A 113,460-nucleotide genomic window follows, 5' to 3' on the forward strand; every position below is an offset into this window, starting at 1 on the left:
ACCTTGTCTTGAAACAAAACAAAACAAAAAACCAAAAACAAACTAACAAATTTCAAAAATTAAAAAAAAAGAAAAGAAAATGAGATTTGTAGTGAATGCATACTTTTTACACTTTGTATGTGTGGAAGAGCATGTGTGAGTGTGTACGTGGCACATGTATGAGTTTGTAGGTACTCATGTATGTGGAGATGTGTGTGAGTGCGGAAGCCAGAGAGACACATCACATCTTCCTTAGCTGCTCTCCACCTTATTGTGGACAGGTCTCTATTAAGGCAGAGTTCACTGAGCTGGGCCAACCAGCCAGTGAGCCCCCGGGATCCTCTTGTCTCCACTCCCTAGAGGTAGAATACAGGCACCTAAGCACCACGCCCGGCTTTCACTTGGGTACTGGATATCAAACTCAGGAATTCATGCTTTGGTGGCAGACACTTCGCCAACTGGATTGTGCCCACAACTCTGTTTTTTATACTTTTTTTTATGGTTTCTGTATGAAGACAAGATTTATTTATTTATTTATTTGGTATTTCAGGACATGGTTTCTTTGTATAACAGTCCTGGCTGTCCTGGAACTTGCCGGGTAGACCAGGCTGACCTCGAACTCGCAGAGATCTGCCTGCCTCTGCCTCCCAAGGCTGAGATTAAAGGTGTGAGCCACTACCACCCAGCGTGACACACTTAATTTTTAAAAACATTTCTTTTGCCAAATAACCCTCAGAAATGATTAAACTTATCATCATCTTATGATCCTATAATATCAGGTACCTTTTGACATACTTTCAGCAAAATTAAACGTACTCATTACCCCCTTTCAACCTTGCCAGGGAAAGACAGAGACTGGCCTTGTTCTTCGGGCCTCTGGTGTTTTTCTAGTGAATTAATACACATTGCTATGCATTCTGCCTTAAGGTCCCTGTGTTACTGATTTTACTCACTCCTCATATAGAGGAGATCGTGGCTTTTGAACTGTTAGATATTTTGCAAACATCTCTGAGCATCATTGTCTGTTAACTTTACATTCTATGCATAAAGTGGCGGTGCGTATTTGAGCCAGCAAACCACCCATCCTGAAGCTCTTCTGGCTTTCCCGTCAGCTTGAAAAGGCAGTGCCCTTTAGAGTAGGAAATTGAAAAAGAAAAGAAAGAAATGACCCACATTTCCAACGCACTTGGCTAATGAATCTGGCAGCTCTGCAGAAGCAATGTCAAGGGCGATGATTACGCTGAGTGCTCGGGATAAACGGGGATGCCTGTGGGACACAGCAGGCTAGATTGGGCCAGCTATTCATCCAGCCCAACCAAGTCCACCAGGCTTTTAAAGACCCAGTGGAGGTGAACCGGCTTGCAGTGGGAAGACAAAATGTTTGAGTTTAGAGAGTTAAGGATCTCCTTTTTTAAAAAATATTTCAGAATCGCTGTTTAGTGCAGTGGGGTGCTGCAACAAAATCAAGTTAAGGCCTTAACTTCCACCTTAGAAGTGGCTGATGGGAGCAAGCAGGACCAGGTCGATGCAGAGAAACCTAGTGCCCCCTGGAGGTCAATATGAGTATTCCATCCTTTCACAACTGTGGAACAGTGATGCTCATGGTCAGACACTTGATCTGTATGTCTGGGGAGGGAAGGGGTGGGACAGGACCAGGTTAGGGATTCCTTTCTCTGGACCTTCTTCCTTTGCTCACTGGTCCTCCAGCAACACATCCCCAGGGTTCTGCCTTTTGCTGCGGTCTGCCCTGCATCCCTGTGACCTGACTTCCCATCACTTCCTATGGCAACTCCCTTGGCCTCTATCCCATGGTCCTTCTAGCCTCCTCCTATCTCCTATGCCCCACCCTCACATCTTGACTTTAGACATCATTTTGTTTTAGTAGATTGTCCTTTTCTCTCCCATTGCTTCATTCTCTACTCTCCATGAAAACACCACCCAGGAATGGGGATGGCGGCAGTGATCTCAAAGAGTTAACCCTAGACAAAGAGCTAAGAGCAACAAGAGAAATGGCCTTTCCCCCAGGGAAAAGCCCCCCAACTGGTAACCTCCCAATACCAAGTGGTCATCCCCTACTGATAATGTACATACAGATAACATAACAGATACATAAGTGAGCAGGCTGCATTTATGTATTTAGGAGTGTATGTGTGTAGTGTGTGTGTGTAACAACAACGAAAGAAAAAGAAGCCATGAATTTTAGAGAGAGCAAGGAGTACATAGGAGGGGTTGGCTGAAGGAAAGAAAGAGTAGAAATAATGTAATTATATTATGATTTCAAATAATTAAAATGCATTTTTAAAGGCATTCCCAGTTCTCTGGGGTGGGGTAAGGCATCCTTTCCAGGTCTCTAGGATCCTGCCCCTCCTGTTTCTCAGGCCTCATTTGTCAGTGGGAACAGACAAGCAGTCCAGGATGTTCTGAGTGATGGGGAAGAGAGATGCTAGATCCCTCTGCCCAGGGCCTGAGACCAGGCCACTGGCTCCACTAGAGAGTGATTGGCAGCTATCTTGGAGGTACTTCAGGGCCTTTAGCAGAAGGTAACCCTGACTCTCTCTGGCATAGCCTATGATGGGCTGCTGCTGGGGCATGACAGCCATTAGGCTGCCATCCTGTGTGGGCCTCCGGCTGGTCCTGGAAGGTGTGACATTGGATGCTCCATTCCTAGCATCCTCAGTATCCTACTTCTGAAGATGATTCTGTGCACAGCTTAAATCCAGGTATGTGTCAAGGCGAATTCAGAATTCAGAAGAAGCCCCAGGCAGCCATCACAGTGGGACCAGCAGGCAAGCGATCTCATTTACAAAAGTAGATTGGAATCCTCATTCCCTCCAACAGCAATGCCTCCAATGCTTCCTGCCGCTCCTCCTTTGTCTGGCTGACTTCTGCTCTGCCAGAATGTGTCAAAATATCATCTATCCTAGTTTTAGGGGCAACAAGTTGTGTGTGTTTTATTGTGGGAAACTCTTAACCATGTGTCTTGGACATGAGTGATCTATTTCTAATCTTGTCCATGGGTTCTGAAGGCATCCTGATGGGGTCCCCAGGAGTTTGTGAGAAACATAAGGCAGAACCTCTGACCCCTTCCAGTCGGAGCTAGCTGTTAACTTCATCCCTCACGTCCCACAAAACAAGCAAAGAGGCCAAACAGTTGCCTGCCAAGGATGGGAGGAAGGACTGTATCTCACAAGCTATAGAATGATAGAAGATACAGATTATAGTTACAACTCTCTGCTCGCGCTCTCTCTTCCTCTCTCTCTCTCTCTCTCTCTCTCTCTCTCTCTCTCTCTCTCTCTCTCTGTCTCTCTCTCTCTCTCCCTCCCCTCCTCCCTCTCTCCTGCTAGTTGCTCATGCAAATCATTAGGGAGTGAGAATCACACAGAGCAGGGGTCACCAGGGCCTACACAGCAAGCCCACTGAGCAGACAGACTCTCTGTGGACCATCCCCATTGGGTGTCTTCCATCACCAAGTTGTGACCAAAGCCACTGATCCTAAGTGCAACCCGAAGAACTGTCTCCCTCCTCTGCTGACCTTTCACCCAGAAGCCATATCACCTGTGGAACTCTCTGATCCCAGAGAAGAGAACTCCGAACTGTGCTATAAAATAATAGGGCCAACTTGAAGGTGGATGATAGGGCCTGCAAGGCCTACGCCTGCCCCATGTTGGCAGAGAGGGCCAGGCACTAGACCAGAATCAGGGGCAGGAACCAGCCAGGCAAAGACAGGAGAGCAAGACAGGAGAGCAAGGAGCAGGCAAGGTCATTTCCTCTGCTATCAGTGTCACCAAATGGGGTTCCAGAGACCCCTGGTAAGCCACAGTCCAAAAACATTAAACGGAGATTTCCAGAAATACACAATTTACAAATTCATGAAGTTTAGAATAATTTTTATTATGCTACATTGCTATTATTATTTTATTTTATTATTACTTGTATGTTTGAATTTCTTCCTGGTCCTAATTAAGTTAATCTTTGTTGTGGGTGAGTATGCATAGGGGGAAAAACATGGTAAATTTAAAGTTGGTACTATTTTATGGTCCCTGGAATGTGAGTCTTGGGCAATATCCTCCAGCGCTGAGAGCATATTCATTTACCCCAAGCTGATATACACAATGTGACAGACATTGTCTCTAACAGCTGCGTGCAAGGAATTCTGCCACTAAAATACAATAGGCAGAGGACAACTATTGAGTTCATTTTGTAGTGGCCAGCTCCTCCTGGGCATGGGGCCAGTGTGACCCACTGAGACTCCATTACGGAAAGCTGATTTCCTGTTGCTAGTGGTACTAATTACATATAGTTTCTTGGTTAGGGGTGGCAGCCCATGTCCACCTCTCCATGTTGGCGCTGAGACACCACCTGGCTTGAACCTGTGCAGGTCTTGCGTGTGCTGCCAGGGTCTCTGTGAGTTCATATGTGCCTCAGTCCTGTTCTGTCTGGAAGACACTCTTTGCTTGGTGTCTTCCATCGTCCCTGACTCTTACAGTCTCTCCACCTCCCCTTCTGCATAGATCCCCGAGCCCTGATGGCAGGGGTTAGATGACGACATCCCATGTACGACTGGGAGCTACAAAGTCTCTCATTCTCTGTACGTTGTCTCTCTGTTAACTCTCATCTACTGCACGAAGAAGCTTCTCTGACATGGGCTGAGCAAGGCATTGATCTATGGGCATAGCACTATGCCATTAGGGGTCATTTTATTGCTATGTCCTTTTAGCAGAATAATAGGAATAGGTTTTCTGCCTGTGACCAATTCAGTCTCAGGTTCTTGGCCATTTTGGGAGAGTTGGGTATGGGTTCTATCTCATGGAGTGTGCCTTAAGTTTCACTTTTTAAAACAGGGGTTGGGTCATGAGTTCTCCCATAATTTTATTTTCAGGTAACCACAATTAGTCCCAGTTACTGAGGACATTTAGAGCAAATATGGAGGCCACTTTTGCTATTTTATAGTGTTTGACTTTGGAAAGTTGTGTTCCTATATTAATTTTGTATGCTAATTATCATATTAAATTTTCAATTTGAATAAAAGGAAAATATCTATTACCCCTTGAGTTAATTCACTATAACTTCCACACGAGTGGAAGAAACAGCTCAATATCTTTCCACAGTGCTCTGAAGAGACTTGGGCTTTACACTCAATATAGTCAATTTTATTAAATTTGGGTGTTTATTTTTTTTTCTGTTCCAAAATACAATATGTGAAAAATGTCCTGCAAATGTTTGGCATGTGGAGTGTCCTTCAGGATTAACAGATGCTCCCAAAAGTCCAAGGAATTCCTAAGCATAAGTAACTCATTGTATAATTAAGTTAGCTAACATCTCCTAACTCCTCAGAGGACAAATTAGTAAAGTATGATTCTTTCATCAGACTAAAAGAAAAGCGGTTGGTTAGCCCCATAACATTGGCACCACCTTCGCACCGTATTTCTTGCAGGCCAATCACGGTTGTTGCTGGGTGATACTGATGATAACCTTTCTCCACTAGCATGAAGGGTACCTTCTAGCACCGTGAACACTGCTCAGTAGGGGTGAAGCTTCCAGTTCAGCTTGGCTTCTCCACGTTTGATGATGTAAGTAAGTATAGCCTTCAGCAGCAGGTTCTTACCATCAGGTTGTTGAGAGCAACCAATAGACTTAGCAATAGCCTGTGTTGTTTCAAGGTGTGTGGGAGGTGAACCTCAGGACCTGTATGGCCAATGACTAACCAAGACATAACCTGTTCCTGGCACTGGAGATTTTACTTGGTGGTGTAAGATCTCTTGTTGGGGCACTATCTCCCCTATTATGTGGACACTTCATTTAGATCTCATTCTATGTTTACATTTTATGAAGCTTCAATAGTAGTAGGTTTCCATATGATTTCTCGTTTGTTTGTTTTTCAAGACAGGGTTCCTCTGTGTAGCTTTGGAGCCGTCCTAGAACTTGCTCTGTAGACCAGGCTGACCTCGAACTCACAGAGAACTGCCTGCCTCTGCCTCCCGCGTGCTGGGATTAAAGGTGTGCGCCACCACCGCCCGGCTTCCATATGATTTTTTAAGTAGCCTTTAGTTTTAGTTTTCCTTCCCCGTTGTCCCTCTGTTACCCTTCTCTCCCGTCCCCCTTTCTGTTTAATCCCTGTATTCAACATCCCCCCTTAGCTCTCTATACTCTATATCCTATTTCCTCGTTCTTAGGAGATCCTGTCCTCACTCCTGTCCCTTACTGAGTATGCAACCTCTGTGGTTATTTGGACGTAGCACACATATCGAAAGCTTAAAGACTAATATCTCTATATAAGAGAAAACATACAATATTTATCTTTTGGGGTCTGGGTTACCTCACTCAGGATGATTTGTTTTCTAGATCCACTCATTCATCAACAATTTTCTTAATTTCCTTTTTTAACAGATGGCTGATATTTCATCGTGCAAATGTGCCACATTTTCCTTAGCATTTGTCAGTTGGACATCTAGGCTGTTTCCGATTTCTGGCTATTATGAATAAGAGCAGCTATGAACACGGATGAGCAAGCGTCTCTGTAGTGGGATGTAGAGTCCTTTGGGTAGGTGCCCAAGAGTGGTACAACCGGTTCTTGAGGTAGATCTACTCCCAACTTCCTGAGGAGCTGCCACGCTGATTTCCATCGTGGCTGTACAAGTTTGCACTCCCACCAGCGGTGAATAAATGTTCCCCTTACTCTACATCCTTGCCAGCATGAGCTGTCATTTATTTTATTCATCTTGGCCATTGTGACTGGGGTAAGAAATCCCCAAGTAGCTTTAATTTTCTTTCCCACAATGACTAAGGATGTTGAACAGTTCTTTAAGTGTTTCTCAGCCATTTGTGTTTCATCTTATGAGAACGCTCTATCTAGTTCTGTACTCCACTTTTAATTGGGTTGTTTTCTTGATGTCTATTTTTTTCTTAAAAGTCCTTTATATGTTATAGATAACAACTCTCTATCGGGTGTGGAATTGGTAAAGTTCTTTTCCTGGTGATCTTTGCCATACGCCAGCTTTTCAGCTTCATCAGGTACCATTTATTAATTGTTGGTCTTAGTGTCTGTGCTATCGGTACTCTGCTCAGAAAGTCTCTCCGGCATAAATGTTTTAGACTGTGGGATACTGGCATCAGGAGAGGAGTCTTTGCAAGGATGGCTATCAGTGGAGGCAGTGAGTCATGGCTGGAAAGGCCAGAGGCAGCCAGAGTTGGGCCAGGTGATGGGGGACAGGAACGGAAAGCAGCCAAAAGGCAGGTAGAATAGTGTTCACAGCACTCGGGATTCTGTTCTAGATGTGACAAGAGCCGCAGACAAGAGGGGGGGATGGGAATCTTGGAAGTGACCTGAGCTGATATGCCACAAAGGACATGCACACAGAAGGCCTGTGGAGAGTGTACCCGGGCAGCAGTCTTAGGAATGAGGTTGGGGCAGGCTCTGAATCCAGTGCTTATCTGCTGAGTGGCATTAAATAGAACGCTCCACAACCCTAAGCCTCAGTATTCTTGCCTGTACAGTGGGAACATAGAGTCTCTGAAGGACTTGAAAGGTCCGTGAAGGCTGCTCACGGTGATGGGTCCATGCAGGCCTTGTCCTTCCTGCCCGGTGCAGTCCTGGGATACTGTTTCCCACAAAAGCACTTGGTCACTGTAGCCATGGTGTATGCAGTTTCCCCTTGGAGCATAGGTTTAAAGATTGCTGAAGAGACTCCTTTAGAGCAAGTGAATGACAAGAAAACTGGCTCTAGACCTGGAGATCTCAGCCATTCTCCCCCACCCCCCGCCCCTCGCCTGCCCAAGACTTTTCCACATGCTGGCACCCGCATCCTGAGGGGCCGCAGGATGACTTTGATCTTTACTGAGTATCTCCAGAGGCACGGGGCATCCTCCTCAACCAAGTCTGCTGCCAATTAGGCAGGAAGCAGGCTAATGACCAGCAGCCAGGGAGGCTGGGAAGCCGTGTGTGCAACAGCCAGTTTCCCAAGGCTGTCTCCCTGGAGACCCATGGTGCTTGTACAGGAGTTGCTCCAGGAAGCTCAGTGATGTGTAGGCCCCATTGGCACTGAAATAGAAATCTCCAGTCCTCCTCAAAACCCATGGCAGGAGCGACTGTGATGGCCAGCAGGTAACCATTTAAGTGGCCACCTGAGGGCACAGAGCAAGGACACAGACCCGACATGTCCAGCTGCTGCTTGCATGAAGTGTGATGCTTTGGAAGAAAACAGGTGGGAACCGTTCCTCTGGGAGGATCCCCGGCATGCTTCCGCTGATTCGATGATGTTTCTGTGATTTCCACATTTCTTTTTTTTTCTAAGTCAGAGGACCAGCGAACTCTGCTTTCATCTGTGGTATTGTCGAATACCACCACCCAACTTTATAAACCAACCAACCAACCAACCAACCAACCAACCAACCAACCAACCAACCAACTTTATAAACACCAGCCAACACCCCAACTTTATAAGCACGCGCACAGGCAACCTTACTTTTAAAAAGGCCAGGGGTGAACTGACTTTAGATGCAGCAGGACCCAAGGGCACACTGTGTGTGTGTGTGTGTCTGTCTGTCTGTCTGTACCTTCCTCTCCCCCCTGTGGGCTTCCCCATGTGGCTGGTGTCACAGTCCACTGGTTAACTGTCCAGCCCCACATCTGGCTGGTTGAGTCACGCAACAGAGAAGAGGGACTTTCTGAAAATCTAAGAGGAGCGTCCTGGGGAGTGACCAGGTACAGTGGGCCGCATTTTAATGTCGTAGCTATGAGTCACAGGCTGCTTTGTTAATTATATTTTTAAATAGAATTTTTATGCTGGAGCTATTTCAGACTTATAGAAAAAGGGGCTAAAGCCAGAACACACAGTTCCCAGATGTCCCAGAGCAATTCTCTCGACTGCTAACATCTCAGAATAGTAGGGTACATTTGTTAAACTAATGAGCCAACATCGATACATTAGCGCTAACGAGAGCCCATGTTTTATTCAGGCTCCTTGGGTTTGCCTTGCCCTGCTTTTGTGTCCTGAGATCCAATGTGGCACTTTTCTTGTCCCCTCTCAGCTGCGGCCGCTTCTCAGCCTCTCCCTGTGTTTGATGACCTTGACATCTCTAAGGAGGCCCAGTCAACCCTTTGCAGACTGTCCCTTAATTGGGATCTGCCTGATGCCTTTCTCCTGAGCAGTCTGGGGTTACAAGGCTAGGGACAAGATCAAACATGGGTCCCTCATGTTGTGTCAAAGGCCAGGCTAAGCTTCAGGATCATTATTCTTGGCCCTGACCTTGATCTGCTGGCTGGAGGAACGTTTGTCAAGCTTCTCCCTGCAGACTCCCCACCCCCCTTTTTTTCAGTCCTTCCTGGAAAGGAATGACTATGCTCAGACCATGCCCCACCCCTGAGTCCAGTGTGCCTGCAGTAAGCTCTGATTCTCCTGCACAGGGAGCTGGCTTCTCTTCCCCTGTGTGTCTCTTCAGCCTCTGATTATATCATCATGGTTTTATGCTCCTTTCCTATCTGAGAAATGTCATTTCTCATCAAAATTCTCAGGCTGAGCAGAGCTCAGAGCTGTTCTGGGAAGGAGGCACTGCCCAGAGGCGACACTAAAATTCCATCCGCGAGCCTGCTGGGCACTAGCGAGAACCGAGCAGAATGTCTTTTGGTGAAGGCTGATTGGTAGATGACTGCTGTGTCTTCCTTACTTTCTCATTGCCATGACAGAACGCTGGCTCTGAAGCTACTTCAGTGAGAAAGCATTTGTTCTGGTTCAAGGCTTGGGGTACAGTCCATCACAGTCCATCATGGTGGCAGCATACAATGGCAGCACAGTCCTGCCCATGCTGGAGGGGGACTGCTCGCTCTGGGTGCATCAGGAAACTGAGAGAGATGAGTACTGGGGGTTCAGTCGGCTGTCTGCATTCTCTCTTTTTATTTAGTTTGGGACCTTAGCTCATGGATGCTGCCACTCACATTCGGGTGTGTTTTACATGCTTAGTCAGTTATAATCCTCTCTGCAAATGCCCTAGAGTGTGGCTCGCGGACACCCTTGGTATTCCTTAATCCAATCACATTAACCATCAAAATTAGCTACCAGAGTCACTGGAATAACACACACATTGGGCATGGCGGTACATGCCTTTAATCCCAGCGCTTGGGAGGCAGAGGCAGGCAGATCTCTGTGAGTTCGAGGCCAGCCTGGTCTATAGAGTGGGAGTCAGGACAGCCAGGGCTACACAGAGAAACACTGCCCCCAAACAAACAAACAAACAAACAACAACAAATACTAACGAAAACCAAACTCACAACAGGGCAGTTGTATATATGAACTCACAGTGATTGTGACAGTATGCACAAGAGCTGTGTAAGATTAAGGCGGACCAAATCCCAGCAAGGATTTGGGCACAAAGAGATGATACGGCCCTAGCTGAAGAGCTTCTAGCAACTGAGAGCTGATAGGAAATCAGTTTTCCTTAAAGGCATGGCCCCTGGTAGGCTGACCCACTCCAGGGCAGGCTCCACACCCAAGAGCATTTGGGCAGCACAAATTGGACTCAGTGGGGTTAAAAACCGAAAAGGACACAAAGCTGGGTGAGTACGGAGGTTGGAATGGGTCTGGGAGGAGTTTGGGGCTGAATATGATCAAAATATATTGTATAAAATTCGCAAAGAACTAATGAAAACATTTTAAAACTCCTCTGTACATTACTAAGTGACACATTTCTACGTTCCTCCCTTCCTCTGTTTATCCTGGCTGATAATAAAACTGAGCACCCTGGAAGACAGGGTTGAGGCAGGCCTAGTGTGTCCCTCGAGATCCCGAGGCTTGAGTTCTATGGTGACGGAGGGGAGAGCAGGCATCCTCAGTACAGGGCAGAGGCTAGAAGGGAACTGAACCAAGGATTGGAAAGGAAGCCAGTGTTGGAGTAGATAAAGCTCCTGTAGTTGTCAGCTACCATGCATGTGGGTGCTGGGAACTGAGCCTAGGCCCTTTATGAGAGCAGTAAGTGCTCTTAACCACTGAGCAATTCTCTGTTTACATTTTGGTGCCCAACTTTTGGGGCATGAATTTATGAAAACGTCATTTGCCTGAGGCTTTTAACTAGGCCAGAGCTGGGATTGGAATTTCAGCTCTCGGAACTGGAACCCAAACCTAGCCACCTGGTTCGGGGAAGCTCTAGTGTTCCCAGCTCTCAAATGAATGCACAGTCTCCATTTACATCAGCTTGACTGACAGTTGATAACCTCACACTCAGGGGACCCTGCAGGTAAAGGAAGTGTACCCTCAAAGAGATGAGAATGAAAACCCAGTTCAGATGGACTTTGTCAACCTGGATCTAATGCCAAACAGTTCATTGTCAGCGTATTTAAGACACAGTCGATTTGGGAAAAGGTTTCCAGGCAACAGCCATTCCAATTCCAGGCGCACAATAAAGCTTAAGGTGTAACTCCATAGAAACTCCTTTACAAAGAACATGTGACCATGGGGGGGTTCTATAGATAAAAGGCCTAGAATCTACTGTGGCCTTGGACTGATAGTATGGAGGTCAGCAGGCCACAATGTACAAGTGACATCTCCCCTAAAGATTGTGACAGTCTAGGGAGGGAAGAGTCTGGGATAATCATTCTGGGGGACTTGGGGGAGGTCTGCATCTATAGCAAAAGGTAGATGAGGTCTCTCTCCACAGCTAGCCAAAAGGTCAGCAGGTCGTCAACAAAACCCTCTTCCATCCTTCTGGGTGGGAAAGCAGATAGTTTTCCCCTCCGTTGATAAGAGAACCCCATGTGTGTAACATTCCTGCTTTCCCTAGTGACCTGTGGGCACAAGGGCATTTGTGTGCCCAATATCCCACTTTTCTAGGCACGATGTGAGTGTGGGAACACGAAGCCCTGTGCACTGATCAGACCCCACCATCTCCAGCTCTTCCCATTTCTTCAAGTAAGAACACTTGCTTCCATCCTGCCATACTGTGAGTCTCTTTGAGAGCAGCCTACAAGGAGAGGAATGAGTTGGTGTAGTGAGGTACATGGAAGAAATTCACACAACCTGTGCTCCCGATGAATGCAGCAGCCCACTCTGATTTTCAGACTGGCGTGAGCTCTGGCCTCCTGATCACTTCCCAGCTTTAATGAGGAAGGACAAAGACACAAGCACTGGCATCCAAGAGGAAGCACAAAGCTCTTCGGGAAACAAGCCAGGCTTGCTTAGAAAAGCTCCTTAACTTTAGAGTCGAGGTGTTTGAGCGGCGAGACTAATGCGATACACAGTGGTACCTGGCAGAGCAGCTGGCGCCGCAGAGCAGGGAAACTGCCTTGCTTGGGGCGCATGGAGAACCTGTCACTTTGGAGTACTGCACTGGGTATTAGAGTGCATTTAAACAGCTCCCCAACCTGCCTGAGGGTCTGCAGTTTTAGTGCATAGCTGTTAAAGCTACTTAGGAAGTAGAAACTGTGCTGTTCTTAAACAAGCTCAATGACATCAGGGTGCTTGCTCCAGGCATTCTGCTTTTGAACATCAGGGTGCAGCTTCAAGGCATGCTGCATCCTTTTTAACTGACGGGCAGGTGAGAAGCATGGCTGCAAACGCACAGCACTTCTGCCTCCTGCGTGTGAAATGTCCACTCCACCCTGTCCGTTATTTTTGCAGTGGAGATGACACGCTGTCCTAGTTTGCTCTCTGATGCCGTGATCAACGCCACGACCAAAAACAACCTGGCTTCCACTTCCATGTCACAGTCCATCATCCGAGACACCAGGGCAGGAGCTGAAGCAGAGACTGTGGAGGCATGCTGCTCACAGCATTGCTTGCTCTCTATGGTTTGCTCAGCCTGGTTTCTTATTGCACCTCATGACTGCCTGCCTAGGGGTGGTACCACCCACAGTGGCTGTGCCCTCTTCACAGGCCAATCTGGTGGAGGTAGTTTCTCAGTCTTCCTCTTCTCAGATGACCCTGGCATGTGTCTAGTTGACAAAAACCTAGCCAGCACAGGCAGCTTGTGTTGCCTTTCAAGAAAGGCAAAGTTATCCCCACCTGCAGTTCTGTCTCAGCAGCGTTTGGTGTGCTTTAACATACAACCGGGATGCAAAGAAGAAGCCAGGGGAGGCTCTAAAGGCAAGGCTGATGCTGTGTCATAGGCTTGTTTGGAAGGATGCTGGTGCTGAAAGCAAGGGGGAGATATATTTTGAGGACAGGTAGGTGGGTGGATAGATGGACAGATGGGCAGATGGAGCCATGAGTATATATGAATGGATGGGTGATGTGTGGATGCTGAATGATTGTATGCATGGATGCTTAGATCTGTGTGTCTACGAATGGATGGATGGATACTTGCCTGGATGCCCAGATGCATATATATATGATTGAGTGATTGAGAAAATAAAAATATTTGGTCTGTGTCAGGTAAATGTCAATGCCTCCACTCACAGAAGTCCAGAGATAGGCAGGCACGCAGGCCCTGAATTCTTACTATGGGGCAGGTTTAGGGTCTTTGGAGCCCAAGATTCCTGGAATGAGACATCCTTTTTAAGGGGTAAAGATCACTACCTCTGAGGAGGTGACATCTGGCCTGAGACAGAGCCAGGAGCCAGCTTCACACAAGGCAGAGTGTTACCGCAGAGAGAGACACCGAGAGATAATGACAGGATATTGCCACCATGTGGAAACTACAGTGTGATAGTCCACGTGGGCCCCAGGGACACAGCACACGCTCAGATGCCTCCAAACCCGTTTTCTTCTCTATATCCTCTGAGACTGACCCACACGGGCACACCAAACCATGACTGGGCTCAGCCAGTGGGAAGCTCCATCAGGAGCTAAGAGATGGGGGTGGAGTTCAAGTCCTTGGGAAGTTACCTCTGGCTGGTGACCTCTGGGTCATTGCTCCAGTCTCCTGCTTGTGACTGGAGGCTTTCAGAGCTTGTTAAACACTCTGGTCCCTTTTACCCAGGGGTTCCCAGATCCACTGTGTTGACCCCTGGTGGCCACCACACTCTGAGCAGCCCAGATCTCCTGCTTGTGCCTTTATCACAGCTCTTGTCACAGAGCACACCTCAGTGGATTTAGTTTGAGCTTTGTGTCCTGTGAGGACCTTGACTGAGGGTCTGTCAAGACCTTGACCAGGAAACACATCCTCGCGTGCACTGGGGTGGGCTGTCATTTTTAGGAGCAGGGCAGGAGGATCTCCTTGCTAGAGCAATGGCACGTGAGTAAACTTGGGTGCAGTGGCATCTCAATGACTAAGATCATTACCAGTGTCAGCCCTGGGGAGATGCTGGCGTTGCTATGGCAATGGTTGTGACTGAGGAGAGTTTATACACACGGGAGAAGGAAAAATGAAACCCACTGGTCATTCACCTAAGGAGGGAAGGGGCAGCTTAGCCACCAGGAAGGTGTGGCTAAGCCAAGGCTGGGGGACCAGACGGTGATGATGGAGCATGGTTAGGACATGTGGTGGGATCAGGGATATGCCAGTAGTCACAGTTGTCACTTCTGAGTGGAGTGCTCCTGCTTATGCTCCAGTGCACAGGACAGACAGACACACACACACGGAGAACTGACCAACTCAAATGTCAACAGTCCTGAGGACAGGGCAGTAACGAGGAACAGTGGAACCCCAGGGCGTGACACAAAGACCTGAGGATGAGTGAATTGCTCAGATTTCCCTGCCCCTGTGCCAGGATCCCAGGATCCCTGGCCATCAGGCTGTTAAGCAGTATATTGCTTTTTGTACCAAACCTGACAGAATCAACTGAGGGAGGGTGGGGTGAAGGGCTAACTTATTGTGTGAGGGCACAGTAGGCAGGGGACCTCATATCCCGGTGACAAGGGAGAAGACAGAGACGGAGCAAGCGAGAGAACGCTTCTGGTAGCCGGCCCTCTCCCTTCCACTCCTGTTCCATGAGACATCTTAGCTAGTTTTCCCTGGAAAAGCTCTCACACCCATCGCTGCCCCTCAGTCTCACAGGTGGTTCTAAATTCAGACAGTGCAGAGAAACTGTATGTATGCCTGCTGCGGTCCAGTTTCTGTGGGAGATGGTTTGTCTTGAGCGTGGTCGGTTATGAAGAATTCCTGGAAGGAAACTGTGCCTGCCGAGGCTGACCGACTAAAATTTCACTAAAATTGACTGTGGAGAGGTTTGAATGCTGCGGGTCCAGGATCCTAATTATGATTTATTGTGGGCTGGCTTTCTTTAGCCCACGAAACAGCCATTTCTTGACTCTGCTGTGTCAGACCTACCAAGCTGGCGAGTAGATGAAAACCTTTTAGAATGTTTTAGTAACCCAAATTTTTCTTTTTTCCAGTGTTCTCTCAACCACTTTAAATGATTTCATAAAAGAGCACTTCAAATATACAGGGCGGAGTTGAGCCTCTGTGGGAATGGGTGGGTTCTAGGCCTAGCACCATAAAAACAAAACAGTCAAAACTCAAGACACAAACAGAGGATAAATCACCTACCTCTTTTTCCTTCTGCCCCATTAGGTCAGCCATGCCCAGACATCTGGTTAGTGGCCTTGGGGACACGGGGAAGGCTTGTTAAGAGTCTCTGCCGTGGTGACCACCCACAGTTGGAGTTTGGGTTGGAGATGAATTCAGTTTTTGCAAGTCCTGGGGCGCTGGCAGCCTCTCCCATCTTCATTGGCGCGGGGAATTCTGGAAAAGGCTTTCCACCTTGGCATCTTAGGACAGCGTTAGAATGTCACTGTGGCCCGAGGCTTTGGGGGCTGCGAAGAGAGGTGCCGCTACCCACTGAACCTCCATATGGGGCTCGGTGGGCCCCACAGCAAGCCGCGGTAGCTGGGGCTGTGAAGGAGGGAGGCAGGTTTTAAACAAGAGCGTGGGCAGTGCTGTAATCTGATAGCTTTCACCTTTAAGCCGAGCCCCTGCTGAGTCCCTCAGAAGCGGCATAACCGTCTCCTTTCTGAGTATATAAATTGGTTCCAGACGGCAGGATGAAAGGGCGGGGCCGTGGCATATTGTAGATGAGGCAGGTCCTGCCCCTGGGTGTCTGGGGAAACCCCCGGACCACAGAGAAAGTCAAACTTCCATATGGACTCAGCTCTCCCAGGGATCACTCCCACTCCGCGAGAAGAGAATAGCCCACGCCAGCAGGTTGAATTGGAGCCTCCTGTGTCCGTCTGGCCTGTGACTGTGAAGCCATTTGGAGAAAGGGTCTTGGAAGAGGTGGGTAAGTTAGAATCTTAGTTTCATTTTTGTTGTTGTGCTAAATCACCCAGACAAAAATTGTCACTTAAGGGAGAAAGGTTTGTTTCAGCTCACAGTTCCAGGTGCCCGTTCATTCTTGTGGGGAAGTGAAGGAGGCAGGACCTTGCTGTGTAACCTGAAGGTGGCCTTGAATTTTGATCCTCCAGTCTCTGTCTCGTGAGTGCTGGGATTATAGATGCAAACCATCCTTGGTTTAAGCAGCCCTGGGGTCTAGCCCAGGGTTTCATGTATGCTAGTCAACTCGAGCTAGGTCACACCCCCGGCGCTATCCTGTCTTTTCTTATGAAAGCTCTGATCCCTTAATAGAGCTTTACTCTTAGGACCCCATTTAACCTTTGTCACTTTCTCTCTTCAAACACAGTCACTGTAGGGCTATGTGTTTGTATTGGGGGGCACAGTTAGTTTAGGAACTTCTGCCACTAAAGCCATGGCAGTCTCTTTGCTGTGCTGCTCTGTCCCTTACCTCATTGTAGACTTGTAGGGGATGTAAATCCCTGAGCCAGGTTTCTGCAGAGCCTGAGGAACTTAAATTATTGTTGTATAAGCAAGTACCATGTTGGAGAACCCTCTCCTGAGGAAAAGAGCATCTATATGCTCATCACTGCATGGACATGCTCACCCTGCATGGGCATGCTCACCTCTTCATGGTCATGCTTACCACTGCATGGACATGCTCATCACTGCATGGGCATACTCACCACTGCATGATCATGCTCACCTCTTCATGGTCATGCTTACCACTGCATGGACATGCTCATCGCTGCATGGACATGCTCATCGCTGCATGGATGTAAAGAAGACAGCCAGGTAGGTAGCAGAAGATATGGATCATGGCACACAGCTCACTGTATGTCTATTTTATGAAGACTTTGCCTTCTAACTTTATGGTACAGCTTGAATGCAAACTGTCTCTCACAGGCTCTGAACACTTGGTGCCCAACTTACCGTACTGGGGAGTTGAGAGGCTGGACCCTTTAGAAGGTAGAACCTTGCTGGAGGAAGTAAGTCACTAGGGGTGGGTCTTGGGGGTTTGACCCAGCCCTACTGTTGCACCCTCTGCTTCCTGACTGCAGGCAGATACAACATGACTGACCAGCTGTCTTCTGCCACCATGCTTCCCCATCATGAGTGCCTGTATCTTTTCAGACCATGAACCATGATAACTTGGACTCCCCTTCTCAAGGTGCATCTTGTAGGATATTTATATAGCAGTGAGGAAGCTATTACACTTGTTGACTATGGAACACAGCCATTTTACTACATTGTTTGGGGCAAAAGAGTAAGTTCTCCTGGAGAATAAATGCAGTTATTTGAAGGATTTAAAAAAAGTTCAGCTGGGCAGTGGCGACTCACACCTTTAATCCCAGCACTCGGGAGGCAGAGGCCAACGTGGTCTACAGATCAAGTTCCAGGACAGACAGGACTACACAGAAAAACCCTGTCTTGAAAAACAACAACAAAAATTCAAGATTTTAGTTCAAGCACAGACGTTTTTAGGGTTGTTCTCTAGACCGGGGTGACAGGGTTTAGGACAAGTGGCTTCCTGGGTTCTGCATCCTTAGACCAGGAACTTTGAGAACACTCAGGGTATTGGGTGTGGTGAAGTCTTTAACCCAAGTACTTGACAGTGGAGGCAGGTGGATCTCTACAAGGTTAAGGCTAGCCCAGCCTATATATAGTGAGTTCTAGGCTAGCCAGGGCTGCATAGTGAGATCCTGTCTGAAAATATGCAGATGCCTTGGCCGGTCCTTGACCAAAAGATTCAGACTCTGGGGGTGGAGGGACCTGAACCGTCAAGAGCACTTGTGTGGCATGGAGGAAGTCATGTCTCGGCTGCAAACCCAGCATCCAACTGATGGCAAGATTTTTGTGGCTGAGGTGGGGGGCGAGGCTTCTGCTAAGGAGTGGGACCTCCCAGAAATGGGCCCCCAGACCCCTCAGCTAAGGAGCGACACATTCGTTTTCCTCCAGATTAGGAGAATCTGGCCTCCTGGTGACCCCGATACAGATTTCCTTTGAGAGAGTCATAAGGCTGAGGAGCACTAACTGGGTCGATCCCATTTCCATAGCAGCTCAAGGCAGACACCTTCTCTCTGGCTCCTCCTCCATATTAGTCACGTATCCCGCCATCCCTAAATTAGCCCGTGCAAAGCCGTATGCATGTCAGGGAAGCAGTGACTGATGGCTTGTCCCAAAATGGAATGTAGTTGACAGACGCTGCTCGTAAAATAGCCCAGGGATTATTATTTTTAAGACCTCACGTGAGAAGCTCAGTCTGGGCAGGAAAAGAAGCCAAGTGGCCTTGACCCAGGCAAGCTACTGTGGGAAGGCTCAGCATCCCTGAGGGGTGGGACAACTCGCTGCAGGTAGAGCAGTCTAGACACCGCTGCCCCCACACAGGTCTGTGAGGTCCTGGAATCCTGCGCTGGCTCCATACACCCCAGTGATTGCCACAGCACCCAGCAGGATGCAAGGCCCAATCAGAACTCGACTGCCAGGTTTTCCAGGAAAAAGGAGGCAAGCCAGCCTCATCTCATTGAGGCTAATGAGAGGCACGCGCCCGTTACCTACTGAGAGGCCCCTCCGTCCCTCCTGGAGATGGGGGAGAGAAGTAAAAAGCAGACAGGATGGTAGCAGACTGGCCTCTTCTGAGCTCAGGCACCGGCAGTTAGAAAAAGGGCACGGAAAGAAGCTGTGTCTTCAAGGGAAGAGGTGTGTTGCCATGACTGTCTTGAAAGTAAGATCTTCATGCAAAGCCTTTTCGAAGGAAGGAAGCAAACATATCAAGGCCTCTTGGATTCCCTCATCTGTCAGCAATGCTTGGAATGCCACACGTGTGTGTGTTGAGAACAAGGCTATGCAGCCATGGCTTGCCTCCCTGGTGGATGATACCATCCAGCACAGAGGCAGACTCAGGGGTAAAAAATTCCATGGTACATGAGGAGCTGGAGAGATGGCTCAGTGGTTAAGGGCACTGGCTGTTCTCCCAGAGGACCCAGTACCCACATGACAGCTCACAACTGTCTGTAACTCCCATTCCAGGGAATCTGACAAATGCACATAAAATAAAGTTAAATAAATAATTTTTTAAAAAAGATGGTACCAGCCGGGCGATGGTGGCGCACGCCTTTAATCCCAGCACTCGGGAGGCAGAGGTAGGCGGATCTCTGTGAGTTCGAGACCAGCCTGGTCTACTGAGCTAGTTCCAGGACAGGCTCCAAAGCCACAGAGAAACCCTATCTCGAAAAACCAAAAAAAAAAAAAAAAAAAAAAAAAAAAAAAGATGGTACCTGAGAAACTCCAAGACTCAGAGGAGGTGCACAGACCCTGCCTGAGGGAGGGAGCAGCCACATTGGGCCATCTCTGTCCAGAAGAGTCAGGGCAAGGGCAGCCTTCTGCCGTCTGATAGTGGGATCACTTCACAGTACGGCCAAGCGGTCTTGACTAAATTTAGGGAGTGAGGGAAAGCCCCTGGTTAGAAAGTGTGGAGGATCCAGCAGGATTATCAAAAGGGCTGTATAGTCCTGGTTCATGGTGAGGTAGCCTTAAACATATGCCTTCAACAGCGGCACTCAGGGTGTCGCTGACTCCAAGGGTTGTGTGACGAGAACAAGTTTGTCTTGGCACCTGTCAGTTGTAGTGTGAGCTGGCTGAGGATGGAGAGCCATGTTCGATACCAGCTAGTCACCTCTTCTCATTCAGCAATTCATGGCAAGTCTCAGTTAAAAGCCGGCCCTGGCCAGAAGAACCTCATTCCTCCAGCACACACATGCTCCTCCCGGTGACGGTAGAATGCTTGTCAGTGTCTGAAGTTTAATGGTAGGTGTTGCTCTTATTTTTAGCCTTGAGTTGTGATCATTAGGCTATTAATACAAAAGAAGATGTTTTAAATGTGGGCTGTGCTCCTGTCCTTCCAGATGGAGACGGCCGCTGTGTGGCAGGTGTTTACATTTTTTTCCGGAAATCTGTTCTTTCTGTCTGTTTCCCTTTGCCAGAGGCTGCCTTGCAATCTTTCCTGGGCTGGGATGAATGTCAAGTTCTTCATTTGCATCGTGCAGAACATGAAACTGTGCCAGAGAAAAAGGTTATTTGACTCAAGCATCACAGCGGTGCTTAACGCCACTCAGGTGCTCCGCTCAGTGACTCCACCACTCCGGGTGACTGAGTTAAGACTTCTCATGGGGGCTGGGCAGGGTAGACCACATCTTTAATCCAGAACAGCCGCACAGAGAGACCCTGATTCAAAACAAGACAAAGAAGCAAAAATAGATTCCTCACGGCCACCTCCTCTCAGCTCGCCTCACTGAGGTAACAGCTCTAATCTGAGCATTGCCCTAAGAGAATAACTGTGCTCCATCAGGTCCCAGGTACAGTTCAAGAGCTACATCTTTGTAGAGCTCATGAGTAGATTTTCCATTTCAGAACTGTGCATGAAGAAGGTGACTGTGGAGGCTTGTTATGTTATGTACACCCCATGAATTCTCGCCTAGATCCTGTCTGCGAATAAGGCTTAAGCATTTTACACACAGTGTAATATCATTAGATATGTAAATGCCTTGCACCCTGGGCGCACCACAATGAGAAGGGAGAGACTCTTCATCAAGAGTGTTTTCAAGCCAGGCAGTGGTGGCGCACGTCTTTAGTCCCAGCACTCAGGAGGCAGAGGCAGGCAGATTTCTGAGTTCGAGGCCAGCCTGGTCTACAGAGTGAGTTCCAGGATAGCCAGAGCAACACAGAGAAACTCTGTCTCGAAAAGCCAAAAAGAAAAAGTTTTTTAAATATGGCCAGAACCGACTCTGGGGAGCCACTAAAGTTGTTCGGTATTGTTTGCAAAAGTTTTCCAGGAGGTAACATTTTTGGAAAATATCCAAGATTGTACCAAGATGAGCTGGGAAAGTTATGTGCCGTGAGGGAGTCATTAGAGCCGTGCTGAACTGAGACACCCACAGGCATTCCTGTGTGTGGGAAGCTGTCAAGGGCAGTTTTCCCTGAGTCTGAAAGACATCGGTGACTCCCTCCTCCAGATGAGGAGACTGATGGTGGTCCTGTGGCCAGTCTGAAAACTAGGGTAAAACCAGAGCTAGCCACACTACGTGTCAGTATTCTGCTCCTGCCCACCAAGGGGGTGTGTCACCTTCACGGAGTGACTGAGGAAGTACTGTGTGTGCTAGTCTGGGTTACGGGTTAACCGTGCAGTTGGGGGTGCCTGTCAGGAGCCCTCACTAGGGAGATTAGGACCCCAACAAAGGAGGCTCAAGAGGGATCGCTCACCCCTTCTACTACAACATTGCAGTAAGAAGGTACTATCGCCGTCTCCCTCAGACTGGCAATGGGACGAAGTGAGCGGCCTTTCCTCATGGATCTCCTGCTGCACAGGTCCCAGGGGTTCTGCTTTGTATCCTGTGTTCTGGGCTAGTTTAATGAGCAGTCACCTTCTCCAGTGTCAGCAGTCACCGTGGTAGAAGGAGACGAGCATGGTTGTAGTCCTGTTCATTTTCCCAAGGATTCCTGTCACTTGTCTGGTGTTAGTTAGCTAATCCGCACCCTCAACTTGACTGGATTGTGAGTCACCGCAGAAGTATACCTCTGTGTGTATCTATAAGGGGGTTTCCAAATGTTTAACTGTGGAGGAAATGCCCATCCTACGTCAGGGGCCACCAGACCACAGGCTGGAATACCAGCTTCATCCCTCTGTGCTTCCTAACTATAGACAATGTGAGCATGCTCAGGATCCTGCCACCATGCCGTCATCACCACGATGGGTTTGTAAGTCTTTCCTTCTTGACATGGCTTTGGCCAGAGTAGGGAGAAAAGCAACTGAAATACTCTTTCAGTCAGCGAGGAGGGTCTGGGAGCAGAAAGGTTGCAGGAAGACAACTACTGCCTGCCTCATAAGACCAAATACGTGTCCTCTGGGGGCCCCTCGACGACTGACTATTTGATCGTACCCAGGGATGGAGGGTAGGCACCCCACAGAGAGATGATATGTGGTCAGGGTAGACAATGCTTGTACCTGCTCAGACCCCTGGAATCCCTACATGCACACACACATACACACACAGATACACACACAGAGACATACACAGACACACATACATAGAGACATACAGACACAGAGACAAAGACACACACACAAACACACATACAAATACACACACAAGCACACATACACAGAGACATACAGACGCAGAGACAAAGACACACACATGCACGACACTAAACTTTCATTTTTTGGAACTTATTTTGCCTAGACTTCTTTTTTTTTTTTTTTTTTGTCATATAGCCCAGGCTGTCCTTGAATTCATTTTGTAGCCCAGAATAACCTTGAGCTTCCTGACCCTCTGTCTACCTCCAAAACGCTGAGATTATAGGTATGTACCACCTTGTTTAAGGGAGGCTGGGGATCAAACCGAGGGCCTCATGGATGCCAGGCAAGAATTCTACCAGCTAGGCTACACCCATAGCTCTGTTCTGACTAGATTTTATAGGCCAGTGCCTGGAGGGCTGGCTCTGGTCCCTGCTGTGGACTATCCAAAGCTCCCACAGAAAAGCCCACTGAGAACCTTTGGCTCATGGCCAGGGGCCAGGGGCTGTTGATAAATGGCTCTTTTCCCCTGGCCTGGGCTCCCTGTGTCTGCCTGCAGTCCCGCCCTGCAGGAGCTGTCTGCAGAACAGAGTGGGAGCCACAGGCCAGAACATTGCCATGTAAATGCAGCGTGGGTCTCAGCCGCTACTTTCAGATTCCAGAGATCTCAGCCGCTGCCAGATGAAAAGAAGACGATTTTTTTTTTCCTTTCCAAAGATTTTATTTTTTTTTCTTTCTTTTTTTTTTATTCTTTTTTACTTAAAATTTCCAACTGCTCCCCGTTTCCCATTTCCCTCCCCCAACTCCCACATATTGCCCCCTCCCCCCGCTCCCCTCCCCCTCTCCCCACTCCACTTCTCCTCCCCCTAGTCCACTCCCCCTCCCTCTCGATACTGAAGAGCAGTCCAAATTCCCTGCTCTACATGAAGACCAAGGTCCTCCCACTTCTATCTAGGTCCAGGAAGGTGAGCATCCAAACAGGCTACGCTCCCACAAAGCCAGTTCATGTATTAGGATCGAAACCCAGTGCCACTGAAACTGCACACTTTCCCCTTCAAAGTCCTGGCAAAGTCTTCTTCATTCATGAATTGAGTTCCTGCTAAACCGCTCTGAAAAGCAGCAATGTGTATGCGTTTTCAGGCCGTCTCTCAAGGTACCCATCTGCAGGGCTCAGCCTGGAAGGCGAAGGAATGTGGGGCAGCTTTCCCCCACGGGCCATGCAAGATTTTCTTCCAGTGCTTTGGTACATTGAGCTGGGAGTGGAACCATCGCCCCTTGAGGCTTCCCGCACTGAGTGCCTGGTAGCCGTGGGTTGGAGCTGCCACTGCCCCATATGAGTCCTCAGGGGCCCCTTCCATAGGCAGAGAACAGTGGGTTTTAAGAGAGTTTATTTTAAAAAGTTCTCAGCTAGGTGGTGATGGTGCACGCCTGTAGAAGGAGCAGCGGGCAGGCCTGCTTTTCGTCCTGCCCGGCTCCTGCGTGGTTAGCTTTACACCCGAAATAACAACACATAAATTGTATTCTTTTAAACACTGCTTGGCCCATTATATCTAGCCTCTTCTTGGCTAACTCTCACATCTTGACTAACCCATATCTAATAATCTGTGTAGTACCACGAGGTGGTGTCTTACCAGGAAGATTCTAGCGTATGTCCATCTTGGGCTGGAGCTTCATCATGTCTAGCCCAGAGAGGAGAGGCATGGCGTCTGAGCTCACTTCTCTTCTTCCCAGCATTCTGTTCTGTCTACTCCACCCACCTAAGGGCTGGCCTATCAAATGGGCCAAGGCAGTTTCTTTATTAACCAATGAAATCAACAGATTGACATATGACCTTCCCACATCACACGCCTTTAATCCCAGCACTTAGGAGGCTGAGGCAGGTGAATCTCTGAGTTCAAGTCTAGTCTATCTACAGAGAGAGAGAGATCCAGGATTGCCAGGGTTACACAGAGAAACCTGTGTTGAAAAGAAAGTCTCACAACAGGGCAGCTGCACATACAAACTCACAACTGTGACAGGATACACAGAGCTGCAAGGTCAACCCGGCCCAAACCCCAGCATGAAGACAGGAGGTGGGCACAAAGAGAAGCCCCAGCCCCAGCTGAGAAGCTTTGGGCAATAGAGAGTTGCCAGGAGATGGAAAGGAAGCCAGTATTTGAAGAGAAAAAGCTCCTGGTCACAAGAACCTCCAGCCCAGGTGGAGCTGAGCATCCTGGCTGGGGCTGATTCAGTCATTTTGACTTCAAGACCATCCCTACAAAAGGCGGCAGGTTCACCTTAAGCCATGCTGAAGAGGTGGGCAGAATAATTAGTCCTTAATGAGACACTGAGCTTTTCCTTCAGGGAATTCCTGCCCCCAGGACAGCAGCATACAGACCACAGCCGTGTGTGTGTGTGTGTGTGTGTGTGTGTGTGTGTGTCCCTGCTCCCAGTACAGCAGCTTACAGACCACAGCTGTGTGTGTGTGTATGTGATCAGTTTGCCTGTTTTTCCTTTTCCTTTCTTCTATCTCTTTTCTAGTACTTTCCTAACACTGGGCTCTCTATTCCCCCAACAGTTTGGGCTTCCTTGTCTTTCTCTAATGCTTCTCTCCCCCCATGTGTCTGCCCTTTACGCTAGGTTAAGGCATGGCTTTTACCTTCTCTCCGCTGGGCAGGGGCTGAGGTTCTGCAGCTTGTGTGCCTTGAGGCTTTCCCTTTAAACTCCAATAATAATACCCAAGTGCTAACATTTGAGTCCATCCTTAAGGTCTAACCCCGAAGGGGACCCCTGTATTCCCTGTATCACTAGGAGGGCTGGCAACCTCTGCGTGTAAGAAACTGACAAGTCAATATTTGTAGGGATTTCATTTGCGGAAAAAAATTTACACATGTGGAAATAACATTGAAAATAAACCAACAAAAAACCCGAACAATAATAACAACCAAAGATGGCAGTGGGTTTCCGGAGGAGTTCAGGGTTAGGCCTTCCACCAACTGCTGTTCTGCAGAACTTGGGGGTGCTCCACCCTAGCCCTTGTGTCATGGCCTGTTGCTATGGCTACCCCAGCAGAACGGCCTTAAAGCATAGCACCCAAGCCCCTCTGAGAACATGCATCATGGGAACTTGGGCCACTGCAGGTCCTGAGGACTGAATGGCCAGATGCTTCTTTTAGTGTCCAGATGTGTGACCCTCACCAAGTGCGATTTCACCATCAAGGACAAATGATGGGATATTCATTATGTTCCCCAACTTACCAAAGATCCAGAGCTGGTGTTCACTGGGGTCCAGACTCAGCTTTCTGTGTGGAGCTGGGGTACACTCTGATAGGGAGCCCTCTTTCTGTCACAAAAGTCAGCAAAACTGTCTTTGTAATGGTAAATATTTTCAACCTGACAGACTCTAGAGTCAACAAGGACACGAGCCTCTGGGCATGTCGCTGAAGAATATTCTAGATTAGGTTTAACTGAAGTAGGAAGATCCACTTAAATGTGGGCAGCACCATTTCATGGTGTGCCATCCCAGACTATCTATAAAGGAGAGGCCATCTGGACATGAGCCAAATGCTTGCTGACTGCCAATGCAACGTATCCAGCTGCCTCAGGCTCCTGAGGGCATGCCGTCCCTGCCCAGGAGCCAAAAGAATCCTTCCTTTCCTGTAAGTGTCCTTTGTCAGGTATTACATCCCAGCAACATGTAAAACAACGGATACAGTCTCCAGTCCTAAGAAATCCGGAGCGACGTGGATTGTCTGGAGACTTTTGTTAGCAGAATGGAGACTTGGCTGGAAATAATCACTTATATTGTACTTGGGTTTATTTTTTTTTAATAAAAATTTATTTCAAAACAAGATACATACAACCAAGACGACAAATGGCCACGGAACAATCATAGTTTGTCTTAATAAATAACAAAATCCCATTTATATCTCTTAAAATCTATATAACACATTATACATTTAAAATAAATAATCTCTGCGGGTCTAGACACAGCCCAGGTGTCTGGGGTAAGAGGGATGGCTGGATGGGACCCATTGCTCCTGGTACCCAATGAAGTCCCCTCCCCAGCCTCTGCTCTCTCCATCCTGCAGGGGACCGCAGCACATGCCGGTCGGTGTATTGGGACTGGCCTTCCTAGTGCCCCTGTCTTGCTGGGGCTTATTGCTTCACAGTCGTTTACATCTTGACGGGAAAGGTTTCCTGGTTGGTTCTGAGCATGTGTCTTCGTAACTGATGGGGGTGGGGGACTCCACCTCAGTTTCTATCCACGACCGGGTGCTCTCCTGCTATTCTGCGGCTGTTGGTTCGTGGATGGGACATTTGTGGCTTCCTGTCCTTTCACCCTGCACATTCGGGAAGCGGGAGAGCAGGATGACTTGGGCTCACAGGCTATATAACATTCTGCACTAGGTACCTGAGAGGGGTCGGCTGCCTGGGTGCCGCAGCCCAGTCCTGCCTGTCACCATGCAGGCTAGAGTTCAGTGGTTAGCAGGCATCGTGCACCTGTCAGGCTGGGGCTGGCTGGGCCATTGGGCCTCGGCCCATTAAGGCAGTGGGACACAGGCCGGGCAGGCTCCCTACTGTCATTTTGAGCTCCACGTCTGTCTATCCAGCGAGTCCCAGGGTAGCCCAGGGGCATGTGCAAAGGTGAATTTTCCTTCTTAGGACAGGATCCTTCATTTCAGCTTTTCCAAGGACAGTGTGTGTAAGATGGGTCCAGGCACTCCAGAGGGCTCGTGGTCAGTGTTCCTTCAGCCTAAATGCAAGGGATATGGTGACAGAGGGCCACACAGCAGACGCCAAGCACACACAAAATGCACAGACCCTATGCAGGGACAGCCCTGTGCCCTCCCTGAGATGCTAGCTGACTGGTGGATCAACTTTTTCTCAGTGGCAGGGAGTGGGGAGGAAGGGGAACAGTAGCTGGAGAAACTTTCTTGGCTGGGAAGCCACAGCTCAGCAAACGCCACCAGGAAGGTAATTTCTTCACAGTCCTCTCACTGGGAGTCTGAGGAGACATTCACAGAATCATACCCACACAGAGGCACTTATTAGACAAGGAAGGAGAGTGACAATGTGTGCCCAAACCAGGACAAGGGGTTAGCTCTTTCCTTCCTGTCAGGCTGCCTGGAGTTGCCTTAACTCCAGAGAGGCCACAGTGGACTTACGGAGCCTGGATTCCTGCAGTCGGCCCAGGACAACTCAGTTCCTTGTGTATGAGGCGGATCAGGAACTGCACCCAAAACAGAGAAAAGACATTGTCACCATGTGAGGACAGAAGCAGAAGGCATGTGTGGCCTTTTGAGGCTTGCTGGACTGCATGGCTCCTCTGAAGCACCCACAGGCTCATGCCCCATGGAGACACTGTCATCAGAGCAGAGCCATGTCACCATCTAGCCTGAGGTGAAGGCTGCCTCTCACTAAGTCCTCGGGATAATCCAGATGCCTGCCCCAAACCAGGATTGTAGCACAGACTTCAAAACTGAGCCAACCACAAGATGCTCAATGGAAACAAGACAGAAAATGAAGGGGAGACGCCTATGAAGGGGACAGTGACCAGCAGAAAGGGGACAGTGACCAGCAGAAAGGGGACAGTGACCAGCAGAAAGGGGACAGTGACCAGCAGAAAGGGGACTGCCCACTCCCAGCTTCTGCTTCCAAGATGGTGGGGGCCTGAGTAGTGTGAGCAGAACAGGAGACTAACAGTCACAAGCCTGACTGTTCCACTACCCAGGCAGCAGGAATGTGGTCCCCTAGCATCTCTGAGGATGTGAGCTCAGGTCCCTGAACCCTCTGCCCCTGACTGGGAAGGCTGTTGTAAAATTGGCTTATTTTAAGGAAAATAAATAGAAAACAAAACAAAAAAACACTGGAAAAAGGAAGGACCTACCTGAGCTTTAGGGCATTTATTTGCGTATGTATAATTTGAGGAATCCTCTTAGGCAACCAAACTCTAAACAGTTTTCAGTGCCCGGCTGGGCATGAGTTCAGGGTGCATAAGAAAGCCATATCCCCAGTCTTATATAGTCAAGGATGACCTTGACCTTCTGATTCTACTGCCTCTACCTCTCCAGTGCTGGGGTTATATGTGTGCAGAGCTAAGGTTACAGGTGTGCAGTGCTGGGGTTACAGGTGTGCAGTGCTGAGGTTACAGTGTGCAGTGCTGGGGTTACAGGTGTGCAGTGCTGAGGTTACAGTGTGCAGTGCTGGGGTTACAGGTGTGCAGTGCTGGGGTTACAGGTGTGCAATGCTGGGGTTACAGGTGTACAGTGCTGGGGTTATACGTGTGCAGTGCTGGGGTTATATGTGTGCAGGGCTGGGGTTATATGTGTGCAGAGCTAAGGTTACAGGTGTGCAGTGCTGAGGTTACAGGTGTACAGTGCTGGGGTTGCAGGTGTGCAGTGCTGGGGTTACAGGTGTGCAGTGCTGGGGTTGCAGGTGTGCAGTGCTGGGGTTACAGGTGTGCAGTGCTCACCATCTGCTTTAGCGCCCCAACAGGCCTGTCGCCACTATCATCGCACCATTTTATAATGTGGGCACGAGGGCTGGAGAGAAGGTGCAGTGGTTAGGAGCCTTGGCTGCTCTCCCAGCGGACCTACATCAGGAGGCTCATGACCATCTACAACTTGAGCTTCAGGGGGTCTGATGCCCTCTTCTGGCCTCTGCACCCATGTGTATCCTTTGCACATGTATATACTCAGGCATATACACATACACATACAATAATAAATAAAACTTTTAAAATGTGAATGTTGCAAGCACAGAGAGGCTCAGTGACCTGTCACGAGCCAGACAGAACCAAAGTCAAGGATCTCCTCGCCTTTGACGCTCAACAGCCTACAAAAGACAGCCCCACCTGCTTCTGACTTATTCCCACCCACCACTGGAGACAGGGAAAGCCTCAGTCCGTGTATGCTCAGTGAAGGCAGCATGATACACATTACTAGGGACTATAGGAGTCCACAGGAAGACACCCTGCTAGGGTCTGTCCCACAGCTCTGGGGACATGTGTGCTCAGCGAAGGTAGCATGGCACTCATTGCTAGGGACTGTAGGAGTCCACGGGAAGACATTCCGCTAGCATCTGTCCCACAGCTCCGGGGCTAACTAAAGGTGCATGGGTTAGGAGCAAGGCGACCCACCAGTAAGGCACAGGCATCTGCAAACATCAGCATGTAGAACACATTGCTCCATCCGGAAGGAGAGATGAGCCCCGCCAGGAGGGGGCCCAAAGCTGCTCCTGAAACAGACACACGGAAGCTGGTTAAGGAAGGCTAACGAAAGGGGAGACAGACTCAGTGCTGAGGAGAGAGCAACTGCTATAAGCAGCTTCTGGAACCCATTCTAAAAGTAGGTGTTGATGTCTGAAATGTCCACTCTGTCTGATATGCCATCATGATAAATGAGCTCAGTGTGGTGGAGCATGCCTTTAGTCTCAGCACTCGGGAGGAAGAGGCAGGAGGATATCTGTGAGTTCAAGGCCAGCCTGATTATATTGTGGGTGCTAGGACTACATAGAGACCCTGTCTCAAAGAAACAAAACCAAAAAACATGAACTTCTGTACAGAAACCTGAACCCAACATACAACTGCAGACACCCCCATGCTCAGAAAATGTCACTGAATAAATGTGTCAGAAACACAGGACTTAGACCCTGCTGATGTCAACCAACTGATTTTGACCACCACAAGTCAGGGAACTCCCTGTATTTGAGGGGGCTGCTGACCAGTTATTTGCAGAGGGCAGTGTGCAAAGCATGTGTGCATAAGCGTGCACTTGCATGTGTATTCATGCGTACAAGTTTGTGTGAGTGCATGTGTGTGCATGCATATATAGAATGAGGCGTGGGGTAAAGAAAACTCAGATCCTGTGAACTCTTTTTGCATTATATTTGTGGGTTTTTTTGCAAGTCTAAAATTATGTTAAATAAACTTGGAAAGCTATACAAACAAAAGCCATCTGCAAAAGAACGTTTGCTGCAGTGTCTGGTATATCCCTCACAGAGGGTGGGTGAATCTGACATGAAGAGGGCTTGTCCAGCAGCTGCGCACTAAGGAGCTTGGGAGACGGCCTCTGGGTTACTGACTACAGTGTAGCATCTGAGGGCTGAGGTGATCACCCACACTGGCTAGTGGCACACGCATTACTCTGTGATCCGGGAGGCTATCTGATAGACTTTTTCCACGTCTCAGCAAAGGGACAGGCAAACGCCAGCTCCTCATGTGGGTTTACTCTGCACTCCCCCAAGACCATGGAGTGGACCACAGCTGAGATTTCAAAAACTGTAAATCCACAAAGTTGAGGGCAGATGAGAGGAAAACACATTTTTGTTGTGTTTTGTTTTTGTTTTAAAAGACAGCAATGGGCTCCCCACAGCTAGGCTGGCCAAGAACCTGACACAGGGGAGCGGCTGCAGCCGGCAAAGGGCCATCATCCATTCCCTCCACTACCTCAGAATCCTCACTACCTCAGGTCCCTTCTCATCAGTGTCTCAGTAGCATCCCACAAAAGAGCAGTACCTTGACCTCTGGGGACAGCAGACACTAGGAAGGGTATGGAGAACAGGGACCCAGCGTAAAGACCAGCTTCCAAGCAGTGACCCACGCTCCAGCACTGAGCACTTTATGGACAGGAAAACTGCTGCAGATTCTAGGCTGATCCGTGAAGAGCCGGGGGTGCTCTCCAAGACAAAGGACTCCATGCTCACACTAGTTAGGTGATTTATTCTTACTAAGATACAAAGGGGCTTAGAGGATCCATAGCTGAGGAAGACCCAGCTGCAAACACATCCAAATGGTGAGGAAGGAAACTCAAGGACAGTTAAACCAGAAGAAAATCCCTAGCTGGGCAGTGGTGGCTCACACCTTTGCACTCGGGAGGCAGAGGCAGGAGGATCTCTGTGAGTTCAAGGCCAGCCTGGTCTACAAGAGCTAGTTCCAGGACAGCTAGAGCTGTTACACAGAGAAATCCTGTCTCGAACCACCACCCCTCACCCCACCCAAAAGAGAAAAGAAAATCTCCAGTCACAGGTAATACTGTCCAAGTGCATGTGGAAAACTAACTGGAATCTTACACAATTCTCATTTTTGTAGCTGGAGATCAGTTATCAGCAAAGAATTCTCACCTAACACAGTGTCTGCGGCACTAAAAGGGCATTGTAAAAAAAAACATTAACGAGTGTTGAAAATATGACGGGCTAAAATAAGAACACAAAGGTTGAAAGAGAAAGTCAGGGACACGAGAGAGAACAAGAGAGGCAGGAAGGACAAATGTAGGAAGAAGCAAGAAGGAACAATCTGGAGACATGATGTTTCACTGATGTTTTCCAGAAAACAAGATAGAAAATGGTAGCCAAACTCAGCAAAGAAACAACGGTGCCCACCCCCAAGATGCAGGACCTGCTTCTACATGGAAGGCTGGCAGGGGCAGCGTGGTGGGTGGAGGGTGGGTAAGAGGGTAACCTGAAGACCCAGAGCAGGAGAGCCAGGTCAGTGTGGAGAGCAGATGACAGTGACAACTGATGTCTGCTGCCAGCGATGGAACCCGAGACACTGGGGTTCTGGAGGAGATCTGGTGTTAAGTGAAGATGGACCCCCAACACCACAGCCTGGCTAGTTCCAGGAGTCTCAGGAAGCTACTAGACGTCCCACCCACAGAGAAGCGGAGACCAAGAATCTAGCCCACAGGGCTCTGATGTAAGAGGGAGGAGGAGGCAGTGCAGGGAACGGAGAGGAAGCAGTCTATGTGGCTTGGTGGGCAGCTGTGTGGCCTGTCACCAGGCTGCTAGATGTTTGAACATGGCAGTAAGAAAGGGATTGAGAAGGTGGCAGGGACAATCAGGACAGGGACAATCAGGGCAGGGACAATCAGGACAGAAACAAGAAGCAAATGGGGGCAGTTAAGTCAGGGAAGGAGATGCCAGGCCTGAGGACCCACAGGGCTGACTTCCTGGCAGAGCCAGTGTGATGGGGGGGGTGGGGGTCCAGGGCAGAGTGTGGGAAGAGTCATGTTTAGTTTTCTTGGGTAGTGGATAGAGATGGGGTCTAGACTGATAAGTTCAGGAAGTTCACATATATAGTGAGCTCAGCAGCAGCTGGGAGGGCTGGACAGGCAGAGCTGGGGCCTGTCACATTGTGTCATAAGAGCTCTTAGGATTATCTAGCCCCTGGGGCTACATTCTGTATTACTTTGATAAAATAAGACCTTGAAAATACCCAAGACCCTGTTCTGCACACACATGTCATGAGGACAGCCTTGGGTCCCACTGTGGTGTCACTCTGGACCCTGCACACACGTGAGCCATAAAGCACTCCCAGCATGGGAGAAGGTGCTGGCTGGTTTGGGATCAGTTAAGCCGTGACTTTGCCTACACTGCACTGACTAATGGGCGCGAACACTTGACAAGCACTTGGGGCAAACACTTCCCCGTGTAACGCTTCTGCTAAAGTGGCATGCCATCCCTCGAGCCTACTCTTGCTTCGTCTTGTGGGGAGCGTGTATGAGAGACACAAAGCTGGGACTCGGTGGAGGACCAGTGTACATGCTGTTTCCATGGTGACTGGCTACTGGAGTCCCTGTGCTCTTGAGCAATCAGGGAAGCATGGGGGCTGGGGTCCAGGAGTTCAGCCCATTGGATTTCAGTGGCAATGCCGTAGAAACCCAGGTGGGCACGGGCTTTGAGGAGGGGCAGTGCATGGTGCGGAGGGCAGAAAAGGCTTACTGGCTTGCTGCCCTTCTGTTTTGAACATGGTGCTTTCCTCCTCCGCAGCCCAGCGTGTGGCAGCGAGGTTCACCCCTTAGCCTAATATCTGAGGCGAACATCAAGAGAGAAGCAGTTTTTTCCACCTCCTTCCTGATTTGTCTTTCTCCTCTGATCCTCTGCTTTACTGTAGTACCATGTTAGCTTTAAGCATGGTGTCCTGGGAACAGCAGACTTCTGTGGGACAGATTGAAGAGGGGAGAATTGGGGGCAGGCGTGTATCTAAAGTTGTGTGAAGTCTCTCTTGGGCTGGGTGAACTGGGAGAATGGTGGACCACTCCTCACAGGAAGGGTTGTGCTGCTTCTAAGACCCATCACCAGGCACAGCAACCCAGGTTACCTGCCCCCATGTCCCAGACACACTCGCTGCAGGGGCCAAGAGGGGCCCTGAAAGGCACCAGACGAGTGACCACACATGCCACTCAAGACACCTGTATCACCTCCAGATCCAGCAGAATGAAGGAACCCATGCCAAGGACTAGCTGTGTCTGACCTTGGTGACCAGTTAAGTTGAAGCCGGGCTTTGTTGACAACAGTGACCTCCCCCATACCTTACAGAACAAACCAGACTCTCACAGGAAGAAGCCCTGGAAGTGGCCGTGGGGCCACAGAACATAGATGAGGTTTCTGTGACTCGAGCTGGCAGTCCAACCCTGATGAACCTCTCTGCCACAGCCCTGATCCTGGGGAACCATGTCTGAGAAGCTCTGCCTCCTGAACAGGAGACCTGTGAGTCCGTGCCTGTGACTACAGCTGCCTTGGACCAGAGTCAATGCAGCTCAGGGATGATGCCACCCAGGTGGGAGCCTTAACTCCCACCTACAAAAGGGCAGCGAAGGGTCTCTGCCCGCCGTAGGCTCAGGTTGTACTTAGTAGGGGTAAGGTCCAAAGGAGAAGGCTCCTGGGATCTCCAGGCTTGGTGTTTTACCAGATCCTAGCTGTCTGTGCCCTGAACAGAACCAGTTAGGATCTGCAATGCTCCCAAAGGGGCCATGTGCTATAAAGACTTGGTCACCAGCCTCTGGTGCTGCTGAGAGTTGGTGGCACATTTGGGGCACAGCCTAGTGATAGGAAGCTAGGACACTGGGTGTGTGCCCACCCCTCCTCTCTCTCTGCCATGAGGGGGAGTGGTACGGTGTACCCATAATGCTGCTTTCCTTCCCACAGGCACAAACAATGGGCCAACTGGCCATGGAATACAATCTTCAAAACTGTGAGCCAACACAATCCTTCCCTCTATTGAAGCTGATCGTCTGTGGTATTTTGATATAGTCACGCAAAACTGACTAACACAGGGATGAATTGAACACACTGCCACCTTTTGTCACACCAGAATGTGCTAACGCGTCTCTTCAGAAACCTCAGCAAGGTGGGTATGCCAGAATCGTGTGCTTTCCCATAACATAAATCAAAACACGATCCTGTCCTTCCTGGAGAGACAGTGATGACAAGTCAGAGCCTAAAGTCTGCCAACCGCTGGGTCAAGTTAGAGCCTGATGGTACATTCGCTCCCACCGAGGAAACAGATCCAGCCACCCACAGCTGTCTCCTCTGAAGTCATGTGCTACAGCCTCCACAGCCGACTCCCCTGAGCATCCAGGAGCAGTCGGTCCTGACACTGGCGTCAGAGCCTTGGGTCCCAGCTAGTTAGGAGCAAGGACTTCCCTTCTTTACCCATGTGGATCTTGAAGAGGGGAGGGGGACCTTCTCTACTTCCCCCACGCGGGTCTTGGGGAGGGGGGGACGTTCTCTGCGTACCTACAGACCCAGTGCCGTCAATGATGGCCGTCACGGTGGACAGGGCGTGGGAGTTCCCTTTCAGACTGTTGTGAGTCCCCTGAGAGAGTGGAGGAAAAGGATGTGAAACACACAGATATGGAGTGAGAAATAAACTGGCTCCCGATACATGCACCCATCACATAGAACACTCCTTAGGAAGTCTACACCCTCCAGCACCCTGAGCAAAGCTCCGAGGGCTTCGAAGAGATGAAAACCCTTCACCATACCTGACTATGTTTAGTTATTTGTGACTCTCTTATTCAGTCTAAAAAATACAGTTAGAATCCTCCCTCTGCTTCTTCCCCTTGTGTGATGACCATTTTGTTCGGTCTGGTATGGATCCTTCCAGAGTATTTCATGGGTACTTAGCCGAGTCTGCACACTCATGCCCACCAAGGGATAAGCTTCCTACGTGCTGATTGAGAAACACCCCTAAGACAGGGCCCAGGCAGGGCCAGCCTGCTGCTGGGACAGATGACACAGGGTGCAGAGAGGTGGAGAGAGGGTCAAAGCTCCACTCCTGGGCCTCTTCGCTGGGCACTCTCTGTGGGGTACTCAGGGACAGGATTTATACCTCTCGCGGGAGGAAGAACCCTGAGAGAGGGTGGCAAGGGGCAGCCACTAGAAAGCTCTCAAGATGCAGGCTATCTGGCACGACCGTGAACAAAGCTTTGCCCACTGAGACACTGTTGGCCCTGAGTAGGGGTGAGCAGCATGTTACTCACCAAGTCTGCGGAGACGGCAGTAGTAATCAGCGCATAGGGCCCGCTGACTAGGGCCCCACTGAGGAGCAGCATGGCTGTGGAAAACAGAGGGGGCTCAGAACAGAGCCTGCCTGGCCCAGCAGTCCCCTGGTGAGGGCAGGGGCCCATCCCCCCCCTGGGGGGGGCAATCTCCAGGGCGCAGCACAAACAGGTCCTGCACCCATGCCTGGGGAGCCTCAGAGTCCCCCCCGTTCAGAGGACCTAAGACCCAAGTTCCCTGGTCTTCATGGACAGCCACTGATGATGGTACTTGGTGTGGGGGGGTAAGAACTTGAGTGGACCAAGGTCAGGTCTATGCCACAGCCTTCTCAGCCACACAGGGGACTACCTCTCTTCACCACAGACATGGACACTCCCTTCAACTGCATGAACTCATTTTCCTGAAGAGACTCTGGGTCCATGGGAAACCCCACGTTCACGGGAGGAGTGCTTTCTGGTCCACTTGCGATAGGACCTTCCTCTACTCCGTCCAGTCCCCACAGCTGGCTCTGGTCACTTGTGATAGGACCTTCCTCTACTCCGTCCAGTCCCCATGGCTGGCTCTGGTCACTTGTGATAGGACCTTCCTCTACTCCGTCCAGTCCCCATGGCTGGCTCTGGTCACTCGCGGTAGGACCTTCCCTACTCCGTCTAGTCTCCACGGCTGGCTCTCCACTTTACATATGGCTTCCAGGGCTGTGGCTAACGCCCCACCCCCAGGCTGAACAGGGTCCCTGAGCATCTCCTCCTTTTGACACCCAGAGCACAGCACTGCTGGACCAGGTGCCCTACTTATCCATACTGTCACACGTATGTGCACCATTCAGGTCCATGTCCAGAAACTGGAGCCTGGCCTCTCCCCAAGGGGGACATGGGGCCATACTTCTCAGTCACCTCAGCTTGATGCCTCTAGATTGGCTTTCACGAGGTCGTGTGGACAGACACACGTGAGAGGATTAATGACAAAGTCTCATGTTACTCACCTATGGTGGCTTCTAGTCCCATTTTGCTGACAGAGGAGAAGACGTAGAGCTGCGGGAATTAAGAACGAGGAGACCATAGCTCAGCACGGGCAGCTGCAGGGCTGCTGGAAGCCTCCATGCTGAACACTTAGCTCTGGGCCTTAGGGAACTCACAGGGTGGGACTCTGTGTGACCAGGGCTGGTGGGCAGGATACTGAATAATTCCCAGCTCCTCTTCTGAGGTCTGAAACTACCTGTCTGGGCACTGTACTCTAGGAGGCAGTGCTCCCAGCAATGGGGCCATGCTGCTTGCAATGTCTTTTGTTTGTTTCAGACAGGGTTACTCTGTGTAACAGTCCTGACCATCCTGGAACACGCTTTGTAGACCAGGCTGGCCTTGAACTCACTGAGATTCACCTGCTTCTGCCTCCCAAGTGCTGGGATTAAAGATGTGCGCTACCACTGCCCAGTTCATAATGTCTTAAGGATTGCTTTACAGAGCCTAAGGCCCGAGAGGCCTCAGAATTCAGTCACACTCCAGAGACAGAGACAGCATTGGGGAGAGAGGCAATGTGGCAACAGAACAGCCCCTCAATCACAAACAGCAGCGGCTGGCCAGTACCACACCGGCTCTGCATATCCACACCGTGGGGTGATGTGTCGGCTGACCAGATAAATCAAGTCACCTGCCCAAGGTCACGAGCTTCTCAATGCTTAAAGAAGGATGGGCCTGCCATGATGGGCTCACTGAGCCTAGAAGGGAGGGATGGCACACAGATTCTAAGGGACAGGCAAGAGCGTGACTGGGAAGGGGGATAGCAATGGGTGTGAGCGATACCCCAAAGATACGAGCAGCCCATGAGAAACTCGGGGTGAGGGAGAAGCGCTGTGTGCACAGCCCAGGAGTTGAGGCAGGCCAGCCTGAAGGAAGCCCTGGGTTTCCAGTCAGGGACAAGCTGAACTGCTAGGGATGCGGCGCTCAGGCCGGGGCGGTGGTGGCCGGTGGAGAACAAGAAAGTGACTGCCTGTTGACAGCGGGCAGAGCCGGGGCTCACCGTGGGCGCCGCCAGCAACAGCATCAGGCCACAGGTGGAAGCTCGTTTTTCCAGGCGGTCGGAGATCACGCCTGCTAGGATCCCACCTGTAACAGAGAGGGAATGGCCTCAGGAGCTGATGCCTGGCACGTGTTCCCCCGCACGTGGAGACCCAAGGATCAGGGACAAGAACAGCAGCAACCTTCTCCTAGTCTGTCCCCAACTGGGCAGCAGAGAGCGGCCACTTGGGGCCTAACAGGACTCATCTTGTAAGGGCCGTGGAGTCACGGTGTAGTTTAGGGTCAGGCTTTAAGGCAGCCCCAAAGCCCCTTTACCCAGCATGCACTAATGCCACCGCCTCCAGGGTGTGTGCATGTCACTTCTGAGGGCAGCTGGCTCAAGATCACTGTGTCACACGCCCTCCCAACAGGCTGGATAGATTGAACATGGCTGGATAGATTGTTTTTTGAGACAGGGTCTCACTGTGTAGGCCAGGCTAGCCTCAAACTTGCCATTCTGCCGCCACAGCCTCAGGGTACTAAACCATAGGAGTGCCACTCACCCAGCTTTGTTGTTAGGTTTATATGTGTGTATGTGTGAGTATAATTTATTTTTATTTTATGTGCATTGGCATTTTGCCTGTACACATGTCTGTGTGAGGGTGTCAGATCTTGGAGTTATAGACAGCTGTGAGCAGCCATGTGGGTGCTGGGAATCGAACCCAGGTCCTCTGGGAGAACAGCCAGTGCTCTTAACCTCTCAGTCATCTCTCCACCCCCCTCTTGTTAGGTTCTTGACAGAGTGGAGCGAATGGTCTGGAACTCACCAAAGATCCCGCCTACGTCAAACAGTGTGGACAGCTCCCCCGCTTTCTTGGCGTCCAGATGATCTGTTGAATGACCAGCACATGGCCTAATGAGGACACGTCCTCGGGGATTATCCCAGAGGGACCCACGCAGGATTTAAAAAGGAGGTTGGCTGACACATCTCGCCCCAGCCTGGCACAGCCTGGCACTCCCTGGCCATCCTTGCACCCTTCGCTTGCCCACCACGGGGGCATCGGTTTAGGAAGTTCTCCGGTGTGCAGGTGGTTCAAGGTCACAGGTAGAGCTCTCCCAGGGCAATGGCCAGGAACACTCGGTCAGTCACAGTGAACCTGAGTACGTGATACCCTGTACTACCCGATCCCAGCGGGGACTAGAGCCTTCTTATGCTTCGGAGGCGGGGTACCCTTTATGTCCCCTTCACTTCCAGCTGACGGATACTGACCAGTAAGAGGAGACAGCTGGGAAGCGCTTGACTCCTCAGGCCCATCTCCCTCAGCCTGAATGCCACCTGGAGGGAACTGGGTTTGGCTCAAACCCAGACGCAGACTGGGCATCCGGGAAATTCAAATCTCCAGCTGAGACTCCCTCCTGGACTGTATTCTGTACTTGAGATGAAGTGGGGGTCATGAGGCAGGGCTCTGGGCCCTGAGGGAGCTCCTTGAAGCCTGGTCACTCACCCTCTTTCCTTCTGCAGCTTGTCTTTGGTAGCCATGCCCCCCAGAAGGTCCCCTCGCTGCCTCCCCAGCTTGCTTGGCTGAGGTGACACTCCTTCCAACTCTGAGCCCCGGTCAACTTTGTTATGGCCTTATGACACCCTTGAAATCTGACTCCCCCATTTTCAAAGGCTTCTTATACTGTCCCCAGAATCCAAGGCCTAGGCTGTATCTACCAAACCCTGTTGCTTTTCCTCCCTCTCCTGTTTCAGCACACCCTGTGACCCCCACCCCATCGGTATAGAACTTGCGTCAGCCCTTACTTGGTTCCCGGGAACTGCTGATCCCGTCACGCTACGCACAAACGACACACAACTATCTAGTACTATTTTCCTGGAACACCCTATCGGATCCACAGCTTCAGACGTTCCTGGACTCTGGGAACCTAGGACAGGCTGTTAGCCCTCGCACAAATCAGAACGCACGCCCAGAAACAGTTTCTAGGTCAGATTTCTCAGGCTGTCTTATCTCAATCCCCAGAGGCCACACTCCTGCTTGCTGGCTGCTGTGCTCCAAAGCCCAACGTGGCCCAGATTGAAAAGCAGGCAGCTTCTGAGAACTGCAAAGGGGTCAGGATGTACCTGATGAGCCCAGTGAAGGTTTAAAGAGCCACAAAGTGTGTGTGTACCCATCCCATTGGCTGAGCCACGTTGTCCCTCTCCACTCGTCCCGCGTGGTCCCTGGGCGGTCAGTGCAGGGATCGGCACCGCACTTCCAGCCAGCACTCACCTACATTGGTGATATACAGCGGGAGCCAGAAGAGGAAGGTGTAGCTGACCAGCTTGGCGAAGAGCAGGCACAGAGAGAACTCGATCACGCCCTGGAAGAGGGAGGGTAACTGACTGTCAGCTCCAAGCGTGGGATTGGCAGTGTGTGTCCAGGTGTGACTGGGTACAAATGAGTATGCCCCTGCAGGCATACTGTGCGTCTACAAGCCTGTCGCAGGGGAGGACATGATGGGGAAGCAAGCCCCAGGAGATCTGAAGCACACACTCGTCTAGCTGCCTGGAAGGCAGAACCCTGATGTCCACATCCAACAAGAGCCAATGAGAATGTACGCTTACGAGCTAGTCATGTCAAATGGTGGCCAGTGATTTCCTCCTGGTGGGGGGGAGGGATGCTCATTTAGACTTGGGAACTGGACTGGACAGATGGCTGAGTGTGTAAGAGCACTTGCTGTGCAAGCACACACGAGTTCAAATCCCCAGCACCCACGTAAAAAGTCAGGCACAGTTGTGTGTGTCTGTAACTCCAGCACTGGACGGTGGAGGTGGAGGGAGGCAGATCCCAGGAACTCATGGGTCAGCGATCTAGCCAAACCGGCAAGTTTCCAGTTCAGGGAGAGACCCTGCTTCAAAGTAGTAAGGTAGGGAACAACAGGTGAAGACACCTGACATCTTCCTCTGGCCTCTGCAATGGGTGTGTGCACCTGCGTACTCCTGTGTAAGCATCACACACATACACGCACACCACACACTCGCACACTGAACCTCATCACCACTACCCTTAGCGTTTTCCAGTTGTTAGCATGGCATGAGGAACGGAGCGTGTGGTCCACCATTAGCCTGCTACATGCCTGGCGTGCTCTGCACTGGGATGACCTCATCTCACGTCATCCTCAGATCAACAGATGGCATTGCACCAGGGAGGAGCCCAGTGATGGGCAGACAGAAGCTCAGTGGGGATGCTCAGGCCGACCACTTGGGCAGGAGCAGGGGGAGCATGAAAGCTGGACCAGGCCTCCAAAGTCTGTCCTGTCCACACTGCCCCATGTCTGGCATTTGCATGCTGGTCTGCTCCCCAGCTGATGCCAGCAGAAATATTTGGGCAGCAGCCTACAGCAGTAAGGTCCCACAGAAGGGCTGCTAGCCAGTAGTAAGAACACAGTCTTAGAAATGAGGTTCATTTAAAACTGCCATCTTCTACTGGCTGGCCGTGAGGCCTGTTGAGGAAGCCGGTGCGCAGGCCCGCGCCCGAGCTGTGGAGATTGGCCAGGGCTCACAACTATAAACTGTGAGATTGCTAACTCAGGGCATTGTGGGAGCCAGCTGACACTAAGGGCCAGAGGAGAATCAGGCCCAGCCACTTAGGACCCTAGCGCATTGCGGGGTATTCTTCTGTAGCCATGTCTGGCCTCCCTGTGGCCACACTGGGCACTTAGACCCTCACTGTGCTGGGGAACAGAAGATTCAGTAGGGCCACAGAACAGTGAGCACAGGGCACTGCACGGGAGGCACCCTCAGCCCTCAGAGCCAGAGGGCAAACGACTGGGAGGATGGAGAGTCAAGAGGGACAGAAGGCATCATGGGCGCAAGGCCAGAGCAGCCAGCTTTCCGTTTTCCAAGGGAAAACATTTGTCAAATTTAATCTGTCTATGAAATTTCAGAGTGGAAAAAATTAATTTCAAAATGATGGGAATAGTAGAAAACAAAGAGATCACACACATGGCCACATGCACCCCAGAGTGTTAGCAGCTAACACAGGACGGGAAGGCCTGACCCACGAACACACAGGCCATCGTTCTCCGCCAAACTCCCCGCAGCCCAGAGCTCTCCCGCGGCATGCAGACTCACCGGGATCCGCAGGGCTCCCGTGAAGCTGATGGCTGCCATGCTGCCACTGCTGTCCCCAGGGAGGACGACGATGTGACTTGGGTGGAGGGAGCTCTTCCCATCAGACAGCAGTAAGCACTGCAGCTCTGGGTCCTGGACACAAAAGCAAAAGGAACAGGCATCACTGGGGGTGTCTGGCTGAAGCGAGGCTAGAATTCTAAGCAAGTCACTTGGTTTCCTACTAAAAAGCCTTAGGGACACATATGGGTGACAGTGTCAACCCCATGGTCACATGAGCTGTTAGTATCCACCTGGCTAATGAAATACCATTAACTCATAAAACTCCTTAGTTCAGAGATAGTAAAAAAAAAAAAAAAAACAGAAAAATAAACCCCACATGTGGAGAAAGGTCAGTTGGTTAAAGCTCACCCGTTTGGATGATGTATCTTATACCCAAACATCTGGAAGATTCTGGTAACAGAAGATTCTCAGCATCTCTTAATATAATCAGATTACATTTTCATTATGATCTAATCAGGTATGTCCAGCCTGCTGCTGGACAAAGATAACTCAGGAATGCACCCAACACAAAATTATAAACATACTTAAAACAGTAAGGTTTTTTAAGTGTGTGTGTATTTGTGTGGTTTTGTTGTTTGTTGAACTCAATCACACAGTTCTCTGCATGACCCTTGCAGATGACAACATGGATGAACATGCCTGAAGGGATGGTTTACATATTAATCTCCATCTACAGGATGTTTTATGGAAAGAGAGAAGCTGAACTCTAAACCGGCAATGTGGTCACTGAGCTGTAGAACAAGGTGATTTCGTGGCCTTGCTAGAAAGGAATTCATCACAGGACCCTGGACCTCACATGGAGTTCACAGAGTTCACAGTGGACAAACAGTGCTGGAAACGATGATACGCTAAAATCTACAATCCAGTTCTGAGATTTGTGCCTTCTGATACCGGGGACGATCCAAAGGGACAGAATTCGTGCCCATTGGAGCAGAGCAGAGAGATCCCAGCTCTGCATGGGGTCTTAAGTCAGAGCAAGGGCGATATAAAAGGGCTTTCCCTGTATGAACTGTGAGTCCTAGGGGCTTAAAAGGAGTGTTCCTCTGTACTTCAGATGAGCGTGGGATCCAACAGCCACTGATAGATTTTATTTGCCTTACTGTAACACATGTAAGGTAAATTCAAACTACAGTAGATTTAGAAAAGAAGAGAGAGAAAAGAAAAAGAATGAAAGATAGACAGACAGACAGACAGACAGATGGGGCTGGAGAGATGACTCAGCAGGTAAGAGCACTTGCTGCTTTAACCGAGGACCCAGGCTCAATTTTCTGCATTCAAATGCCTGTGACTCTAGCTCTAGGGATCCAGTGCCCTCTTCTGGCCTCTGTGGGAACTGCACACACATTTCAAATAAGCAGGCACTCAGGCACACATACTAGATAAAAAAGATAAAAGCTAGGTGGCAGGTTTGACATGCGGACACTCACTCACTCAGCACTGTGTGTGAGCTTGAGACGGATATACCAGGTTCACTGACCAGGAGGACATTCTCACACTGAACCTGTGTTCGATACTTTGAGAAGATGAAAAGGCGGGTGTGAGGGTCACATTCCACCCCTTACAGACACAGGGAACAGAGCGTTGGCACTCACACTGGGAACTGCTCTCCTCTCATGAGTCAAGTCTGGCGCTTAGCTTGGGACACTCCCCACTAGTTCCTGTCGTACTTGACACTGGTTCCTGTGAGACCTCAATCCTGGACTGGCTGAGCCACGGAACTCTTGGGAAAGCTCCAGACTTCAGACCTGGGGACCAAGCCGAGACTTGCAGGATTTCACAGGCCCTTTCAAAAGGAAAGAGGCCTGGCCAGGGGTAAGATGCAGCAAGTCACAAGGTAGTGCGAGGGCAGAGAGTCCACCCGGCCAGGAGAGGGGCCGTCTGTGACGAGGAGAGCAAGAACAGTTCGACCACAGAAAGCCCACCTACAGGAAATGCCTGGGAGTGCAAAGTGTCCTGTGGCGCCACCTGCTGGGATAACTTAAAAGCTGCAAACTCAGACTGCTCTAGAAGCAGGCACCAGTCCACACTCATGTAGACTTTGCTGGGAAGAAGAACTGTAAAAGTAAGGTAGTGGTATGTCTTCCAAAGCAAGCAAAAGGGACTGCTATTTCCTTTCAGAGCGAACAAGGGGCTGCCGGCTAACAAGAGATAAATCCTGGGTGGAGGTGGGAGGGTAGGGGGGGATGGCAGGGGACAGGGCTCCCACCTCAAACACTCAGGAAGCAGGTTCCATGTGTGCTCCAGCCTGAGGGGCTGCAGGATGAATGAGGATTCCTCAGCTGAAGCCCTGCTCTTGGCTTATGCTGCCCAAGGGCAAAGGTTGTTTCTGCCTGTGCGTGCGTGCACACACACACACACACACACACACACACACACACACACACATAAGAGGCTACTGCTGTCACTGAAATGCCCCACTTGGATGTGCCTGTAGTCACACTGTGGAAATCCTGTCCTTGGTGAGGTCTGGGCAAGGAAATCACAGGCAAATGGCTTGCCATTCTGATGCTCACGTGGGGTCTCGAGAGTGTCTGAGCCCTGGCCAGTCAGAGACACCAACGAGGACAAGTGGCCATGGGGATGGGAATTATGGCCACCTCAAGGCAACCATCGTCAGCCCACAAAGCCCAGGGGCTCCCTGTCCTGTGCAGCCCCACATGGCCTCTGCATTGAGCCTCGTGCCTGGCATGAGCAGCCGTGAGCAGCACCTGGAGTCAGGCTAGACCGCCCTGGGACAGGGGACAACCAGGGGCTCTTGTCAAGCTCAGGGGATACCCCACTACGCATCCTAACCTGTGGCAGGGGCTTGCTCAAGATACCACGTGAGCAGGGCCAGTCCCCACCACAGTCAGCCTGAGTAAGGCTACCGAGCTGCCGTGCTGGCTTCTTGGCAATAGTGAACAGACTTGCAGAGGGGAGAGGGAAGCCACACACTGAAGCCAGAGTGAGCCCTTCCAGGTTAGTCACTACAAAGAGCAAAATGTCAGCCTTCACAGTCACCGCGGAGGAGTGTCACGGAGGTGTGAACCTTAATCAAGATGTGATATTGAAAAATAAAACTAAAGTGAGCTGAAATTCTTGCAGGCACGCCCAACCTCTCAACACTGAGACACAACACTGTCATCTACAAAGCCCATATTCAAGAATCATGCATCAGGCTCTGCTCACTTCCCACCTGCACCTAACTTTCCAGCCCTAATGACCTTGAGCGGTGGGCTCCTTGGGCTACAAACAGCTACCGGATGAGAGAATGGCTTTCAGAGTTGACTGAAGACATGGAAGTTTAGCTGACTATCCAGAGAAAGCCAACAAAGGTAGGTACCTCGAAGGCCCTTCAGGAATACAAGCAGACTCAGTGGCTGTCTGAGACGTGACTAAGGCGCAGGGCCAGTCATTCGGCCCACTGGGCAGGGAGACTGGTCCTGAGTCCCTGCAGTCGTCCCAGCAGGCGGAAGCCATGTGTAACTCACCAGAGGTCCATTCTTTTCGCTGTGTGTGCTTTGCTTCTGGAATCTAAACCTGTTTACGCCATTCTCCGAGACTCTGGAATGCTGGAAGAAAAGCATCTCATCAGAGAGTTCATTAAGAATGTTTGTGCTGGGGCTGAAGAGAAGACTCATCTGTTAAGGGCACTGGCTGCTCCTCCAGAGGACCCGGGTTCTATTCCCAGCGCCCACATGGCAGCTGACAACCTTAGTAACTCCAGTTCCAGGGATCTGATGTACTCGTCTGCCTCCACGGGCAGCACACACACATGGTGCATATACATACATGCAGACAGATGCTTACACACTAAAAATAAGGTTTTTTTTAAAGGAACACTTCAATCACCATAGAAAAATTATGAGGGAAAAATGTGGCAAAAGCTCAGAAATATGCTGCTGTTTCTTGACGTCCTGGGACAACTCCAAATACCCACACGGCACCGCGTCACGTAAAGCTCGCGGTTCAGTGTTCTGTGAGTCAGAGCCTTGATTCCAACACTGACCTCAATCTCAGAACATTTCTTCATCTTTAGAGACAGGAGGCTGTCCCTCTGTGCCCTCCCCAGCACCAACCCACTGACTCATTTGTCCCCTCCTCTTCTGAATGCTTCGTGCAGCGGACTGGCTGCTTCGCTAAGGCTCGTCTCACTAAGGCTCGTCTCACTAATGACTTAGCAGTGACCTCCCTGTCTATTCCAGATGCAGGTCCCTCCCCAAACACAACCTGCAAGCATTTTCTCCCATTCTGTACGACTGCCTCACTTTGGATGGTACCATCTGAAACACAAAAGTCTCGAATTCTGATGAAGCCTAATTGACATTTTTTCCCCTGTAGTTCTGCTATGTTATGGCTGATCACCCCCAAGATTTCATGTGTTAAAGCTGAACCCCACTGTGAAGCATTAAGAGGGTGGAAATACCAGCTGTTCTGTTCATGGTCCCTGCCCAGCCTGCCGGAGAACGCTCAGGACTGCTGAGCTCTGTGAGACCCTGGGGACTGCCTCAGAGATTAGAGGTTTGAAAAGGAAAAGATTAAAATGTATTGTGGCCTTTCAGTCAAGCTCATGTATATGGGAAGAATCAGGCAGACTCGGCCAGCCTCCATCACACACAGACACCAATAGGTTGGGCCTGGCCTGGTCCCTGTATGCCTGGAGCTGGCTGTGAGGAAGAAGCCACTTCTAGGTTCTAGGACGGCTCGCTTCCCCAGGTGTGGCCACAGCTGTTCGAGGGACAGATGTTTCCACATGGAAGCAAGTGTCCAGGTTCTACTGCATGCATCTAGAAGTTGTCGCCGCCCGCCCACCCCCAGGTCACAATGGAAACACTGCGGGCTCTGTAAGCTTGGATTGGCTTTGAGAGCACTTTCAAATATCAACCATAGCTACTCTGCCAGAATACAGCAGTCTTCTTTGCTTACTTTTGTTTTGGTTTATAAAGTACCAGAATGCCCCTGCCCCCACCCACCCACCCCCAGCCCAGGGCTGTTGAGCCTCAACAGGAAGGGCTCTGGCGCCCTCTGCTGCACGGTTCAGGCACTGCCCCCAGAGCTGAGAATGCGGGGCTGCTGGCTATCCACAGAAAGGTCCTAACATTCCACAGGGCAAAGGGGACACAGGTTAACGAGGATTGTATGTTGACAGAAATGGGGGCCACTGAGGGTTGTCAGGCCAGGCTGTGGTGACATGTTTCAGGTAGCCTCTGCAAGGTGGAGCTGAGGCCTTGTGATGGTCAGCCGGAAGGGTTTGGTGGGTGGTGATGTGGGCTGAGAGAGATTCTTGTCATGTGTGAAGCTGTGGCCAGCCTCTCCCTTCGGGCAGTGTGGGCTGCAAAGAGGACTAGGCTGTTCTGGAAGGGTAACAGGAGACAGAGGAGCTCTTACCGTGGGCAGGGTGGAGGAACACTTGATGTCCTTTGGATCTGAAACAGCAAAGAGGGAGACAGGGTGGCTGAGCATGGCCGCCCGTGGCAAATAAACCCACCCGGGCCCCTAGGCGGTCCTTAGGGCGCTGTTGGCAACGGAACCACTCTTCACCTGGCGTTCCTGCTAGGTGAGTGAGTTCAGCGTCTCTCCTCACAGAAACAAAAGAGGGGACTATGTGAGCAGACGGGTGTGTTTCACGACTGTAACTTTTATTAGCCGCGTGTCCTTGAATGTATGTAATAAGGCTCATTTGAAGAGAATAAGACCCCGTCATTTAGAGCTGCTCTCACCGAATAAATGGAAGTTTAGGGAAGAAAGACAGCCCAGGCCAAGGGGCTGGCCAGGGAGGTGAGGGCGCAGCCCTGTTCCCCTCCCATTCTTCCGCTGATTTCTGACGGGCATGTGACAGCCCACTCCAGGAAGTGCCAGGCCATGGGTGTGGTGGACAGGACTTTGAATATGGTGTGGTAAGTCAGTCCGAGCCAAGGACACGGTGGACCCATGGAGTGGTTAGACAAGACACCGAGGCCTGAGGCTGATGCCAGAACACTGTCAGAATAGCTTCTGGAATGGGTGACGAACTTCTAAGAAATAAAAGTATGTGAACCAGATGCTTCCCAGGAGAAAACAGAATGCCAGTGTCACGGAAAGGAAGAGAGGGGTCACGAGGAGGTCCTGCTGTCCTGCCACCTGAAACCCATCCAGTGGTCTCCTGGGCCTTGGGTGGTCACTCAGCTTCCCAAGCAAGCAGCAGCTTGTTCCTGAACCCTGCATACTTTAGAGAGCATGTGTGAGAACAGCCCTGGGGCCTGACACGGTATTTGGGATGCAGACAGCCCTTCACATGGGACATTCTCTGCCTGCCACCCAGGGGAATGTCCCAGTTATGACAGATGAAGACTCAGGGGACAAGAGGGTCTCAATTCCAAGGCAGGGAGCAGGGCCAAGCTCAGGTCTTTTTGTAAAAGGTAGGAAGTGGAGGTGACCTCAGGCCTGGTTGGCACAGCACAGGGGAGCCGTCCTTATGAGGAGCACAGCTGTGTCCAGACCGAAGCAGCACACAGTTGAACACCAGACCCTGAGACAGTCTTGTATTGGATGGGGAAGGGAAAGGGGCCGCCAAAGCACCATGACCAGGCCTGTGACCTAGGACATGTATGGGGACAAGCCACTTCAGTGAAGTGCCCAAGAGAGGCAGGAGCAGGGGTGGGAGGTGGCTGATGAGGCAAACCAGCTGATGTCAAATGGGGCCCGCATCAGGAGGGCACAGCATGGAAGGAGGAGGAGAAACAAGGAGGCAAGCAGCACAGTGAGCTCTTAAAATAGGTAATAGTTGGTTTTCCCTGCACTTGGCAGTGACCACCAAAGGCTGATATATTACATATAAACAACCCAGGAACTGGGGAGGCGTGCCCACGACAGAGGCCCTGGCACTAGGGTACCCCGCCACCAACAGCAAACTATCTTCTTGTCCTGAGCCTAGAGGGACTGGGTAAGCAGGAGGCACAGACCAGCTCGGAAGAATGGTCCTGACCACAGTGGCTCTAGCCAAACTTCCCAGAGGAACAGGCAACACTAGGCCTGTGGCTTCTGGCCCAGTCAGCTTTCTGCCAGGCTGGGTTGGCCCGAGGAGTCATGGCAATAACAGGCAAGGACAGTAGGTCACCCGGGATGGGGCACAGGAGCCAAGCAACCTGATGGACAGTCCTCTCGGTACCAGCCTGTCCATTATTAGCAGGAGTGGGCGCTCGTAAGAACGAGGCTCTGGGTTGGTGAAAACAGGGGTTCACTGTCCTAAGTGGGGACAATGCCCTGTCCCCGGTGGACCTGAATGGCAACATCTAACCTATCTATCCGCTGCCATGTCCTCTGTGCTTCCTCCCATCCTTCTTATGCCGAACAAGCTCCTCCATCAGTTAAAGAAGAGAACACACACCCTGGGGGCCTCTAAAGTGGAACAGGGCAGATGCAGGGCCTGGAGCCTCAGTGAGGATGAACTGGCACTCTCCAGGTAGCTGGTAGAAGGGGAGGGGACAAGGCCCAGGAAGACAGGTAGCACCGTGGCCTTTCCAAGAACTCCAGTGACTTGCCAGTTAGTTAACCGGTTGCCTCAGGACAGCAGCCACAAGGCCCTGCCTATGCCACAGTGCACTTGCTGGGGCTGGTCTGCCAGCCTGCCAGCCTGCCACTTCCTGGGACTCTGGAGAACACTGTGAAATGGGGCAAAAGCAGTGTCCCACATCATCCGTTCTGCTCACAGACCGCACATCTAAGTTCTAGGTCTGAATGTTCCTTTCTGTTTCCACCTAACCAGAGGGCGGGCAGAGAGGGCCACATCTCCCGAGCTCAGCAAGATGGAGGTCACTGAAAAACTAACGAGACTGGTTTGAGCGGGGGGGGGGGGGGGGTGTTTAAAAAAAGTGAGAACCAGAACCCATGAATGCAAGTTCATTTCTCGGGTGAGAGCACAGCGTGGAAGCCAGGGTGGGGGCGAGGTCAGTGTGTGCAGACTATGGGGACTGGAGCCCTGGAGATGAGGGCAGAGCACAGGCTGGGGACCACATGATGTTCCACAGCCATGTGCATTCATCTTGCTTCAAGCAGTAATCTAAGAACTAAACAGCCAGCCTACCTATGAGACCAGAGCCAAGATGAGGGTCAGAACAGCCTGGATCCTCGACTGCAGCAAGGCTGCTCAAATCTTTCATATGCTGGTTCTCGGCTTTAAATGTTACTTTCAAAATTTGTTAAATAAGAAGTCTAGGGCTGACGGGACTAGAACGTGGACTTTGTTTTCCTTGAGACACTTTACCTAGTAGGATATGGCTTTAAGCCACACCATGATTTTATGACATTGCCCGAGATACAGTTTATCACGGAGTATACAAGCCGGTAAAGTCCATGTCAACAGGTGGAGGTGGCTGGAGGGAGCAGGTGCGGCCACGTCGGCTGGGCCTGTGCCCTCAGGTGTATGTTCGAGGAGGACCTGAGACTCCCTCGTGATGCAGATACGTGGTGCTGAGGATGGGGATCGCAAGATGAAGGGAAAGGAATTCCCAGGGGGTGACTCAAGAAACTGGGAAAGAGCAGAAAAACTGAGCAAGACTAGGAGAGAATGGGATTCTGGGAAAGTCTGTGCAGAGCCGGGGTGAAGATGGGCACCCACGACACTGCAGTCCACACTAACTCGCCCTGAAGACTAAAGCCCAGGTGGTCATTCCTAGGGCCGTGTATACTTACGTTCAATGAGAAAGAGAAAGCACACTATCCCCATGGCTGCCACGATGGCCCCAGGCACGATAAATGACAGTCCCCAGCATGTGGACACCCAGTAGCCGGCAATCAAGGACCCCAGAATGTTGCCCACGGAGGTGTGGGAGTTCCAAATCCCCATGATCAGGCCTCGCCTACAACATGGCATAACGGGACAGTGAGTGAGTGGTACAGTTGTGTCAAAATGGGATCTGCACACAAAACTGGAGCAAGAGTGAGGCAGCATGAGGGCTGGGGCCCAGAGGAGCCAGCATGGCCCCATGGAGGCTCCGTCTATAGGTGCCAGGCTGCGGCTGCTCCAGCATGAGGGCTGGGGCCCAGAGGAGCCAGCATGGCCCCACAGGGGCTCCGTCTATAGAAGCCCAGAGGAGCCAGCATGGCCCCATAGGGGCTCCATCTATAGGGGGCACAGAGGAGCCAGCGTAGCCCCATAGGGGCTCCGTCTATAGGGGCACAGAGGAGCCAGCATGGCCCCACAGGGGCTCCATATATAGGGGCACAGAGGAGCCAGCATGGCCCCGCAGGGGCTCCGTCTATAGGGGCACAGAGGAGCCGGCATGGTCCCGCAGGGGCTCTGTCTATAGGTGCCAGACTGCGGCTGCTCCAGCATGAGGGCTGGGGCCCAGAGGAGCCAGCATGGCCCGGCAGAGGATATAGGTGCCAGACTGCGGCTGCTCCTTGGAGACCTGTGCTTTCATTCTGCCTCAGGCTGCATCAGCCAGTAGTCCACCTTCTCTCAGAAATCCTGAGTCTATGATTCAAAGAGGGAAGGGGGGCTTTTCCTACAATTCCTGGAAGGCTCGGAATTTAAATCTGGGCCTCCACAAACATGGTAGTCGGTTGGCTATCATGGTAACAGAAGCTCACACTGGTGCATACACCAAATGACTAAAACAGGCTTTCTAAATTGGGCCTCTGAGTCCGTCTCCCGTTTTAGCTTCTCCATCTTGGGTGGCGTCTCTATGGTTACTTAACCCCAGCTACGCTAGGCAGGGACCACAAGTGACTGCACTGTAGTCAGATTGCTAGAGCTGGGCCAGGCCTGCTAATTATGGACTGGGTGACCTCTGCCGACCCCACGACCAGACGCAGACTCCAATTTAAGAGGTCTGAAAGCCCAGGCGTTCTATGTCACACAAGTGTGAGGGAAGCTGAGGCCAAGGGCCACACAGCTCTCAGGTGTAGAGTCCGGGTAACACTACCTGCCTAAGTGGCCAGTGGGGAGGCTGTGCTCTGTAGGTACATGGGTTCTGAAGGCTGTAGCCCCACGGGGACTGTAAAGCTGAGAGCTTTCAGTACATTGCGTCCAAGAGGAGCCTCATTAAGGTTCCTGAAATAGACTGGGGGGAAAAAAAAGCCTTGAAGCTAATGTGGTCCAGTTTCTATCAGAATCTAAAAAAAAAAAAAAGAAAGGAAGGAAGGAAGGAAGGAAGGAAGAAAGAAAGAAAGAAAGAAAGAAAGAAAGAAAGAACTGTTGAAGAAGGGGCCACTTTTTCCTCACCTTCCTTTCCCAAACCAGTTGCTGAGGCAGGTGACGACGCTGGGCCAGCCTGTGGTCTGCACCAGTCCGTTAATGATCTGTAGGAGGGAAGGAAGGCTCACTGAGGGGAGATGCTGGTCCCTCCCCATCCTCCCTGGGCTGGGACTCACACAGAAGCGACAGCACTCTATGTCAGTCTCCACCACCAACGGTGAGGAGGAAGTTTTATATTTACATACAGATTAGCTATGAAGTTTAAAATACATATGTAGCTCATATACATAAAAGATACAGAAACACGGATCTATTATAAAGTATATATAGGCCAGGAATGGTGGTGCATGGCTGCCATCCTAGCTGCTAAGAAGGCTGATGCAGGAAGACCGTTCAAGGAGCTTGACATCTGCCTGGGTAACACAAGACCCCATTCCAAAAATAACACACACACATGAAAAGCAAAAAAGCCAATTTAAGCCTTACATGGTGGCTCAAACCTATAACCCTAGTACTTAGGAAGAATGTTGTGAGTTTGAGGCCAGCCTGGGCTACATATGAGACAAGGCCTAAAAAAATGAAAAATAAAGCCAAGACCCTCAGCCAGGAACACCCTGACAGGCCGGGCTCAAGCGCTCCAGACTCCTTGGAATCTAAACATTCTGTAAAGCAAGAACTTTTCTCTTCACAGACTGGTTTCTAAACGGCAGCAAACGCAGCCTAGAAATGGCATGTCTTCCCCAACTGCCCACGAAGAAGGTTCCCTCTCAGAGACCAACGCAGCCTTGATCCAGCTCTGGCATGCTTTCCTGCTCTCTCCAAGCAGGTGCTGGACCAAGACCAGGAGGCTCAGGTTGGTGTCATCAGAACTGAGGCCCTAGCAAAAAGCCCAGCCTGGTGCAGGCTGTCTCACTGAACAGTGGATTCTCCAGGAGGCACAGAGAGGGCGGCAACCCCCCCCCCCTCCCAGCTGCTGCTTCTGCATTGACAGCTGGACCTTTGCTAGAGGAGCATGCTGCAACCCCAGGGACTTGCTTTCCTTCCCTGCTAGGTCTGTATGCTAGGTCTGAGGCTTCTGCATCCAAGGAGTCAAGGCAGAAGGATCAAATGCATTGTCGGGCCTACAATGGCAGCATCCATACCAGCCATCAATGTTCTCTAACCAGTGTAACAGCCAGAGACACAACATTCGCACGGTAAGATATTAAAAATGATCTAGAGACAAATCATCTACAGAAAGATGTGCACAGGATCTATGCGAGCCCTATGCCGCTTAAGACATGGGACATGAGCAGCCGTAGGCTTTGCTAGCTCAGGAGTCCTAGAGATGATTTCTCCAAGGATGCCAGGGGTAACCAAGCGCAGGCAAAAACAAAGCATGCTCGTCATAAAGTGGCTAGGTTTTCTCAAGCTCGATGGCATGGTCATAAAAAGCCAAACTAAACAAGAGCTGCTTTGGTTTTCTATCACACCTCCCCACCCTTGGCCATCTGGAGAAGTCAGGCAGCCCCATTTCCTTTGCTAGTCAATATTTACCCATGGGACTGTGGGACAGGACAGAAGCCAGGAGGTCCACAAAGGCTGGGCTCTCAAGGAGGGCAAGCTGTGCTTCTGGTCCCACCCCTGTGCGCCTTCAGCACCTCTGCCCTGGGCCCTGCAGCTGAAGGTCTCATAGTTGTGTTCTGCTGGTAGTGACTCCTACCCTGGCACACTCCTACCATGGCCACTCTGGAGCGATCATTAAAGCTTCACACCTCATTGACCTGCCACACTGACAGCTCCTGAAACAGGAAGTAGCAGTCCAGGTGCCAAGGGAGGAGGGTGTTCCTAAGCCAGCAGCTGGAGACGTGACCTTGGACGGGCACTCCTCTGTCCCTCGCCAGCTCCTGCTTTGGGACCCGAACCATCCCGGTCCTCACCGTGAACCTGGAGCAGGCCCTTACCTGGGTCACCACGTAGAACCCAAGGCTGTGGATGTTATAGAAATAGCCCAAGCCGAACAGGGCTGTGAAGGCACCGCTGGCCAGCATCCCGAAAGTCAGGTAATACCTAATCGGCAGGCGTTCCCCTATTATGCCGCTGAGGGAACAAGGAAAGAGGCAGGCATGAGGAAACAGCACAGCACACGACCAACAGCCACGGCCACGTCTCCAGGATGTCCTGTGCCACGCTCTGTGCGTCTGGACCTCGGAGTCCCACCATTTCCCGGGAGACTGGACAGAATGCTTCTCTGTGGAGCTCCCTCCCTCCCGTGGGACCCCTTAGGTCCACCTGTCATAAAAATCACCAACCGTCAAACAATATAAAGCACCCACTTGGGGCTTGCACGAACACTGCCTCACAAAGCAGGGCTTGCCCTGCTCGTTAAGCCTCCTTTTATAGCAAAAACACGTGGCCGGTGTACCGAGCTATTTAAGATGTCAATCATTAAACTGCAAAAGGGGACTTGAAAAGGGGACCACTGTGACCCCAAGCAAGCCGCCCATCCAATGAGCGATAACCAAGAAACCTGTGTGAACACACCCACTGGGTGGGTCAATGAGGACCACACTCCCCTGCCTGGCCAACCACTTCCTGCCACAGCCGTTGCTGCCTGACTGAAAGACAGGTTTTCTTATTTGGTGCGTAAGGCCCATCAAGAGGAGCAGAGCCCCAGTGCTAAGAGTGGCAAAGAGGCCCAGGGAGCTGACTTTTGGAGTCTCACCTTCCTGGGCTGTTTGAGGGGAAAGTGAGCTACATCCACGTTAGGCTGGCTCTGAAACTGTCGCAGTAACGAGCAGACAAGCTCCCGATTCATAACAGGGCAGGCACAGAACAGGTCGCCATCACCATGACACCATGCTCTACCGTTCACCCACAGCATCACCAAGGACACACGTGATTTCAACAGATACAAAAGGCCCTTTGTGATCTTTCAAAACTCCATGTGGTCCGGAGAGATGGCTCATTGGTTAATGGCACTCTGTTCTGGAGGACCGGGGATTTGGTTTCCAGCACCCATGTCAGGAGGCTCACAATTGCCTGTAACTCCAGCTCCAGGGGATCTGATGCCCTCTTCTGGCCTCCATGGACTCCTGCATGCACACACATACACCCCTTCAGAAAATCTAGAAAATTCACAAGCCACACTTCCTTCTACATTAGCAGTCCAGGACACAAGCAGAGAACATGGGCAGACACCTGCCTGCCTGAGAGCAGCACCCTGGATACGCACCATTGTTCCCAGGTCCTCTCCAGAACCTGCTTGCCAGCAAGCTTTCCCTCCTGCCCTCACCAAACAGGAGCCATGCAAATGACCTTTAAACAGGCGCAGTGACAATACATCCGGCTAACATGTTCAGCTGAGCGGAACTTAACCACAGGGACTGGAGAGCATTCTGGAGCTCGGGTCTATCTGCTGCGCCTTGCTCACTTCAGGGATCAGGAGACATCTCAGAGGCTGCTAACTTGCTGAGGCACAGGACAAGGGGCTGAATCATGTGGGCTCGCAAGAGCATTTGTCACTGGTTACCACTAAGAGGTATCCTCTAGTATGGCCGCCTGGTGCCACCACCCGACACCTCCTCTCTGTGAATTTAAGGAGCAATTCTGATGGAGTGGACACCACCCCACATCATGTCTGACTTACAGAGGAGTCACACCCATGCTGCACCTGCTGGTCCTGCCAGGCAAGACCTGGGTGCACCCATCTCCATGTTTCTAGTCCAGCTAGAGTCACGTGACACCCACCGTCAAGACTTCAGCAGTAGCTGCACAGTGGGGTCTTGCTGTCATGCCTGCTTGTCGCGGCACAAAGCCCAGCAGTGAAGTGGCAGGTGTCCTTGCCTCCCTTCTGAGATTTCTGTATGGACCTCATGTCCAACAGAACCCCATTTCAATAAACTCACTGATGAGCGGCATGAGAAACTACTTTTGCTGATAAAGATGCAACGAGAAACCCACTTTATTTACTAAGCTGGGTTTCCTGGGCTGGGCATCTTTGGAGTGAGGACAGTGCTACGTCCTGGGGTGTTTAGCCGAGTCTTTCATATCTGCCCACAGGATGATGCTGGATTCCCCTCCACTAGCTGTGACAGCTGCAGATGTTCCAGACACTGCTGTGTTCTCAAACTGGCCCCAGCCTAGAGTCAAGTTTAAGCATCACTTTCTAGTAACTGAGGAACCCCTAGCTCTCTGCACACTGCAGAGTGTTTGGATGCAGTAAGATAAACGAGGAGCATTTGCCCCCCAGGAGAGTGTGTGATTGGCGTCCCTACCTCAGATACATCCCAATGGCATAGGCGCAGAGGAAGGAGTAATCCAGGGCTCCAAGTAGCTGCTGGTAGTTGTTCTTATCTGTGTGGGTTTGAGAAGCAACAGAAGGGCTCAGAATTATTTAGTAGGTTCTGGAGTTGAGCTATAAAATACAAGTCCTATATTCTGAAAGTCCCTCCGAATGGGAGGCACTCTAATTAAAAACAAAACAAAAAAACATGGCAGCCCAGCTGCTGGCCAGCTTCTTGTGAAAGAAAACAAAGCCACTTTTTTTTTCAAGTTGTCCTTGAATGTGTCCTTCAGACTGGACATAAACCATACTGCCTGTGGTGGGCTTGCCTTTGCGTTTCAATGTCACCTGGCTGGCCCATGGCACCCTCATCAGATTTTGCGTGGCAAGCCCTAACCTCCAAGTATGACAGGCACACACTGCAGGTTCTCTTCTAGAGATTCACCCAGCACAGTCATGCTGATTTAAGGGGTGGCCCCTTTGTAACGTAGGCATTGAAGACCTGGTGGTTGCCAAGTAATGTTTGCTAGGGGACAGTTGTCACTGAAACACATACTTGAGGACAGCAGCACTGTCCTGAGACCAGCCAGGCTGTAGCAGCCCAGATGGATGGCTGTTAAGATCCCTAGGCAACAGAGCATTTGACTAAACTCACCAAACGGGGCCCAGCCACAGTCGGTCTCGGTCACATTGTTCAGGAGCCAGTGGGTGGGGCCATGCCTGGTACTGCTGCTGGGACCATTGAATCTGGGCTCAGCTTCATCCCCTGCAGCACACTGCTTATGGAGTTCGCTCTACAGAAGACAGGGACAGTGGGGCAGATAAAGAATTTATTGGGATGTCTCAACCAGGTAATGTGGCTTTCCCTCCTCACAGAGCAATGGTTTGTTGACCAGGAGGCCTCTGGTAGGCGTCTGAGCCCACAGGAGTTCCTGCCACAGACAGGTGGCTCCAGCGGCATTTTGCAACAACCCCAGCTCCCACCCACACAGCCAACCCAAGCACCATCTGGCCTCTAGAGGCCTAACAGTAGAGACAGCATCTGGCAAGAAAGCTCCAAGCTGAGGACCAACTGCCAGACATCCTTGACGGGCTGCCCCAGGGAAAGGAAGGGATTAAGTGCTGATGCCGACACCCAAATACTGCAGAGGAGGAAAGAATGAGTTTTTAGAAACTGCTGGAATAGACCGAGTCTCCAAACACAGCACTCAAAAAACAGTCAATGGAACACAGGCTACGTGACTTCATCTCCATGAGTTCAAGCACAGACGAGAGACACTCTCGTGGATGAATCTTATGGCTACTTAGAAGGGGATGATAGGGTCTGGCATAGGGGACTGGAGAAGCTCCACCTTAACTTTGATGCTGGGTACTCAGGTGTAGAGGCAGAGACAGGTCAAACCAGACGCTTTAGATGAATGCATTTTATTGTGCACAGATCATTCATACATATATGTGTGTGTGTATATATATATCACACATATACATATACATCATATATATGATATGTATATATAATACATATACATACACACGTATATGCATATTTACACAAATACATACATATATAAGCAAGTCAGGTGGCAAACAGTGCATCTCACCAGGACCAGCAAGCTGTATTAGGATGGAGGTGCTTGACAGGTGGCGGAGACAGGAAGGGAATGACGCAGCCGGCAAGTGTGTGGAGAGACTCTGAGAACAAGTCACACAGTGTCCTGCCTTGGTTTCCCCGCCTGCACATGAGGCTGCGGCTCACTTAAAGAACGGAGACTGTGAGATTGAATACCACTTTCTACAGTGTGTGGGATGGGGTCGCCCAGAGAAGGAAGCCACACCTGCAGTGGGAGTAGGCCAGGACCATCTCCTGGGGGAAAGTGAGGAGTAGGGAACTCACTTTTTCATATCTGTGAACTCAAACTTGTCTTCTGCACTAGATTTCATAAAGGTCCCATGTCACACAAAGGTGAAGCAGCCCACCGGCCATGGGTGAAGGTGGCAAGGAGGACCTTCTTGTCAGGGGGAACGTCCCTCAGGACACAAGGAATTCTTCCCGTGTCCTGGGGCCTGGAGGCTGGTACAGAAAGTTGGTCTTGCTCTAGCATCAGGAAAGGAGCCACTTGGCCACCATGCAGGTGGCAGGCTCGTCCATCTCCATCAGGACAGAGTGGCTATTGTGAGGCAGGTTATCTGAAAGGCTTCCTTGGTCATCCTGGCTGGGCACAAGGCCCAGCATGGCACATCGACACAGCTTTGTGCATAGTTCTGTGCTGTTAAATGCTGACTTAAATGTCACCCCAAAGCTCACCACTCTATAAACTGATTATCTTCTCACAAGCTTCCACTGGTAGCATTGACATGCCAAAGAGGCTCTGACCTCTCTGGCATGTCGGACAGAATTTGGTCACTTGGACCTTCCCCCACTCAAGCTCCTGACTGCCCCTGCCAGGGCTGCCGAGTGTGTGTGTGTGTGTGTGTGTGTGTGTGTGTGTGTGTGTGTGTATCCCAATTCTACCACCAAGACCTCAGTTTTCTGACTACTTCATAGGTGTGAGTTCACGACTCCCCTACTATGCTCTTTCTCAAGGACACCACACCCAAGGGGGCTTCTCCGTTGCTGCTCTTTGAGGACAGACACAGCCAGGAGGGCCACCTGCAGGACTAAGCGAGCATGCTAGCCTTGCATGGAAGTGAGGAACATGCATTCTATAGGCCATACTCCGAATAAAATTCTGGGACTTGACCTGCCCAGGAGGAGAAGTTTTCCGGTCCTGCCCAGGGTGAGCAGCACCCAGTACCCAGTACCCTGGTTAGTTAGGGTCACAGGCTCTTGGTCATAGACAGGTATGGGCTGGGACCATAGACTACTGCGGCTGCTTGTAACTGATTGATCTTAGTCACACCCCCTGGCCACCAACGCTGAAGCCAATGTCACAATGGCTGGAGTCCCAGGGTGGCTGAAGGATGGACTTCACACAGAGAGCGCCACCCAAGTCCTAGCCTGCCCCTGGGGCCGGCATCTGGAGACTGATTTCCAGGGTGCTAGGGCGCAGCTCCAGCAGCTAACCTCCAATCTCACTGGACACCATATTCTCACACCCCTCCCCAGCCTTTCATGTCAGAGATGCCATCTTTGCCTCTCCTGTAGCCCCGCTGGGAGGCTCTCTCCAAAGGATGAAGGACTTGGAGGCTATTTAAATAAGCACATTAGTTTTCAGTAACATTGCTCTATTTTAATACTCCAATGATGTCTGTTCTGAAAACCAGGTGTTCGGTGCGGGGGTGGGGGGCATGGCAATTAAGCAAAATGAAGCCACGTGGAGTGTGCTGCAGGGAAACACACTAGGCTCCCACGGGCTACACAGAAAAATCTATCAGCTTGTTACGGCAATTGGTTAACAAGAACTGATCAGGGCTAGGAGATTAGCCTCGTCAGTTAAAGTATCTGCCTTGTGAGCATGAGAGCCTGAATTAGAACTCCGGAACCCCTGGGGGAGGGGCTGGGTATGGTAGTGAGTGCTTTTAATCCTAGCACTGGGGAGGCAGAGACAGGCGCATCTCTGAACATGGACGGCTGGCCAGGTTAGCCCACTTGGTGAGTTCTAGGTCAGTGAGAGACTCAGACTCCAAACAGGGTAAAACATGACTTAAGAATGACACCTGAAATTGATCTCTGGTGTCTGCATGCATGTACGTACCTATGTGTGCATCTAGATACACACGAACATGCATGCTCACACATGCATGCTCACACACTCTTTCCCACACACAGGAAAGAACTGACCAGTCAAAAGAGTGTGTCAGGGCTGGGGCCAACAGCTCAGCAGGCACGGGTGCTTGCTCCAAGCCTGAGGAGCCAGGTGGAAGGAGAGACCCAACTCCCACATCTTTTGACATTCCCAGGGCACACTCCCCACACATAAAGAAATAAATGTACTTAAAAAGTTAAAAAGACAAAAAGGACAGTGGATCCTAGCTATAGGCGCCCTAACTTTTTACTAAAATGTTCCCTGGGAATCTTTGCGTCACGGGCACTTGGGAGGCAGAGGCGGATCTCCGAGAGTTCGAAGCCAGTGTGCTCTACTTGGTGAGTACCAGGCCAGCGAGGGGCACATCCTGAGACCTTGTCTATAAAGGAAACTTCAGAAAACAGCTTCCTTGACAGCTCTGGCCCTTCCGACTTCTGTTTACTGTTTGCCCTGGGGTTCCTACCATTTTCAATTCTGTGCACAAAGAGAACTGTCTACACATACTCCAGGGACCCTGCAAAAGTAATTCTCTGAGAAACCAACTATTTACAGGTTCTGCTCTGGCCCAGCCTGGAGAAGAACCCCCCCAAAGTTCCCCTCCTCGGGGACACAGACCCCATCTGTCTACCAGCCAGGGAAGACATCTGCCTCAAATAAAGATGGCTACAGGTGGAGGATCATGGAAAGGGACAACATTGTCCTCCCAGCTCGAGGCTTATCATTGTGTTTTTAAAGGCAATTTTTTTTTTTAAATCGGAGAAAAATAAAAGTATTCAGTGATGATTCAGGACAAGTGTGACCCTGACTGACCCAGCAACACTTGCAGTGAGTCATGATCACTGGCGAAACCCAGCTCAGTCTCAGCCGCCAGGTCCAAGTCCAGTAGGCAAATGTATCCCAGCTTTGTTAACAACCTTCTGGGAAATACAGACTGCAGATGGTGACTCACTGGGTCCCTGATAGAATCATTCCCGTCCCCGGGGCCATTTGTGTCATTTACAGTGTGAGCTGCAGCGAGGGCATGCTTCCCAAAGTTCAGTAACGTCTACGTCATACGTGCAGACAGTCTTGTCTGTATCAAGAGGCAAAGCAGCCTGCAGGATTTGGCATAAGGCTAATCCATACACAGGTACACTGGAAAGTCTGGGCTGACCATATGCAAGTAATCAGCTGTCTTGGAGACTCCAGGCCAGCACTGTCAGGAGCAGAGACCCAGGGCTGGAGAGATGGCTCACCAGCTAAGAGCACAGACTGTTCTTGCATAGGACCCTGGTGTGGTTCCCAGCACCCACATGGTGGTTCACAATTGTTCATAATTCCAGTTTCAGGATATTTGGCATCCTCTTCTGACTTCTGAGGGCCCCAGGCGTACAATACACATACATACTGTTAAGTCTGGAGAGTAGCCTCCAGCCCCTGGCATCCATCCCAGCCCCCATGGCCTGGGAGTTACATTAGTCTGGACTCCAAATCCCAGCATGCCACTCCCACAGGGTATTTAAGTAGGCTCCCAGAGGAGAAACACTGGTTCCTTGTTTGCACGTGCTCCCCGCTTTCCTGTCTCCTCGCCATGCGCTTGGCCACCTGAGAGCATTGTATTTAATAACATGATGGGCATTTTAATTCGGTTTGATCTGACCTAATTGGATTTCTTTTGTGCCGAGGGAGTCGCCCTTCTTAGGATTTTTTTCCCTAACACATACATGTAGGCAAAACATTCATACACATAAATAAAAATAGACAGACCTTAAAAAATAATAGAGACCCTGGGACCAGAGGACCAATGTAGAAGACACTAACACGAGCTCACTTACTCCCATGACACCCAAGGGCTGCTGTGAGGTCCACATTAGACAGTTAACACAACAGACCACTGGTTACGGAATTTTGGCTCAAACCAAGACCCCTCCTCAAGAAACTCAGAGGCTCCAACAGTGACTTCGCGCACACCTAAGGCAAGGAGAGTGTGACCTTGGACCACGTTCACACCCTTCCTGGCAAAACTCCTCCCACTCAGCAGGTAGAGTCCAAGGGTCAGATCTTGCCCCAGAGATTCTATGGTGGCCACCCCCAGAACACTCACCAATCCTGTCTCATAGGTAATGACTCTTTGGTGACACCCCACCTTCAACCTGGTACTGAAGGTGGTCCCTCCCTCACCTTGCAGGCCCAATCTTTCCAGCTGGGTCCCTGACCTTGTTTGACCCCAGATCTTCAGTGCTCACTCAGGCCCCTCTCTGGGGCCACTCAGGAATTTCTCTAAGCTGGAAGAGTCACAGAGACAGCATTCAAATTTTCAGGGCTGGTCATTGGTGCCTATGTCAGAGCCCTTGTCACATGTCATACCCGGGAGCTTTTAATGCCACTGACTGTTTTCCTACTCCCTCAGGTCTCTTTGAAACCTCTCTTAAAGGTTTCTGAGCGTTTTGTTTCCAGGCAAACTCCTGGCTACCAGGAGCCAAGGAAAAACTCTGGAACCTTCTTAGTAAATGAACATGCTGGAGAAGGTGCCCAGGCACCCGGCAGCAGGCCCCTACCTTGTCTCCAATGCCGGGAGCCCTTCAAGGGCAGCTAGCCCTGATCAGCTGGGAAGGTCACAGTACCAGAGTCCTGGACCAGGTCCCTACTGGCAGATGGAAGGCAAGTGCGTCACAGAGCCATAAATAGTGGGTCTTGGCCCGAGGAAGCAGCTTTGTTTCTTCTACGTTAGTCAAAAGCTGTTCATTCCTGTGACTGGCCCACAGGTAAGGTGGGGTGAGAAAACACCCGCCTCCTCCCGAGTTCTGATGTCAATAGAGAGGACTTGAGGTCCAGTGGGACACCTGTCCCCGGCCCTTCCCCTGCTCTCCCGTGTACACTCAGTGTGTGAGCCACAGAGAGGGCCCCGCAACCAGCCCACAACCAGGCAAGGGGTCAAACTGCACCAAGTGTTGGAGCGGCTTGGGAAAGTGTTTAAGACGGGATTCGCCAGTAAAAAAACCAGACAACATAAATATTTAATTAAGTTTGGGGATTCTGGAGCTGTAGTCAGATGGAGGTGTGTCCCTGAGGGGATAAAGCATGAAACACTGTAAAGATTTGAGTTTCTGAAAAAGGAAAATAAAGCAAACCATCATAAAAGACGCTAAAAGGAAGATGCTGGAATAAGCAGTCTCTAACAATCTCCCGGCCCTCATCCTTCTGTCCCCTGGCTCCCGGAGTCCCCAATCTTCAGGTAAATTACCGGAGAGCCCTGTGTGTGATCCCGGAGTCCCCAGTCTTCAGGTAGATTACTGGAGAGCCCCGTGTGTGATCCCGGAGTCACCAGGCTTCAGGCAGATTACCGGAGAGCCCCGTGTGTGGTGTGTGATCTCTTACCTTCACGATGCTGATGGGCTTTCGGGACAGGTGGAAGCTCGCGTACAGCAGGAATGTCAGCAGGAAGATGAAGGCCCGGTACCTGGAACACACGTAGCAGGCGGGGCATGAGAGGTGTCACGCTCCGTCGTCTGTGCATTAGCCACGCACCAAACCCACTCACAATCTCATAACAGTCTCAGGACATTAAAAACACGGTTATCCCTGATTGTGCGAGACCACCGAAGCCCTGCAAGAGCTGGGGGATGCCAACATCTTCGACCCCAGCCTCCGCTCTATCACTCGGTCCCAACAACAAACAGTTCTTGAGTGGATTCCTTCTGGGGGCTCTGTAACTCAAGGCATGTTTGACAGCCGTCTACCCAGTAACAGTGTCAGACACCATGGGTTGAGGGTTCGATCCCCTACATGGCCCCCACAGACCCTGTCTCTCCCTCGGTTCATTTGCCTGAGTGACTCCCTGCACCAGAGAAACTCTTTCTTGTACTTGTCATTCTTCAAAGCCCATGGAGCCAACCTGCTTGACAAGAACGAAGACACGCTGGGGGGACAAGTCTCTCCCTGTCTCTGACTACAAGATTTCTGAAACCATGAACCCCAAGAAGTGAGTCTCCCTAGGATGTTCATGCCTGGAGAAGGGAAGGGCTAAAGCCTGGACCAGTCAGGGGAAGAGATCCGCAAGGAGAGCTGCTGGCTCAGGGAACGAAGCTGCTTGCTACCCAGGCTGATGTCCTGAATTTGAACCCCAGGACGAAGAAGGAGAGAATCTATTCCTGCAAGCTGTACTCTGACCTTCCACAATCCATCACGACAGGAGCAAACCCACACCCGTACATGCATAAACAAAAGGAATAAACAGATGCTTTTTTTAAAAAAAAAAAAAATAGAGGCTAAAATTAGCATTCCCAGACTTAAAGGCCCTAGTTGAGGTGGAGGAAGGAGGGTGGTCACTCTGTAGGAAAGAACCCACATGTAAAAGCCAGCTTCAGAATACAGACTCCTCTGAGTTCTCTTTTCCCTGGGGAAACCGAATGGAAAGTCCACAGGACACTCGTCCCAGCCCACAAGGTGACGTGAAGAAAGTAAACCTGCGAAATGCAGAGTTCATGGCAGCACTCAGGAAGCAGAGCTGGAGCTGCCCCAGCAAGGGGCAAGCTGTGTCTCTATCTGCGAAAGCCTCCCTGAGGCAGAACAAGTTCTCTTCGTTCTTTGGCCAAAGCTGCTAACTTGGCCCGTGCGCTGAGCCTGAGGCTGGTTGTGAGCCACCCACTGACCTCCGCAGCGCCTTTTCCAGCTCCCAGCCAGGCTCTAGCTCCTCCCCAGACACAAGGCAGGGCAGCCTGGGCATGGGTTTCCCTTCAGAGGCTCTCATTTGGACTCAGGAGCCTGGACACCTTCCAGTGACCACTGCTTAAGGCTGCCCCACTAAGGCTCTACAGGAGTAGAGGGAAGGGTGACTCAGTGGCCTCAGGCTTTCTGTCAACCCCTTGCCGGAATTGAAACTCTCCTATTGTGATGATAAGGGATGAGGAGGGCCGGGCCCTGACAGACTACATTCCTCAGTCCTCACTGGGTTTCAGTCAAGGTGAGGACAGGCCCCACCTTCCACCAGGACCCCTTTCAGGTGGCTGGGGAAGGTGGTACAAAGCGTGCAGGCAAAGGAGCTCTTCGGGACAGCCCACGCTCCAGCTGGTGAAGCCATAAACGGACTCTTCACAGAGACAGAGCCTCCTGGAGGCAGGGCTCACAAGCCTCCTCCTGAGGGTTGGAGTGAAAGGTCAATCTAGAAGAACTGGCAGGATTTCCCGAAGGCAGAAAAGGAAGTCTTTATCTACACGGGCCTTGCTGCCCAGCCTACTTCCTCAATTTCCAAAGTCACCCTTCTTCCTTAGGACCTGCGGTGGGGAAGGCAGTGTGCGGACTTCCAGGAGTGTCAACAAGTAGTAGCTGCTCTCAGCTAGTGGTCTTCTGTCCCCGCTTGGTCTCTGGGAGAAGTGGGTCCCATGCTTTCACGGAAGAGCAATCCTGGTCTTTGAGACTGGGGTCCCTCAGGATTCTTCTGGAGCCCTTGTTCTGCCTGGTCCTTTATTGTCATCCTTTGTTTGTTTGTTTTGGTTTTTCGAGACAGGGTTTCTCTGTAGCTTTGGAGCCTGTCCTGGAACTCGCTCTTGTAGACCAGGCTGGTCTCGAACTCACAGAGATCCACCTGCCTCTGCCTCCTGAGTGCTGGGATTAAAGGTGTGCGCCACCACCGCCACCCATGGCTTATTGTTATCCACGTCACCATTCACAAAGCTGAATCATTTTGCATGGACAGGAGCAGGGCTTCTGAGCATCAGTTCATCCAGAAATAATGTCCTGATGATGTCATGAGTTAGTAAGAGGTCCTGTCAGGTTCGGATGGCTCTGACCCAAGGACTAGTGTCCACTTAAGAAAAGAAGATGCTGGAAATGGGGGTGCATGCCTTTAATCCCAGAACTTAGGAGACAGGGACAGGTGGATCTCTGTGAGTTTGAGGCCAGCCTGGGCTACATAGAGAGACCTCTCTATGTGTACTTTTGGAAAAAGTACACAGAGACAAAGAGGAGGGCATATGGCAAGAGAGACAGAGAGAGACAGAGAGAGAGAGAGAGAGAGAGAGAGAGAGAGAGAGAGAGAGCAGTATGATGTAGCTAGCTGGTTGGCAATCAGTAGCACAAAGATCTGAAGGATGAAAGGAAGACATCCCTGGAACTATCAGACGGCCATGACCCTGCTGCACTTTAAAATTTGAATCCTTGCCGGGCGATGGTGGCACACGCCTTTAATCCCAGCACTCGGGAGGCAGAGGCAGGCGGATCTCTGTGAGTTCGAGACCAGCCTGGTCTACAGAGCTAGTTCCAGGACAGGCTCCAAAGCCACAGAGAAACCCTATCTCGAAAAACCAAAAAAAAAAAAAAAAAAAAAAAGTTTGGATCCTCAGCTTTTCGAACTGCGAGGGACTCGCTCACTTCTGTGTTTTGAGAACTGGGTTCATAGTGTTTTGTTTCTGGAGAGGAGCACAACTTTGGTTTTATGTGATGCTACAGGTGGACCTGGGGAGACCGAGTAAAAGAGAAGCCGACAGACCCAGTGTTTTCTCTCCAGTGCCCGCTCCGCTTATGCGGTTACGACAAATAGTACATGTCTATACAAGAATCGAGCCTGGGTTAACCCTGAGTTTCTAACAAAAAACGCACATTCTATCAGTGCCAGCTTAGGGTCCGGATGCACTCCCAGACTCTGCTCAGGGGTATCTGCTATGGTTCAGACATGCCCAACTATTTGACATTGGAATATAACATCTATTTAACTTGAGAACCATGCAGTAAAGTTACAATAACCAAATTCACACATACACACCACCACCCACCACAAAACAGACAAAAAAAAAAACCTTCATGGTTTAAGACAATTTATGATTTTGTGTTGGGCTGTATCCATTGCTATCCTTGACTGTCAGTCCTATGTACAGACAGCTCCTGTGTTGAACATTTGGTTACTAGCTGGTGGTGCTGCTTTGGAAGGTGGTTAAACCTTTTGGGGAGGGGTCTTAGAAATAGATGTCTGGGGAGTGGCCCTACTTCCTGTACCACGGAGATGAGAGGAAAGCAGCCTCGTGTTTCTGTCACAGTAGCCCACAGCAGCTTCCCTCGCTATACCGAGGGACTGTACCTTCAGATATCACAAGAAGCCCTTCCACCCTTAAGCTGCTTTTTTGCGGGTCATAGAGATGAGACAAGTAATTAATACAGTGTCCTTGAGTGTCACGATCCTCTGAGAAGCAGCGGCCCGCGGTATCGTCTGGTCTAGGTTGGCTGGCACTTGCCTCAGCCACATAGGGACTCAACAAGTGCTTTTTTGAGAATTAGTCATCGGTGTGGCTGGTTTAGAAACGGATCCTAACCCTTTCTGACCTCAGAAACCACGCAACCAGATACAGAAGGAAGGCCATGACTTTGTCAGCACCTGGAACAGGAGACAGATGTCATTGTGATTGATACTGGTCATTTGAAGACTCCACCTGCCTTGGCAACAGGACCGATTTCCACACTAAGTAGGGACTAAGAATCTGGTAGGAGCATGCATGAGATGATGGAGATGGTCCCAGCTACCAGGCCCCTGATCCCGGAGGCCAACCCTGAGGAAGGAAGCACGGTCCTGTCCAGTGGCTCTCACAGGTTGGGACATCTGTGAAGATGCATCAGGGTACTTTTCTCAGTCAGGGGGCCACCATCTGCTCCTAGGTCAACTATTTTAAATCTCAAGTTGTTCTAGATCTTGTCAGCAAGCAGCAGTTCCTTCCTGTTTCACTCATGGCTTTGATTCCTGGCATCGCATGGCATTCCCGCCCAACTTCTGCTGTTCCTGCCAGCCGAGGCATGAGTGGGTCTCTGAGGCCCTGGTTCCTGTCAGTGGGAAGTGGCACACACAGAAGACCCCGAGCCGGGTATGCAGACCAGCCACACACAGAAGGAGACCAAGAGCTAGGTGTGCATCCCTGCTCTGGGCCTCTGGGATCCCTTCTCATTCCACCTCCTGCAGTGTGAATTCAAATTGGTCTTAATTATAAGAACCTGAGTCAGATCTCGGGGTAAGTACTGAAAGATCAGGGAAGTAAAGGAGCCAGCCACTAGAGACATCTTTTACCTTTACTGAATCCTCGGGTTGAAGGGGGCAAGATCCTGTGTCCACAAATCCTCAGGCTGAATGCCTTGAGCTCCCGTCTCCTCCGGCCTTATATTCCTCTCTCTGCCCAGCCATATCCCTTCCTGTCTCCACCTCCCTAGTGCTGGGATTAAAGGTGTGAGCCATCACTGCCTGGCTCTATTTCTCTTTTAAACTGGTTCAATCTCATGAACTCAGGTCTGCCTCTGCCTCCTGAGTGCTGGGATTAAAGGTGTCTGCCACCACTGTCTGGCCTCTGTGGCTAACTAGTAGCTCTGTACTCTGATCTTCAAGCAAGCTTTATTTGTTAGATCACAAACAAAATATCACCACAACCTCCATACGTCTAGTCCCTCCTCCTCCCGCTACAGCATCTTCAGCCCCTTTCTTCCCCAGCCCCACCTGCCAGAAGGCGCCATCCGACTTCTGGTCAAGAATACCTGCATATCCAAAATAAGAGACAACCCATAAAACAGGTGTTTGAACCTTTCCATGATTCAAGGTCATAAAAGACAGATAGGCCATGGGACAGTTTCAGACTGAAGGAAGCAAACCCCGCAAGATGGCAAAATGCAACATGTAGATTCTAGATGGAACAGGAACCATCAAAGATCTTGCTGGACACTGGACATGGTATTTTAACATGACCACTGATTAAAGGCTTAAACCCAGGACCTCATGCTGACCAGCACTCCACCACTGGGCTACATGCCCAGCAAAAGGCAAAATCGACATAGAAATATCTAAAAAATAAAAACAATACAATGCCCACCACACTCATCTATGTAAAAGTAGGAGGAACAGACAAGAAAAACAGTAAACAATAGCAATCTGTAGACACAAGTGCACACCATAGGTCTACAAGACAAGCTAAACCGTCTCCCAGTACGAGTGTTGAAGGGTTGTGACTGGATCCCTAGCTGACCTCAAGGGAGAGCTGTGGAGGGAAGCCAGCTGCAGAGGTTCCCAAATGCGCCCTGAGAGCTTCTGGAAGAGCCCAGCAGACCGTTGAGTGGGTGAGTGGACCAGAAAGAGACTGTGTAGACGACCACCATGCTGAGCAGAGAGAGAGCTGAGCTTCCTGAGAAAGACCACAGAAAACCGCAGTGGCACAAACTGTCTCCACAGACGCAACCAGAAAGGCAGGGTGGCTCCTCCACTGGGGACAGGCTTTGCGGGCTCCTGTTGCCTGTGCTCTGAAGGACTTTCTTTTCTTTAATTTCTTTTCCTTTCTTCTTTTCAAAAAGCCCTTTGTTTTCCTGCTAAGTGCCCATTCCCACGTCTCCTATCAGAGATGACAATAAGCCCCAGATTCTAAATATACCGTGGGACACACATGTCTCTCTGAACCTCCATGACCATGCGAGGAAACCCTTTTTCTTGCTCACTTGTCTTGTCCACTTAACTTGCATTCAACGTAAAAGGGGAGGAGCAGGGCTGAGGTCTCAGCTCAGTGCCAGTGTGCTTCTTTAGCATGCACAAGGCCCTGGGTTTGATATCAGCACCAGCGCTGTGGGAAGTCCTTCAGCCAATGGCCTTTGGTATGCTAGCCCACTTTGGGCATAGTCCTGTGTACTATAAATTGAGACGTAGGGATGAGCGGGACCCCCTTGGCTGCTGGATTCAGCTCCGGTTCTCCCGCACATGCAGAGGACTGTGGGTCTCTACTCTTTCTATGAGTTTTCCCTCTAATAAATAAACCCGTGTTATACTCCATTCTGGGCTAGTGGGAAACTATTTTATATTGTAACACACCACAAAAATAAAAAGAGCCGGGTGGTGGTGGGGCACACCTTTAATCCCAGCCCTCAGGAGGCAGAGGCAGGAGGATGGATCTCTGTGAGTTTGAGGCCAGCCTGGTCTACAAGAGCTAGTTCCAGGACATGCTCCAAAGCTACAGAGAAACCTTGTCTCAAATAAATAAATAAATAAATAAAAAGAGAAAAGATGAGTTTTTCCTTCCTGACAGATTAGGAGTCCAAATACTGTCTGTGATGTCATCACCAAAGCACAGGACTCTTGAGGACCACCATGCCAAAGCTATGAGAAAGTCTGACACCCATGCTCCATGCTGAAACATGGGTGAAAAAGCCACCCAGTGCACCCTGCCGCTCTGTCCCACACATCACCACGTCGGAGCTTACCACTGATCCCGGGAGAAGGAGATGATGAAACGGATGCCCACGGGGAGTCGAGCCATTTACGTCGCCCCTGACCTTGGAGCGCCAGTCCCGAAATCAGATGCTTCAGGAAACAGGTTAAGGTTCTTTTCTTTTTGACAGCCTTGCAGTTCACACAGCCTGGAGAGCAACAGCAAACATGTTCTACTGAGTCATGTCCCCTCTTCCTTCCATTCGAGTCGGCCGAGCTCTACGGGAGAAAGACATTATTAAGAATCTGAGGTCCTGGGTGGTGGTGCATGCCTTTAATCCTAGCACTCTGGAGGCAGAAGCAGGCAGATCTCTGTGAGTTCAAGGTCAGCCTGGTCTATAAGAGCTAGTTCCAGAACAGGCACCAAAGCTACACAGAGAAACCCTGTCTCGAAAAACCAAATAGATAGATAGATAGATAGATTAAAAAAAAAAGCTGTGGTCCTGATGCTCATACCTCTGAGACACTCACTGGCAGGGAGAAGTCATTCCACAGATGGGGAGAGGCCACCGACAGCTGATTAAAGTTACACTTCTGATATCAGAGGAAGCTCCCACCATGGATGCCCTGGGACGGAACGCTCAAATGGAGCTCACGGGATGTTCTAATGATTCCTGAAGGGAAGTGGGCACTCAACGCTGCCTTCAGGGCTTCCAGACATGAGTCTGGCCAGTCTGCCCCAAAGTATACGTCTATTGTTTAGTCACACGCACAATTATCAGAGCATGGGGTGGAGGCGGGCACTGGACTAGTTCGCTCCATTACAGCTCACTAGGACTCCTGTGAGCCTCAGCCAGAGAGGATTATGGGCTTGGGCAAAAAACTGCAGAAGGGGTCAATCGTCAGTTGCTTAGGCTATGGTTCCACAACTGAGCCTGCCACACCTAACACTGGGGATGAACTTCCCTGCAGCCACTGTGGATCTCTCTCCCATGCTCAGGCATTAGCTTGGGAAAATGAGCTTTCTCTGAAGGCTGGGCAGAGGAAGGGCAATGCTAAGTAGGACAGCACAAAGCCAGAGAACTGATAAGGGGCCTAGAGTGCTGTAGGGGGCTCTCCTAGCTTGATTCCCCACACCACCCTCAGGGCATATTTTCCCCAAGGCATTGTATTTTTCCAAAGTGGAATCTACTTATCAGCCTCAACAAATATCCTGGAGGTGTAGCTCAGTAGTGGAGTCGCAGGACAGAGGCTTTGGATCCCAAACCCCACAGTTCTCCGCAGACAACCAACAACCTTAAAGACAGTTTAGCCCAGAAACCAGCGCCACAACCCTCATGGAGGTGTAGAGGCCCTTTCTACCCCAGCCAGGAGAGCTCCACCTTTCTCAGGGTCCCACGGGGCCTTAGCAAGTGTCACTCATTCCTGACCCTACACAGACCTACAGTGAAGTAAGCCAGTCTGTTCCCTTAACTTTTCCAGCTCAAAAATAAGGGTGATGACCTAATGGCATCAACATTGTTATACAAAGCCGTGATCTCAGGAAGGCCTTGGCACAGGGCCTGGTACACAGCAGACAGTCCATTAATACCAATGTGAGTGGTTCTGCGGGCTTCTGGGAGGGCAGGGTTTCTCTGTCCTATATCCTAGCACAGAACAGGAGCAAAGTGCTCAGCTGGAGCCAGCCTGGTGGCTTATACCTGTAATCCCATCGCTCAAGAGACTGAGGCAGGAGGACCATTTTGAGTTGGAGTCCAGTCGGGGTTACCTAGTGAGTACCAGGCCAGCTAGAGCATAGTAGCAAGATCCTGCCTCTAGATTAGATCAAAAGTTGTAGGACTTTGCCTCACATCTCCATATGTAAATGATTATCTTTCAAAAAAAGGTTTGCTCAAAAGGAGTTCTTTTTGGGCTTGATCCTGTCTAGGCTTCGAGTGCACCCGTGAATTAACTGTGATGGTAGTTTCGGGTTAAAGGATTTGGTTTCAACTGTGCAAGGCTTGAAGATGGATAATCAGGGTCTAATTTTTTCCTCCATCAAAATACTGAAAATTTACCCTTTGCTACCAGCCAAATCTATGTGTGTCATCCAGCAAAACCTGGTCCAACAGCAAAGTTCCAGAAGGTCTAAAGAGGAAGAAAACTCCCGGCTTCCCCTGATGTATGTACGTGTGTGTGTGTGTGTGTGTATACATGTGCTATCTGTGCTCACAGGAAGTGCACCTTGGGATTGACAGATGGTGATTCCACATTTGGGGTGCTGAGAACTCAGCTTAACAAAGCTCTTTTTTTTTTTTTGCTAGCCTGGACAACATCCCCAAAATCTGTTCCCTCAAAATCCCTGGTCAGGATGGCTACTGACACACCCTCCTGGAGCTGGAGGCTTAGCTTTCACTCTAAGACAGTGGTCCTCAGCCTGTGGGTGGCAACCCTCACATATCAGATGTTTACATTGCAATAACAGTAGCAAAATGACAGTTAGGAAGTAGCAACAAAGTAACTTCATGGGAGTCACCACAACATGAGGAACTGTATTAAAGGGTCTCAGAGTTAGGAAGCTTGAGAAGCATTGCTCTAAGAGGAGAGACAGGCTAGCCCAGCTAGGAGTTTAATCCCAGGCCTTCCATTTGCCTGGGGGCACCTTCTCAGGCATAAGTACACTTCCTCCTGCCCATTCCCTCACAGAGGGGGTGCACCCAGAGGGGGAGCACCTGGCTTGGCTGACTGGCTCTGGTGTGTAACCTAAACACAGAAAAGTAGTTTTTAAAAGTCACCTCTTAGAAGCACCCAGTGAACTTCAGCCCATTAAAGAAAAGGATAAGAAGGCAGTGTTATCAGACAGGGAAGGGACAAGAATTAGGAACTACTGCAAGTGACACAGCACCCCTACCAGGCACAGAAGCTGTGCAGGCTAGCCCTTTTGACAGAGCCTGGCCAAGGGTAGAAGAACAGGCACACCTATGAACTGTCCTTCCAGCCCCAGGGCTCAGAGCCACCTTGAACGCGGTCTGCCCACCCTTCAAGGAGACTCAGAAGTGGCTAGAAGTTAGCAAAAGAAAGAGTAATGCCTCAGGGTTTTCTCCAAAATGGGGACAAAATCATAGCACCCTTAGGCAACGTGTCAAAATGAGGGCATTTAAGGACAAACCTGAGAACCAGACAACTCCATCCAAGTTTCAAGAGTTTTTGTTTTAAACCAAGACAAATTATAGCCTCTCCAATTAAGCACTTTCTAAGCCTTTAAAGGCTCCATTTCCCACGGGAGATAAACAGAAAGAGTTATTTTCACTTGTTCTGGGCATAAATACCAGTAGGAGTCAGAATTCTGTCCACCACTGCTCTTAGCCCATTCACAACACCAACGCAACCCATGTGTTGTCCAGGAAACTGGACCTGTAAATCTACTCTCGAGACCACAGGGTGCAAACCGGATCCCCCAAGAGAGGGAATTTCCAGGTATCCTCTAACCAGGTATGAAGAAAGAAATCAATGTGCTAAGCCAATCTATTTACCAACTCGCCCAACTTCACGCAATTTAAGTTCCGGGGCCGGCAGCCGGTCAAGCAGGCAACCGGGAGCCCAGGTGCAGAAAGCTCTGAAGACCAGGAAAAGGCAGTTTAGGAATGCAAACCTAGACAGAGGTAAGGAAGGGTCTTCAGATCAGATGTAAATCTTTACCTGTAAGGTCACCAAGATCCCAGGGTGGACCCGGAGTGCTGGAAGATTGGTGCATGCGCCTGGGAGACTTTCCGGTGATTTAAAGCTTTTATTACGGCTAGAAGGTTAGCTGTCACTGCGTTGGTCACTGAGCCCGAGCTCCAGGAAGCAGTTCTTTAGCAAACAAACAACCAGAGAACCCAGGGTGCTGGCTGCGAGCTTTCCCAAGGGCTTTGCGAACCGGCTCCTCCCCGGTCGGTCGTACAGCCTCCTGGCAGGGTGGTGAAGGCTACGGGCACGCCCACGTCCCCAACGCACGGCTGCAGACAAAGCGCCGGGTCTCCAGCAGCCGGCTCCCCACAGCTGTCACCGCGGCCCGGGACTGGGAGGGGACCCGGCAACACAGCTAGGCGATCCCAGCCCCGGGCCTTGGGGAGCCTTCTGCTTCCTCTTCCCCGGGAACTCGGCGTCACCCTGGATCGCCCGGCTCTGTCGCCCAAGGCCACTCTAGGATCCTTTACTTCAAAGACTTCCCTCTAGGAAAAGCACTTGGCTGGTCCCGGGTTCTCCAGTCATAGCATACGGGGACAAACGGCGGAGAGGCCGAAGCGGGGACGCAGGGCGCAGGGCGCGGGGAGCGGGCCCGCTGGCAGGTGCGCGGCCGCTGGCAGGTGCGCGCCGCTGGGGAGGGTCCCTGTCGCCCCCGCGCCTACCTGCGCTCGGCTGCCTGCGCTGAGCGCTTCCTGCTCTCGACTTCCTGGAGCGGCTGCCCTTTCACTTTCTCAACCCTACGGGGCGCCGGCCCGAAGCAGCTCCTCCCTCTCCCGCGCGCCCCCTGACCCCAGCCCCGCGCGCGCCCAGGGACCTCGACGGCCCGGGGATGCTCGGCTGGGGCATCCTCTAGTTGTCCCTGGATCCCCACACCTGCCTCTCATGCCCTCCTAGGTTCCGCAGGGCGCTTAGCCCTTACTGGCATGATGCCCAGCAGCCAACTGCCGGCTCCTAGGGACCTTCAGCACTACCAGGCTTTTGTCCCCAAGGCGGACCTTAATAATGCCAGCAAAATGGACAAGTTCTGGGCTAAAGATCTGCTCCCTCGGAGCCTTGGATTGAAGATGGTCAAGTGTCAGAATCAAAAACACTGGCGTGCTGCAAATGGAACATGCTGGTACCGCACCTGTGCCACTGTGACAAACAGCTTGCAAGGTTAGGCCCAGAAAGGCAGCATCCGGGTCATGGGGAGGTGTCTGAGCACATAGCTTCCTTTTCAGTCCCGGATAATTATTTTCCAAACCTCTCACCTCCCCCCAAGAATTGACCCTGGAAGTCAGAGAGGGCCTGTTTATTTCCAAAGAACACCTGCCTCATACCTCTCACTGACAACCAGGCCTGGCATCCAAGACCAACCCTCCTGCTCAGCCCTCTTTCTCAGAATAGGACCTGCCTGGAACCGCAAAATCAGGCAGGAAACCAACTTCTCAGCAACAGCCAGGTATTCGGGTAAAACCATGTCTGGACAGAGCCTGGTCCCCAACCCAGCACCCTGCAGCGCCCTCTTCAGGCTGGCTGGGCCCCTTAGTTTGCTGAGTTGAATAGGGCCAAGCCATTCTCTTGCTATGGGCTTTTGGAAAGTGTTTTGTACCCTTGGGTCAAAGTTGCCTTGCTGTTTGAGCCAGCTGCACCTTGCTGTCCCACACTTCACATGGGAAGTGACCCAGGAACTCTGGCTGGCCTCGCCCTCGGGCTAGATGCCTCCTCTTCTCTCCCTAACTCTCATTCTTTGTGAGCACCGTAACAACTCAGGTGGGTTCCTACATTGTCTCCGGTCGTCTCCTCAAGGCTTCTATCATCACATTGTACAAGAGTCCCTTGCTCTTCTGCCCGTGTTCCATCTTTGTAGCTGCATCAAACTTCCCCCCAAAACAAAATCTGAGCTCCACAATTTGTTGACAGTCTTTAGAGGGCAGGCCACCCTCAGGAGCAAGAGCTCCTGAGGAGGTAGAGATAAGGCCCTGCGGCCTTGGCACAGTTAAAGAGTCTCACGCCAAAGCTTCCGGGAAGTTTTTCAGTTCCCAAGAACTGTGACTTTTCACACCTGAGTGTTGGGATTTGTCTTTCCTGAGTCTGGGGCTCTTGAATGAGCTCGGACTTTGGGGATTGTTGTTTCAAATGAAATGTATAAAATGCCCACATCCTAGTGACACCAGTCTACATCCGCCTCTAGGAGGTGCAGGAGGGAGTCTTATTTCAGAAAGCATCTCTAAGACCCAGGAGTGCCTACCATAGATGTTTGTTTTTCTTACAAAAAAAAATTGCTGTGGGACAATGGTCTTGTACTTTGTAAAAATGTGTCACTTGCATTTTAATAAAACGCTGATTGGCTAGTAGCCAGGCAGGAAGTATAGGTGGGACAACCAGGCAGGAAATAGAGGGGGGACAATGAGAACAGGAGAATTTTGGGAAGAGGAAAGCTCAGTCTGCAGTTGTCATTCAGATGTAGAGGAAGCAAGATGAGAACACCTCACTGACAAAGCCACCAACCCATGTGGCTAACATAGACAAGAATAATGGGCCAATTTAAGATGTAAGAATTAGTTAATAAGAAGCCTGAACTAATAGGTCAACCAGTTTATAATTAATGTAGTAGATTTCTGTGTATTTCTTTGGGACGAATGGCTGCTAGACCAGGTGGGACAGAAACTTTGGTCAACAAAAAATGACAATCTTTGCACAGATATTGGAGTCAACCAGAGGGAGTCTGGTGACCTGTGTAGAATACTTGCTGAAAATGTCAGTCTTAGAAGAGTAAGTTAATGTTTCATAATATATATTTTATATTGGTTTTTTATATGATTATAAGAAACAGTCAAAAGTAGTGAGGAGGAATGTGTGTATAAAACTTCAAAATAAATCTGTATTTTGAAATGGAAATTTGTGATTGGGGCCACAAGGATGCAGGTTTTATGCTGAAGACTATGATAAAGGATTGCATGTCTCCACCATGAAGTAAGACTGATTTGTGATCCACGGTCCTCTTCCCTTAGCCTCCTGAGTGCAGCGATTGCAGGTGTACCCCACTGTGACTGCCTCCCCCTGCTCCCTCCTCCCCCTAAAGCTCAGAGCCTTGCACATGGAAGGTACATGCTCTACCACTGAGCTACACCCAGCTGTCCTTTTTAAATCTAATTAAAAGCAAACAGTAATGAGAAGACAGAGAGAAGGAAGGAAATTAAGAAGTTTGTGTTTGCCCTAGGCAGTGGCATTTTAGTGATTGCACTGTAGGCACTAATACTATTAGGGATGTAGTTTAGAGAGAAGGGCTCCTCAAAGGTCTTTACGTAGTTGCTATTCAGTCATGCACCTATCTATCATCTATCTATCTATCTATCTATCTATCTATCTATCTATCTATCTATCTATCTAATTTATCTATCATATCTATCTATCTCTATCTATCCTATTTCTATCTATCGTCTATCTATCCTATCTGCCTGCCTGCCTGCCTATCTATCTATCTATCTATCTATCTATCTATCTATCTATCTATCTTTATCTATTTTCCTGAGATAGGGTTTCTTCTGTGTACCAGCACTGGCTGTCCTGGAACTCTCTTTGTAGCCTCGAACTCACAGAGATTTGGGGATTAAAGGCATCTGCACCACTCTTGGCTTCAACTATGCATTTAAAAGAGTGGCTTTGTCCCATCACTGTGAGGCAGTGCCAGGCAGATCTCTAAGAGTTCGAGGACAGCCTAGTCTATGGAGCAAGTTCCAGGAGAGCCAAGACTACATGGAGAAACCCTGTCACAAAAAGCCCCCCCCCACACCCGGCAAACAAAAACGGTCATTTTGTTCAGTGGTCTGTAGAAGAGAGATTGGACAAGTGTTCTTGTTTCTAAGATCCCTTGACAATATCTTCCAGCAGAATATCTTTAATATTTTTCTCCTATCTGTAGGTTATGGGAGGTGGCCACAGAGAGAGGGGGTTCAGGGGACTCTGGCTCCTAAATGGAATGGGGCTTATATGAAGTCTGGAATCAGCTTTGGGGGCCTGAAATGTCACAACTCTTGGTGCAGTCTCCTCTGCAGCTGAGCTCTCCTCCGGGGCCAGCCTGTTGCTGTATCCATCTGCTGCAGCTCCCTGCATTTTAAATCCTACCGTTAGAACGAGACCAGACACGTGGGAGCAGAAAACTGACCCCTATGGAGTCATTCCTGCCACAGAGTGTGTGCAGATAAATGTGACAAGCAAATTGGGCAGTTTTTACAAGATGTCCCCGAAAGGATCAATAGCCTTCAACTGTAGTTTGGTAAACCGTGTGGCTCAAATCAAGAGGTTATGCTTTGAAAGTTCTCCCTGGGGCTCTGTGTGATGATTTATGCGGAGTGAGTCCTTTTACTGCACACAGTTTGCTAATGCCTTGGTAGGACAGTGCAGTGACTCATATCCTCTGTCTCAGACCCAAGTGGTCCCACCAGGGCTTCCAGCCTAAGAGGAGTACGGGAAAAGGAGATTTCAGAGGAAGCCTTATGTTCCACCTGCTGAACCGACCCTCCTCCTTAGCGGGTGGCTATCCCCAGCTTCACCGGCCCACACATCATCCTCAGCATTCACTGTGGTGGTCATGGGAAGGTTTGGGCCCTGGGCTCGCTCGTTTGCGCAACTGTTCCTTCCCACGTTGCCTATTGCTTCAACTTCTGCAACCAATAGCCTTCCTTTTTTAAGCCTTTTAAAACTGAAACCGTCTCCAAGAACAGCCTTGTCTAAGTCCGTGACAAATGCAATCATTTTACCGTCACCCAAGATCATCCTTTCTGGACACTGCTCTATGACTCCAGTGTGTGGTGGCCCCAGCAGAGGAGGCACAGGATTTGGGATCTGGGTTTCCAACTCAAACCTTGACTCCAAACTTCCTGTGACTGTAGTGCGGATGGATGAAGGGGGGCGTTGGAAGACAGTTTCCTGCTTCTTCTATCCATCTGTGAATCCTAGCCTAGCTTTGTGCTTGGCACACTTTAGAAACTGAACACGGCAAGGTTTCCATGAGAATGGTGGATCAGCGTTGAATGCTTATGGCCATGCTCATGGCTGGGAAACAGGTACGTGTGAAGAGGACACACGTGACTGGCGGAGACGGTGTGGGGGAGGGGAACTCCATAGTCTCTTTCATCAGCTTATTTTGTTGGCATTTCCAGGAAACGGGGGTTGAACCTCCCACCACCACCTTCAGTAAGGGCTGTTCAATAAGGTTTGGTTCTTTTGCACAGTTACAGTGCATCATTTCTTAGCCAGCCTTCCGGGACGAATGAATGAACGTCTGTTCAGGGGAGTCACATCTAATACCAGCAATCAGGAGATCTGAGGCAGGAAAACTGCCTTGGGTTTGAGGTCAGCGTGGGTACAATGTGGAACCTTGCCTCAAAAAAACCAAAAAAGCAAACCAAAACAACAATAACACCACCACCACCACTGACAACAACAGCAACAACAACAAAACCAGTAAATCCAAACCCCACAAAGCCATGTTCTATTGGGGCATATCCACATTGAGCCAGACCAGCATCCACATTCACCCCCAACACACACTCAACATCACTGCTGTGCCCACATCAGCCATTACTGAGTATGACACACTGGGAACATTTTTTAACCCTTACCATTCTCAGTTAGCTCTCTTCACCTTCTGCCTAAGGATCAGATGTAAAGTTTTGGCTACTGGCCGGACGGTGGTGGTGGTGCACGCCTTTAATCCCAGCACTAGGGAGACAGAGGCAGGCGGATCTCTGTGAGTTCGAGGCCAGCCTGGTCTACAAGAGCTAGTTCCAGGACAGGAACCAAAAGTCACAGAGAAACCCTGTCTCGAAAAAAAAAAAAAAAGTTTTGGCTACTGCTCCATGCTCCTTGCCATGATGATCATAGACTCTAATCCTCTGGAACCGTGATTCCCCCCCCCCATTACATGCTTGGCCATTTTTTTAAAAATTATTTTTTGTCATGGCAACAGAAAAGTAACTAAGATACAAATTACAATCACCATGAGATGCTTTCTTACCTTTTAGACCAGCAAAGAAGGAACACGACCCCTAGGAAGCCAGAGAGCAGTGAGTCACGCCCTGTGACGGGAGGGGGGATGGGCTTTGCCATCCTAGGGGCCAGGGTAGTGACGGTATTTAGATCCCGTGATAGTTCATCTTCATCGGCTTGACTGGGTTTGAAATCATCTAGGAGACACGCCTCTGGGCTGTGTGGGTGTTTCCAGACAGAATTAGATGAGGAGAGAGGACCCGGCCTGAATGTGGGGAATGCGGGTGGTCTGGGGTCCCAGACAGAAGAAAGGAGGGAAAGGCCGGCTGAGCACGTCACTGCAGACACATGACCCCAGCCCCTCATGCTCCCACTGCCATGCTTTCCTTCCTTGAGAGATTCCTCCTTTGCTAAACCACAGCCAGAAACTCCTCCTTCTGTCCAATGGCTTGGGACAGATGTTTCCTCACAGAGCAGTAACAAGCCGTAAAGATTCCCTACCTCTGGCCCTTGAGGCTCAGTTCTCTAAGATTGGATTCTTTGTTTGTTTGTTTTTCGAGACAGGGTTTCTCTGTAGCTTTGGAACCTGTCCTGGAACTAGCTCTTATAGACCAGGCTGGCTTCGAACTCACGGAGATCTGCCTGCTTCTGCCTCCCGAGTGCTGCGATTAAAGGCCTGTGCCATCACCGCCTGGCTAAGATTGGTTTTTTTTTTTTTTTTTTTTTTGGTGTTTTGAGACAGGGTTTCTCTGTAGCTTTGGTGCCTGTCCTGGAACTAGCTCTTGTAGACCAGGCTGGCCTCAAACTCACAGAGATCCGCCTGCCTCTGCCTCCTGAGTGCTAGGATTAAAGGCATGCGCCACCACCGCCCCGCTGATTGGATTCTTGAGATGAAGATAAGATTCATGTATTCACATACTCCATGAACTCACACATTAGCTTATCTACTGGGACAGGGTGTTCACAAGTGCCTACTACATTCTGCGTTGCTGGATCATTGGCATACGTGAACATCTTTGCATTCACTGCGTTGCTGGATCATTGGCATACATGAACATCTTTGCATTCACTGCGTTGCTGGATCATCGGCATATGTGAACATCTTTGCGTTCACTGTGTTGCTGGATCATTGGCATACGTGAACATCTCTGCATTCATTGCGTTGTTGGATCATTGTCATATGTGAACATCCTTGCGTTCATTGCATTGTTGGATTATTGTCATACGTGAACATTTTCTTCCCTCCCACGGTGTAAGTTAAATTTCCATTTAGCAGAATAATAGTAATAGTTCACCCCTGGGGCCTGGGAGCTCTCTACCCATGGATTCTTGGTCAGATTTAAAGTACCACACACTCCTTTCCTCCTGTGGAGTGGTAGCGTGGGCCTCAACCCAATCAGAAATCCACTATCGGGTCACTATTGCACCCGTGGGCATATCTTGCTGCATTGGTCATTACTGCAGTTCACAGAGTTCACAGCCGTAAGACTATTGATGGCAGTCCAACCCCTTACCCCAGCAACCTGTATTCAGTATGTTGCTAGCAGGGAAGAAGCTTCCTAGTCAAGACCAACTCGAATTCTCCCTGGCCTGTGACCAGCGAACATCTATTCCTTTCTCTATATCAAATAGCACATAACTTAAGCACTTAAGGACTTAAATGCTTCATTTCTATAGAACCCCTTTAAGTTTCTGTAGAAACTTTGGGTCATTTAGATCCTCGTTATCTCTCCGATCCTCACAACCTTCCTGAGGTCTGGGGAGGGGAGCTATTCTGGGCAAATAGTAAACCAGCCTCTTCGTTTGTTGCTTCCTTCTCTGGCCCTCTGTCAGGGAACCCAGTCTATTCTTAGGCTCTGGTAGAGTCAGCCATATGTACACATAACTTTGCACGACCACCATGGGTCGCAGGAAGGTTATTTATATGTGGTATCAGAACCGGGGCTGGGGTTGTGGCTCAGTGGAAGGCTGCGCTCTCTCTCTCTCTCTCTCTCTCTCTCTCTCTCTCTCTCTCTCTCTCTCTCTCTCTCTCTCTCTCTCTCCCTGTGCCCCCTCCCACCTACATCAAAAGCAGAACCACTATCCAGTTAGTAAGTGGTACGCTCATTTAAAAGTGAAGGACTAACACACAGTCATAAAGCATGGCATTTGGTAGCATTTTCAGGGTGTGAATCACTGCAGAGATTGCCACGTGGGTCTGTAGTTTCTTTCTCATTCCCTCTTATCTCTGGCCTAGGAGGCAACCTACACTCTGCTGCAGTTAAGTAACCGAGCAATGAGCCTGATAAGAGAAAATAAGATCGCAAGCTGGGAAAAGAGAAGATGAAACCTTGATTTGCTCCGCTCTCTCTCTTTTCAAAAGGGCTGCATTAGGTTTAGTTTTGTCTTAAAAATCTAAAATTCTACTTGACAAATGTGAGCTGATTAGTTCCTAAATGCCAGGCACCTGCCATGTGGCATGTGGCCAAGCTGTTGCCTGGTGTGGAAGTCAAGGGTTCCTGACGTCTCCTGTCTCTACCCTGGCTGACTGCTGCCGAGTACTTGTCCCGCTGGTTTTGGCATTACCGTACAATCTCACTTCCTGAGTACAGCTGTGCCTTAAAGTCATTAAACCATATGTGTCAGGAGGGGAGAGAGAGAGAAAGAGGGCGGGGTGAGAGTTGGTTATGGCTCCATTGTTTCCATATACTTAACATTGTTTCTAATCTTAAGAAGTCGAACTCCAAACAGCTAAAATGTACATGTCCATGCTTTCTAGGAACTTCGACCTCCCACCCTTGTGAATCTCGGTGCCAGTGCCCATGGGCAGGAATGACAGTCTAACCGCTGACTGTCACAGCATCCTGGTCCGATGATCTTCGGCATAAAAGAAACCTAACCAAAACAATGAGGGCATTGAAAGTTCTCCAGCGACCTCTTGGCGAACCAAAGGTCCTCAGGCCTCTGTTGGGAGACAACAGTTGCACTGGGTGCAGCCCTGTGGCAGGGCGCTAACTTAGCGCGGGTGAGGACTAAAACAAAACCCAGAGAAAATCAGTGTGGTGTTTTGAATGAGAAATGTCCCCCATACTCTTGGGCGGTGGAAGTTAGCGTTTTAGTCTGGGGAAGTGTAGGTGGTCACCAAAAGCAGCTTTGAGATGAAAAGCCGCGGGGCACTGCTGTTTTCCTTTCTCTGCCTTGTGTTAGTGGTTGAAAGGTGATCTCTCAGCTTCCTGCTCCGCCACCACGCCTGCCACTGGTCACCAGGCTTCCCTGTCATGATGGGCTCTTAGCCTCTGGAACTGGTAGCCAAACAAGCTCCTCCTTCTCTAAGTTGCCTCGGCTGGAGTATTTTTTTTTTTATCAAAACAGCAGAAAAGTACTGAAAGCAGCCAATAACAATGAACATCATTAATAACAGGTGGCATCTATGCCAGGTTGGCTTGTGCCCATCACAGTGCTGAGCTCATTATGAGTGTCTCTTTTAGGCCTTGTGGCAGTCTCAGGGCAGTGACACCACCGTCCTCATTTTACCATTTCCTAAACAGACCGCAGGGAGACCCAACCCTGGATTGAATTCCTGCCACAGGCAAATGTGTGGTGCCATAAAAAACCACTTTTTACAATAGGATTTTCTGTCACTGCATGTTTAGCCAATAAGGCATATAGCTACGCACATTGCTGAGTTTACAAAAACACAACGTCCAACCTTAAAGCTGAATCGGAATTGATTTTGCTGAAAACCTGCTTTTTGTTTAAGCAGTTACTTTTTTCTGACCTCCTGGGTTCTTAAGGCCTTTTCTCCACAGGAGAGCCCAGAAGGGGTAGTTCAAGTCTTGGTCAGTTACCATGACAACCGACAGGCAGACAGAGCTTCCTGCTGGGAGGTGGGCCTGAAAGGCTGTGGGAGAGACAGAGGTAGAGCCCTGGTAGGTGACTTCATGGCCAGTTTCCTTGGCAGTCTCATTCAGAAAGACAAGGTACTCTCACGTGCGCGCGTGCATGTACGTATACACACACACACACACACACACACACACACACACACACACACACACGAGCTTGGCCAGTGGGGATGTTTCTCTTTCCTTTCCTTTTTTTCTTTTCTTTTCCAGTGAAAAGGGAGGCAGGTAAAGAGTCAAAGAGATTTCAACTGGGGAAGTGGAGCAGTGGGAGCCCCTCCTCTCTCATCACATGACTGGCCATCTGGGCATATACCTGGGGGGCTGCACTTAACAGTACTTCTGGCTGGGGATAATGACACAGCAAGGGCCAATTGGAACTTGATGGGAAGCCTTTCACATGGCACAACGGGCGCCCCCTGCTGGTGCATGTTGGAAATTTTCTCCAGGGGCCTGAGGATCAAGAGTCTCAGATTTCCAGGGGGGCTGGGTACCTTCGTCCCTATCATTTCTATCAATTATGTGGATAATTGCTATCCATGCAGTTAGGTAAAATTTCTGTAAGCTGCCTGAAAACTTTGAGAAGACAACTTATTTCTACAGGTAAAATAAAACAGCACGCTTTAGGGCCCTGCCACACTGCTGGTACCTGCTGCGCAGGACTTGACAGAGCAGCCATGGCTTAAGACTGTTAACTCGTGGTTTGCTTAAGTCACTCTCAAGAGCTTCAATGGGAGATTCTCGGAGGCAGTGGGTGCCTGCTTGGGAGACAGATGAAGGTCAGTCGAAACGAATCCTAGCCGCCTTTAGTCAGAGATCAGGGGTTTAGCGGAAGCCGCTCTTGAAGCAGATAGCTCAGTCTGAGCCCAGTGGCTGCTCCGTCTTCGACAGTGATCCCGGCTCTCGTTGACTTCGTACTTATCTTTACAATGATGAAGCAGCAGCCAGGGCTTCTAAGACAGTGCATGAGCGGGGCGCTCATGCACATGTTTGCTCCTGTCCTCGTTAGCACCGACAGGAAACCTGAGTTTCTGACACTTGTCTGGTCCCAAAAGCTAATGTTTGCTTTCACATCCTTGACTATGTTGCCATTCCAGGTTTCTGACATTTAAAACGCTTTTCACTACCGAAATAAGACATACTCAGTTGAAACAGATGTGGAAATTGCCAACAAATACAGATGCAGTGGGGCTCACCCCGGTGTCCCCACGCCCAGCTCTTTCCTCCCTGGAGAGGCTGCTAACATGTGTCGATAATCTTCTCATCTTTGGAACTAAGAAACTATACTTTTAGGGCCTTGTATGTTAATTGCTTGTGGCTTGTCTATTCATCCAGTGCCTGTGCCTGCGGGTTCGGCTGAGTTCAGCCTTCTGGAGGAGACCCTGGTCGATGGAAAGGTCTGCAGTGTGTGCTCCGGAAGGCTATGCGTGATTGTCCACACGGGTGGTCATGCAGCCCGGCAGCACAGAGCAAGAGGGGCAGTGGCACTATGAGAATTCTTGTATGTCCTCCTTGCTTACATCACCTGGCTGTTATAACAATAACACACTAGTCAGGCATCATCTCTCACCCCCAAAAGCTTATTAGCTCTGGTTTACAAAGCGGGAAACTGAGGCTGGAGGGCGGTGGGGGGGGTTTTCTAAGGGTGCTTCAAAGGAAAACCAGCAATGGGAGCCCAGAGTCTAACGTAGCTTCAGGAATTAATGTTTCCATCAAATGAGGCTTACTTCACAATCTTCTTTCTCCCCATTTAGATCAAACTTCTAGGTGAACTTAGATTAATAGGATGATTGTGTTATCATTGCTTAAAGTACTACATCCCCAAAGCAACAAAGAGCACTATAAAATATTTTGAGTTAATACGAATTCTAATTTGCAGAACCACGCAAGAGGCTGGATACAGAAATGGGCAATGGCCAGACCATGTATCCAAACAGAACACCAAGCCAGGCATGGGGGTACAAGACAGCAATCAGAGCTTGGAGGATGGAAGCAGAAAGGTGGGGAGTTCGAGGATAACTACAGAGCAAGCTTTGGGTCAGCTGGGTCCTCCTGTCTCAAACACAAACAAAACCAACAACGTCCGCCATTGACGAATCAACTGCTGTCTCTAAGCCAGGCTTGGAGGATGTCACCTGCTCTCTCTCCAAAAACCCAGGATGTCAAACAATAACAGGTGTAACAACCAAAATGGTCAAGACTTGATTAATAGCAGGCAACTCTCCTAATGTTTATCCCCATTTTAAACTAGGACCAACCAAGAAGGCGAAATATGCACTGTGGCCAGTATCTAAGCACGTGCTCCAGGAGCCTAAGGTCAAGCCATTTCTTCTCTGGCCATCCTACTCTGTCTGCCCTTGTTCTCCCTGACATGCAGGCGATGGCCACTGGCTCCTTTGCCTCAGCAGACTCGAAATAAATAGCTTTTGCTTGCCCTAGTTGTGGTGGTTTAAGTTTCTCATAAAAGTATATATTCTGAAGTGAAATTCAAGACTCAACTCCTACCCTGTTTCTATCCCATCAGGGATGCAGAGGCCTTCCCAGGATGGTCTCCTTGCTATGTATTTACAGAAAGATGCAAGGGCAAGGGATAAATGATATGTCCTGTGCTTCAGGAACTTCCTGTGTAACAACCTGGATGCTGTTGATAAGGGCTCATATGCTGAAGCTTGGTCTCCAGCCTGCAGCTTTGGTATGGGGTGGTAGAACCTTTAAAATGATGGGCCTAGCTGGAGGCCGTCAGATCACGGGGGCGTGCCCTAAAAGGGGGCTCCTGTGTCATGACTGTTTTCCTCTGCAGCTCGTTCCCTCCGTGACATGATATGCAGATGTGAGGGAGAGGGCCTGAGGGTTCGAATTTCTTCAGCATATTCTCTGCTGGGTGAAGACAGGCTGTGCTCCGGAGTCCTGGCGTCAGAGCTGGGACGCTCTCCGGACAAAGCCTCACCTTTCAGTTCTAGTAACATGGACCCAGGGCTGATCTACATGCTCAGATTCCCTTATCTTTTCTGTACATGGTAACACGATCACCGGACAGATGCAGAGAAACTGAGAATTTCTCTTTCCATAGTTCAGGATAAAAACATGAATTAATTCATTTCCTATTTCTCTGTAGATACTCTACATTTTTGCTCTTAATCCAAACAAATATCCACACCCAGAGGCAGACCTTATGACCAGGGTTGTGGTAATTGCTGTGGGAAAATCCTTCTGCACACTGTGAAGATGAGCTGCTCTCATTGTTAGTAAAAAGTTGATTGGAGGACGGCTAGGCAGGATTTTCAAGGCAGAGAGAATGCTGGGAAGAAGAAGGGTTGAGTCAGCGATGCCATGAGACACAGGGTGAGCAGGATGGGAAGTGTGTACATGAGGTGAACGAGCCTTTGGCATCACATAGATTACTAGAAATGGGTTGATATGTTCTAAGAGCTAGCTAAAAACAAGCCTCAACTATCGACCAGAACTTATAATTAATATTAAGTATCTGTGCAGTTATTTGGGAACTGGCTGGCAGGACAGAAAAACTCCACCAACAGAGAATGCTTACGGAGGCCTCAAAGTGGCAGAGCCAGTTACCCATGGGCTAAAACCACCATCACATGTGCTAGGCTTGGATATTTTGTCACAGTGATGGAAAAGTCACCAGCATATATCAACCACACCTGCATTCTGCAGGAGATATTTAAACCCCAGTGCTGTGGGATGTAATGCGTCAAACTCACAAAGATGCCAGTCAAAGGGTACAGAGGCTAGGCTATAAAACCCCACACAGCATGGTGGCTGCTGTATTTGCTGGGGTCAAACAGCATGGCTCAGAGCGACTCAGGGGCAGTGGTGACTTATTTGGCTTACAGGTTGCAGACCATAATTGATCATCGATTATGGAAAGTCTGAGCAGGAAAGAAAGCTGAGAGCCAGGAGGAACACCACTTACTCGGCCCCTCCCTTCTGCCTGCTCAGTTACCTTCCTACACAGGCCAGGCCCACCTGTCTAGAGATGGCACCACCCACAGTGGGCTGGACCCTGCTCGGCCAATTAGCAAGTGAGAAAATACCCCGCAATTCCTCAACTGAGAGTCCTTCTTCCTGAGTGTATCAGCTTGACCACTAGAACTAACCATCACAACGACAAGGACGGTTCACGCTAGGCGTGCATAGCAGATTCTAAGTGTCGCACACACAGGGCGGTTGCAGTGGGGGTGTGTAGGCTGGGTCTGTAGAGACGGGCACCCAGTGTGTATGTGTGTCGATCAGCATGCTGCATACTGCCTTCAAGTTAAGGTTCACATTTTATCACACGCTCGCCATTGCAATGGATGGGAGACAGTGTTGGGGTCCTTTCCCCAGGCTCCAGTCCCCTTTCCTTCCTCCAGAATATCTTTATCCTGAAGTTGATTAGGAAGACAGCCCCTTAGCCAGTCTTTGAAGAAAGGTGTACTGGTGTGTTTCCCAGTGTGGGGAAGCAAGTATCCAAGGGAGTCAGTTAGGCTGACCCAGGCTGAAGCCAGAAGGAGGAACCAGGATTGGGTAGTTTGATTTGTTTGCGGTGTTGTTAGTGCAGGGAGGGGAGCTTGGGGACATACAAGGGAGCCTGTGTGCATTTGGGTTTCTGAACAGAGGAAGCTGTGGGATGTTAGGAGGCCAGACACTATTGCAGAAAGTCTGGCTTAGTGGAGGAGTAGGAAGGTCTGAGCCTGAGCATGGGAGTGGGGTCTTGCAGGGTGGACTACCGCACTGGAGGGACATCCCCTCCCAGGAGGGACATCCCCTCCCAGGAGGAGAAGCCAAGGAGAGTCCTTGTGAATGAGTGGGCCTGTGTGTGCGGCATGGCAGGTTGGGCGTTTGAGAGGAAGCCAGAGGCACTAGAGGAGGCACCTGAGGACAGGACAGAATGAATGTGGGTCACCGGCAAGGAACAGACCTGAGCAGAGGTTGGTTGAGATACTGAAACCCTGGCCCTAGGCAGTGAGCATCCGCTTAAGAGGACAGAGCTCATCGCTCCAGTGTTGACGGAAAACAGAAAAGACTCGAGTGTACACGCCTCTGGAGACCACAAACATCTCAACCGTAAAACCTAGAAAGGTTCTGCAGATCCCCGGAGGACCCAAGGGACCGAGAGGCGGGGCTCAGAGTTGAACCGCGCTTTTCGTCCTTCTGGGGGTCCGCATTTTAGGTGGCTCCTTGTGGTGTCTATAAACCAAATCATTGAGGACATTCTAGAGGCCAGTGACACTGTCTAGGTTAGAGGACCAGATCTGCTTGAGTACCAAGTCCCCCCCCCCCCCGCCCCGCTCCTCCCATTTCCCGGCGGCGATTGGCAGAGATACCCTTCCAGTTGCTAGGACACTATCCCAGCCCTTAGCTCCTCCCACGCCTCTCGTCCCGCCCTTTCCCGCCACCCTTTTAGGCTGAGAGCCAAGCGGGCCGGGCAGCGTCTCCATGGCGACGCGGGACGCGGGTGGGGTGGCTGGTACCTGCTTGATACAGACGCTACTCCAGAGATCCTGGCTGAGACCAGATCATGTCGGACCTGGGCTCCGAGGAGTTAGAGGAGGAAGGAGAGAACGATCTTGGGGTGAGAGCTCCTGGCCAGGGAGGGACTTCTGGGGTGCGCCGCAGCTCCGGAGCGGGAGGCGTGTGGACCAGAGGGCCGAGAGGCCGGGGACAAGACCACGCCGGCCACACGAGCGGCGGTGCGTCCAGGAAGTCGCTGTGAAAGGTGAAACGCCGTGACGTCTTGTTTCCACCCCCCTCCCCGCTCCCATCCCGCCTCCCATTAAAGGCGAAGATTTCTAGGCAGAGGGCATGAGAAAAGGGATGGAGAAGGCTGCTTCCTGGCAACTCCTGCATGGTGCTGGGGTGTCCAGGACTTTGAAGATTTCACCACGTGGGTCTGAATCAGTTTCTCTGAACTGTCGCAAGCCACTGGAATCACCTTAGAGGGGAGGGAGAGACTCGCAAACCCGCGATGTGCTCTTTCTTGAGAGCGTTGCGGCCGGCTGTTCCTCCTTAAATCAGAGGATGACCAGTCCCCAGGGCGATGGCTCAGTCCGTAAAGTGCTTACCACGTGAAGCATGAGGACCTGAATTTAGATCCCGCTACCATGTAAAAAGCCGGGCACAGGAAGATCCCTGGAGCTTACTGGTCAGCCTAGCTACGTGGGTGGGCTCCAGCTTCAGCTGGGGAAAAAAAACCGTCTTAAAATTTAAAGTGGAGAGGATTGCGGAAGACAGTGCCTGTCAATTTCTGGCCCCTACAGATGGGTATGAACGTGCCCACGAACAAATAACTGCTGGGAGGGACATGTACATATTCACCTTATTGCACATACCACACACACATGCACAGAGGTCACTAATTTATGGTCTGCTTCTGCTCACATCCAGTTTCCAGCCCTGGCTATCAAAATCTCTCATTTGTCCCCTACCTGGTCCTACTGATCTGTACCATGTTTAAGCATGCAGGTATGATAGCAGACCACCTGTGGATCAGCTTAAAGGATTTCTCAGTCAGGGGTGGGCAGACTGGGAGGTCCTTGGGATGGGAGCAGGGATCCACCCCTTTGGCTCAGGGTTGGCCATCCCAGGAGGCCTCTAGGATGGGAGCAGGGACTCTGCACATTGTGTGTGTTAGTTCGTTTCTGTTGCTGTGATAAAACACCGTGACATATGGAAGAAAGAGTTTATTTGGACTTGGAATTCCAGAGGGATAAGAGTACATCATGGTGGGGAAGGCTTAGAAATAAATCACAGGCATAGGGGAAGACACGCTGGCAGGATCAGAAGCTGAGAATGCCCCTCTTCAAATGTTAGCACAAAGCAGACTGCAAAAGTCAGGGGAGACTATCAACACTCAAAAGTCCGTCCCTAGTGACTTACCTCCTCCAGCAAGGCTTCATCTCCTGAAGGTTCCACTGCCTCCCCAAAGAGTGCCACCAAGAGGGGAATCAGTGTTCAGATAGCTGAGCTAATGGGGACATTCTCATTCAAACCACCACACTGTGGCTTGGAACAGCCCTGAAAGCAATCTGTAATGTCACACGCTTATATTCCAGGCAGGAATTTCTGGGCTAAAAGGGGCTAGAAGAAGGCAAGAAATGCCTACCTGTTGCTTCTAAAGTCTTCCACTTGATGTCCTGTGCCTGTAACAGACACAGATCCAAGGCCACCTATTATGTTCTAAAATGTTTAAATGAGTGTAATTGTGTATGTTTAAAGTATGTAGCTTGATGTTCCAAGCTGGCCATGTTGCACCATTATGGCTATTACATTACATAATATATGCGCTACGCATCCTTGTTTACGAACCAGAGAACATTTATTTTACAAAGTAAGGAGAAGCAGGAGAATAAGCTTGTACTACTTTTTTATTTACTTGTTTTTGGAGTTGGGGCAGAGGTCTGCTATGTGGCTCAGGTTTGGCTTCCAACTAGATGGCTCAAGTGATCCCATGATCCTCCTGCCTCAGCCCTTGCAAGTGGTACTGCTTGCACACATCTTTGTGTATGCTTGTTTGTGTGTGTGTTTCTCTCGGTGTCTGTGTGTATATGTGTGTTTCTCTTTCTCTTGTGTGTTTGTGTGTCTGTCTCTCTATGTGCGTGTCTGTGAATGTGTGTGCTTCTGTGTCTGTGTGTATGTGTGTTTCTCTCTCTTGTGTGTTTGTGTTTCTCTCTGTGTGTGTCTGTGAATGTGTATGTCTCTGTGTCTGTGTGTATGTGTTTCTCTCTCTCTCATGTGTGTGTGTTTGTGTTTCTCTCTGTGTGTGTCTGTGAATGTATGTGTCTCTGTGTATATGTTTCTCTCTCTCTCTCTCTCTCTCTCTCTCTCTCATGTTTGTGTGTGTGTGTGTGTAAGGGGTGAAACCCAGGGTCTTGTACATACTAGGCAGTCCCACTACCACTGAGCTTCACTCCAATCTGATCTACTGACAAGATAGATTAGTAGCTATTTCAGATTGGTTAGAAGTTGTTTCTTTTTTCCTTTTTAAAAAAGATTATTTTATTTTGTGTGTATGGCTGTTTTTTCTGCATATCTGTGTATCACATGCATGCAGTATCTGAGGAGGCCAGGAGAGGGCATTGAATCCTCTGGGACTGTAGTTACCTATGATTGGGAGCCACCATGTGGGTACTGGGAACTGAACCCAGGTCTTCTGCCGAAGCAGCTAGTGCTCTTAATTGCTGAGCCATCTCTCCAGTTCCAGGGTCAAAAGTGTTTGAACTGTAAGTCTTTTGATAGGGAGTTTAAAAATAAGATTACTGGAATCTCTGCGACTCCTTCCCCTCTCCCTCACAGTGTAACTTCCCAGCAGGACAAAGACCTCTGCAGACCACAGGTTCTCCACGAAGCCCACAAGGAAGAGCCATTCTCTGAGGGCATTTCTTTAAGTACTGGATGACTGGAGAAAGTAAAGAGGGAGGTGTCTTTGAAGGCTGGCGACCTGTCCCACCTGCATGTGTTCTTTAAGTGTTTTCCTGCGATGACATACTGCACCTAGCATTCTCCATGCATTGGTTCATGTTTACAGTGTCGGGATTGGCATAGCTAACCACAGGCTTAGCTGCTGGGTGTGGGAGTGAGGCTCCCACCATGGACACTTGCACTGATTGTGAGACCTTGGACCAGGGCTCTGCCCACCAGGCTTGGCTACCTGCTTCACCAGGGCAATGTGACAGTGCCCACAGTAGGGAGGCTTCAGTGATGCAATAGCTCTAAAATGCTTGGCTTGTGCTTGGCACTACTGAACAGCAGCCACAATTACCTTGATTTCTTTTGCCCAGGAATATGAGGGGGAGCGAAATGAACTGGGAGAACGGCACGGAAACGGGAAAGCGAGATTGCCCAATGGAGACACATACGAAGGACACTATGAGTTTGGAAAAAGAAATGGCCAGGTCAGAACTGGTGGCTTAGGAAACTGGTTTTCTCTATTAAATATTGTCTTGGTGCGTGTGGGACTCAGGACTGATAGGAACTGTATCATTGGTGTGTTTCAGGGGGTCTACAAATTTAAGAACGGTGCCCGGTACATCGGAGAATATGTTAAAAATAAAAAACATGGTCAAGGCACCTTTATCTATCCAGATGGATCCAGATACGAAGGTAACATACATCACCATGAAGATGATTCTTGCTTTTGCTGTGCAGGCTGCTTCTGCCATCGAGATTGTCTGTAGATACTAAAGTGTATAAGGGAGTTCACTAGATCTACCACGCAACAACAACAAAATGTGCTCCTTCCTCTATTGTCATAGAGGCTAGGAGTCTTTTAAGTAACTAACATCTAACCGTTTGACTGGTCCTGTGGCAGCACATGCCCTCCTGGAAGCCAGAGTTTAGAGTAAATTAAAGGAGATTCCTGGGTGAACACAGACTCTGGGTGCTGTCTAGACCCATGACAGCCTATGGCATCTTCCCTCTGAAGCTCTGGGTGCTGCCTAGACCCATAACAGCCTATGGCATCTTCCCTCTGAAGCTCTGGGTGCTGCCTAGACCCATGACAGCCTATGGCATCTTCCCTCTGAAGCTCTGGGTGTGGCCTAGACCCATGACAGCCTATGGCATCTTCCCTCTGAAACTCTGGGTGCTGTCTAGACCCATGACAGCCTATGGCATCTTCCCTCTGAAGCTCTGGGTGTGGCCTAGACCCATGACAGCCTATGGCATCTTCCCTCTGAAGCTGTCTTTGTTGTTTTCTATTTTTGCCCAATTCATCTTCTGAAGGTCATGTTTCTTTTTAGACCTTGGAGTCCTTTATCCAGGCATTTTTGCCTTAGTATGGTGTCTTTCCCAGTCTCTGATTGCTTACATGCTAAGACCATGCCTCAGGAAGACTCTTAGCTTATTTCTGAGAACCTCCGGTCCCTATGTACTAGTGTCCCCTGGTGGGCACAAGTCTAATTCCAGAGTCAGGGTGGGAGAAGGCAGGAAATAGCTGTGGACCTTCAGAAAGTGTATGCTGATTTGTATGTCTGAATTTTTTTCTATTCTCTACTCCTTCTGTGCCTGGAAAGGGTTTTCTAGTTTCCATCCGATTTCCAAAAAGATCTGTGCAGTCAGCTTTGAGCGTGGGGACAGTAGGTATGGCTCTTTGTGTCACTTCTTCTCGTCTGAGCGTTCTTATCTGTAGCAGGCAGATGGAATAGATTGATATCTGTGTAATGCCTATGTTCCTGCCTCGAGGGAAGAGTTTGTTGGCAAGAACCATGATGAACTCTGTGTAGCAGCATCACTTTCAAATGAGGGTGACATAGTCTTAATGCAGGCTGTATTCCCACCACTAATACCTGAGATATTCATCTTCAGGGAAAGGAAGGCTTATTTTGACTTTTAGAGGTTTTGCGGCTGGGTTGTTTTTATTCTATGTGCATGGGCGTTTTACATGCATGGGTATTCTACCTGAATGAATGTCAATGAAATATGTGCATAAGTTGTCTGCAGAGGCCCAAAGAGGGTATCGGAGCTTCTGGTGCTGGAGTTATAGATGGCTGTGAACCTGTGGGCTCTGGGAAATGAATTGGGTCCTCTGCAAGAGCAGCAAATGCTCTTAACCACTAAACCGTCTCTCCAGCCCCTGATGTGAGCCTGTGGCAAGCATCACGGTGGGAGTCTTCCGTAGCCCTGGCTACTCACCCTACGGTGGCCAGGAAACGGAGGGGGGAAGGTATGCCCCCCATGACCTGGCTTCTTTCACTAGGTGCTGTTTCTCCGAGGTTCCACACCTCCCAACAGTACTATAGTTGGGGACCAGGCCTTTTGGGGACACCTTTCCAAACCACAACAGTTACCCAACCTGCTTCCAGACAAAACTAAAAGTAACGGATAGCAAAGGAAGGGGGTTATTCCAAACTCCAAGATGGGGCAGAGGCATTTGTGCCTCTGCATTAGACATGGGACTTAAATTGTTTTGTTCCTAAGCCTTAGCAGGTTTGGTTGACCAGAAGCACCATCTGCTTTTTAATGAGCTTTGAACAATTTGATTCAGGGCTTTAATTTAATTCTTCCCAGATCTCTGGGAGCCTAATCTTGTTGTCACTTTGATCTTAGTGTAGATGTTAATACAATTTGGGTTACATATAAAGTACATTAAAAGGGGAGGGAGGGGCTAAGGAAGTCTCTCTTTGAGGCAGAGCTGAGGATTTTATTAAAGATCTTTTAATATCGACTTAGGCATGATGGTCCTACCCAAGTGTGGGTACAGCACCTCCCCACCGAAGGGAGAGACATCAGGAATTCTTAACATGGAGATGAACCAGCTGAAGAGAAAAATCTGCACACCAGACTCATGAGCTCAAGCATGGGTGTTCACACCAAGCAGCCCTCCGTTGTCTGTAGACAACGCCTCTCCAATGAGTCAGTTCCGTTGTGGCTCCCGCTACCACAGCCTCAGGGCCGGCTTATCCTCCCAAGGCTAAGTCATGCTAGAAGTTTCCTGGCTGGTCACACTTCTGCCCAGCTCATTGCTAACTAGGTGCTCCTCTAACCCTGTCTCCTGTCTGGTGGTCTTCCCTTACGGTGTGTGGAACTCACAGAAGCACTGTTAATTGTTTATTAGAAAGGAAACCACAAATAATACTGATGACTAGTCAGATGAACGGGTATGTAGTGTGAGTTCTAGAAGGGTCCAATGCGAGCCTCTGTTCCTGTGAAGTTGGTGTGCACGGCCATGCTGGCATACACATGCCTTCCACAACCCCAAGTCTTATCAAATCTCACTGTTCACACGGTCTTAAGGGCTTCATTGGAAGCCACCCACATCCACACCCACATATCCCAGGTCTGGTGAGAAGACCGAGAATGATGAGAGAAAGTAGGAAGGAATGGTTTTTAAAAATTCAGAAAAAGTTAAATATAAATTTAAAGCAGGAATAATAGGTTTCTAAAAGCCACTCAGGAGCCCTGACTCCAGGCCATCGATCCCTACAGCAGGTGCAGGCCTGCTTCCTCCGAGAAGTCCCACTCACCTGGCACAGGGTTTCCTGGGTGGTGTTGCACAGGCTCCTGGGGCCTCACCCACACGAAATCTAGCATGTTTGCAGTTTAAGTGTCCTCTTTCACTTTTGAAACGTTTCTGCAAAACACACACTTTTCTTGTCATGACAGTCTGGAACCCGGCTCCCAAGGGCAGGAGGAAAGAGATGGATTCCTTTTGTTATGGTCTTTTTGGGTGAGGGAAACTGCCTGAAGCAATGGTTCCAGCTGTGGCCGCTTTGCCCCAGGGTGTGCTGGAGCAGCTCTGAGTAGCTGCAGAAGCCAATTTTGCTCTTCTTTGCAGCTCCATAAACAGCTCCAAATTGGCCTCAGTGGGAATATTCCATGTAGAAACTGGTGGACGCTGCAGACGCAGACACGGTAGTACTGCCACTGAAGATCCAGGACAACCCCAGATCTTCGGCCACGCTGTGCACCATCCCACGATCTTAATCTTTGGATTCCCCATCTCTCTTGCTCCTGTCCCTGTCTCACATCTTATTGTGGTACCTCGTCCCCTTCTTGAGCCTGTGGCAGTTGCCACCCCCATCTCTGTGTATGCCCGGCCAGGCTGCTCTGTGCTGGGCTGTTGTTCATCTTTGAGATCCTGCTCTTGCCTCTGCCCCAGGCTGCTGATCACATGTCATTGGCCTCTGTCTTCACCAGGTGTAAGCTCATGGGGGCCATGTGCTGCCATTTGTGAAGCTGTTCTCCTAGCTCACAAGGCGGCCGGAATGTTTTGTTAAGTAAATGTTGGAGAAGTGTGGAAAATTCTATAGAATTCCCAGCTTTGGATAAACTTTGGGGTTTGTTCACGGGAACACACAGTTTGGATAACTAACATTTTGTTAGCATCGTGTGCGTTCTTCTTACAGTGTACGTGGAAATGTCTCTAGCGTTTGTGTAAGCCAGAAGTTCACACACATCCTAGGGTCCTCTTTAAGGAAAAGGATATAAAGTTGCTATAAAAATGAATCTTCATTTGTACTGGGAAATGGAAATAAATTAAACATTCTTAAATTAAAGAAATGAACTATCATAAACAGCCCAGAATTTAAGCAGGCATCCTGGGGCGTGTTTTAATTAATGGCAGATATCCTCATCGCGTCCACGAGTAGCTTTCTTCCACCACTGTCTTGGCTTTTCTTTAGCCCTGGGGTTGAATCCAGTCCCGTGCCCCTCCCCCCCCAGCCACACACACAAAGCGGGCATCCTTTGCTCGGGCTAGCCAACATCGTCTCCAGAAGAAAGCAGTTTGCCTTGTTCTCAGTAGCGAGAATAGAAGATGGGATCATCCTTCTCTCTTTAAACAAACTGACCTTAGTTAGTCTTACATTCTTCGTAGTTCCATTCTAAGTTCCATCCGGGTAGTATGCTAGTATGTAGCATTCTAGAAAGCTCTATTTGGGTGCTGATTTGCTGTCGGTCACATGTGAGGTTTTAGGTAATGTCCTCTGTGAGAATTCCCTGGTTGGTGTCTTTCCTGTGTGAGCTGTAAGAGTTGAGGAGTTTTTGAGAGACTGACTTCAAATCCCCTTTGGGGACAACACAGTTTGTTGCTGACCTTGCTGTCAATCCAAGTGTTCCAAGCTTCCCGCTGTTTTTCCAGTGTTAGGGTCTTCTGTCAAGTGCATGAGAAATTAGCAGGACCCACCCACACGGAGGGGAGTGGGCAGGCCACGGAGGCCAGGAAAGGGAATGTGTGAGGGAGAGTGAGGCAGTTGGCAAGAGAGCAGCCTTGGGACCAGGTGTTTGGGTGGGGCACAGAATGAGGCTAGACCATCAAGCCTTGGAGATGTCACTGAGTGGCCAAGCACCTGCAAGGCTGATGGCGGAGATCACTGGCAGTGGTTGATTCCTGACCAACTTGTGAAAGGGTGAAAGCAGCTGTGGCTCACAGATCTGTGTCCCCTGGCTCCTAACTCGGCCTCCTTAGCTAGCGCTCCCTGAAGCTAGCACAAGAGGAAGGGGGTGGGAGTGGGTGGAGGGACATCAGGATAGAGGCAGCAGGCTTAGCTTTGAGGTTACAAAGGTTACAAAGCTCTCTCTTCTGCAGAATGCATTGCTTGAATCCCGCTGGGCTAGTGGGGGCCACGGCATCAGTCTGTTCTTCTCATCTAGCTTTGTGTCTGTGTATTGTCCTCTGTAGGGGAGTGGGCAGACGACCAGAGGCACGGCCATGGCGTATACTACTACATCAATAATGACACCTACACGGGGGATTGGTTCAATCATCAAAGGTTTGGCTTCTGCTTATAGTCTCGGGGGTCCATTCGTGGGGGAAGAATAGGATGATGCCCACTTAAGGCAGTCATGCTGCAGGTCAGGTGTGTAGGGGAGGTGCCGCTGAGAGGAGCAGAGGAGGGACTACCGTCTCCTCAGAGTGGGTCAGGGCACATGGGTCCTCCATCCACAGCCCCAGGGAGTGAAGACACAGAGGGCCAGTCTAGTGGAGAGAGGTCAAACAACCCTGCCTCCTCCCAGAGAAATGGGTTCATGTGCAACCTTGTGTTAATGTCGCATGTGTGGGTGGCAGATCAAGCCTTCAAGTGGACACGGATATTGGAAACAAGCTGCCTGTGAGCTGACTTAGGTCCCCCTCAGTCTTAGGGTCAGTGCCCTGTATCAGACAGTGACCAAGTGCCCTTGTCTTGTCCTCACCAGGCATGGGCAAGGCACCTACTTCTATGCAGAAACTGGCAGTAAGTACGTCGGTAGCTGGGTGAACGGGCAGCAGGAGGGTGCTGCCGAGCTCATCCACCTGAACCACAGGTACCAGGGCAAGTTCCTGAACAAAAATGTAAGTGAGCGTGCTGTGTGTTAACACTAAACTTCCAGCCGGGCGGTGGTGGCGCACGCCTTTAATCCCAGCACTTGGGAGGCAGAGGCAGGCGGATCTCTGTGAGTTCGAGACCAGCCTGGTCTACAAGAGCTAGTTCCAGGACAGGCTCCAAAACCACAGAGAAACCCTGTCTCAAAAAAACAAAAAAACAAAACAAAAAACAACACTAAACTTTCAGGGTCCCTTCCAGCCCACCAGATGAGGACAGCGGCACCACTCCAAGCTCTTCTAATGTCCACAGAGCACGGAGTTAACTGGGGTGGAGGCAGAAAGCTGGACCTGCTTCCCTGGGCCCCAGGAGTGCTTTGTATCTTTACTAAGGCCAGTGGCCTTGGTACCAGGGTATCTTCTGCTGGCTGTATGGCCTCTTGCCCTTCCAGCAAACCATGTCTAATGGGAGGTGGATCCCAGAGCTCCCCTCATGCCAGAGGCCAGCCTGCCACTCTTGGTTGGGAGGGTTTTAAGGACCCAGAGAGCTTGCCCTGGGTCTCATGCTCACCAGCTGCTGTTGGGTGGGCTCTAGCTTTGGTGACTGTCTTGTGCAAAGTGAGGAAGACTTGGTAATTGCAAGTCTTCTACCCAGGCATTCATGAGAGCATTGCTCAGGGCTGGAGGGAGACTCCCCAAAGAGAGAGTTTGCTGAGCAAACTGATACGGAAGTTGACATTGGGTTTGGTCAGCCACCTTCATCACTCCTCTTCAGACTCTCCGAGTGCCCTGTTTCGTTTACATGTAACTTGAACCTCAACTGTTGGGGAAATCAATAGGCTAGACTAGCCAGTCTGAAAAAGGAGAGCAGACCTGGAGGCTTTGCTCTGTCTGTTAGTAAAAAAGCTTACAGTTACACAAACCACTCAAGAATACCCAAATTGGCTGGGCAGTGGCGGCACATGCCTTTAATCCCAGCACTTAGAGACAGGTGGATCTCAGTGAGTTCAAGGCCAGTCTAGTCTACGGGCGTGCATTCCAGGACAGGCCCTAAAGCTACAGAGAAACCCTGTGTTGAAAAACCAATAAGGGAAAGAAACAACAACAACAACAACAAATCATAAAGTGTCTTATGTTAGCATTCCTGTCCCCACTGTCCCTCTCCCTTCCCCTGCTCCTCCCTTAGGGCCTCTGTATATTATACACACACACACACACACACACACACACGCACACACATACACATCAGCTTATGCAGAATCAGTTCTGAGCGTTCATGAGACACCAGGACACAAGGGTGCTCCTGCTATTATCTTGCACATCTGGGCATGTGAGATAAAACTCACTGGAGTTCCCGTGGTCCAGACAGAGCTCCTGTCTTGGCTCAGCAGGCCATGCCACGAATGCCCTCCCTCCGCACTGCCATTCTGTTCGCTAACACAAACAAGCCATCTAACACCAAATCCCTGGCAGGTTTTTCAGGTGTGGGGCGAGGGCATCCCCTCAGCTCTGACCCTTAAAGGGAAAGGGACTTTGAACCATCCTAATCTACATTCAGTTCCGTGTGTCTGCTTTTGTTAGCTCTCCTGTTAGAAACCCCTGCTCACCTCATCTGAAAGCATGCTCCATTTTCTAGGTAGCGGTGGTGCCTGACCCTGAAATGAAAGCCAGTAGACTTGGTTGTCATTCTGATAAATGCATTTAAATAGATTAGCGTCCTACTCACCTTTCTGTTGTGATAAACACCATGACCGAAGGCAGCTTAGGAAGGAGAGGGTCTGTTTCATCTCACAGGTCATAGTCCATCACCGAGGGAAGCCAGGGCAGGAACTAGACGAGGGCGGGAATCCAGCAGGGCCGGAGCTCGAAACAGAGACCTGGAACACTGCTTACTGCCTTGCTCACGGGCCATGTTTGCCACCTTTCTTAGTCAGCTCTGGCTTACCTGCCTGGGCATGGTGCTGTCCACCGTGGACTGGGCCCTCTTACATCAGTAAACAGTTAAAGTGCTCCACGGACGTGCCCCACAGGTCAGTCTGACGGAGGCACTTCTGTGCTAGAGGCTCCTCCTTCACAGGCGTTGTTAAGTGGACAATCAGGATGTGCCCCACAGCTAGATCCTGGGATTGCTGAATGTAAAGGGCTGATGTTCTGAAACACCGCAAACATTGTGCGTGGTCTTGAAAAGCTGCACAAATTTACTCCCTCGCCAACAGAACCCGAGTCCCCATCACGGGTCCTCATGACATCGGATTTATCTGCTACATCCTTTGCTTTTGTTCCCTCCCCCAAATCTGATGTGCAAACATTTTTTTTTCTTTCTAAATTGTGTGTTTCCCTGGTTACGAGCCAGGTCAGACATTGTTCATTCTCAAGCACTTGTTTGTGTTTCTGAAATTCTCCCGTCCCAGTCCTTGCTGACAAGGAGGGATGGAGATAGGAGGTGGACTAGCGGGAGAACAAGTCCTTGACCGCTTAGTCAGGACCCTGCTGGCGGTTAGTGAAGAAATGAGGGCAGTGGACAGGCCGAGGAATAGATAACTAGATATGTTCCTCTGAATCACATCATCGGGCAAAGTCTAGGAAGGTGACAGACGCTGCTGTCAACTGATGGCTAAGGGAACCGCTAACGGTTGTATTTTTAAAAGTCTCAGTTGCTTTACCACTTTATAAAAGGGATAGGGAACAGTAAAATTAGTTTGTCCTTCAGCAATAGAGAAAGGTATTTTCCGGAAGGAATATTTAAATGTCATCGTGAACGAAACTAATCGAAATAGGTGACTATCTATGAATGCAGAAATGAGAAAAGAGCCCCTAAATTGACTCCCCAAGGAAACATGGATTTAGTTTCATAAGAAGGAGCGTAATGACTAGAAAACTGACAGCCCAGCGTGGTGGTGTATGGCTCCAGTGACGAGACTTCGAGCCAGCCTGAGCTACGGAATGAGATGTAGTGTCAAAACACAGCAAAACATCACGTTCACACCACTGTTTGTGCAAACAGCAGTGTCGGCATAGCAACGCTGAATGTGGGTAAACAAGGAAGGCACATCATAATTCGTGGTTCAAGGTGAAGCCAAACGTTAGGTGGGAAACACCTGTAAATCTGGGGAGTGGTTCACACTTGGTTTCTAAGTCAAAGTGGCGACAGTGCGTGTCATTGTGACCAGGTTTTTGTTTTAAAATTCCCATGGGGGGTGGCGGGTGAGGTGAGATGGATCAGTGGGTAAAGGGACCTCCTGTCAAGTCTGACAGCTTGAATTTGATACCCAGGTCCCACACGGTGGCAGGAAAGAACCGACTCCGGCAGGTTATCCCCGACTGCCACACACACGCTGCGACACGTGCACCCCACCCCCATCACCGAGTAAATAAATAATTTAACAAATGCTTTGCACTAAATCCAGTGTTACAACAAACAGATCAAAGCATTGGAAGCCAGCCTCTCTCAAGCTAATCTGCCCCCAGACACCGATTTACTGTAGGTTCTACAAAGGAGATGTTTCTTACTCTTTTTAAATGCAGTGAAACATGGCTGAGACCTTCAGAAACAAACCCTCCAACTGCTCCATTAGCCGTCAGTTGACACAACGTTTGTAACCCCTCTCAGACTTGGCACGGTGTGGTCATTCGGGGTGGCTCTCTGGGCCTAGCATAGGAAGTGTTTTGTACTTTCTGTTTGACGTCGACCACGAAGTTGACCATAAAGTGCATTGAGATCCTTTCTCCCCATAGCCTGTTGGTCCTGGAAAGTACGTGTTTGACATCGGATGTGAGCAGCATGGCGAATATCGCCTAACAGACGTGGTAAGTTGAAGAATTCGCATCTGCCCGGTCACCTTGACCCACTAGGTAAAAGGGGATTGGCTCTGAGCCTGCTCCTGGGAGCTCAGCTGCTGAAGTGATCGCTGTCATTTCACAATGCCTGTGGGGTCAGAGCTAGATTTTGTGGCTAGGAACTGGTTAACCTTGAGTTCTGGCAGGTGTCAGTCCCAGAATGGCATCTGAATGCTGGAACCGTCGGCACCCATGTCAGGTGGCTCTTCACATTCTGTGGGCGACCTAAAGCCTAGTTAGCAATACGTTCCTCTGCTGCATTTGACACAGATGTCAACACCAGATTGGCATCAGTGTCATCGTGCTTAGGCACTTGGCACAGGTGTGTGTGTGTGAGGGTGTGTGTGTGTGTGTGTATGTGTGTGTACGTGTATGTCTGTGTGAGCTCTTGATGTGGACACTCAGGCACAGGTGTGTGTGTGTGTGTGTGTGTGTATGTGTGTGTATGTGTATGTCTGTGTGAGCTCCTGATGTGGACACTCAGGCACAGGTGTGTGTGTGTGTGTACATGTATGTGTGTCTGTGTGTGTATTAATGTCTGACTATGCCTGGAGATAGCTGGAGGGTTAGTAAAATTTCCTGGTCTTAGTACTAGTTTGGGCCTCGGACTTATTTATTCCTGCTGTAAGAAGTTTGGAATTTTTTTTTTTTTAATGATTAAGGACAACTTAATTATAGAGTTTAAAAGAAAACCGCCTTGAGGGACATCAAGCTCTAAACCTCAGCAGCGGTCTGGAAGAGCAGAATGGAGGGAAGAAGTGGGGGGGGTGTTGTCTGAGCTGGGCTGGCATAGGGGTCCACCGCGGCAAGGAGTGGGGCTTTAGAGGAAGAGCATATTCAGTATAAGGTCTCTCCTTTCTTGACTTGGCATTTTTGCTTTTTACTTAACCGAAGCACTTTAGGGCCTCTCCCTGGTATATCCACGTTATCAGCTGTTCTGGTTTAAATGAGAAATGCTCCCTGCCCCCAGGAATGCATGCTGATCCCAGACGGTGGGGCTATTTGGGGAAATTCTGGACACGTTAGGAGATGGGACGCAGTTGGAGGAAATGCATCCCCGGGGGTAGGAAATGAATCTCAGGGTGCTAGGTCTCCCCTTGGTCCCTTCCTGTTTGTTCCCGTCCCCATTTCCTGTGGATCATGCTGTAAACTGTCCCACTGTGACAGTCTGAGCCCTCTGAACCCTGGAGCCCAAATACTCCTTCCCTCTTCAAAGTCCTTCTCTCGGGTATTTTGACACAACTACGCAAAAAGAATGAAAATCCTGCCCGTATTAATGACCTCATTTTTACTGGAATTACCTAATCTTCAAATAGGTCATGTTCTTAGATCCTGGGGGCTAGGACAATATCACACTGTCAGAGGGACGCATACAGTTCATTTCACAACACAGAGAAAGTCAACCTCAACACTCTGAGGCGCGCACGCACGGGTTTATTGAGGGTGCCTCAGGATCAGCTGTGAAGGAAGCAGGGTTGGAGAGAAACAGAAGGTGACCTGTGCCGGGACAGCCCTGAAGCTAGGACCGGCCTGAACCAGAACCAGGCAGCAGGTGTGGGCTGTTTGGGGAAGGGTGTGCTGTGCCGTCTAGGGCTCTGTGGCTTTCCCGATGGGAGGAGGTCAGTCCCTTGGGAGAGGGAGGGACTCAAGTTATGAGCCATCAGTTACGCTGGCAACTCAGAGACATCTGCCACTTGGGGAAGGTTCAGCTATTGCCAGAGCACAGGTGTTTTTTGACCACGTTCTCAGAGTTTGGTCCTTGGCTTAGCAACCTCAGGGTCGCTTGGGAACCTATGCAAATTATTAGGCGCCAAGCCTGACCGACTGAGTTAGAAGCAGTGTAGTGGGGCAAGCATGTGTGTTTCAGAGCCTTTAGGGGGACTCCGAGGCAGGGCGGGCTTGGGCACCATGGTCCTTGAGTGCTTGTGTTGTCCTGCCGAATGGAAAGCTATTTCCGAGTGAGCAAGCAGATGTTTGGGGTTCCGTCTACAACTGCAGCTGTCCCCACCTGTGTCCATGAGGTTTTGTAGACTCATTAGGTCGCTGTTCTGATCTCTGGAACTTTTAAGAAAACTACAGAAATGAGGAGTTGACAGATATGTTTGAAAAAAAAAATTGACATGTTAGCTCCAATTCCTGGAGGAATTACCCGTTTACGAATGTTGACCTCCCAGTCCGCTTTTGTTGACTTTGGTCTCTGTACCACGCCAGGAGAGCCCTGTGTGTGTGCCCCTGTGTGTGTGCCCTGTGTGTGTGCCCCTGTGTGTGTGCATTTCCCTGCCACCATGCGGACATCTTGGGCTTCTTAGGGCTTTCTTAAGTAGGAGTTGCTTTATGGTTTACATGGAAGAGCCTGGGACTGGAGTGAAGCAAGGTTTGAAAAGCTTGTCTCCTTGGTAATCCACAGCCGTTGAGGTACATGCCGAGCCCGAGAACCCCTCACAGTGTCCTGGTTATGCTCCAAGGCTTCCTGTTCTTGTCTGGCTCATACAAGATCTGTCTTCGGTCCTTAGATGATGCCACTGGCAGTCACAATTGCTCTGGTCAGGCATGGTGTTGCCCGAAAGCTTCAAGTCCCAGTTCAGAGCCCACCTTTTCCCTGGGGTCATTTAATATTCCAGACCAAATAATGATAGCAATGTTGATGACTTCATATTTTTGCACTTAAAATAGGAAAGAGGAGAAGAGGAGGAGGAAGAGGAGACATTAGTGAGTATCGTTCCAAAATGGAAAGCTCTCAAAATCACAGAATTGGCCCTCTGGACTCCAACCCTCTCCGAGGAGCAGCCTCCCGCTGAGGGACCAGGCCAGGAAGAAGCACTGGGAGCTGCTGGTACAGAACATTCCAGGGTTGTCAGGGCAGTCACCCCGAGGTTGCCAGGGCAAGCACCCCGGGGTTGTCAGGGAAAGCATCTCAGGGTCATCAGGGCAGTCGTCCTGCAGTTGTGAGGGCAAGCATCCTGGAGTTGTCGGGGCAAGCACCCCGGGGTTGTCAGGGAAAGCATCTCAGGGTCATCAGGGCAGTCATCCTGCAGTTGTGAGGGCAAGCATCCTGGAGTTGTCGGGGCAAGCACCCCGGGGTTGTCAGGGAAAGCATCTCAGGGTTGTCAGGGCAAGCGCCCTGGGGTTGTTAGGGACATACACACCTGTCCTCAGACCTGGTGCAGCTGGTGTCTCTGGAAAATTGCCTCTGGGTCAGTTTGGGTGCAGGATGCTATAAGGGCAAGTGTTTGGGATGGGAGTCTCCCAGGGAACAGAGGGGAAGCGTGCAGACCAGCTGGTTGGAAGGAATGCCTCAGCAACCTTGAGGGATTCCCCAGTAACCAGAGTTCCCTTGGCAGAGCCTCTCTGTGGGCATGACTGGGGTTGGGCAGCCGATAGCTGTTGGAAGAAGGACGAGGCAGCATTTCCCTGTGTCCTTTGTACAGTGGTCTCGTGGAGGAAGTTGGGAGATGGGGCAGGGTGATCTGATGGCCAGGCCTGGGCTGGAGCTTGAGGCCGGGAAAGGAGGCCCTGTGGTCAGGAGCAGGAGACCTTGCTGAGCAGACCAGGGGACCCACTTGACACACATGCCTGCGCTCCTGTTCCCTGGTGACCCCATCCTGTCATTCATCGCTGTCTTCATCCCAGGAACGGGTGACGCCTCAGATGAAACCCAGGGTCTGCCGGAAGGCTTTGAGGGCGAGATGGATATGAGGACCGGCGAGGAAGACATGGACACGTTCAGGCAGGAGAGTCAAGAGAACGGTTATGACATGGACCAGGGTAAGAACACATGCCCTGTGGAGTGGACAGAGCCTGTGTACCCGAGGCTAGCCACACACCACAGGAGGGGCAGGCTTCTCCTTCCTCTACTGTGCTCTCCTCAGACCAGGCTGAGGGACCTGAATGAGCCTGGAGAGACCAGCATACGTTTAGCTCAAGTCCAGTTTGTCTGCCAGTTGAGCCTGACCGGGGCAGGAGCTGGCCTGTGTGACTGGTTCTTAACGCTCTCCCTCAGAACTAGACGTGTTGGGAGCAGTTCTGTCACAGTGGTTTAGAGAGAATCTGAAAACTTACACCTCTGCCGTTCACAGAGAGGGGATCCCACCTCGGGTTCCCAGAGCCTTTGAAAAAATTTTTCCCCACCGGGACCCCTTTGATTTAATCAGGTGGGGTTCTTGTCTCCTAGGATCTTGTTCTTAGGAGAGGGCTTAGGGACAGCCTGTGCACCCGAGGTTGCCTGCTCCCCTGGCTAAAGGTAGCAGCATGGGATAAGGACCTGTCTTAGTTAGAGATGCCATGACCTCAGCATTTGGTTAGGGGTGGTGGTCATCACAGTGGGAAGCATGGTGGTGAACAGGCAGACATGGTGCTGAGTTCTACATCCAAATGGCCAGGCAGCAGGAGGAGTGAGCCACTGGGCCAGGCTTGAGCTTCTGAAGCCTCAAAACCCACCCCCAGTGACACACTTTCCTCCAACAACGCTATACCTCCAATAGTGCCACTTCCTATGAGTCTATGGGGGTATTTTCATTGAAACCACTACAGCACGTATCTGTATCTGGTGGGAATACACGCACGGACTTAGATTTTTTCAGCAATAACTAATGTGAACATTGTAATAACACACCTAAGAGGCGGCCTCCCTTAGCCTAGGGACCTGAATGCCTGCAGAAAACAGGGGTAAATGCTTAAATACCTGTAATCATCTTTATCATTAACTTTTATGTTTCTCTTGCATTTTCTTTCTTTCCCAGGAAATGCAAACTTTGACGAAGAGCAGTCAGACCTCCAGGAGTAAGATGGAGGAGGTGGAGGAACAGGGGCACACCAGCCCGGCCTCAGTTAACTCCGGGCAGCTGGGGCTGGCGCCAACCAGCCCTCAATCTTTCTCTCTCAGTTAAGTTGTTCTGCAGTTGGAAATAAATCTCTCAGTGTTCAGTGTTTGTGAAGGAGCCTCCGCCACAGCTTCTGTGGATTGGTTTCCAGCCGCTTGTGGGCATCGTTTCGTGGAGAGGGTGAAGGATTGTGGACTTCTGGTGTGCACCACACATAAAACACGGCTTCTGGAGTGTGCCCCAGGCCCTGTAAGAAGGCCATCTGCGCTCTTTCGCTCTTTCTCCGCCCTCTCCTTGGACTTTCTTCTCCCAGCAGGGTCCCTGCCTCAGGCTGAGCAGGGGCGTTGGTAGTGAGCGCCCCCTTCAGGTTCTTCGGCAACTGCAGTTTACCGCCTCGTTCATGGCCAAGTGACTTAGCGACTCACAGCTGGTGTCTCCCTTCGTTCCCTTGAGCTGCTCCCTTTCCCCACCATTGTTCCTGGGGGCTAAAGCAGAAGCCCCGAAGCCCTGTCCCACACAGTTTCACCTCCTCTTGAGGCAGGGGCGGTCAGTTCCTCCAGAGCTCTCCAGTACTGCCCAGTGCATTTCTTCTCCTTGTCCCCTCAACAGGACGGGGTGCTAGGGAGTGGCAGTATCTGCTGCAAACAACTCATCCATTGTCCCATCTCTCATCTCCTGGAGACACTGCAGCAGACCTTTGAAGCATTTTGGTTTCCATAGGGCTGACTCATCCTTACTGCTATCTGCTCAGGCCTCAGTTAGCAAAATGGAGGATGATTGTGTGTTTCTCTCAATATTTGCGTCACACAGTAAGTCTTAAATCCCAGGAGAGGTCGCTATGTCAGAGTAGTGTACCCCCTAGATCCTCAGGTTCTCAGCCCCTAAAGTCACCCCACCCACTCTCTGTACTCCGCACAATCTCTAACCGGCATGCTGCAGCCGTGACAGCCAGTGCTTTGACCTCCCCAATGGGCAGCCACCAGGAACAGCGGAGGGATGGAGGGATCGAGCGATGGTGACACTGTGGCATGCTGACGTGAAGCTCTTGTGCAGGCTCCCTCTCCATGTGGGAAACTCACCTGGAGAGGAAACACAGATGACTGGAAACCTCCGAATCTGTGATTCAGCAAGTCCGGGGAAACCCGAGTGTGCATTTGTTCAGGTTATCAGGGGTGCAGGGGTTTCTGGGTCATAGGCCACACTGGGTGAGAGGTCACTTTCCATAGGATGCAGTGGTCTAATCCAAAGACTGAGACGGTTCAGAGCGCAGATTCAGGTCCCCACTATGTGGGAAGCCAGCTGCGTGTGTGTGTGTGTGTGTGTCTGTATTGTGTAATTTTTTCCCTTGTGACACTCAGAAGCTGGATGAGGCAATGCAGATGCAGTACTCACAACACTGCATGTACACAGATGTGGAGATTTACTGATACCGTGTGATTCCGTCAAACTCCTCACAATGATCCACAGGGCATCTCTGAGCAAAAGTTTTATCAGAGAGGAATTTTCTACAATTCGGGCTCTTAAGAGTATATAAAAACAGATTACACAAATTGCTGGATTCTATGAACCTTATGAAAAATGCAAGAGGAAATGTTTTTTTTTTTCCATGAGGACCATTTTTATTCAAATTACTACATTCTACTCCCTGGCCCCCACAGACCTGTAACCATAGCATAATGTAAAAAGCATTTAGTCTAACTTCAAAAGTCCCCATAGTCTATCACAGTCTCAACAATGTTTAAGAGTCCCAAAGTCTCTTTTGAGATTCATACCCCTAAAAAATAAAACTCAGATCATATACTCCCAACATATAATAGCGCAGGACACACATTACTATTCCAAGATGGAGAAAAGGGAGATAGTGAGGAAATACTGGACCAAAATAAGACTAAAAGCCAGCTGGGAAAACTCCAAATTCTGCATCTCCATGTCTGATGTCAGAATGCTTTTCAGATCTCCAACTTCTTTCAACCTTGGTGACTGCAACACACTCCTTTCTCTTAGACTGATTCCACTCCCTGTTAGCGCCCTCCTCAGCAGGTATCCAATGACTCTGGGATCTGAGACATTTGTGGTCTCCATGGCAATCCAGGCTTCAACCCTGGGACCTCCATGCAGAGACACCTCTGACATACACCTGGCCTCAGAGGCTTTTCTTAGTCACACAGAGAGATTCCATAGCCCCTTTCTTCTATTCTTGACTGTAAAGCCAGAACTGCATGGCCAAAACTGCCAAGTTCTGCTGCTTGCTGGGGCTAGAGCATGTCCCTCTCTGTAGTGGCATTTCAACTGTATTTTTTCTTTTTCTTTGATTTTATTGAGCTCTACATTTTTCTCTGCTCCCCTCCTGCCTTTCCCCTCCCCTTCAACCCTCTCCCATGGTCCCATGCTCCCAATTTACTCAGGAGATCTTAAGACGAAATGTTTTTTGTAAGTGCAAGAAAGTTCTGGACTTCACAAATTGCAGGGTGCATTAATATCATAAAGCACGCTGTAAATGGTAAGTTCATCACCACGTTAAAACAGCAGCTGAGACCATACAATGTGCGATTATACTCAGGGGTTATACTTATTTGCTTATTCTGTGAGCAGTTATGAATCGGGCTGTCAGCAAAAGGCAGTGTTTGGAGCTGGGGTGGAGGGCAGAAGATACACGGTCAGCATGGGGTATCCTGAGCCTGTGGCTCTGTGTGTGTGTGTGTCACTTTGAGCCTGTGACTCTGTGCGAGTGTGTGTCACCCTGAGCCTGTGGTTCTATATCTCTGTGTGTGTCAATAAGCCCCGAGTAAAGGAAAGAGGGGTAGAAGGATGGGAGAAGAGAGTCGGGGTGGGGACCCAGGTGTTACTGACAAGCCTGGAAAAGGGGATGATTCACCTGGAGCTCATGGAACGGGACAGTCCTGTACTTCTGGTGACATGGCAGAGCCTTGCTCCCGTGTAGGAATCTGTTCTGTGTAGGAATCCTATGTAGGTCCCAAGTGTATCTATCTCCCAGCTGCTCCTCCAAATAGCTCAGAAGCAGGCAGTCATTCAAATACTGTGGCAGTCATGAACACACCCAGGGGGCTCCACCATCGCTGTTGGGCATGGGACCCCGGAATGAACCTCTCTGTGCTTCTCCAAGTGGGAGGCATGGACAATGCTGAATGCTGCCCTCTGCTGGGCCCACAGGGAGATCTGTCCTTCCCTTCAAGTACTCAGTTTCATAGAAGCACTGCAGTAACACCCCCCCATCCCATAATGATATCTCTCAAGAGCCTAGTGGAGGCCTGTCTACACTGTGCTATCTCTAACACACATGTCTACAACGAAGTTGGTCTTAGAAATTATATGCAATGGGTTTAACAATAGCTCCCCCAAACGCAGAACAATCCCAGTATTATTTCAGGTGCATGCCATACCCCACCTCCTTCAGCATCTTGTACTGTAGTGTATCTTTGGGCCTCGAAAGGTGGCCACTAAACTCACAGACATTGACACCGCAGATAAGGGGACCTCAGCATCCTGAAGTATATTTTTATAAACGATAAAGTACATCCGCCTTCCAGGAGTAGTTTGCATGGCAAAATTTATCAATGAAATCATGCCGGCCTGTCGTTCTAACTTTCTGTTAACAGATGTCGGGTGTTTCAATATGCTTTTCCAGAGCTGAGGTAGAACCCATGGCCTTGGGCACGCTGGGAAAGTGCTCTACCCCCAAGCCACTTAACTTAGATTTCCCCTCCCCTCCCCTCTCCTCCCCTTCCCTCCTCTCCCTTCCCCTCTCCTCCCCTCCCCTCCCATTCTTTTCTCTTTCCCCCTCTCTTGCTCCCTCTCTCCCTCCCTCCTTCCCTCCCTCCCTCCCTGTCTTTTTTTGGTGACAGGGACTCACTGTGCAGCCGGGCAGACCTGGAACTCCCCGTGTAGAGCAGCCTGGATTGAGCTGTAGCTGCCCTTTGGCCTCTGCCTCCTAAACTCTGATTGGCAGGTCTATGGCCCGCACCTGCCCTCGTTATTTTCCTCTGTGGATGTGGCTAGCCATGTCCTTAGGGACTGCCTGTCTCAAGTGCAGTGGCCTCAGTGGTGATGCCCCTCCCCTTTCTGATGATCTGGGCTGTCTTTAGCTCTGATTAGTTCGGCTGGGGTCTACGAGCTTTCTTGATCTTTTTGAAGTCCTAACTTTTGTGTTGTTTAGTTTTAATCTTTTTTTTTTTTTTCTGTTTTCTATTGCATTGATATTTGCCCTGGTCTTTGAGAATTCCTTTCTTTTGCTAACATCAAATTACTATATTTTGCTCGTTATTTCTAGTTAGGGTGGTGAGACCAAATATTTTAGGTTTCTTTTCCAATAATTACTTTTAGTGTGGTATTAATTTTTTTTATAATCCTGTTGTAATGACATTCCACAGATTCTGATAGGTTGTATTCCTATTCTTGATCTGTTCGAAATGTCCCTAGATTAAACAAAAAGGTTTATTTAGAGCGTGTGAGTGCAAATGTGTGTGTTCACACCATGGCATGCCTGCAGAGGTCACAGGACAGTGTGTGTGTGTTCACACCATGGCATGACTGCAGAGGCCATAGGACAGCTTGTGGGAGTTGGTTCTCCACTTCTACCAGGTGGGTCCTGCGGATCAAACTCATGTTATTAAACCTGTTGGCAAACACCTCTGATGACTGATCCATTTTACCCACCTCATTTGCCCCTCTGACCCAGGAATTAGTTAGAGGTATGTTATTAGTTTACAAATATGTGGATTTTCTTTTTAAATTTTCTGCTATCATTTCTAATCTAATTCTTTTGTGGACAGGAGATGTATATTATCCCACAATTCAAATGCTTTTGCATTTATTACGATTTGCTTTATAGCCTAGGATGCGGTCATTTTGGCAAATAGGCCAAGTTGTACTTGAAAAGGAAATGAATTATACTGCTGTGTGGTGAGGTTCTCCGCAAGTATTGATTAGGACAAGTTGATTGGTAGTGCTGTCGGGTCTTTTATGTGTTTATTGATTTTCTTTCCTTCTGTTTTTAGTGACTTCTGAGAGATATTAAAACCCATGAAAAATAGCTGCAGATTTTTCTACAGGTGGCTACAGGGTTTAGCGCCTTCTATTGCCTGTTGCGCATTTCTTGAAGACCGTGATGAATGCCCCACTTAGCATTAACTGTCAACTTGGCACAGCCCCGAGTCACCCGACAGGAGTCTTGGCTGAGTAACTGACTTTACTGGGTTGGTCTGTGGGCCTGTCTGGGTGGAGATTGTCTTGATTGCTAGTTGATAAAGAGGTCCCCGCCCATTGTGGCTGGTAGCATTCCAGGCAGGTGCTTCTGGGCTGTATAAGAAAGTCAAGTCATAAGTGGTTTTTAAACTTAAAGCAAAGAAAACCAGCCCACAAATCACAATCCCAGAGAACCTAGACAATAATGAGGACCCTAAGAGAGACATACATGGATCTAATCTTGTCTTTTTCTAGAAAAAGACAAGATCTCCTGAGTAAATTGGGAGCATGGGGACCATGGGAGGGGGTTGAATGGGAAGGGGAGAGGAAGGGAGGGGAATAGAGAAAAATGTATAGCTCAATAAAATCAATAAAAGAAGAAAAAAGAAAAAAAGTCAAATGTGAGCCTGAGATTGAATCAGCAAGCAGTGTGCTTTCCTGCTCCGACTTCCCTAGTGGCGGGCTGTGTGACTTGGTCCAACAAGGAGGAGCTACCAAGTGTTCAGAGTCAAACATCCCAGAGCCAAACCTTCCCTGGTGTGGCAGGTTTCCATACCTGATCACAGAAGAGTGGGAGGGACATGGGCGTGGAGATGTGAGGATCCAAAAATGTTAAGTATCTGTAGTAGAGGGGAGAAAAGTGAACAAAAGAGAGATATAGATAAATATTTCAGAATTCAAAACACCAGGGGGTAGAGTGTTTTCTCACAGCCATGGAAAAGTAACTACCACAAGGAGCAGGTCTTGTTTTATTTGCATTATTGCTGCTGGCAGAACACTGCGGCAGGTTTCTCTTTATGCTCCCCTGCCCCCACTCAGGGTTTGTGGCAATTTCACAACACACAAATCCATTGAGATCTACTGACACCGTTTCCCCGACAGCTCGGATGGCTGTTACTGTTTGTTTGTCAGCAATATTTTAAGGGATATCCACTGTCTTTTAAAACACCTCGCTATCAGACTCTTAATAGAGAACAGTATGGCGTAACTTTGGTGTACGGAGGGCGAACAAAAAATCTGTGTGGCTCACAGTAATGCAGCATTTGCTTTATGGCGGCGGCATGAGAGTGAGCCTGTAGCAGGCTGTGGTGTGCCTGTGCATTAAGGGGACTTGTATCCTAGCCTTTCCTGGGAGGAGAGGAGAGCCTGTCCCTGTAGACCCCCCTTGTCCCAGAGCTAAAGCCTCTGCTTACGGTTGTTGATGTGATACTTCGTGTCACATTGTATCACTTTCGTGTCACATTGTATCACTTTCATGTCACACAGTATCACTTTGAAAAGCGTAGAAGACTAGCTGTTGTTTTTCCTATACTTAAAGTTTGATG

At 50.0% G+C, this 113,460-nt stretch overlaps 2 protein-coding genes across 3 annotated transcripts; one reads left to right on the top strand and one right to left on the bottom strand.

Annotated features, from left to right (window-relative positions):
- Positions 1 to 26,055: 26,055 nt before the first annotated feature.
- Slc37a1 (solute carrier family 37 member 1) lies at positions 26,056 to 89,228 on the bottom strand. 2 transcript variants are annotated; one of them, XM_057751730.1, is made up of 20 exons: positions 89,011 to 89,228; positions 70,028 to 70,253; positions 63,197 to 63,278; positions 56,749 to 56,887; positions 56,086 to 56,164; positions 53,773 to 53,908; positions 51,857 to 51,933; positions 50,323 to 50,489; positions 47,041 to 47,078; positions 45,144 to 45,224; positions 41,614 to 41,745; positions 39,770 to 39,860; positions 38,327 to 38,389; positions 37,522 to 37,607; positions 36,488 to 36,536; positions 35,487 to 35,560; positions 34,741 to 34,819; positions 29,366 to 29,463; positions 27,393 to 27,457; positions 26,056 to 26,980 (listed from the first exon to the last, which is right to left on the bottom strand). In XM_057751730.1, the coding sequence occupies exons 2-20, from the start codon at positions 70,081 to 70,083 to the stop codon at positions 26,965 to 26,967; spliced, it is 1,608 nt and encodes a 535-aa protein (XP_057607713.1). In that variant the 5' UTR covers positions 70,084 to 70,253; positions 89,011 to 89,228; the 3' UTR covers positions 26,056 to 26,964. The 2 variants fall into 2 exon arrangements, with proteins under 2 accessions (XP_057607713.1, XP_057607712.1); XM_057751729.1 differs by lacking the exon at positions 89,011 to 89,228 and adding an exon at positions 73,653 to 74,728.
- Positions 88,999 to 106,988, top strand: Rsph1 (radial spoke head component 1). Its single transcript, XM_057751732.1, has 9 exons — positions 88,999 to 89,111; positions 92,317 to 92,430; positions 92,533 to 92,638; positions 97,656 to 97,746; positions 98,171 to 98,306; positions 102,012 to 102,083; positions 104,787 to 104,946; positions 105,744 to 105,878; positions 106,853 to 106,988. The coding sequence occupies exons 1-9, from the start codon at positions 89,058 to 89,060 to the stop codon at positions 106,894 to 106,896; spliced, it is 912 nt and encodes a 303-aa protein (XP_057607715.1). The 5' UTR covers positions 88,999 to 89,057; the 3' UTR covers positions 106,897 to 106,988.
- Positions 106,989 to 113,460: the final 6,472 nt, after the last annotated feature.

Source organism: Chionomys nivalis, chromosome 19, assembly GCF_950005125.1.
Source record: "Chionomys nivalis chromosome 19, mChiNiv1.1, whole genome shotgun sequence".
Classification (NCBI taxonomy): domain Eukaryota; kingdom Metazoa; phylum Chordata; class Mammalia; order Rodentia; family Cricetidae; genus Chionomys; species Chionomys nivalis.

Coding starts and splice junctions, on each gene's coding strand:
- Slc37a1 (XM_057751730.1), bottom strand. CDS start 70,083: ATGGCTCGACTCCCCGTGGGCATCCGTTTCATCATCTCCTTCTCCCGG. Junction 45,225..47,040: donor GTTCCTCCACCCTGCCCACG/GTAAGAGCTCCT, acceptor CTTTTCTTCCAG/CATTCCAGAGTCTCGGAGAA. Junction 35,561..36,487: donor GGGACTAGAAGCCACCATAG/GTGAGTAACATG, acceptor TGTTTTCCACAG/CCATGCTGCTCCTCAGTGGG.
- Rsph1 (XM_057751732.1), top strand. CDS start 89,058: ATGTCGGACCTGGGCTCCGAGGAGTTAGAGGAGGAAGGAGAGAACGAT. Junction 92,431..92,532: donor TTGGAAAAAGAAATGGCCAG/GTCAGAACTGGT, acceptor GGTGTGTTTCAG/GGGGTCTACAAATTTAAGAA. Junction 98,307..102,011: donor GCAAGTTCCTGAACAAAAAT/GTAAGTGAGCGT, acceptor TTCTCCCCATAG/CCTGTTGGTCCTGGAAAGTA.